Here is a 144,179-nt window from a genome sequence, read left to right as displayed (position 1 = left end):
GCTGTCACATTCTAACAGATTGCCTTCATTTTCAATTTTTTTTCCAAAATAATTTAAGACAACCATTCTCCAATATTCTTAATAACTTTCCAACACCTGCCAATCTTTCTGTGAAGGGGTCCAATTCCTAGATTTGCACCAACCCAGTCAGTACTGTGTTACACTGCACCCTTCAGAAACCGGCGCTGCGTACTGTGTTACACTGCACCCTCCAGAAACCGGCGCTGCGTACTGTGTTACACTGCACCCTCCAGAAACCGGCGCTGCGTACTGTGTTACACTGCACCCTCCAGAAACCGGCGCTGCGTACTGTGTTACACTGCACCCTCCAGAAACCGGCGCTGCGTACTGTGTTACACTGCACCCTCCAGAAACCGGCGCCGCGTACTGTGTTACACTGCACCCTCCAGAAACCGGCGCTGCGTACTGTGTTACACTGCACCCTTCAGAAACCGGCGCCGCGTACTGTGTTACACTGCACCCTCCAGAAACCGGCGCCGCGTACTGTGTTACACTGCACCCTTCAGAAACCGGCGCCGCGCACTGTGTTACACTGCACCCTCCAGAAACCGGCGCTGCGCACTGTGTTACACTGCACCCTCCAGAAACCGGCGCTGCGCACTGTGTTACACTGCACCCTCCAGAAACCGGCGCTGCGTACTGTGTTACACTGCACCCTCCAGAAACCGGCGCTGCGCGCTGTGTTACACTGCACCCTTCAGAAACCGGCGCCGCGTACTGTGTTACACTGCACCCTCCAGAAACCGGCGCTGCGCACTGTGTTACACTGCACCCTCCAGAAACCGGCGCTGCGTACTGTGTTACACTGCACCCTCCAGAAACCGGACTGCGTACTGTGTTACACTGCACCCTCCAGAAACCGGCGCTGCGTACTGTGTTACACTGCACCCTCCAGAAACCGGACTGCGTACTGTGTTACACTGCACACTCCAGAAACCGGCGCTGCGCACTGTGTTACACTGCACCCTCCAGAAACCGGCGCTGCGTACTGTGTTACACTGCACCCTCCAGAAACCGGCGCTGCGTACTGTGTTACACTGCACCCTCCAGAAACCGGCGCTGCGTACTGTGTTACACTGCACCCTCCAGAAACCGGCGCTGCGTACTGTGTTACACTGCACCCTCCAGAAACCGGCGCTGCGCACTGTGTTACACTGCACCCTCCAGAAACCGGCGCTGCGCGCTGTGTTACACTGCACCCTCCAGAAACCGGCGCTGCGCGCTGTGTTACACTGCACCCTCCAGAAACCGGCGCTGCGTACTGTGTTACACTGCACCCTCCAGAAACCGGCGCTGCGCGCTGTGTTACACTGCACCCTCCAGAAACCGGCGCTGCGTACTGTGTTACACTGCACCCTCCAGAAACCGGCGCTGCGCACTGTGTTACACTGCACCCTCCAGAAACCGGCGCTGCGCGCTGTGTTACACTGCACCCTCCAGAAACCGGCGCTGCGTGCTGTGTTACACTGCACCCTCCAGAAACCGGCGCTGCGTACTGTGTTACACTGCACCCTCCAGAAACCGGCGCTGCGTACTGTGTTACACTGCACCCTCCAGAAACCGGCGCTGCGTACTGTGTTACACTGCACCCTCCAGAAACCGGCGCTGCGTACTGTGTTACACTGCACCCTCCAGAAACCGGCGCAGTGTACTGTGTTACACTGCACCCTCCAGAAACCGGCGCTGCGTACTGTGTTACACTGCACCCTCCAGAAACCGGCGCAGTGTACTGTGTTACACTGCACCCTCCAGAAACCGGCGCTGCGTACTGTGTTACACTGCACCCTCCAGAAACCGGCGCCGCGCACTGTGATACACTGCACCCTCCAGAAACCGGCGCCGCGTACTGTGTTACACTGCACCCTCCAGAAACCGGCGCTGCGTACTGTGTTACACTGCACCCTCCAGAAACCGGCGCTGCGTACTGTGTTACACTGCACCCTCCAGAAACTGGCGCCGCGTACTGTGTTACACTGCACCCTCCAGAAACTGGCGCCGCGTACTGTGTTACACTGCACCCTCCAGAAACCGGCGCCGCGTACTGTGTTACACTGCACCCTCCAGAAACCGGCGCTGTGTACTGTGTTACACTGCACCCTACAGATATCGGCTCTGTGTTTTGTGTAACACTTCATCTGACAGATTTTGGATCTGTGAATGATGTTGTACTGCATTCTACAGATATTCTTTCTGTGCACACTGCACCATGCAGATATTGGTCTGTGTACTGTGTTATACTGTACACTGCAAATATCAGTTCTATGTATTCTATTACACTGAACTGTACAGATATCGGTTTGGTGAATTATGATACACTGAACTGTACTGATATCAGCCCCATAGTGTTTCAGTTTACGCGGCCTACTTGCTGGTTCTGTTGACACAATACTTTGCAGCAGCTGATATCATGAACAAAAATGAAATATCATTTGATTATATAAAAACTTAAAAATTGCTAGTTTTGTCACTTACACCACTGCCAATGTTAGTCAATGCTCCCAAGAGGCTGGTAATATAAATACAGGAGGGAACTGGAAATAATGCCATTAAATGGCCTGTGCATTATGCTGACATTTCCATTTGGGTGAGATGGGGGGAGGGGTTGAATATCCAAGGGAACCCGTGCTTTTGGTGGCAATGGCGGAAGGTGGCTTTAAGCAGAAAAATTCCTGTCCATGGCAAAACAAAATGGCAGCCCAATTGGCTGAAATAGTGAGGCAGAGAGCTGGGTATCTTATACAGAGCACTTCAGTGCTTCTCTAAGAGCCAGTAACGTGGGCAATGATCCTGTTGTATCAGTTTTCTTAAGTTCCATGGGGGAGCAAGACCTTTGCTGTTTAAGGAGTTTGTTACAACCTGAATAACCAGCTAAGACTTATCAAAAATTATGCAATATGTTAGAAGCTCATTTTACTCTCAAGCCATTGATGGTTGCAAAGCACTTCAGATTTTACAAACATGATCAACTCAAGGGGAGTCTATTGCACAATTCATGGCAACTCTGAAGAGACTGGCAGAGCACTGTGACTTCGGAAATGTACTCCAGGATGCCTTATGGGACTGGCTTGCTTGTGGCTTCCAGGACGGAGCCGTTCAGTGCAAGTTGTTTACAGAATTTACAGTTTTAGACTGCAGCCTCCATGAGATTAGCCGCCAGGGAAGCAGCGCAGTTGGGTGTCAGTGCCCGGGTACACAAGGTAGTGGAAGCCCCACAGTATTTGGCACTGCAAATGGAATGCCACTGGTGTGGCAGGACAGGCCACAGCGAATTGGATTGCTGCACACCAGAGGCCCAACATCACAGGCATAAACAAGTTGGTCACATTGCCTGGAATTACCGGGTGTAACTAAACCCAGAGAGAGTGGAAAAAAAGGAAGTATTTAGAAGGACAATTCAAAAGGTCCGTGTTGCCAGCCTTGGAGAGGATAGGGTGTTAGCCAGGTCTGCAGGGGAAGTAGATATGTCCATCTTTGTAATTGGCTAGCAGCCAACAGAAGTCTGTCTTTAAACAGCCCAAAAATAGTATTTAAGGGTAGATGGTGTTATGATGCAGGCCAGAAACTCCAAGGTGTTTTATGAAGTTAGCCTGGACCCTAAGTTTTTACATTTGAATTTGGAACAGGTGAGCATAAAGTGTTTCACTCCAGTATGATTCTAGTGACCCACTAGGAAGCTTTTATCAAACAATGTTTACTTTAGAAGACAGTTAAAATGTAATAGAATTAGCATAACTCTTACCAATTATATGATTTTTAACATGATACAGTATAATTCCAAACAGCTAGCTATCTCTGTTGTTCCAAGTTAAACACTATCCCATAGATACACACACTTCTTCCGACTTAGTACAAAAAGCAAGTATGCTCCCGTGTTGCTGGGTTTGCAACTTTTTAAACACCAGTTGTAAATTAATCCTTTGAATGTTGGATTAAATCTCTAAGGCTTCCAAGTTCTGGAACTTTCAGAAAGCCTCTACAGAGAGAGGCCCAGAGAGACACTGCTTTCTTCCATCAGCTTCTGTAAACAAAACCAAAACTAGAATGGTCTCGAAAAAAGCTGTCCTCAGTCACATGACAGAAACTGTCAATCAAGCGCCACTCATCAATCCCACGGGACACATTAAAACCACAGAACACTGCATTGGTCCAGATTAAAATCAATACATCAATTATACAGCCTGATCAACAATAACGGACATCGGTCACAGACATCACAGCACCAATAAAATGCCAGGACCTACTGGAAACAGCCTGCAGAGAAACATGATTAAAATAAATTTCTCAAAGGCACAGTATCGTCACAATGATCAGTCAATAATGTGAAATGACAGCCATATAACGATGAAACCTTTCTACACCAAAAATTATACTCGATGCTTCTTCTTTTTGGCTAAGCACAGTTAGCTAGTCAAAGCAAAGGCTATTGGTCATTCTTCTCTTGAAAGCATAATATGGGAAACTACTGCCCCTACTTCATAAGGTGAAGTGTCACAAACAAGCAGCAATGATAGCTTCAAATTAAAATGAACCAATATTTCAGACTTCTGCAAAACATCTTTGAATCCATATATGCTTTCTCACATTCTGTTGTCCAGTCCCATGACTGTTTCAGACACAGTAAATCATGCATTGCCATTGATAATGTAGCTAAGTTAAGAACAGGTGTGCCATAATAATTTACTAATCCTCGAAAGGATCTCAATTGCATCACTTCCATTGGTTGTGATGCTTCTAAAATAGTGCCCATCTTTTTAGGTGCTTTATGCGCAATTCCGGATTTTGTTCTGGGAAATGAAGATGGGCAAGTGGGTGAAGTGACAGTGGGCACCACATGGAGGATAGTGACCATAATTTGGTTAGAACATAGAACATTCCAGCGCAGTACAGGCCCTTCAGCCCTCGATGTTGCGCTGACCAGTGGAACCAATCTAATGACCCTCTAACCTAAACTATTCCAATGTTATCCATATGCCTATCCACTGACCATTTGAACACCCTTAAAGTGGGCGAGTCCATAACTGCTGCAGGCAGGGCATTCCACACCCTTACTACCCTCTGAGTAAAGAACCTACCTCTGACATCCATCCTATAATTACCACCCCTTAATTTAAAGCTATGTCCCCTCATGTTAGCCATCAACATCCGAGGAAAAAGGCTCTCACTGTCCACCCTATCTAAACCTCTAATCATCTCGTATTCCTCAATTAGGTCACCACTTAACCTTCTTCTTTCTAACGAAAATAACCTCAAGTCCCTCAGCCTTTCCTCATAAGACCTTCCCACCATACCAGGCAACATCCTGGTAAACCTCCTCTGCACCCTTTCCAATGCCTCCACATCTTTCTTATAATGCGGCGACTAGAACTGTACGCAATACTCCAAGTGCGGCCGCACCAGAGTTTTGTACAGTTGTAACATGACCTCATGGCTCCAAAATTCAATCCCTCTACCAATAAAAGCTAACACACTGTACGCCTTCTTAACAACCTTATCAACCTGGGTGCCAACTTTCAGGGATCTATGCACATGTACCCCGAGATCTCTCTGCTCATCAACACTACTAAAAGTCCTTCCATTAGCCCTATATTCTGTAATCCTGTAACTCTTACCAAAGTGAATCACCTCTCACTTTTCCGCATTAAACTCCATTTGCCACCTCTCGGCCCAGCTCTGCAGCTTATCTATGTCCCTCTGCAAACTGTAACATCCATCCTCACTGTCAACAACTCCTCCGACTTTGGTGTCGTCAGCAAATTTACTAACCCATCCTTCTACACCCTCATCTAGGTCATTTATAAAAATGACAAACAGCAGTGGCCCCAAAACAGATCCTTGAGGTACACCACTAGTAACTGAAAATTAGATTTATTATTATTGTGGAAATGGACAGAGATAAATCAGGAGTAAATGTTGTGAACTGGGGGAAGGCAAATCTTACAAAATTGAAGTGATTTGACTGAGGTGGACCGGATAAGACTGCTAAAGAATAAATTTGTTGTAAACCAGTGGGAAGCATGAATAAGTGAGATCCATAGGGTACAAAGCAGACATGTCCCCTTCCAAAATGGTACTGCCAAATCTAGACCCCATGGTTGTCTAAAAAAAACTGCAGATGATTAAACAGAAAAAGATTATGATAGCCAGGGATATAAAGATAAGATAGAAGCAGGGAAATTGTTTCCACTGGTGGGTGAGACTAGAACTAGGGGGCATGGCCTTAAAATAAGGGGGAGCAGATTTAGGACTGAGTTGAGGAGGAACTTCTTCACCCAAAGGGTTGGGAATCTGTGGAATTCCCTGCCCAGTGAGACAGTTGAGGCTACCTCATTGAATGTTTTTAATACAAAATTAGATAAATTTTTGAATAGTAAAGGAATTAAGGGTTATGGTGAGTGGGTGGGTAAGTGGGGCTGAGTCCACAAAAAGATCAGCCGTGATCTTATTGAACGGCAGAGCAGGCTCGAGGGGCCAGATGGTCGACTCTTACTCTTAATTCATATAAAAAAACTCAACACTGCAGGTAGCCTAGAGGAGTAAAAGTAAAAAAAAACACAAGGAAATTAAAGAGAGGGCATGAAAACATACTGGCCAGCAGGATTAAGGAAAACTCAAAGATGTTTTACTAGTACATACAGTGGAAATGATAGTTAAGGAAAGAGTGGGACCTATCAGAGATAAAGCAGGGAACTTGCATGAAGACGCAGAGGCTGTGGGAAGAGATTTAAATGAATATTTTGTCTCCAAATTCACAAAGGAAAGGAATGTTATGGATGTAGTAATCCAAGAGAAGCATTGTGAAATACTGGATAAAATAATCATGAGAGAGGAAGTGTTAGAGGAGTTGGAATCCTTGAAAGTGGATAAGTACCAGGGCCAGATGGATTGTTCCCTATTGAAGGAAGTCAGGGAGAAAATAGCAGATTCTCTAAGGGTTATTTTCCAAACCTGACTAGACAGAGATGCCCGAAAGAATGCAAATGTCGTTCCGTTATTGAAAAAGTGTATGAAGGAATTGCCAAACAATTATAGACCAGTTAGTCTCCCAGGTGTTGGGTGGGGGGGAATGTGCAGAATGAAATTATCACTGACAAAGACCTGAACTGGTCAGAGATAGTCAGCATGGCTTTGTTTAGGGAAGGTCATGTATTACAAATTTGACTGACTTCTTTGAGAAAGTCACAATGAGGATTGATGAGGGTAGTGCAGTGGATGTTGTCTACATGGATTTGACAAGGCACCACATGGCAGACTGGTCAAAAAAGAAAAAGGATAGGGGGAAATGTAGCAAATTGGATTCAAAGTTGGTTTAGCAATGGGAAACAAAGGGTAATGGTTGATGGGTGTCCTTGCAAATGGAAAGTTGTTTCAAGTGGTATTCTGCAGGGCTCAGTGTGTGGGCTATCGACCATATCTGACCCATCCTCCAGGCCATTGCTCTCACCCCCTCCCCTACCTCCCAGAATCAGGATAGAGTCCACCTTGTCCTCACTTTTCATCCCACCAACCTCCACTTTCAAAACATCATCCTCCACCATTTCTGTCAACTCTATAACTCAACACATCTTCCCCTCACCCCCTGCTGTCAGCATTCTGCAGGGACCGTTCTCTCCGGGACACCCTGGTCCACTCCCCCATCACACCCAATACCTCACCCTGTGCCGCAGCACCTTTCCGTGCAATCACAGAAGGTTCAACTGCAACACCTGCCCCTTTCCCTCCTCCCTGCTCACCATCCCAGCTCCTAAACACCCCTTTCAGGTTCACAGGCGCCTCCTTCAATCTGGTCTGTTACATTCACTGCTCCCAAAGTGGTCCACTCCACATCGGAGAGACCAAACACCTTCTGTCCAAATGCAAGCACAACCCAGGCCTTCATGTCACTTGCCACTTCACCACACCACCCTGCTCTCCTATCCGTGTGTCTGTCCTTGGCCTTTTGCAATGTTCCAGTGAACCCCAAAGCAAACTGGAGGAACAGCACCTCATCTTCCGACTGGGCACTTTACAGTGTTCCAGACTGAACATTGAGTTCAAAGCTTCAGAGCGTGAACTCTCCCCCTTCACCTTCACCCCATTTCCATTTATTTTATTTCATTCTGTTTCATCTCAATTCCTCCATTTTTATCATCCTTCATTCTCACTCCCATTTTTCCACTTCTCCATTCTGGTTCTCCTCCTTGCCACTCCCCCTCCCCCCCAACATCAGGTCAACTGCCTTAACCATCTGTACATCTGTTCTGCCATTCACACAAATAGACATTTTTAGCACCTTTCTGGGCCATCTTTATCCTCATTTACATTCCCTTTGTTCTTTTACCCCCCAATAGTATAAATTTTTTCTGATTTTCTTTGCCCTGAGCTCTGATGAAGGGTCATCCTGACTCAAAACATTGGCTCTATTCTCTCTCCATAGATGTCGTCAGACCTGCTGAGATTTTCCAGCATTTTCTGTTTTTGTTTTCAGATTCCAGGGTCTGCAGTATTTTGCTTTTATGGACTATACCATTGTTAACTTTGTATGCCTAATATATCATATAAAACATTAATAGTGTTAGAAAAAGCTAAAGGCTTTGGAAAAATTAAGCCTTTTCACATTGTTGTTTCATTTTTTTTAAAGGGGGGGCTGATGAAAGTGCGCATATAATACATATCTCTACATAAAATATGTTTATGTTTCAGGAGAATGAAAGAAATAAGCATTTGCAGGAAGGAATTGGCTGATCTGATCAAAGTGATGAGTTTTTCAGGCTTCTGAAGGGGGGAGGGAGGGAGGGGGAAGTTGCAGGGGGGAGGAGGCAGGCAGGGGAAGGTGGATCACCATAACACAATGCAGCAGAAGGCGGTGAGTTGCTCATTGTCACAAAGCTGATGATTCAATCTCTCTTTGTAACAGCTCTTGTTCCCTCACACTCACACATTGATTTTCCAAATATTCAGATAATAGCTGAAGATATGATTCAGTAGTTTTTGTAAAATTATACTGCTCACCAGGATGGCAAAGCTGACTTGTTTAAGGGGAAACAAAAGAAGAATTTTCCATCCATTCATACCCAGCAGATTGCTTTGCTGCCAATTTCTATTAGGAAGGTTAGAGACTAATCCTATGACAGCCTTCCCTTGTGGTCTTGTGAAACGGTCAGGAGCTGTTCCCCCTGTAAATGGTCACTGATGCTGTGCTCTGCCTGCCCGAGCTTCCCTGCTCACTTCTGCTTTTAATCTGCTGGGCTATTGATGGCAAAATGCTGACAGCTTGACTGGTGTTACAGTGCATGATGCTACTACAATGATAGAGAAAAATTATTGGAAGCAATAGTTGGAAAATTGGACTTAAAAGGACTCGAGTTATATGTTTTTTAAAAGTGAATTAGAGACACTGAAGATGACTGCTCCATTAGTTGCTGACAGGAATGGCAGTGGCCTGGGGGATGGGTCAGATATGGTCGATAGCCCACACACTGAGCCCTGCAGAATACCACTTGAAACAACTTTCCATTTGCAAGGACACCCATCAACCATTACCCTTTGTTTCCCATTGCTAAACCAACTTGGAATCCAATTTGCCACATTTCCCCCGATCCTTTTTCTTTTTTGACCAGTCTGCCATGTGGTGCCTTGTCAAATCCATGTAGACAACATCCACTGCACTACCCTCATCAATCCTCATTGTCACTTTCTCAAAGAAGTCAGTCAAATTTGTAATACATGATCTTCCCTAAACAAAGCCATGCTGACTATCTCTGACTGGTTCAGGTCTTTGTCAGTGATAATGGAATCATGGGACATCCTTCCTGTGGATCCTGAAACTTGGAGATATTGTAAATATATTCTAGGACTGATTACCATCTCTGTCAGACAAAGGGACAAAATGACTGTCATCTCAAACTCCCAGGCTGGTTCAGAGAGACCAGGGTGTGTTGAGGAACAGCAGCTAGAAGCAGCTACATGAATGGGAAAAGGAACTGAAATCTCTCAACTGGACTAAAGACATCAGAACCACAGAATCTCATCAGCACAAGCCACTTTACTGAAATAGATCACATCAGCCACAATGTGTAATCAGCTACTCCTCGCAACTTAAGGAATTCCACATTACCTTTTATTTCTAAATCAGGCAGCACAGTGGCTCAGTGGTTAGCGCTGCTGCCTCAGAGCGCCAGGGAGCTGGGTTCAATTCTGGCCTTGGGTGACTGCACCTTCTCCCCATGTCTGCGTGGGTTTCCTCCGGGTGCTCCAGTTTCTTTCCACAGTCCAAAGAGGTATAGGTTAGGGGGATTGGCCATGGATAGGTCAGGGGTTGGGCATAGGTAAGATGCTCTTTAGGAGAGGTGGCGCGGGGCCAAACGACATTTGTGTTCCATGAAAAGATGCAGGTGGTTAATCATTTCTCCCTATCATAAAGTAGTTAAATTGGCTCCTTTTTAAACATATATATTGGAATTGTAAAAGGTATCTAAGGGAAAGGGAACCTTAAGATAAAGGCAAAATACTGTGCATGCTGGAATCTGAAACAAAAACAGGAAATGCTGGAAAATCTCAGTAGGTCTGACAGCATCTGTGGAGAGAGGGAATAGAGCCAATGTTTCGAGTCTAGATGACCCTTTGTCAGAGCTGTAGGCAAAGAAAATCAAATAAGATTAATATAAATCACTTCCCCCTCCCTTACTTCCCCTATTTGTTCCTCCCATCTTCCTCCATCCCCCTTCCTGATTTCCCCGCTTTCCCCAATTCATCCCTGCTTCCCTCTTTCCACTTTGCCTCCTCACCCTCCAGCATTTCCCCCCCTCCAGCATTCCCCTCCCCACCCCTTTCCCCCATTCTCTCCTCCCCCCACCCCCTTACAATACTCCAAATTTGTTCTGACTACAGTCTTATAAAGCCTGTTTAATGTCCCTGCTTCTGTATTCTGGTTCTCTTGAATACGTTAAACATGTTTTTAAAGATTTACAACAAAATCCAGAGAATGTCCGCTGCCTCTACTCGCTGCAGCTAGACCAAAAAAAAAGTGCATAGTCAATCAGGACAAAAAGCTCACTATCACCGGCGGAATTCTGACATTTGCAATCAGAAATTCAAAACAGGCGTGTTTTCAATGTGTGCATGTGTCAGGACACGCGTGTGTGTGAGACAAGCCAGCATCTGGGCCGGAAGTTACAGTGTAACTTCAAGTGTAAAAGTTGATCTTAAATAAAAGTCTAACCCATTTTTTGGGGGTCTACAAAGGTGTTTTTTTAATATACCTCATAAGTTCAAACTAGCTTTTAAGGGATCGAACCAATTATGATGAACTGCCCACTGATAATTGGTATCGTTTTTTAATGTCACACAAAAGAACCTTTAGATTTTCCCTCTGTCGATTCCAGCAGCAATCTCCCAGTCAATTGACAAAACTGTCCACATGACAGCAACAGATGTGTCGAGTATAGGGCTAACGGGAGGACTTTGAATAGTGTGGATGAACAGAGGGATCTAGGTGTGTGTGTACATAGATCCCTGAAAGTTGGGAATCAAGTAGATAAGGTTGTCAAGAAGGCGTACGGTGTCTTGGCGTTTATTGGTAGGGGGATTGAATTTAGGAGTCGCAGTGTAATGTTGCAACTGTACACTACTCTAGTGCGGCCGCACTTGGAGTACTGTGTGCAGTTCTGGTCCCCGCATTACAAGAAGGATGTGGAGGCGTTGGAGAGGGTGCAGAGGAGGTTTACTAGGATGTTGCCTGGTATGGTGGGGAGGTCCTATGAGGAGAGACTGAGGGATCTAGGGTTGTTTTCGTTGGGAAGAAGGCGGCTAAGAGGGGATCTTATTGAAACATATAAGATGATTAGGGGTTTAGATAGGGTGGATAGTGATAGCCTTTTTCCTCGGATGGAGAAAGCTAGCACGAGGGGGCATGACTTTAAATTAAGGGGGGGTAGCTACAGGACGGATGTCAGGGGTAGGTTCTTTACCCAGCGGGTGGTGAGGGATTGGAATGCCCTGCCTGCTGCAGTTGTAGATGCGTCTAGTTTGGGGGCGTTTAAGAGATCTCTGGATAGGTTTATGGACGAAAAGGGATTGGTATAGGCTAGTGGGTCATTGTTTTTGTAACTGGTCGGCGCAACATCGTGGGCCGAAGGGCCTGTTCTGCGCTGTAATGTTCTATGTTCTATGTTCTATGTTCTATGATTTATCAGCGTCTTCAAGAAAAAAAAAACTGATATACAGCTCAATTTAAAATGAAGATAAAAGTGGTAAAATGAGTTCAGAAGCATTGGCAAAATGGTTGTATTATCACCTATGGAGCCAGCAGACTCAGAGAAAGAAAATGATTTTTCAGAATTCAAGATTAGTTAGTGCTCAATTGTGTTCAGGGTCCAGGGAAAAACATGTTTTCTAGTCTTCTGCCAGGAAACTAAACACGAGGTCACACGACACCAGGTCACAGTCCCAACAGGTATATTCAAAATCACAAGCTTTTGGAGCGCCATTCCTGGTGTCCGTTGGACTATAACTTGGTGTCATGTGATTGCTCAAGTTGTCCATCCCAGTCCAACACCAGCATCTTCACATCAGAATTCAAAAGTGACCACCACCTGAGTTCAACAATAAAGTTGTTTTGTAAACTGCCATGAAATGAAGAATGTAAATTGATTGGCTTGTGTTGAAAATATGGATGAAATTCGACATGCCAACAAATATATTTGAAGGTGAAAAGAATCATTTTTGATGCAGTTTACAGTGGTTCTATCTTGTATGGCAAATGGGACAAATTTAAAACTGATGGTGATATTCAACTACAAAGATACCCTCAAAGAGAAATTTCAGAAAGATATTACTACCTCCATGCATAAGAAAGGCTGGATGAATGAAAACAGTTGAAAGAAATCAGAAGGTGTGGAATTTGCAACCAGGAGAAGTGTTTGTTCACCTGGGGCACGTTCAAATCCCACCTCATCAATGATGTGAAATCAACCAAGACCAACGTGGCAGCTATTCTCAGCAGTCTCACAAGTGTAGCCTTGGATTCGTGTATAAATAATCTCTTGAGGACGGTATCTGAAAGATGTGGAATAATTGGATGTTGCAAGGTGATGGATAATCACTAAAAGTAGAAACATACACACTCTCAATAGCAACATTTGCCAATAGGTCGCAGATACATGGAATTAACTTATACTCAATATTACCAAAAATAATTTCTAAAATGTGGAATATTGAATACATCCAATGGTTCTGAGGAAGATGACTTGTGTAATCATTAAGCCAAAGTTACCAGTAGTACCAATGATGATTATGTTGAAGATCCACATAATGGTGTTACACAACTGGACTACTGAAATGAATTATTCCAATTTCATATTGTGACCAGAGTGATTTTGAGGATTTCAACATGAAGTGCTGGAGTTCATTTGTTACAACATGTTTTTTAATGCTATAAAATAAAATGTTTAAGAAGTAATATGAATTCATCAGTGCAGTTGGTTTTTAGTTTATTCCATTGTGACTGTCATTCTCGATTCCAGATTGAGCACACATTAATTCCTCAAAAACATTATCTTTCTAAAAGTTAACTCCCCAACCTAAAAACTTGGCCTGAGAATATTCCATATGAGGGACTTTGAGATGACATTCACTAGGAGGGCATTCAAGGCGTCTGAAAACACTGTTTCCATTTGTCAGAAGCTGTTCAATTGTCAATAATTTGATTGTGGTGCAGAACCTTGCAAATCTTTTCTGATATGTGGACTCCTGGAACAAACTGTCATCTCTTGAAGTGGTCACCAATTCACTGAATTTCTTAAAGTGAGAGCTTGTCATTTTCTGGTTGGGGTATCTTACAAAGAATATGGGTCAAGGGAAATATCCAAGGCTATTTCTAAATAAGGATCACAATTGTATGGGATAGATTGGAGGGGCTAGTGGATCTTTATCGATGATCATTATTTGTATATTCCCTTTGTTATTTTCTTAAACTAGCTCTCCCTTTTAGCAACTCTTTCTTCTACTCTGCTCTGCTACTGTCTTGTCCCTCCATTTTCTGCTTTCAGTTTTGCTTCTTTCATCTCCCAGTCAGAAGAGGAAATTGAGAGCGTTAGCTGGATGGCTAGAATGTGGTGCAGAATGACACCAAAAGCCGGGTTCAATCCTCTGCTGGTTGTCCTAGTTCATGGAGGGTTCCTTATCTTACCCACGTCTGATGAGGAATGGTGCCTATATAACCACCTGTATCTAACAGAGACATCCCTCTGATGCCTTTCTGTACAATGGCTAATTACCATCCTGCCCACAATGGGGGTATCCAGGGTTAAATACCGAGGCATAACCAATGTTTTTAAGTTCTCTGCACTTGGCAGAAAAAACAGAAAAGCAGAGTGTTTTGTAAATGGTGAGAAATTGGGAAGTGTTGATGTCCATAGGGATTCCAGAAGAATGACCAGGACATCTTTGTCAAATCTCTCCTGACCATCTATTTTGCTTCACCTCTTCTCCCTCAGTACAAAACTCACCACATTTCTGATTCACTTGAGTTCTGAAGAAATCACACGGACTGGAAATGTTAACTCGATTTCTCTCCACAGATCCTGCCAGATCTGCTGAGTTTTTCCAACACTTTGTTCTTTTTTCACCAGAATGATAATGAGGTGAGATGTGGAAACTAGGCCAGTATTCTCCAGAGTTTTGAGAAATGAGACATGACTTACAAAATTCTTCCCAGGTGTGGCAGGGATGATGTGGATAGGCTATTTCCCCGGGCTGGCAAGGATCAGAATAAAGGGTACACTGAGATAGGGAGGAATTTCTTCGCTGAGAGGCTGATGAATCTCTACTCCAGAGGGCTGTGGAAGTTCAATTAGAAAGAAGTCTCACAACACCAGCTTAAAGTCCAACAGGTTTATTTGTAACAAATGCCACAAGCTTTTTGCCACGCTGTTCCTTTATCAGGTGGGTAGGAGTTCTGATCACAAACAGGGCACAAAGACACAAACTCAGTTTACATGAATAATGATTGGAATGTGAGTCTTTACAGCTAATCAAGTCTTAAAGGTACAGACAATGTGAGTGGAAAGAGCATTAAGCACAGGTTAAAAGGATGTGTATTGTTTCCAGACAGGAAAGTTAGTGAGATTTTGCAAGTACAGGCAAGTTGTGGGGGTTATAGAAAGTGTGACATGAACCCAAGATCCCGGTTGGGGCCATCCTCATGTGTGCGGAACTTGGCTATCAGTCTCTGCTCAGCGGCTCTGCGCTGTCGTGTGTTGTGAAGGCCGCCTTGGAGAATGCTTACCCGAAGATCAGAGGCAGAATGCCCGTGACCACTGAAGTGTTCGCCAACAGGAAGAGAACAGTCTTCATCTGTTGATTCACCTGTTGTAGCATCAGCATGGTCTCCCCAATGTACCATGCCTCGGGACAACGTTGGCTGAGTTGCGACTGTATGTACCATGTGTCTGGTGGATGGTGTTCTCACATGAGATGATGGCATCTGTGTCGATGATCCCCAACAGGAAGAGAACAGTCTTGTCTGGTGATTATCGAGCGGTGTTCATTCACCCGTTGTTGTAGCGTCAGCATCGTCTCCCCAATGTACCAAGCCTCGGGATATCCTTTCCTGATAACCGCACGATGCTCCACTTTTACAGCTTCTACCCTAAACACGTTAAAGAAGCCATCCCCTACGGACAAGCCCTCCGTATACACAGGATCTGCTCAGATGAGGAGGATCACAACAGACACCTACAGACGCTGAAAGATGCCCTCATAAGAACAGGATATGGCGTTTGACTCATTGATTGGCTGTTCCGATGCACCATAGCCAAAAACCACACCAACCTCCTCAGAAGACAAATACGGGACACAGACGACAGAGTACCCTTCGTCGTCCTGTTCTTCCCTGGAGCAGAGGGGCTACGACATCTTCTCTGGAGCCTTCAACATGTCATTGAGGAAGATGAATATCTCGCCAAGACCATCCCCACACTCCATGGCTTGCCTTCAAACAACCGCACAACCTCAACAGACCATTATCCGCAGCAAACTACCCAGCCTTCAGGAGAATAGTGACCACAACACCACACAACCCTGCCACAGCAACCTCTGTAAGACATGCCGGATCAACAGGGTCATTGTTTTTTAACTGGTCGGCGCAACATCGTGGGCCGAAGGGCCTGTTCTGCGCTGTAATGTTCTACGTTCTAACATGGATACCATCGTCTTATGTGAGAATATCACCCACCAGGTACACAGTAAATACTCTTGCAACTCGACCAACGTTGTCTACCTGATACGCTGCAGGAAAGGATGTCCTGAGGCATGGTACATTGGGGAGACCATGCAGACGCTACTACAACGGATGAATGAACATCGCTCAACAATCACCAGGCAAAACTGTTCCCTTCCTGTTGGCAAACACTTCAGCGGTCATGGGTATTCGGCCTCTGATCTTCGGGTAAGCATTCTCCAAGGCGGCCTTCACAACATGATAGCTCAGAGTCGCTGAGCAGAGACTGATAGCCAAGTTCCGCACACATATGGACAGCCTCAACTGGGATCTTGGCTTCATGTCATACTATCTGTAACCCCCAAAACTTGCCTGGACTTGCAAAATCTCACTAACTTCCCTGTCTGGAAAAAATACACATCCTTTTAACCTGTGCTTAATGCTCTTTCCATTCACATTGTCTGTACCTTAAAGACTTGATTAGCTGTAAAATAATAATCATTATTCATGTAAACTGAGTTTGTGTCTTTGTGCCTTGTTTGTGATCAGAACTCCCATCCACCTGATGAAGGAACAGCGTGTTCCAAAAGCTTGTGGCATTTGCTACAAATAAACCTGTTGGACTTTAAGCTGGTGTTGTGAGACTTATTGCTGTTTTTACCCCAGTCCAACACCGGCATCTCCACATCATGACTACCATCGAAGTTCAATTATTGAGCAGGTTGAGACAGAAATTGATATGAAATCAAGGGGTATAGGGAAAATGTCACAGAGATAGATGATCAGCTGTGATCTGTTGGAATTGTGGAACAGGCTTGACAGGCCAATGCGTGCTCTGATGCCAAACGCCAATGCATGCTCCTATGAATACTTCATCAAACTTTCAGTGGGGGAACACGTGACGAACAGTGACCACAATTCTGTAAACTTTAGAACAGTAATGGGTAAGTGCTGAATTGGGGGAAGGCTAATTACAGCCGGATTAGGCAGGATTTGGTGACTGTTGATTGGGAGAGGCTGTTTGAGGGTAAATCCACATCTGGAATGGGGGAGCCTTTTAAGGAGCAGTTGATGAGGCTGCAGGACAGGCATGTGCCTGTAAAAAGGAAGGATAGGAAAGATAGGATTTGAGAGCCGTGGATAACCAGGGAAATTGTGGGTCTAATCAAAAAGAAAAAAACAGGCATACATAAGGTCCAGGCAGCAAAAAACAGATGAAGCTCTGGAGGAATACAGAGAAAATAGAAAAGAACTCAAACAGGGAGTTAGAAGGGCAAAAAGGGATAATGAAATGTCCTTGGCAGACACAATTAAAGAGAATCCCAAGGCATTTTATATATACGTTAGGAACAAGAGGGCGTCAGAGAAAGAGTGGGACCTCTCAAGAACAAAGGAGGGGAATTATGCTTAGAACCCAAGGAAATTGGTGAGATCCTAAATGAATACTTTGTATCAATATTCACAAAGGAGAGGGACATGTTGATTGGTAGTGTCTCAGAGAGATGTATAGGCCCGTTAGAACAAATTGCATTTACAAGGGAGGAAGTGTTAGGTTTTTTAGGAAGCATTAATCCCCAGTAGACAAATCCCCAGGGCCAGATGGCATCTGTCCAAGATTACTGAGGGAGACAAGAGATGAAATTGCTGGGCCTCTAACAGAAATCTTTGTTTCTTCATTGAACATAGGTGAGGTCCCTGAGGATTGGAGGATAGCAAATATGCTCCTGTTATTTAAGAAGGGTAGCAAGGATAACCTGGTTAATTATAGGCCAGTGAGATTGATATCCATGGTAGAAAAATTGTTGGAGAAGATTCTTAAAAATAGGATCTATACACATTTAGAACCGAATAGTCTCATTAGCAATAGACAACGTGCTTTTGTAAGAGGGAGGTCATGCCTCACAAATTTGGTTGAGTTTTTTGAGGAGTTGACAAAAATGATTGACAAGGGAAGGGCCGTAGATGTCGTCTATCTGGATTTTAGTAAAGCATTTGACAAGGTCCCTCATGGCAGGCTGGTGCAAAAGGTTAAATCTCACAGGATAAACGGTAAGCTAGCTAGATGGGTGGAGAACTGGCTTGGCCATAGAAGACAGAGGGTAGCAGTGGAGGGGTCTTTTTCTGATTGGAGGTGTGTTCCGCAGGGCTGTGTACTGGGACCTCTGCTGTTTGTGATATATAGAAATGATTTGTAAGAAGATGTAGTTGGTCTGATCAGTAAGTTTGCGGATGACACAAAGATTGCTGGAGTTGCGGATAGTGATGAACATTGTCAGAGAATACAGCAGGATATAGATAGGCTAGAAAATTGGGTGGAGAAATGGCAGATGGAATTTAATCCAGATAAATGTGAAGTGATGCATTTTGGTCGATCTAATGTAAAGAAGAGCTATACAATAAATGGCAGAACCATCAGGAGTATAGACACACAGAGGGATCTGGGTGTGCAAGTCCACAGATCCTTAAAGGTGGCAGCACAGGTGGAAAAAGTGGTGAAAAAGGCATATGGCATGCTTGCCTTTATTGGACAGGACATAGAGTATAAAAGTTGCCATATGATGTTGCAGTTATATAGAACGTTGCTTAGGCTACATCTGGAATACTGCGTCCAGTTCACACTACCTGAAGGATTTGGAGGCTTTAGAGAAAGTGCTGAAAGGTTTTACCAGGATGTTGCCTGGTACAGAGGATATTAGCTATGAGGTGAGATTGAGTAAACTAGGGTTGTTCTCCCTGGAAAGATGGAGATTGAGGGGCGGCCTAATAGAAGTTTATCAAATTATGAAGGCATAGATAGGGTGAACAGTTGGAAGCTTTCTCGTCGGTTGGAAATGACAAACACAAGGGGTCACAAGTTCAAGGTAAGGGGGGGGCAAGGCTCAATACAGATATGCGGGGGACGTACTTTACACAGAGGGTGGTGGGGGCCTGGAATGTAGTAGCAAGCAAAATGGTTGAGGCAGACACGCTGGAATCATTTAAGACTTACTTAGATAGCCACATGAACAAACTGGGAATAGAGGGATACAAACGGATGGTCTAGTTAGGAACAACAATCGGTGCAGGCTTGGAGGGCTGAAGGGCCTGTTCCTGTGCTGTATTGTTCTTTTGTTCTTTATACGATACAGTTCTGTAGACTTGGGAAACAGCATCCAACAGTGACAGGCCATCACAGAAGAGCCCAACTCTGCTACTGACACCCACAAACTCCAACGGAGGCTGCAGTTGGCTCTCAAGGCTACGAATACTGCCTGATTGATTTTCTGAGATTAACTGTAGCACCTCATCTACACAACCAGTAAGTATAGCATGGAAATGAAATATAGACCATGGATTATATGGACTGTGTCAAAGTTCACCACTTGCCGATTGAAACCGAATGCAAGAGTTCAGATTGAGTTGCATATGATGTTGAGGCAATACTGTCACATCAGTAGGATGGTGCCTGATTTGGGGAGCGACAAAAATGAAGACTTAAAGAATTGTGACTTTATTTGAATAACGAAAACAAGGGTTTAAAATTAAGAAATGATGGGAAAGAGCAGGTACAAATTGCTTCCAGCGATAAAACAAGGTGGCATAGATTATAGGTTTTGAACCTTGAGCAGTAGAAACCTTATTACAGAGGATCGAGACACAGTGAAATGTTCCATTGGAGTGAGTGATCATAACAACATTTAAGGTTAGTTTGGATATGTGGTTGAGGAAAGGTGGATGAAAGGATACGGGAGCAGAGCAGACATGAGATTTGGATTATGTTTGAATGGAGGACCAACAGCAATACTGCACTCAGTTCTGGGCACTGTGACAGAGAGAACATGCACTGATCATGGAGGCAGTGCAGATGTACAATAGCAAGTCTAAAAATAGTGAATTATCGGTGAACTACATCGATTAGGGTTGAAATTCCTTCAATACATAAGATTAAGGGGTCATGACATTCAACTGTGGAAATTGTGGCTTCTCACGCAATGTAAAATTTCAGTGCAGCTATATGCAATATCCTCCTTTTAACGTTTGACTTACTTTGTCTTCCTGAACAAGACCTGTGTCACCACTTATGCAAGATGATGTGGTTGTACAGTTCCTCATTCAATTGAGGCAGCTTCTCCATCAGCATTGCCCAACTCACGGAGACACCGGGGCAACATGTTTGACTGCAAATGCATTTGACAAAGTCTTTGTTTCTCTATGAAAGGGAGAAAGTTGGAGATCAGAGGGAAGACTGTGAAGGGTCAGTTAGAGAGGGCCAAACATCGAGAGTCAGAGAGAGGGCATGGGTTGTGGAGGGTCAGAAGGAAGAAAATGATTGTGGGGTCAGTTAGGGAAAGATTCAAGGAATTGATAGGGTAGTGTGAGAAACAAGGGAACAAAATCTTGACAACTGAAGCTACTGATGTCAGAAAGTGTTTCTTCACACTAATCTGGAACTCCAAAAAGCTGCTTCAGCTGGGTGATCAATTGAAAATCTGAAACTGAGATAGATTGATGTCTGTTCAGGGCACTAGTAACTAATTACTGGCTGTTAGATGAAATTGATAAAGATCAGTCATACTCATTTAATAGCTGACCAATTGAGAGCAGATGAATGTCTTACACAGGCTGGTTGGGATGGCTTAGCAAATGCAATGAGGTAAATCCATGCAGGAGTCTTTTAAGGAGCAGTTGATAAGGCTGCAGGACAGGCATGTGCCTATAGAAAGGAAGGACAGGAAAGATAGGATTTGAGAGCTGTGGATAACCAAAGAAATTGTGGGTCTAATCAGAAAGAAAAAAGAGGCATACATAAGGTCCAGGCAGCTAAGAACAGATGAAGCACTGGAGGAATACAGAGAGTAGAAAAGAACTCGAACGGGGATTTAGAAGGGCAAAAAGGGATAATGAAATGTCCTTGGCAGACACGATTAAAGAGAATCCCAAGGCATTTTATATATACGTTAGGAACAAGAGGGTGTCAGAGAAAGAGTGGGACCTCTCAAGAACAAAGGAGGGGAATTATGCTTAGAACCCAAGGAAATTGGTGAGGTCCTAAATGAATACTTTGTATCAATATTCACAAAGGAGAGGGACATGTTGACTGGTAGTGTCTCAGAGGGATGTCTCAAACCCCGTTAGAACAAATCACAATTACAAGGGAGGAAGTGTTAGGTGTTTTAGGAAGCAAAGATAGACAACTCCCCAGGGCCAGATGGCATCTGTCCCAGATTACTGAGGGAGACAAGAGATGAAATTGCTGGGCCTCTAACAGAAATTTTTGTCTCTTCATTGGACACAGGTGAGGTTCCAGAGGATTGGAGGATAGCAAATGTGGTTCCGTTATTTAAGAAGGGTAGCAAGGATAACCCGGGTAATTATAGGCTGGTGAGATTGATGTCCGTGGTAGGAAAATTGTTGGAGAAGATTCTTAGAAATAGGATCTATACATATTTATAACTGAAGTCTCATTAGCAATAAACAACATGGTTTTGTATGAGGGAGGCCATGCCTCACAAACTTGGTTGAGTTTTTTGAGGTGACAAAAATGATTGACGAGGGAAGGGCCGTGGATGTCGTCTATATGGATTTTAGTAAAGCATTTGACAAGGTCCCTCATGGCAGGCTGGTGCAAAAGGTTAACTCTCACAGGATCTCACATTGGCAGCACTGTAGTTAGCACTGCTGCTTCACAGCTCCAGGGTCCTGAGTTCGATTCCCGGCTCGGGTCACTGTCTGTGTGGACGTTCTCCTTGTGTCTGAGTGAGTTTCCTCCAGGTACTCCGGTTTCCTCCAACAGTCCAAAGATGGGTGGGTTAGGTTGATTGGCTATGCTAAAAAATTGCCTCTTAGTATCCAGGGATGTGTAGGTTAGAGGGATTAGTGGGTATAATATGTAGGGATATGGGGGGTAGGGCCTGGGTGGGATTGTGTTTGGTGCAGACTCGATGGGCCGAAGGGCCTCTTTCTGGACTATAGGGTTCTATGATTCTATGATCAAAGGTGAACTAGCTAGATGGGTGGAGAACTGGCTTGGCCATAGAAGACAGAGGGTAGCAGTGGAAGGGTCTTTTTCTGATTGGAGGTCCGTGACTAGTGGTGTTCCGCAGGGTACTGGGTCCTCTGCTGTTTGTGATATATAGAAATGATTTGTAAGATGTAGCTGGTCTGATTAGTAAGTTTGCGGACCACACAAAAGATTGCTGGAGTTGCAGATAGCGATGAACATTGTCAGAGATTACAGGATATAGATAGGCTGGAAAATTGGGCAGAGAAGTGGCAGAAGGAATTTAATCCAGATAAATGTGAAGTGATCCATTTTGGTAGAACTAATGCAGGGGGGAGTTATACAATAAATGGCAGAACCATCAGGAGTATAGACACACAGAGGGACCTGGGTGTGCAAGTCCACAGATCCCTAAAGGTGGCAGCACAGGTAAAAAAAGGTGGTGAAGAAAGCACATGGCATGCTTGCCTTTATTGGACAGGACAGAGAGTATAAAAGTTGCCATATGATGTTGCAGTTATATAGAATGTTGGTTAGGCCACATTTGGAATACTGCGTCCAGTTCTGGACACCACACTAGGCTTTGGAGAGAGTGCAGAAAAGGTTAGAACATAGAACATAGAACACTACAGCACAAACAGGCCCTTCGGCCCACGAGTTGCGCCGATCACATCAACACCTACCAACCTACAGACCTATCTATAACCCTCAATCTCATTAAACCCCATATACTTATCCAGAAGTCTTTTAAAAGACCCCAGCGAGTTCGCCTCCACCACCACTGACGGCAGCCGATTCCATTCACTCACCACCCTCTGAGTGAAAAACTTACCCCTAACATCACTTCTGAACTTCCCTCCTTGCACCTTAAATCTGTGTCCTCTCGTAGCGACCATTTCAACCCGGGGAAATAGCCTCTGAGAGTCCACCCTATCTATTCCTCTCAACATTTTGTAAACTTCTATCAGGTCGCCTCTCAACCTTCGTCTCTCCAGGGAAAAGAGTCCCAGCTCCCTCAACCTAACTTCATAAGGCATGCCTCCCAGTCCAGGCAACATCCTTGTAAATCTCCTCTGTACCCTCTCAATAGCTTCTACATCTTTCCTATAGTGAGGCGACCAGAACTGCGCACAATACTCTAAATGAGGCCTGACAAGGGTCTTAAAAAGTTGCAGCATTACCTCCCGACTCCTAAACTCAATCCCTCGATTAATGAAGGCCAGTACACCATACGCCTTCTTGACCACCTCCTCCACCTGCGAGGCCGATTTAAGAGTCCTGTGGACCCGGACCCCTAGATCTTTCTGCTCTTCAACACTACTCAGACTTCTGCCCTTAATAGTGTACTCGTTCATCCCGTTGGTTCTGCCAAAATGGACGACTACACATTTATCCGCGTTGAAGTCCATCTGCCACTTCTCCGCCCAGTCCTGCATCCTATCTATGTCCTGCTGCAACTTTTGCCATCCTTCCAGACCATCCACAACACCACCGACCTTAGTGTCATCAGCGAACTTACTTACCCATCCCTCCACTTCCTCATCCAGGTCATTTATGAAAATGACAAACAACAAGGGTCCCAGAACAGATCCTTGAGGCACTCCGCTGGTGACTGACCTCCATTCAGAAAAAGCCCCATCCACAACCACTCTCTGCCTTCTGCAGGCAAGCCAGTTCTGGATCCACAAGGCCAAAGGCCCTTGGATCCCATGCCCTCTCACCTTCTCAAGAAGTCTTGCATGGGGGACCTTATCAAACGCCTTGCTGAAGTCCATGTACACTACGTCCACGGCACTTCCTTCGTCAATATGTTCAGTCACATTATCGAAGAACTCAACTAGGCTTGTAAGGCACGACCTGCCCTTGACAAATCCATGCTGACTATTCCTGATCATGTCAAACCTCTCCAAATGTTCGTAAATCTTGTCCCTCAGAAGCCTCTCCATCAGCTTGCAAACTACTGAGGTCAGACTCACCGGTCGGTAATTTCCCGGGCTATCTCTGTTCCCTTTCTTGAAAATAGGAACTACATCCGCAATCCTCCAATCCTCCGGAACCTCTCCCGTCTCCATTGACGACGCAATGATCATCGCCAGGGGCTCTGCAATCTCTTCCCTCGCCGCCCACAGTATCCTGGGGTACATCCCATCTGGTCCAGGCGACTTATCTACCTTGATAGAATTCAAAACTTCCAACACATCCTCCTCCTTAATATTCACGTACTCAATCTTTTCCATCTGCCGCAAATCCATAACAAAATCTCCCAGATCAGCTTCCACTGTGAATACTGAGGCGAAGTACTCGTTAAGCACCTCTGCCATTTCTTCTGGTTCCACACAAACCTTTCCCCCCTCACCTTTTATAGGTCCTATCCCTTCTCTTCTTATCCTTTTACCTTTCACATATTTATAGAAGGCCTTGGGATTCTCCTTAATCTTACCCGCCAAGGTCTTCTCATGACCCCTTCTGGCTCTCCTAATTTCCCTTTTAAGTTCCTTCCTACAGTCCTTATACTCCTCAAGATCTTTAACCTCTCCTAGTTCCCTGAACCTCTTATACACCTTCCCTTTCCTCCTGACTAGGTTCAACACAGCCTTTGTGCACCACGGTTCCCGCGACCTACCAAAACCCCCTTGTCTCATCGGCACGTTGTCATTCAGAGCTCCAGACACACATTCCTTGAATATCTGCCACCTTCCTTCGGTACTTTTCCCTAAGAACGCCTCCTTCCAGTTTATTTGTCCAAGTAACTTCCTGACTTCTTCGTATCTCCCCTTACCCCAGACAAACACCTTCCTAGCCTGCCTGATCCTATCTCGTTCCAATGCAATTGTGAAGGAGATAGAATTATGGTCACCATTTCCAAGATGCTCTCCTACCGAAAGATCCATCACCTGCCCTGGTTCATTCGCCAGTACCAGGTCAAGTACAGCCTCTCCCCTCGTAGGCTTATCCACATACTGTGTCAGGAAACCTTCCTGAACACACCTAACAAACTCCTCCCCATCCAAACCCCTTACCCTAGGGATATTCCAGTCGATGTTTGGGAAATTAAAGTCTCCCATCACGACAACTCTGTTATTAAAACATCTCCCCAGAATCTGTTTCCCTATTTGCACTTCAACTTCCCTGTCACTATTGGGCGGCCTATAGAATACACCCAGCAAAGTTTTCGACCCTTTGCTGTTTGTAACTTCCACCCACAGAGATTCTGTAGACAGTCCCTCCACAACATCCTCTTTCTCTGCAGCCATGACACTGTCCCTGATCAACAGTGCCACTCCACCACCCCTTCTGCCACCCTCCCTGTCCTTCCTGAAGCACCTGAAGCCTGGCACCTGAAGTACCCAGTCCTGTCCCCGAGACATCCAAGTCTCCGTAATGGCCACTACATCACAATCCCAAACAGCAATCCACGCCCTAAGCTCATCTACCTTATTCACTACACTCCTTGCATTAAAATATATACACTTCAGCCCCTCAATCTGGGCATTTCCCATCTCCACCGCCTGTCTAACCTCCCTCCCATACTGCCTGCGGTCCTCCCCTACCTGGGAGCGAACCTCCTCCGTCCCAGTCTCCCCATCACAGTTCCCTCCTCCCATCCTTTCTAGTTTAAAGTCGTAGCCTTAGCCAGTCTTCCCGCCAAGATATTAGTCCCCCTGGTACTTAAGTGCCACCCGTCCCTACTATAGAGGTCCCACCTACCCCTAAAGAGGTCCCAGTGATCTAGGAACTGAAATCCCTGCCCTCTACACCAGTCCCTCAGCCACGCATTCACCCTCCACCTCATTTCATTTCTTCCCTCATTCTCCCGTGGCACAGGCAGCAATCCTGAGATTACTACCTTCGCTTTTCTCTTCCTCAGCTGCCTACCCAGGTTTACCAGGATGTTCTCTGGTATGGTGGGTCTTAGTTGTGAGGAGAGATTGAGTAAACTAGGGTTGTTCTCCCTGGAAAGACGGAGGTTGAAGGGCAACCTAATAGAAGTTTATAAAATTATGAAGGGCATAGACAAGGTGAACAGTTGGAAGCTTTTTCCCAGGTCAGAAATGACAAACACAAGGGGTCACAAGTTCAAGGTAAGGGGAGCAAGTTCAATACGGATATGCGGGAGGTGTATTTTACACAGAGGGTGGTGGGGGCCTGGAATGCACTACCAAGCAAGGCGGTTGATGCAGACACACTAGGATCATTTAAGACTTATTTAGATAGCCACATGAGCAGACAGATGGTTACAAACAGATGGTCTAATTTGGAACACATGATCGGTGCAGGCTTGGAGGGCTGAAAGGCCTGTTTCTGTGCTGTTTTGTTGTTACGTAGAACATAGAACAGTACAGCACAGTACAGGCCCTTCAGCCCTCAATGTTGTGCCGAGCCTTGTCCAAAACCAAGATGAAGCTATCCCACTCCCTATCATTCTGCTGTGCTCCATGTGCCTATCCAATAACCGCTTCAAAGTTCCTGAAGTGTCCACCTCCACTATCACAGCAGGCAGTGTATTCCACACTCCAACCACTGAGTAAAGAGCCTACCTCGGACATCCCTCCCATATCTCCTACCACGAACCTTATAGTTATGCCCCCTAGTAACAGCTACATCCATCTGAGGAAATAGACTCTGAACATCCTCTCTTTCTATCCCCATCATCTTATAAACCTCTATTGATAGAACATAGAACATTACAGCGCAGTACAGGCCCTTCGACCCTCGACGTTGCGCCGACCAGTGGAACCAATCTAATGACCCTCTAACCTAAACTATTCCAATGTTATCCATATGCCTATCCACTGACCATCTGAACGCCCTTAAAGTTGGCGAGTCCACAACTGCTGCAGACAGGGCATTCCACGCCCTTACTACTCTCTGAGTAAGAGTTAAGTCACCTCTCATCCTCCTCCGCTCTAAAGAGAAAAGCCCCAGCTGCCTCAACCTTTCCTCATAAGACCTACCCTCCAAACCAGGCAGCATCCTGGTAAATCTCCTCTGCACTCTCTCCAATCCTTCCTCATCCTTCTTATAGTGAGGTGGCCAGAACTGCACACAATATTCCAAATGCGGTCTCACCAAGGTCCTGTATAGTTTTGGCGTAAACCCACAGCTCTTAAACTCTAATCCCCTGTTAATATACGCTAAAACAGCTCTATCCACTTGAATGGTAACCATCAGAGATCTGTGGATGAACCCCAAGATCTCTCTGTTCCTCCACATTTCTCAGAACCTTACCATTGACCCTGTAATCCACATTCAAATTTGTCCTATCAAAATGAATCACCTCACACTTAATTCAATCAAATTTGCAAGGCAAGACTTACCCTTCATGAATCCATGCTGATTATCCTGGATTAAGCTGCATCTTTCCAAATGGTCATAATTCCTATCCCTCAGAACCCTTTCCATTAACTTACTGATCACCAAAGTAAGACTAACCAGCCTATAATTACCAGGGTCATTCCTATTTCCTTTCTTGAACAGAGGAACAACATTTGCCCCTCTTCAGTCCTCTGGCACTATCCCCGTGGACAATGAGGACCAAAGCCAAAGGCTCTGCAATCTCCTCCCTTGCCTCCCAAAGTATCCTAGGATATATCCCATCTGGCCCAGGGGACTTATCGACCCACAGGTTTTTCAAAACATCTTCCCTCAGAACATCTCCCTCCTCCAGCCTATCAGCCTGTATCACACACTCATCCTCAAAAACATGGCCCCCCTCCTTGGTGAACAGTAAAGTATTCATTCATCGCCTCTCCTATCTCTTCTGACTCCATGCACAAGTTCCCATTACTGTCCTTGACTGGCCCTAACCTCACCCTGGTCATTCTTTTGTTCCTCACATAACAGTAAAAAAGCCTTGGGGTTTTCTTGATCCGACCCACCAAGGACTTCTCATGCCCCCTCCTAGCTCTCCTAAACCCTTTTTTTTTAGCTCATTCCTTGCTACCTTGTAACCCTCAAGCAACCCAACTGAACCTTGTTTTTTCATCCTTACATAGGCTTCCATTTTCCTCTTGACAAGACATTCAACCTCTTTTGTGAGCCATGGTTCCCTCACTCGGCCATTTCCTCCCTGCCTGCCAGGGACATACCTATCAAGGGCGGCACGGTAGCACAGTGGTTAGCACTGCTGCTTCACAGCTCCAGGGTCCTGGGTTCGATTCTCGTGCTCGGGTCACTGTCTGTGTCGAGTTTGCACATTCTCCTCGTGTCTGCGCGGGTTTCCTCCGGGTGCTCCGGTTTCCTCCCACAGTCCAAAGATGTGCAGGTTAGGTTGATTGGCCATTCTAAGAAATTGCCCCTTAGTGTCCAGCGTAGTGGAGGTTAGAGGGATTAGTGGATATAACACATGGGGATAGGGCCTGGGTGGGATTGTGTTTGGTGCAGACTCGATGGGCCGAAGGGCCTCTTTCTGCACTGTAGGGTTCTATGATTCAATGACAAGCAGTATTTGTTCCTTCAACAAGCTCCACTTTTTGTTTGTGCCCATACCTGACAGTTTCTGCTCCCATTTTATGCTCCCTAATTCTTGTCTAATCACATCATAATTATCCCTGCCCCAATTATAAACCTTGATCTGCCGTGTGACCCTATCCCTCTACATCGCAATAATGAAAGAACAAAGAACACCACAGCACAGGAAACAGGCCCTTCGACCCAACGAGCCCGCGCCTCCATTCCAACATTATGAGTCCCCTCACCACCCATGACCCTTGTCTATGCTTATGGCATTCCACATTGAGAGAAGACTAATTTAGGGACACTGAATTGTGGTCACTATTTCCAAAGTGCTCTCCCACAAACAAATCTAACACTTGGCCTGGTTCATTACCCAGTACCAAATCCAATGTGGCCCCACCTCTTGTCGGCTTATCCACATATTGTGTCAGGAAACTCTCCTGCACACACTGTACAAAAACTATCTATCCTAACTATTCGATCTATAAAGGTTCCAATCAATATTTGGAAAGTTAAAGTCGCCCATGATAACTACCCTGTGACCTCCACACCTATCCATAATCTGCTTTGCCATTTCCTCCTCCACATCTCTATTATTATTTGGGGTCCTTTAGAAAACTCCACAACGTGACGGCTCCTTTCCTATTTCTAATTTCAGTCCATATTACCTCAGTAGGCAGATCGCCCTCAAACTGCCTTTCAGCAGCTGTTAAACTACCCTTGATTAACAATGCTACTCTTTTACCACCTTTCCTACTCTTACTGAAACATTTATATCCTGGAACTTCCAACAACCATGTGCTTTTGATCAGCTCTCCAGATTCTCATTCAACCTCTCAGTCCATTCCTTGTTGCTATCTTCTCTTTTGCACTATCAATACAACTGGGCCACTGGTGACAGAGTACACTCTGAGACAAACAGAAATGGACAAAAGGCAGTGAACCCAACTCCAGATTTTCTAAGGTTAACATCTCTTATTCTCTCCCTTTCCAGTGTTTCTATTAAAGGTGACAAGTTTCTCCATTTGTAGCCCTTTGGCCAAGGAGTTTGATGAGGTGCATTGACCCAAACATGCATCATAGTGTGGAGACGAAAAGATTTTCTCAGTAATATCATTGCAGTGTTAATGTAAGCCTTACTTGTGGCTAATAAGTGAACTTTAACTTTACTTTGTAAACCATTATAAGTTTAGAAGTGCAATGGAAACCTGATTCTCACTGATGTATTGTTCACTCAGTTATGATTCCTGTGTATAAATGGGGTCAGCAGCACATGCGTGGTGAAATTACTGTGAAGGAGAGCAGCAGCTCCAGTCAACCCCAGTGCAATGATTCCACAAGTTTCTCCTATCACCGAGGAAAAAATTAACCTACAACAAACTCCAAGAACCCAGTTAAATGACAAAGACAATTTCAACCTTCTTGGGAAATACAGATTATCAGCACTAACGTGAGCAAGACTGGTTGGCAGTGGGACAATTATTATCAGGAATTTTAAGCGTATCTTTGCATCCCCATTTCAAGCCTCTGTTTTCTTTCCCAGAGCTTCATTTATTGTCCTGGTTTGTCAGACATGTCGGAGTGGGTATGATGTAGCATCTTATGAGGTTTGCAGAACCATATAGCCATATGCTGTGGCGACCAGAGCAAGTGAGAAACTGCAAATTCTAGGGTGAGTAACTCACTTCCTGATTCCTCAAAGCTTGTCCAACATCTACAAGGAATAACGTAGGAATGCTCTCCACTTGCCTAGGTGAGCGCAGTTCCAACAACACTAAAGACACCATCCAAGACAAAAGAGCCTGCTTTGTCAACATCCGCATCACTTTAAAACCATCAGCATACAATGGCAGCTGTGCATACATTTAAAAGATGCACTGTAGCAACTCACCAAGGCCCCTTTGTCAGCATGGTCTCTACCACTTGGAAGGACAAGGGCAGCAGATACATGGGAACATCACCACCTGCAAGTTCCTCTCCAAGTCATTGACCACTCTGACTTGGAAATGTGCCACCACTCCTTCACTGTCACTGGGTCAAAATCCTAGAACTCCCTTTCTAACAGCGCTGTGGGTGTACCTACACCACAGGGGCTACATATGTTCAATCAGTGGCTCACCACCACCTTCTCAAAGGTAATTAGGGATGAGCAATGAATACTGCCTTGCCAGTGATGCTCACAACCCTTGAAAGAATAATATAAATGGAAGGCTTTCTCCTATTGAAATTTGAAGAGACAAAGCACAATGGCAACTTGGCTGAGTATGTCAGGTTCGTTTATTACACATGGAAGTACAGCCACTGGGATAAGCTAAAGAAGCAGGTTGGTTACTGGAGAAGCTCACTCATTGACATTAGGAAAAAGCCACTAATTTAGCCTGTAGTTTCTCCATCCTTGCTGGCAATAGGGTGGCCATTTCAGCACAGAGCTCCAGCTCAGGTTCCATCACCTTGGCAGCCTCAGGCTGTTTCTTGCAGTAATCGACCACAAAATGGTAACAGTCTACTGCCTGCTGCAGGTTACTCAGCTGTAGCTTTGGATCAGAAGTGATCATCTTACTGTACAGCCAACCAATGCGAAACTTGCAAACCAGTGCCGGCCGCAGAATATCAGCTTCCAGGAGATCTGGAAATTTCTTTTCCGAGTTCTTCAGCGAGTCAAGGAAGAGGTTGTAGTAGGTAATGGCTGACTGAGCCAGGTGGTTTATTTTCTTGATGTTATGACTATCTAGCTCATCCAGCCGGTTGGCAATAGAGACCTTCAGCTCCATCATTTCATAGAATGTATCTCCTATCTCAAACTGAAGTTGCCGACAGACCAAGAGATAATACTGCGGATTTAACTCTTTGTAGACTGCCTCCAGCATGTCTATGCGCCGTTTGTGCATTTTACAACATCTTTCTTGGTCCTCTTCGAAAAATGCCAGGGCTTTGAATAACGCGCTGTGATCTTGAACGATCTCAATGTGGTCCGTCACATGGTCTTCAAGCTGAAAGAATTCCTTAGCCTCTTGCACGTAATTCTGTCCAACCAAGAATACCTCGCGAGCTTTGGCAAAGTCCACAGGGTAAGTACAGCTCACCTTCTCCTCAACCGACTGGATCAAATCAAATGTTTCACTGGATCCAAACAGCACAGCACTTTTCCTCCCCTGCTCCTTTTCCTCCTCTTCTTTCTTCAATTGGATTTTCAGCTCTTCCTGCCGATCCCAATCCAGTTCACCAACATCGTCCTGTAGGAACATATCATGACTGCAATAAACAAACAACATCTCCCCTTGGAGTTACTGTGTGAGTCTGATACACTCTTGCCCATTAACATCGAACACAGTCAGACCTAAACAACACAGCAGTGGCAAGATACCCTATTCAGATGATCTACGACATACTAAACACCAGGAACATCCCCCACCTGGTGGCTAAGGGGTGAACTGGATCCAAAGCTATATTTTCTGAAGCTCAGTTCTACAGCAGTTAGACAGCTAGCAGAGACAGCAAGCTTGCATCTTAATGAACATACAGGTATCAAGCAGGGCGCAGAGTTGATTCAATGCAGTGTGAAGATGCTGTAAGTCTTAAAGTGCATCATGGTACCTGGGACCTGAAGACATTGTGGGAGGTTAGGGAAGAAATTGCAGGTCCCCTAGCAGAGATATTTGAATCAACTGCCACACGTGAATTGCCTGAAGATGGCAAACGTTATGCCTCTGTTTAAGAAGGGCTGCAGGGAAAAACTATAGACTGGTGAGCCTAACATCCGTAGTGGTTAAGTTGTTAAGTTGTTAAAAGGTATTCTAAAAGTCAGGACCTACAGGCATTTAGAGAGGCAGTGATTGATTAGGGGCAGTCAGCATGGCTTTGTGAGTGGAAAATCCTGTCTTATGACTTGATTGTGATTTTTGAAGGGGTAACCAAGAAGGTAAATGAAGACAGCGCAGTTGATGTTGTCAACATGAACTTTAGTAAGGCCTTCAACAAGGTACTATGTCGTAGATTGTTGCAGAAGGTTAGATTTCACTGATCCAGGCTGAGGTAGTCAATTGGATACAAAATTGGCTCGATGACAGAAGACAGAGGGTGGAGTCTTGTGACCAGCGGTGTGCCTCAGGGATCAGTGCTAGGTCCACTGTTATTTGTCATTTATATTAATGATTTGGATGAGAATTTAGGAATCATAGTAAGTTTGCAGATGACACCAAGATTGGTGCATATTGTACAGTGAAGAAGCTTATCTAGGATGGCGATGGGATCTTGATCAAATGGGCCAGTGGGCTGATGAATGACAGATGGAGTTTAATTTAGATAAACGTGAGGTGATAAATTTTGGTAGATCGAACCAGGACAGGACTTATTGAACTATAGGGCACTGGGGAGAGTTATAGAACAAAGAGATCTAGGGTTTCATAGCTCCTTTAAAGGGGAGTCACAGGTGGACAGGATGATGGAGGCAGCATTCAACATACTTGGTTCCATTTGTTGGAGTTGAGATGTCTTGTTGAAGTTGGACAAGACATTATTAAGGCCTCACTTGGAATACTGTGAACCATTCTGGTCACCCTATTATAGAAAGGAAATTATTAAACTAGAAAAAGTGCCGAAAAGAATTAGCAGGATGCTACCAGAACTTGATGGTTTGAGTTACAAGAAAAGGCTGGAGCATAGGAAATTTAGGGGTGATCTTAAGGGGTCTATAAAATAATGAGGGGCATACATCAGCTAGATAGTCAACATCTTTTCCCAAAGGTAGGGGAGTCTAAAACTAGAGGGCAGGTTTAAGCTGAGAGGGGAGAAATACAAAAGGACTCAAAGGGGCAATTTTCTCACACAGAGGGTGATGAATGTCTGGAACGACCTGCCACAGGTAGAGGCAGGTACAATTTTGGCTTGTAAAAAGCATTTAGATAGTTAGATGGGTAAGATAGGTATAGAGGGATATGGGCCAAATGCAGACAATTGGGACTGGCTTAATGGTAGAAGCTGGATGGTGTGTACAAGTTGGGCTGAAGGGCCTGTTTCCATGCTGTAAACCTCTATGACTTTGACAGTCCAGGGTTTTATGTGCAGGGTTAGCTGGTCGCTGTCAAGGATAGATCTGGTCCTCGGCTTGAAGTTCTGAGCTGGAAAAAGACCAAATTTGATGAAATGAGAAGGGATCTGGGAAGTGTGGATTGGCACAGGCTGTTCTTTGGTAAGGATGTAAATGGAAAGTGGGAGGCCTTCAAAGGAGAAATTTTGAGAGTACAGAGTTTGTATGTTCCTGTCAGGATTAAAGGCAAAGTAAATAGGAATAAGGAATCTTGGTTCTCAAGGGAGATTGTAAGGAAAGAGGAAGAGAGAGTTGTATGAGATGTACAAGCAACAAGGAACAGATCAGATGCTCAAAGTATAAAAAGTGCAAGAAGCTACTCAGGAGGGCTAAAAGAAGACATGAGGTTGCTTTGGCAGACAGAATGAAGGGAAATCCAAAGAGCTTTTATGTTAGGAGCAAAAGGATAGTGAGGGATAAAATTGGTCCTCTTGAAGACCAGAGTGGTAGACTGTGTATGGAACCAAAAGAGATGGGGGAGATACTAAATGGGTTTTTTGCATCTGTATTTACTGAGGAAATGGGCATGGAGTCTACGGAAATGGGCAAACAGGTAGGGAGGTCATGGAACCTTTACGGATTAAAGAGGAGGAGACGCTGACTGTCCTGAGGCAAATCAGAGTGGATAAATCCCCAGGAACGGACAGGGTATTCCCACAGACCTTGAGGGAGGCTAGTGTTGAACTTGCAGGGGCCCTGACAGACATAGCTAAAATGTCAGTATGCATGGTGCAGGTGCCAGATGATTGGAGGGTGGCTCATGCTGTTCCGTTGTTTAAAAAAGGTTCCAAAAGAAATCCGGGAAATTATAGGCCAGTAAGTTTGACGTCGGTGGTGGGCAAGTTATTAGAAGGTGTGATAAGGGATAGGATCTACAAATATTTGGATAGACAGGGACTTACCAGGGAGAGTCAACATGGCTTTGTGCGTGGTAGGTCATGTTTAGAACCATAGAAAATTATAGCTTAGAAACTGGCCTTTTGGCCCTTCTTGTCTGTGCCAAACCATTTTTTGCCTCGTCCCACTGACCCGCACTTGGACCATATCCCTCCATACCCCTCTCATCCATGAGCCCATCCAAGTTTTCCTTAAATGTTAAAAGTGACCCCGCATTTACCACTTTATCCGGCAGCTCATTCCACATTCCCACCGCTCTCTGTGTGAAGAAGCCCCCTCCTAATATTTCCTTTAAACTTTTTCCCATTCATCCTTAACCCATGCCCTCTGGTTTTTTTCTCCCCTAGCCTCAGTGGAAAAAGCCTGCTTGCATTCACTCTATCTATACCCATCAAAATCTTATACACCTCTATCAAATCTCCCCTCATTCTTCTACGCTCCAGGGAATAAAGTCCTAACCTATTCAATCTCTCTCTGTAACTCAGCTTCTCAAGGCCCAGCAACATCCTTGTGAACCTTCTCTGCACTCTTTCAACCTTACTTACATCCTTCCTGTAACAAGGTGACCAAAACTGTACACAATACTCTAAATTCGGCCTCACCAATGCCTTATATAACCTTACCATAACACTCCAACTTTTATACTCGATACTCCGATTTATAAAGGCCAATGTACCAAAAGCACTCTTTACGACCCTATCCACCTGTGACGTCACTTTTAGGGAATTCTGTATCTGTATTCCCAGATCCCTCTGTTCAACTGCACTCTTCAGAGTCCTACCATTTACCCTGTACATTCTATTTTGGTTTGTCCTTCCAAAGTGCAATACCTCACACTTGTCTGTTTGACCAATCTATTAGAGATTTTCGAGGAGGTTACCAGGAAAGTGGATGAAGGAAAGGCGGTGGATGTTACCTGCCTGGATTTCAGCAAGGCCTTTGACAAGGTCCCCCATGGGAGGTTAGTTAGGAAGGTTCAGTCGCTAGGTATAGATGAGGAGGTAGTAAATTGGATTAGACTCTGGCTCAATGGAAGAAGCCACAGAGTGGTTGGGGAGGATTGCTTCTCTGAGTGGAGGCCTGTGACTAGTGGAGTGCTGCAGGGATCGGTCTTGGGTCCGTTGTTGTTTGTCATCTATATCAAAGATCTGGATGATAATGTGGTAAATTGGGTCAGCAAATTTGCTGATGATACAAAGATTGGAGGTGTAGTGGACAGTGAGGAAGGTTTTCAAAGCTTGCAGAGGGATTTGGACCAACTAGAAAAATGGCGAGTGGAATTTAACGCAGACAGATGTGAGGTATTGCACTTTGGAAGGACAAACCAAAGTAGAACGTACAGGGTAAATGGTAGGACTCTGAAGAGTGCAGTTGAACAGAGGGATCTGGGAATACAGATACAGAATTCCCTAAAAGTGACGTCACAGGTGGATAGGGTCGTAAAGAGTGCTTTTGGTACATTGGCCTTTATAAATCAGAGTATCGAGTATAAAAGTTGGAGTGTTATGGTAAGGTTATATAAGGCATTGGTGAGGCTGAATTTAGTGTATTGTGTACAGTTTTGGTCACCTAGTGACAGGAAGGATGTAAAAAAGATTGAAAGAGTGCAGAGAAGATTCACGAGGATGTTGCCGGGACTTGAGAAGCTGAGTTACAGAGAGATTGAATAGATTAGGACTTTATTCCCTGGAGCGTAGAAGAATGAGGGGAGATTTGATCGAGGTGTATAAGATTTTGATGGGTAAAGATAGAGTGAATGCAAGCAGGCTTTTTCCACTGACGCTAGAGGAGAAAAAAAGCCAGAGGGCATGGGTTAAGGGTGAAAGGAGAAAAGTTTAAAGGGAATATTAGGGGGGATTCTTCACACAGAGAGTGGTGGAAGTGTGGAATGAGCTGCCGGATAAAGTGTAAATGCGGGGTCACTTTTAACATTTAAGAAAAACTTGGACAGGTTCATGGATGAGAGGGGTGTGGAGGGATGTGGTCCAAGTGCAGGTCAGTGGGACGAGGCAAAAAATGGTTTGGCACAGGGGCCAAAGGCCCATTTCTGTGCTGTAAATTTTCTATGGTTTCTACTGACGATGTAAGAATGGCCACTTGGGCTCCTGAACTGCGTGCTGCAGGGTTAGGGTTAGTGCTGGGGCCTCAACTGTTTACCATATACACAGACGATCTGGAGGAGGGGACCGGGCGTAGGGTAACAAAATTTGCTGATGACACGAAGATGAGTGGAAAAGCGAATTGCGTGGAGAACGCGGAAAGTCTGCAGAGAGATTTGGATAGGCTGAGTGAGTGGGCGAGGACCTGGAGTATAATGTTAACAAATGTGAGGTTATCCACTTTCGAAGAAATAATAGTAGGAGGGAATATTATTTAAATGGTGAAAAGGTGCAGCATGCCAGGGTGCAGAGGGACCTGGGGGACCTTGTGCATGAGTCGCAAAAACCCAGCCTGCAGGTGATCAAGAAGGTGAATGGAATGTTGGCCTTTAGAGCGAGGGGGATAGAATATAAAAGCAGGGAGGTCTTGCTGCAACTGTACAGGGCACTGGTGAGGCCGCAACTAGAGTACTGTTTGCCATTGGGATTGTGGTCGGTACAGACTCATGGGCTCTGCTCTGTAGGGTTCTATGTTCTATGAGGGGGTTGGCTTATGAGGACAGATTGAGTAGACTGAGCTCATTGGAGTTTAGAAGGTTGAGGGGGGGATCTTATAGAGACATATAAGATAATGAAGGAGCTAGATAGGGTAGAGGTAGAGAGATTCTTTCCACTTCGAAAGGAAACCAGAACGAGAGGGCACAGCCTCAAAATAAGTGGGGGAGGGGGGGCAGTTTAGAACGGAGTTGAAGAGGAACTTCTCTCAGAGGGTGGTGAATCTCTGGAATTCTCTACCCGTTGAAGTGGTGGAGGCTACCTCGTTGAATATGTTTAAGTCATGGGTAGATAGATTTCTGATCAATAAGGGAATTAAGGGTTATGGGGAGCAGGCGGGAAAGTGGAGCTGATCCACTTCAGATCAGCCATGATCTTATTGAATAGCGGGGCAGGCTCGAAGGGCTCGATGGCCGACTCCTGCTCCTATTTCTTATGTTCTTATACAAGTCCTGTGGCGCCATCTGCCAGTAAAAACCATGCATCTTGGAACACAGCCCCATCTACTGGACGCCGGAGATCAGAAATTGGGACAGGAAAGCAAGCACAAGCAGGCCTCACTGCCCAGATAGTCTGCCAGATTCCTGCACGCAAACAAGGGGATTTTAACCCTATTGAACCCTGCTGTTCATCTTGTCATCCAGGGAATTTTCACAGTAACTTCATGTAAGCCTACTTCTGACACTAATAAATAAATTTTAAAAACTTTCTTAAAGTTCAAGACACAGTCACTTGTGAGATATCATATGATTTGGTGTAAGATTGAAAAACAAAAATTCAGCTGCCAAACCAACCTCAAGCAACTTGCGGGAGTCTTGCAGCAAATTGAGACAATACTTTATCCAACACCGGGCAATTTCTGCCTTCTTCTGCTGGAGCTGGTCACGACGCTCCCTCTCCTCTTCACCTGTGTGCACAATAAATGATTTCCTGAGTCTTTCTCATTCACCCCATCCTGCAACTCAAAAGTCTGAAGTAATCATGTGGCATTGAATGTTTTACAACAATTTGGATTAAAAAAAACATCAGTTTCTACCAGTAGCTCCCGAATTCCACATCCGAGGACAATGTTTCGGGAAAAACGCTTGTGTGTGTGCAGGTGAACTGTTATCTTGCTCTGAGATCGGATACAGCTCTTCACTCTCGGTTTGAAGAACTGTGGCCTCATTCCAGGACTATGGACAGCTCCCCACAGAGATCAAGGTGCTGGTGCTTCTGGTGCAATATTCATTGTGATCAAAGTGCATGGTTTGATGGAGCTTCTTTCAAACACAGCTCCCAATCATCATGGCTGAGTTAAAGGAGAAGCAGTCAACCCTCAGAGGCTGAATTCTACACCTTCTCCCTTTTTAGAAACTCTAACAGTGCCAGGCAGCTGGGCTCAGCCCAGGACATGGGTTTTGGTTCAGGGCCTCAATAGCTGGGCATTATCACTGACTAAAAGACGCAGAATCATACAGCGTTCACACTTATCATAGAATCCCTACAATGTAGGAGGCGGCAATTCGGCACATCAAGTCTGCACTGACTCTCCAGCAGACCATCTTACCCAGGCCCACCCTATCGCCCTTTGCCTGGTAACCCCACATATTTACCCTGCTCATCCACCTACTACACATTTTGGGACAGTAATGGACAAATTAGTATAGCCAAACAAGGTAATCCGCACATCTTTGGAGAGTGGGAGGAATCTGGAGCACCCAGAGGAAACCCACGCAGACACAGGGAGAATGTGCAAATTCCACACAAAAAGTCACCCAAGACTGGAATTGAACCTGCGTTCCTGATGCTTTGAAGCAGCAATGCTAACCACTGTGTCAACATGCTCACTCCTGTCATAATGTAATGATTTCCCATCATCAGCATCCCACAGTGGAGCCTTGAAATTCAGTGTTGGCTACTGCTACAATGCCTTTCGTGATTGAACAGCCTGTCAACACACAGTTGAGAGCCTGTAAAGGCTGTTTGAACACAAGGAAGTAAGTGTCTTGAGGAGAGAGGTACTTGATAAATGTGTCTCAGAGTGAAGCTATGCATAGCCCAGCCATGTTGGAAAACAATTGTTTCATGAGCAAATTCAGACAGGACGCAGGACACTGTTGCAAAAATTGCAAACCATCAATGTCAGGCACATTCTGCCCAGATACTGAAGTCACTAACAGGTAATGTAACTTACTTTCCTCTACAGGGGATTCAGAGCAGGGGATTTCCACCTGGTTGAAGATCACACTGGAAGCAGCAAGACACAAGCGTCCTTCCATGTAACTCTGCTGCTCAGGAGAAAACACAAATCACCCTGTAAGTACAAACTGAGCTTTAAACTGCTCCCTGCAGCCCACAGTGGCCCACCCTCTGCGGTCCACAGCCTGCATTTAACCGATAGTCCATGTGCTGCACTGTGACCAGTACCCAGGCTGTGGCCTACAGTCCACATTGTCCTGATGCTGATCATTACTGTTCCCGGGATCCAGTCCCACACAGCAGTCACAGCATCACCATCTTCCAAATCCACAACCACTATCATCTAGAAGGACAAGGGCAGCAAACAAACAGGAATACCACCAACTGCAAGTTCCCCTCCCAGCCACACACCATCCTGACTTGGAAATATGTCACCATTCCTTCACTGTCGCTGGATCAAAATCCTGGAACACCATGCCTAACAGCACTGTGGGTGTACTTATACCACAGGGACTGCAACAGTTCAACTAGGCAGCTCACCACCACCTTGGGGACGGACAACAAATACTTGCTGAGCCAGCAAAGGCCATGTCCCTTGAACGAATTAAAAAAACCGGATCCTTCACTCATCCCCCGGGCCCTGTCTTGTGCCCATACTCGCCCTCTCCCTCTAATCTTCCCTCTGCCACTGTGTTAACTCAGCATCTGCAGCTCCCTGGGCTCTGACCAAAATGTCCTCTCTTCTATTACGAGCTTTGTCTCTCCAGTAACATCGATGACTTGGCGATTCCTTTGCTGCCACTATATCCATCGATAGCGGGGACACAGTTCAGGGACATTCTGACAGCCTAGCTCTGGACACAGAGGGCTATACACCTCTAATACCACACTGCCTGAGATTGACACTTTTCATCTAGATATGCAAACTTTAACAGAACTATCAGCTGTCATTGGAAGAACTGCCCGTGGACCATCGCAAGCTCACTCTTAAATTCCCAAAATAGCCATCTGGCCACATCCTCAGTTTTGGTCATTGCAGACTCACATGATTGCAATCCCGCCCCATCCTGCCCACCCTCATTTCCTGTCTCCCCACCCCCTAACTTGCTCCCCATCTCACCTGCTCCCCACTTGTTCCCCTTTTCCCCAGCCCCACCACTCGTCCCCATCTCCCCCACACTCCCCGATCCCCCCACTCCCTCCGTCTCCCCTGATCCCCCACTATCTCCCTGTCTCCCTAGACCCCGCCCCCCACAACTCACACAAACCTTTCCACTCCTCATCCTCGCAAATCCACCCACTCACTACTTGTCTCTCTCTCTCTCAAAACTCCCCACTCCTTCCCCGGCTCCCCCGATCTCCCCCCCCCCCCCCATCTCCCCTGACCCCCCCCCCCCCCCCCCCCCCCAATTTCTCCACACTCTCTCCGTCTCACCCGAGGCCCGCAACCTCTCTGTCTCCCTGAAACACAGAACAGTACAGCACAGTACAGGCCCTTCAGCCCTCTATGTTGTGCCGAGCGATGTCCAATCCCAAGATCAAGCTACCCCACTCCCTATCACTCTGGTGTGCTCCATGTGCCTATCCCATAACTGCTTGAAAGTTCCGACTCCACTATCACAGCAGGCAGTGCATTCCACACCCCAACCACTCTCTGACTGAAGAATCTACCTCGGACATCCCTCCTATATCTCCCACCATGAACCTTATAGTTATGCCCCCTAGTAACAGCTACATCCACCCGAGGAAATAGTCTCTGCACGTCCACTCTATCTATCCCCTTCATCATCTTATAAAGCTCTAATAAGTCACCTCTCATCCTCCTCCACTCTAAAGAGGAAACCCCAGCTCCCTCAACCTTTCCTCATAAGACCTACCCTCCAAACCAGGCAGCATCCTGGTAAATCTCCTCTGCACTCTCTCCAATGCGTCCACATCCTTCTTATAGTAAACTCATTTCTTCTCAAACCCCGCCCACTCACTCTTCGTCTCTCTCTCTCTCTCAAAGCCCCCACTCCCTCATCTCTCCCAAACCCCTCACTCTCTTGACCCCCATTCCCTCCCCATTTCCCCCAATCTCTCCCTGTTCGTCTCCCCCCACACCCCCATTCTCTCTGTGTCTCTGACTCTGTCTCCCCCAACACCCCCCCCAATCTCTGCCTGTCTCCCCCGACCCCCCTTCTCACTCCCTGCCTGCCCCGACTCCCCCAATCTCTTCCTGTCTCCCCCAACCCCCCCCATCTCTGCCTGTCTCCCCCGACACCCTTCCCACTCTCTGCCTGTCTCCCCCGACACCCCCCCACACTCTGCCTGTCTCCCCCGACCCCCCCACTCTGCCTGTTTTCCCCGATTCCCCCCACTCTCTCCCTGTCTCCCCCGATCCCCCCAAACTCTCTCCCTGTCTCCCCCGATCCCCCCCAAACTCTCTCCCTGTCTCCCCCGATCCCCCCCAAACTCTCTCCCTGTCTCCCCCGATCCCCCCCCAACTCTCTCCCTGTCTCCCCCGATCCCCCCCCAACTCTCTTCCTGTCTCCCCTGATCCCCCCCAACTCTCTCCTTGTCTCCCCCGATCCCCCCCCAACTCTCTCCGTCTCCCCCGATCCCCCCCCAACTCTCTTCCTGTCTCCCCTGATCCCCCCCAACTCTCTCCTTGTCTCCCCCGATCCCCCCCCACGCTCTCCCTGTCTCCCCCGATCCCCCCCACGCTCTCCCTGTCTCCCCCGATCCCCCCCCACGCTCTCCCTGTCTCCCCCGATCCCCCCCCCACTCTCTCCCTGTCTCCCCCGATCCCCCCCCCACTCTCTCCCTGTCTCCCCCGATCCCCCCCCACTCTCTCCCTGTCTCCCCCGATCCCCCCCCACTCTCTCCCTGTCTCCCCCGATCCCCCCCACTCTCTCCCTGTCTCCCCCGATCCCCCCCCAACTCTCTCCCTGTCTCCCCCGATTCCCCCCCCAACTCTCTCCCTGTCTCCCCCGATTCCCCCCTCAACTCTCTCCCTGTCTCCCCTGATTCCCCCCTCAACTCTCTCCCTGTCTCCCCCGACCCCACTCCCCATGGTCCTTCCTCCAAAGCATCTTTGGGAATTCACATTTCAAATCAGCTGCTAAAACCTCTGTCAAATCCGCACACCACCTTACACCGAACCTGAGGCATACATTTACAATAATGCAGAGGGTTGTTCTCAGGAGACTGAGCATAGGGCAGACTTACCTTAGTGATATAATACTGTGACAAGGTGGCAGCATTGATAGCCCACTCCACAGGATTGTAACAGGCAAACTGCAGCTGGCGTTGTAGAGTAGTGTGGCAGTACCAAGCAGCCTTCTCAATCATATCTAGGTGTTTGTAGACTTGTGCCAGGTAATACAAGGTGTGAGTGTAAACCTTCTCAAACCTACACCATCCAAACAAAACATAATGACATTCATAGAAATGACCAGGAAACACTTGACTGTAAAACTGGATCAATGAGAATCAGGGGAAAAACTCTCACCAAAGGAAGACAGTTGTGGCAATTGGAGGTCAATGATCTCAGCTCCAGGAGATCTCTGCAGAAGTCCCTCAGGATAGTGTCCTAGGCCCAAACATCTTCAGCTGCTTCATTAATAACCTTCCTCAGTCATAAGGTCAGGATACGAATGTTTGATGATTTCAGTGTTCAGTACCATTGTCTGCATGCAGTAAAGCCTGAACAATATTGAGGTTTGGGTTGATGAGTGGCAAGAAACATTCAGGCCACACAAGTATTGAGGTAATGACCATCTCTGCAAGAATCCAACCATCACCTCTCGACATTACCATCACTGAATCCTCCGCTACTAACATCCTGGGGGCCACCATTGACCAGAAACTGAACTGGACCAGCCATATAAATATTGTAGCTTCCACAGCAGGTCAGAGACTGGGAATTCGGCAGTGAGTAACTCACTTCCTGACTCCCCACAGTCTGTTCACCATCTACAAGGCACAACTCAGGAGTGTGATGGAATACTTCCCACTTGCCTGGATAGGTGCAACTGCAGGACAAAGCAACCTATCCACCATGTTCAACATTCACTCCCTTCATCACAAGTTAGTTACTCTGGGATAACACCACTGTTCAAAGGAGGGATAGAGAAAATAGGGAACTGCAGGCCAATTAGCCTCACACCAGTGATTGGAAAATGCTGGAACTTATTATAAGGAAGTTTTAACAATGCACAATTTGGAAAAATCACAGTACAAAGAGACAAAGTTACCATGGTTTCTGAAATAGAAATTGTGTTTGAAAAATTTAATCAGAGTTCTTTGATGATGTATTTGTCAGTGGCTTTTCCAGCAATGGTGACGACATCCCTCACACACTGGAACCTGCTGGCATATATGTTACTTTAATGCCAACTTTGGATTGTTGTCCTTTAGGATAATGAGCCTTACCCTGCGCTTCAGTGTCACTTTGTTCATTATCAATCAGCCTTTTGTCTGCTCCTCTTAACAAGCATTTGTGAACTGCATGTTGCCTCACAACCTGCGATACATTTACAGAATCTAAACATAGCATAATCAGTGCCCATCAGGTTCGAGATTGGACCCTAACACTTTGTCATTTTGCAAAAATGCTATTTTTCCATTACTGTTTATGTCAGTGGTTCCCAAACACTGTGCCACAGCACACAATGCTTGCAAGTGTGCTGCAGCCTGCTGCAGATTTTAAACAGAAGCCCAAGAAAAAAAGCCTGACACGGGGAGTGAGGTGCGGTGGGGGAACCAGGTGTGGCCTAACCTCATATCTCTCCCCCCACCCCAATGTTATGCACCCATGGATGCAGTTTGAATCAGGAGAACATAAGAAATAGGAGCAGGAGTAGGCCATCTAGCCCTTCGAGCCTGCCCCGCCATTCAATAAGATCATGGCTGATCTGTCGCTGCTCAGTTCCACTTTCCCGCCCTCTCCCCATAACCCTTAATCCCCTCTCTTATCAAAAACCCATCAACCCGCGTCTTAAAAATATTTAGCGAGGCAGCCTCCACCACTTCAACGGGCAGAGAATTCCAGAGATTCACCACCCTTTGAGTGAAGAAGTTCCTCCTCAACTCCGTTCTAAACCTTTTATCTTGAGGCTTTTATCTTGAGTGCCCCCTAGTCCTACTGTCTTTTTTGAGCGGGAAGAGTCTCTCCACCTTTATCCTATCCATCCCATTCATTATCTTATACATCTCAATGAGATCTCCCCTCATTCTTCTAAACTCTAACGAATACAAGCCCAGTTTATTCAGCCTCTCCTCATAGCTCAACCCCCTCAACTCCGGTATCAGCCTAGTAAACCTCCTCTGCACTCCCTCCAAGGGAGCTTGCGATGTTGGTCCTGAAACTGTTGAACGAACACCCGGATCTGAACAGTGGCAATGTGTTGTTAGTGAGAGCTGCTGGTCTTCATCTGGACAAACTTGGAGCAACAATCCCAAAAGACAACAAGTCCCATGAAGTGAATGTTCACTTAGTGAAATGCCTGCCATTATGTTGAGAATAAGCACACCAGATTGCAAATAGATCGCGCTGTCTTCTTTGTCGATTTCTACAGTCAGCACAGTGCAGAATCTGAGAAGGCATCTCCGGCCAATATCGAAGCAAATTTCTTTCCTGGGAAAGTTTGCTTTTTTCAGATGGAGGCAAGACTGTTGAGCACCAATCAGCAGATTCCTACTTGAATCGCCTTATTTCCATCATGACCTGCTATAGTTTGGCCAACTTGGAATCATCAGTATGAGTATTGTCAGCTTTTAGATGTCAATATAATGAATTTTATCTGTCAAGAGCCATTCCACTGGCATTGGAACAACAACAGGCAAAATCATTGAACAGTTAAAGGAAGTGGCTTTTAACCAATGTGCGTGTGTGTTGCGGAGCAGATTCCCAAGTCTCAAAACTTGGCTTTGAACTTTGCTGGTGGCCCTCTCATCAAATCCTCCCTGGGTCAAAAGGTTTTGTGTATACCAGCAGCTCGAGGTTTCTCACTAACCTGCTAAGCTGCTATTTGCTCAACTGTGCATTCTGCTCTAATCCACTGAATTTCAATTATCTAGGAAAATTATACTTTAAAAAATATATTTTTTTATATCACAAACATGAAATTCATAAAGTGAAAAGGCAAAATTCAAACATCCTAAACCAAGTGCTGAGCATGGAATAGATTTAGGGCTGTGACCAATTAGAAATAGTTGCAAAAATAGTAATAAAAGTAAGTCAATGTGACATTTATGAGCAATTGATTCAGCTGAAAAAAGTGGGTGTGCTGTGCAATTGTTTGTCTTGTTGAAGTATACCATGTTACTGAAAAGGTTGGGATCCATTAGACCTACTGGGTCTTTCCCGTTCTTTCAGCCCTTTTATTCTGTAATATACCATGTCACTTGGATTAAACTGAACAGCTGTTGGCCTGATAAAGTGCCCTAAAGTTGGTCAAATTTTCTCTGAAACCTCAGCATTGATAAATGTCTTTCATCCTACATGCAGGGCATTCAAATGTTCAGGAAAAACTAATTGTTGACCCTTCAAAGGCTGGGAGATGATCCCACATCACCTAGGGAGAACCATCAAAGATGCCAAGTGACAGTACAAAACCAAACTAGAGTCCCAGGCTAGCCACAAGGACATTCACTGATCATGGCAAGGCCTACTCAGCATTGCAGGCTACAAGGTGAAGATGAGTGGACATGTCCCTGTCTGAATCAAAGGCGATGAAGTGGAAATGATTGAGAGTTTCAAGTTTCTAGGTGCTTACATCATCAACAATCTGTCCTAGTCCCTCCACATTGATGCTATACTTTCTCAGGAGGCTAAGGAAATTCGGCATGTCTGCTATGACTCTCATTAATTTTTACAAATGCACCATGAACAAAGAACAAAGAAAATTACAGCACAGGAACAGGCCCTTCGGCCCTCCAAGGCTGCACTGACCATACTGCCCAACTGAACTAAAACCTCCTACTCTTCCGGGGACCATATCCCCCCATTCCTATCCTATTCACATGTTTGTCAAGACATCCCTTGAAAGACACTCCCTTTAAATCTTGCTCCTTGCATCTTAAACCTATATCTGTTAGTAACTGACTCTTCAACCCTGGGAAAAAGCTTCTGACTATTCACTCTGTCCATGATCCTCATAATCTTATAGACTTCTAACAGGTCACCCCTCAACCTCCATCGCTCCAGTGAGAACAAACCAAGTTTCTCCAACCTCTCCTCATAGCTAATGCCCTCCATACCAGGGCAACACCCTTTTCTGTACCCTCTTTTCTGTACCCTCTCCAAAGCTTTCACATCCTTCTAGTAATGCGGTGACCAGAATTGAACACTATATTCTAAGTGCGGCCAACTAAAGTTCTATAAAGCTGCAACATGACTTGCCAATTTTTAAACTCAATGCCCTGGCCAATAAAGACAAGCATGTTGTATGCCTTTTTGACTATCTTCTTCACCATTGCCACTTTCAGTAACCTATGTACCTGTACACTCAGATCCCTCTGCTATCAATACTCCTTAGGATTCTGCCATTTACTGTATTTTTCCTATCTGTATCAAACCTTCCAAAATGCATTACCTCACATTTGTCCGGATGAAACTCCATTTGCCATCTCTGCGCCCAACTTTCCAACCGATCTATATCCTGATGTATCTTCAGATGGTCCTCATCGCAATCCACAAATCCACCAACCATTGTGTCGTCCGCAAACTTAGAAATCAAACCAGTTAGATTTTCCTGCAAATCATTTATATATATTACAAACAGCAAAGGTCCCAGCACTGATCCCTGAGGAACGCCACTTGTCACAGCCCTCCATTCAGAAACACACCCTTCCGCTGCTACCCTCTGTCTTCTATGACTGAGCCAGTTTTGTATCCACCTTGCCAGCTCACCTCTGATCCCATGCAACTTCACCTTCTGCACCGGTCTGCCACGAGGCACAACCTCAAACAGACCACTGTCCGCAGCTAACTACCCAGCCTTCAGGAGAACAATGACCATGACGCCACACAAACCTGCCACAGCAACCTCTGCAAGACATGCCAGATCATCGACACATATGCCATCATCTCATGTGAGAGCACCATCCACCAGGTACACGGTATGTACACTTGCAACTCGGCCAACGTTGTCTACCTGATTCGCTGCAGGAAAGGATGTCCTGAGGCTTGGTACATTGGGGAGACCGTGCAGACGCTACAACAACGGATGAATGAACATCGCTCGATAATCACCAGGCAAGACTGTTCTCTTCCTGTTGGGGAACACTTCAGCGGTCACGGGCATGCAGCCTCTGATCTTTGGATAAGCATTCACAAGGCGGCTTTCACAACACACAACGCAGAGTCGCTGAACGGACACTGATAGCCATGTTCTGCACACATGAGAACAGCCTCAACCAGGATCTTGGGTTCATGTCCATAGGACTCTTAAATCGGCCTCGTAGGTGGAGGATGTGGTCAAGAAGGCGTATGGTGTTCTGGCCTTCATTAATCGAGGGATTGAGTTTAGGAGTCGGGAGGTAATGCTGCAACTTTATAAGTCCCTTGTCAGGCCCCACTTGGAGTACTGTGCGCAGTTCTGGTCGCCTCACTACAGGAAGGACGTAGAAGCTATTGAAAGGGTGCAGAGGAGATTTACAAGGATGTTGCCTGGATTGGGAGGCATGCCTTATGAAGATAGGTTGAGCTGGGACTCTTCTCCCTGGAGAGACGAAGGTTGAGAGGCGACCTGACAGAAGTTTATAAGATGTTGAGAGGAATAGATAGGGTGGATTCTCGGAGGCTATTTCCCCGGGCTGAAATGGTCGCTACTAGAGGACACAGATTTAAGGTGCAGGGAAGCAAGTACAGAGGAGATGTTAGGGGTAAGTTTTTCACTCAGAGGGTGGTGAGTGAATGGAATCGGCTGCCGTCGGTGGTGGAGGAGGCGAACTCGCTGGGGTCTTTTAAAAGACTTCTGGATGAGTATATGGGATCTAATGGGATTGGGGGTTATAGATAGGTCTATGGCTTAGTAGGTATAGAAGTGATCGGCGCAACTTGTGGGCCAAAGGGCCTGTTTGTGCTGTAGTGTTATATGTTCTATTTATAACCCCCAGAACGACTAGCCTGGGCTTGCAAAATCTCACTAACTTTCCTGTCTGGAGACAACACACATCTCTTTACCCTGTGCTTAACACTTTCTCCACTCACACTGTCTGTACCTTTAAGGCTTGATTACCTGTAAAGACTTGCATTCCAATCATTATTTTGTAAATTGAGTTTGTGTCTTTATATGCCCTGTTTGTGAATAGAACTCCCACTCACCTGACATAAGAACATAAGAAATAGGAGCAGGAGTAGGCCATCTAGCCCTTCGAGCCTGCTCCGCCATTCAATAAGATCATGGCTGATCTCAAGTGGATCAGTTCCACTTTCCCACTCTCTCCCCATAACCCTTAATTCCCCTGTCTGTCAAAAACCTATCCACCCGTGATTTAAATATATTTAGTGAGGTAGCCTCCACCACTTCAACAGGCAGAGAATTCCAGAGATTCACCACCCTTTGAGTGAAGAAGTTCCTCCTCAACTCTGTTCTAAACTGCAGCCCCCCCCCCCCCACCTTATCTTGAGGCTGTGCCCTCTAGTCCTGCTATCCTTTCTAAGCGGGAAGAATCTCTCTACCTCTACCCTATCCATTCCTTTCATTATCTTATACGTCTCTATGAGATCCCCCCTCATCCTTCTAAACTCCAACGAGTACAGACCCAGTCTATTTAGTCTCTCTTCGTAGTCCAACCCCCTCATCTCCGGTATCAGCCTAGCGAACCTCCTCTGCACTCCCTCCAAGGCCAATATATCCTTGCGCAAGTGCGGCGACCAAAACTGCACACAGTACTCCAGCTGCGGCCTCACCAGTACCCTGTACAGTTGCAGCAAGACCTCCCTGCTTTTATATTCAATCCCCCTCGCTATAAAGGCCAACATTCCATTCGCCTTCTTGATCACCTGCTGCACCTGCAGATTTTTGTGACTCCTGCACAAGGACCCCCAGGTCCCTCTGCACCGTAGCATGCTGCAGCTTTTCGCCCTTTAAATAGTAATCCCTCCTACTATTACTTCTGTCAAAGTGGATAACCTCACATTTGCTAACATTATACTCCATCTGCCAGGTCCTCGCCCACTCGCTCAGCCTATCCAGATCTCTGCAGACTTTCCACACCCTCCGCACAATTTGCTTTTCCACTCATCTTCGTGTCATCAGCAAATTTCGTCACCCTACACTCAGCCCCCTAAGAACATAAGAAATAGGAGCAGGAGTAGGCCATCTAGCCCTTCGAGCCTGCCCCGCCATTCAATAAGATCATGGCTGATCTGAAGTGGATCAGTTCCACTTTCCCACTCTCTCCCCATAACCCTTAATTCCCTTGTCTGTCAAAAACCTATCTACCCGTGACTTAAATATATTTAGCGAGGAAGCCTCCACCACTTCAAGGGGCAGAGAATTCCAGAGATTCACCACCCTTTGAGTGAAGAAGTTCCTCCTCAACTCCATTCTAAACTGCTCCCCCCTTATCTTGAGGCTGTGTCCTCTAGTCCTGCAGTCCTCTCTGAGCGGGAACGATCTCTCCACCTCTACCCTATCCATCCTTTTCATTATCTTATACGTCTCTATAAGATCCCCCCTCATCCTTCTAAACCCTCCTCCAGATCATCTATATAAATGGTAAATAGCTGAGGCCCCAGCACCGATCCCTGCGGCACTCCACGAGTCACCAACTGCCAATCAGAATAGCACCCACTGATACCAACTCTCTGCCTCCTATTAGACAGCCAATCCTCTATCCACACTAACACCTTACCCCCAACTCCGTACACCCTAACCTTCTGAAGCAACCTTTTTTGAGGCACCTTATCAAACACCTTTTGAAAATCTAGAAACATCACATCCACTGGTTCCCCTCTGTCTACCGCACTAGTCACATCCTCATAGAAATCCAATAAATTCGTCAAACATGACTTCCCCTTAACGAATCTGTGCTGCATCTGCTCGATCATACCATTCCTTTCTAGGTGCCTCGCTATTTCTTCTTTGATGACAGATTCAAGCATTTTTCCAACAACAGACATTAAACTAACCGGCCTATAATTCCCTGCCTTTTATCTGCTACCTTTTTTAAACAGCGGCGTGACATTACCCATTTTCCAATCTTCCGGCATTTCCCCGGAATCCAGTGAATTTTAGTAAATAATCACTAAGGCATCTACTATCACTTCTGCCATTTCTTTCAGAACCCTGGGATGCATTCCATCCGGTCCTGGGGACTTGTCCACCATCAGTCCCATTAGTCTATCAAGCACTACCTCTCTAGTGACAGGAATCGCATTCAGGCCCTCAACTCCTCCCATCCTTCTATCTTTAATATCCAGCAAACTATTCGCGTCCTCCTCCGTGAAGACTGAGGCAAAAACTTATTTAAGGCCTCTGCCACTTCCTCATCTCCCACCACTAAATCCTCCCTCTCATCCTCCAAGGGTCCAACATTCACTCTAGCCAGCCTCTTCTTCTTTATATATTTGTAAAAACTCTTACTGTCCTTTTTTTATACTTAGTGCTACTTTAGCTTCATACTCTATCTTTCCTTTCTTTATCAACTTCTTAGTCATTCTTTGTTGATTTTTAAACCTTTCCCAATCTTCTAATCGCCCACTACTTTTAACCACTCTGAACGCATCAGCTTTTAATTTAATACTCTCCTTTATTTCCTTACATAACCACGGCTGGTTATCCCTTCTACTATACTCCTTCTTTACCATCGGAATATATTCCTGCTGGGCACCGAAAAAGATCTCCTTAAAGATCCTCCACTGTTCCTCAGCCGTTCTACCAACCAATCTGCACCCCCAATCTATATTCGCCAATTCCTGACGAAGGGGTAGCACTCCAAAAGCTAGTGGATTTTGCTACCGAATAAACCTGTTGGACTTTAACCTGGTGTTCTGAGACTTTTTATTGCGTGTGTACCTCCCTGTAGTCAGTGAGGATACAAAGATTTCTCTCAAGGCCCCAGCAATTTCCTCCCTGCCTCTCAGCATTCTGGGGTATATCCCATCAGGCCTTGGGGCCTTGTCTACCTTCATGTTTCTCAAGAGCTCCAAAACCACCACCTTTTAGATCTCAACATAAGAACATAAGAAATAGGAGCAGGAGTAGGCCATCCAGCCCTTCGAGCCTTCCCCGCCATTCAATAAGATCATGGCTGATCTGTCGTGGCTCAGTTCCACTTTCCCGCCCTCTCCCCATAACCCTTAATCCGTTCTCCTATCAAAAACCCATCAACCCGCGTCTTAAAAATATTTAGCGAGGCAGCCTTCACCACTTCAACGGGCAGAGAATTCCAGAGATTCACCACCCTTTGAGTGAAGAAGTTCCTCCTCAAACATGACTCAAACAATCTACACATCCTTCCCCAGGCTCATCCTCTGCAAGTCCTTCTCTTTGGTGAACAATGACGCAAAGTACTCATTTAATACTTTGCCCATTTCCTCAGGCCATCATGGAAAAAATCTGTTTCAGATATATTATAACTTGGTATGGCTCCTGCTCTAACCAAGACTGCAAGAAACCACAAAGAGTTGTGAATGTAGCCCAGTCCATCAATAAATCAGCTTCCCATCCATTGATTCCGTCTACACTTCCCACTGCCTCAGAAAAGCAGCCAGCACAATCAAGGACCCATACACCCTGTACATACTCTTTTCCACCTTCTTCCATTGGGAGAAGGATACAAAAATCTGAGGTCACGTACTACTGACTCAAGGACCGCTTCTTCCCTGCTGCCATCACGCATTTCTCCTCACCTGATTGGCAACACTCTTTTTAGCACCCTCTCCTTTCCCTCTCCCCTATATAGTCTATGAATGAAATGTCTTGTCAGTATAGCTTGCCAGAAACAATACTTCTCACTGGATCCTAATCCACGTGACAATAATAAAACAAATCAGTTCATTGAAAACATTTTTGGGTTTCTTCCATAAACAATGTGGACATTTGAAATGAATTGTTTTCGTGAAGCATTTTGTCAATTACTGTGCAATTTCTTTCACAAATCCCATTACTAAAGGGACTTTCTACTGTTGCATTCTCATTACGGTATTCGTATTTGCACACATACTTATAAACTCATTACTGGCAAATCCACCTGGTGCCCCTGCCACATTATAAATTTGGAATTTAGCCAATGCCCCCAGTTCAGCTTCTATCCGTTTTCTTGTCTACACGTACCATTTCTCGTTACAATATATATTTACTGTTGACACAATGAATCTAGTTGCCATGTCCACAATGTTTTGCTCTTATCCCATACCATTATATCCATTTCTATGTTTTATTAAAGCCAATGATGGTAGCTGCCTAAACTTTCTACATTCACCACATTTCTCAGTGATCTTGCATACCCATTTATCTTGCCTCTGAATTTTTAAGCGATGACAAGATAGATGGGAAAAGTGCTGAGGTAGTTTTAAAACAACTTGACTTTTTCCTTTAAACTCCTAATGTCATCAAGACTCCTTTAACATCATGAATATTAGTGTCCAAATGGTGTAAACTCTAAATCTACACATTTCCCAAAAACTGCCGTATCATGTTATATATCTAAATTTATCTGAATTTTTTTCTTAGACGGCATACTCAATATTAAGGACTATTTCATTGGAAACTGCATCTGTGCTGATAAAATGGTTTACTTCAGCTTTGTTACACAGAATCATCAGTCTCAAAAGTGATTTGAACGTGTTATTGTTTGATTTTAATTGTTACATCCAGGTAATATCTTAACAAATCCATCCCACATACTGTAGACGTGTATCCATCGTGTAATACAGCACAAATATTGAATGACTCTGTCACTGGAAAACCCAGCATCAGAAAGTTTCTGGTGACAGTTTCCTGACTGGTCTGTGTCATCACCTCTCCTCACTGATCCTTCCTGCTCATGTGACATTTCACAAACCCTCTTATTCCCTTTAGGACAATTCATCACATCATATTTCCAATCACATCTGGAACATCAGTTTACCATTCTTCGATTATTCCTTGGGTTCACCTCCCTGCCTGAGTTAACCAATCTTGTCATCTATTAGAACATAATAAGAATATAAGAACTAGGAGGAGGCCATTTGTCCCTTCGAGCCTGCTCCGCCATTCAATTAGATCATAGCTGATTTTTTTGTGGATTCAGCTCCACTTACCCCACCCGCTCACCCTAACTCTTATTTCATTTACTGCTTAAAAATTTATCTATCCTTATTTTGAAAGCATTCAATGAGGTAGCCTCAACTGCTTCACTGGACAGGGAATTCCAGATTCACAACCCTCTGGGTGAAGAAGTTCCTCCTCAACTCAGTCCTAAATCTGCTCCCTCTTATTTTGAGGCTATGCCCCCAGTTCTAGCTTCACCTGCCAGTGGGAACAACTTCCCTGCTTATCTTATTTATCCCCTTCAGAATCTTATATGTTTCAATAAGATCTCCCCTCATTCTTCTGAATTCCAATGTTATAGCCCCAGTCTATTCAGTCTCTCCTAAGCCAACCCCCTCAACTCTGGAATCAACCTAATGAATCTTCTCTGTACCCCTCCAGTGCCAGTACATCCTTTCTCAAGGAGACCAGAACTGCACACAGGACTCTAGGTGTGACCTCACCAGCACCTTATACAGCTGCAGCTCTATCCCTCTAGCAATTTAAACTCTATCCCTCTAGCAATGAAGAGCTTTCTTAATTACCTGCTGCACCTGCAAACCAACTTTTTGTGATTCATGTGCAAGGTCACCCAGGTCCCTCTGCACAGCAGCATGCTGCAATTTTCTACCATTTAAATAAGTGCATTTTGCTGTTTTTCATACCAAAATGGATGACCTCACATTTACCAACATTGTATTCAAAGAACAAAAAAAATACAGCACAGGAACAGGCCCTTCGGCCCTCCAACCTGCATTGATCACGTGTTCCTAACTAGACCATCCATTTGTATCCCTCTATTCCCAGTTTGTTCATGTGGCTATCTAATTAAGTCTTAAATGATCTTAGTGTGTTCGCCTCAACCACCTTACTTAGTAGTGCATTCCAGGCCCCCACCACCCTCTGTGTAAAATACACCCCCCGCATATCCATATTGAATCTTGCACCCCTTACCTTGAACTTGTGACCCCTTCTGTTTGTCATTTCTGACCTGGGAAAAAGCTTCCAACTGTTCACCCTGTCTATGCCCTTCATAATTTTATAAACTTCTATTAGGTCGCCCCTCAACCTCCTCCTTTCCAGGGAGAACAACCCTAGTTTACTCAATCTCACCTCATAGCTAAGACCCTCCATACCAGGCAACATCCTGGTAAACCTTCTCTGTACTCTCTCCAAAGCCTCCATGTCCTTCTGGTAGCGTGGCGATCAGAACTGGATGCAGTATTCCAAATGTGGCCTAACCAACGTTCTATATAACTACAACATCATATGACAAATGTTATACTCTATGCCCATCCAATAAAGGCAAGCATGCCATATGCGTTTTTCACCACCTTTTCCACCTCTGTTGCCACCTTTACGGATTTGTGGACCTGCACACCCAGGTCCCTCTGTGTGTCTATACTCCTGATGGTTCTGCCATTTATTGTATAGCTCCCTGCTGCATTAGATCAACCAAAATGCATCACTTCACATTTATCTGGATTAAATTCCATCTGCCATTTCTCCGCCCAATTTTCCAGCCTATCTATATCCTGCTGTATTCTCTGACAGTATTCATCACTATTCGCAAGTCCAGCCATCTTTGTGTCATCTGCAAACTTACTAATCAGACCAGCTACATCTTCTTACAAATCATTTCTATATATCACAAACAGCAGAGGTCCCAGTACAGAGCCCTGTGGAACACCACTAGTCACAGACCTCCAATCAGAAAACGACCCCTCCACTGCTACCCTCTGTCTTCTATGGCCAAGCCAGTTCTCCACCCATCTAGCTAGCTTACCTTTTATCCCGTGAGATTTAACCTTTTGCACCAGCCTGCCATGAGGGACCTTGTCAAATGCTTCACTAAAATCCATATAGACGACATCCACAGCCCTTCCCTTGTCAATCATTTTTGTCACCTCCTCAAAAAACTCAACCAAGTTTGTGAGGCATGACCTCCCTCTTACAAAACCATGCTGTCTATCGCTAATGAGACTATTCGGATCTAAACACGCATATATCCTATCTCTAAGAATCTTCTCCAACAATTTTCCTACACGGGCGTCAAGCTCACCGGCCTATACATAAGAACATAAGAAATAGGAGCAGGAGTAGGCCATCTAGCCCTTCGAGCCTGCCCCGCCATTCAATAAGATCATGGCTGATCTGTCGTGGCTCAGTTCCACTTTCCCGCCCTCTCCCCATAACCCTTAATCCCCTCTCTTATCAAGAACCCATCAACCTGCTTCTTAAAAATATTTAGCGAGGCAGCCTCCACCACTTCAACGGGCAGAGAATTCCAGAGATTCACCACCCTTTGAGTGAAGAAGTTCCTCCTCAACTCCGTTCTAAACCGCCTCCCCTTTATCTTGAGGCTGTGCCCCCTAGTCCTACTGTCTTTTTTGAGCGGGAAGAGTCTCTCCACCTCTATCCTATCCATCCCATTCATCATCTTATACGTCTCAATGAGATCTCCCCTCATTCTTCTAAACTCTAACGAGTACAAGCCTAGTTTATTACCCGGGTTATCCTTGCTACCCTTCTTAAATAACGGGACCACATTTGCTATCCTCCAATCCTCTGGGATCTCACCTGTGTCCAATGAAGAAACAAAGATTTCTGTTAGAGGCCCAGCAATTTCATCTCTTGTCTCCCTCAGTAATCTTGGACAGATGCCATCTGGCCCTGGGGAGTTGTCTACTGGGGATTAATGCTTCCTAAAACACCTAACTTCCTCCCTTGTAATTGCGATTTGTTCTAACGGGTCTATACATCTCTCTGAGACACTACCAATCAACATGTCCCTCTCCTTTGTGAATATTGATACAAAGTATTCATTTAGGATCTCACCAATTTCCTTGGGTTCTAAGCATAATTCCCCTCCTTTGTTCTTGAGAGGTCCCACTCTTTCTCTGACACCCTCTTGTTCCTAACGTATATATAAAATGCCTTGGGATTCTCTTTAATTGTGTCTGCCAAGGACATTTCATTATCCCTTTTTGCCCTTCTAACTCCCTGTTTGAGTTCTTTTCTACTCTCTGTATTCCTCCAGTGCTTCATCTGTTCTTTGCTGCCTGGACCTTATGTATGCCTCTTTTTTCTTTCTGATTAGACCCACAATTTCTCTAGTTATCCACGGCTCTCAAATCCTACTTTTCCTGTCCTTCCTTTTTACAGGCACATGCCTGCCCTGCACTTCAACTGCTCCTTAAAAGATTCCCAGTTACAGATTTACCCTCTTACAGCTTCTCCCAATCAACAGTCACCAAATCCTGCCTAATCCGGCTGTAGTTAGCCTTCACCCAGTTCAGCACCTTACCCATAGGACGACACTCATCCTTTTCCATGACTATCTGAAAGTTTACAGAATCATGGTCACTGTTCACATGTTCGCCCACTTAAAGTTTGATGACCTGACCTGTTACTTCATTTCCCAATACCAGGTCCAGTATAGCCCCCTCTCTAGTTGGGTTATCAACATATTGTTCCAAAGAACCTTGCTGGACACATTTTATAAATTCCTCCCCGTCCGGACCCCCAGCCCTAAGCGATTCCCAGTCTATATGAGGGAAATTAAAGTCTCTCACTACAACAACCCTATTTTTTTTTACACCTGTCCAGAATCTCCTTACATATCCGTTCTTCAACTTCCCATGGGCTGTTGGGAGGCTTGTAGTACACCCCCAGCAAAGTGACCACGCCCCTCCTGTTTCTGAATTCTATCCACAGTGTCTTGTTACATGATCCCTCCACATTGCCCACCCTCTGTACCGATGTAATATGCTCCCTAACCAGTATTGCTTCTCCCCCACCTCTTCTAGCCCCTCCTCTGTCTCGCCTAAAACACTTACACCCTGGAATATTCAGCTGCCAGTCCTGTCCTTCTTTTAACCAAGTCTCTGTCACTGTAACCACATCCAAGTTCCTCGCATGCATTAAGGCTCTAAGTTCATCTGTCTTACCTGTTACATTCTTTGCATTTAAGCAGATGCACACTAGACCTCCAGGCCTATTCATCCTGCCGAGATTGCTCTTCCTCTTAGGTAGCCTTGTCTTGGCCCCATGCTCGTCCCCTGTCTCTACACTTGCTGACCTGTTCTGATTCCCACCCCTCCCGCCACATTAGTTTAAACCCACCCGAACCACACTAGCAAACCTCCCAGCCAGGATATTGGTACCCCTCCAGTTCAGGTGTAACCCATCCTTCTTGTACAGGTCCCATCCTCTCTGGAAGACTTCCCAGTGATCCACAAATCTGAAACCATCACTTCTGCACCAGTTCTTTAGCCACGTGTTCAGCTGCACTATCTCCCTGTTCCTAGCCTCACCAGCACGTGGCACGGGGAGCAATCCAGAGATTGCTACCCTAGAGGTCCTGTTTTGTCGTCTTCTATCCAACTCCCCAAATTGTTCTTGCAGAACCTCCCTGCTCTTTCTGCCTATCAATTGTACCAATATGTTACATTTGGTACCAATTTGGACAATGACATCTGTCTGATTACCCTTCCCTTTTAGGATGCTCTCTAACCACTCAGACATCCAGGACCCCAGCACCAGGGAGGCAGGCTACCATCCTGGAGTCTCGTTTACACCCACAGAACCACCTCACTTAGGCTATCTATACCCCTTTGCAGACTTTCAGCGTCCTCTGCACACTTTGCCCTGCCTTAGTGTCATCTGCAAATTTTGACACACTACAAACCATCAATGTAAATTGTAAACAATTGTGGTCCCAACACTGATCCCTGAGGCACATCACTAGACACCGTTCGTCAACCAGAAAAACACCCAGCTACCCCCACTCTTTGCTTTCTGTTAGTTAATTAATCTTCTATCTACGCTAACACATTACCTGTAACACTGTGCACCTTACCTTATGCAGCAGCCTTTGATGCGGCGCCTTGTCAAATGCCTTCTGAAAATCCAGATACATCACATCCACAGGTTCCCCATTGTCCACTGCGCATGTAATGTTCTCAAAGAATTTCACCAAATTAGTCAAACATGACCTTTCCTTCATGAACCCATGCTGCATCTTCCCAATGGGACAATTTATATCCAGATGTCTCGCTAATCCTTCCTTAATGATAGATTCAAGCATTTTCCCTGCCTTTTGTCTACCGCCTTTTTTAAACAGAGTTCAAAGTTCAGAGTTACCAAAAGAACCTCTCTCCTCATTACTGTTGTTTATGGTTCTTCTTTTGAATTGATTCTTGTGCTCCGTATCTAAAAATTGTCGAAATGCTAACAACATCGAATCTTCCATCTTGTGTACTCCTGCTGAATATTCCATTGGAGCTAGGAATGTTTCCCCCAAAATTCTTTAAAACTTCAGACACGTGTTCTAAAAGCATATCTTTGAGAATCTAACTCCATCCAAGATCAACAGCCTATCCATATTTGATTCTCGAGCACAAATCAAACAATTTGAAAGCAAGCACTAAACTGCGGATAGAATCCGTACAGTGCAGGAAGAGGCCATTTGGCCCATCAAGTCTGCACCGACCACAATTTCACCCAGGCCCTATTCCCATAACCCCACGTTTACCCTGCTAATTCCCCAATACTAGAGTTAATTCAGCATGCCAATCAACATAACCTGCACATCTTCAGACTGTGGAAGGAAACTGGAGCATGTTATGTTATGTTTTTTTTATGGAGCATCCAGAGGAAACCCATGCAGACACAGGGAGAACGTGCAAACTCCACACAGACAGTGACCCAAGGCTGGGTCCTTAGTGCTGTGAGGGAGCAGTGCAAACTACTGTGCCACCATGCCGCCCCAATCTTCAAAGAGAATTTCTGCAATGTTATTTAACCTGTTAAATTCCATGATATATTTTCGATGTAATAACCATCTAATATCACTCAAGATATTTGACACCAGGGCAAAGCATTCCGCTTGACTGGCACCCCAATCACAAACCAGGCCATCAAGCATCTATCCATTCTAATCCCATTTTCTAGCACTTGGTCCCTCACAGCATGAAGGACCCGGGTTCAATTCCAGCCTTGGGTCACTGTCTGTGTGGAGTTTGCACGTTCTCCCTGTGTCTGCATGGGTTTCCTCTGGATGCTCCAGTTTCCTTCCACAGTCCAAAGATGTGCAGGTTATGTTGATTGGCATGCTGAATTAACTCTAGTATTGGGGAATTAGCAGGATAAACGTGGGGTTATGGGAATAGGGCCTGGGTGAAATTGTGGTCGGTGCAGACTAGATGGGCCAAATGGCCTCTTCCTGCACTGTACGGATTCTATTCGCAGTTTAGTGCTTGCTTTTAAATTGTTTGATTTGTGCTCGAGAATCAAACATGGGTAGGCTCCTGATCTTGGATGGAGTTAGATTCTCAAAGATATGCTTTTAGAACATGTGTCTGAAGTTTTAAAGAATTTTGGGGGAAACATTCCTAGCTCCAATGGAATATTCAGTATTTGTATGCTGTGGTATTTCAACTGCTCATCTAAATACTTGTTAAATGTTCTGAGCACTCCCCCCTCTACCACCCTTTCAGGCAATGAGTTGTAGACTCTCACAACCCTCTGGGTGAAAAAGACTTTCCTCAAATCCTCTCTAAACTACCTGCCCCAAAGGTTAAATCTATTCCCCCTGGTTACTGACTCCTCACTAAGGGGAAAATTCTACCCTATGTCCCTCATAATTTTGTGCACCTTAATCAAGCACCTCTCAGCATTCTCTGCTGTCAGCAGAACAACCCCAGCCTAACAAGCCTCTCTTTATAGCTGAAATGCACCAGCCCAGGCAACATCCTGGTGAATCTCCTCTACATCCTTTCTGGTGCAATCACACCCTTGCTCTCATGTGGTGACCAGAACAGCAGCCTAACAGACGTTTTTACAGCTCCATCATCCTCTCCTGCTCTTATATTTATTGCCTTTGACAAGGTACTGCATGGTAAGTTGTTGCATAACATTAAATCTCACGGGACCCAGGGTGAGGTATCTAAATGGATACGAAATTGGCTTCTGAAGGTGGTTGTAGAGAGTTGTCTTTCAAACTGGAGACCTGTAACCAGCGGTGTGCCTCAGGGATCAGTGCTGGGTCCACTGTTATAGAACATAACAGCGCAGAACAGGCCCTTCGGCCCACGAGGTTGCGCCGACCAGTTAAAAAACAATGACCCTCTAACCTAAACCAAACCTTTACCATCCATAAACCTATCCACGGATCTCTTAAACGCCCCCAAACTAGGCGCATTTACAACTGCAGCAGGCAGGGCATTCCAATCCCTCACCACCCTCTGGGTAAAGAACCTACCCCTGACATCCGTCCTATAACTACCACCCTTTAATTTAAAGCTATGCCCCCTCGTGCTAGCTTTCTCCATCTGAGGAAATTTGTTATTTATATTAATAATTTGGATGAGAATATAGGAGGCATAGTTAGTAAGTTTGCAGATGATATCAAGATTGGTGGCTAAGTAGACAATGAAGAAAGTTATCTCCAATTGCAACAGGATCTTGATCAATTGGGCCAGTGGGCTGACAAATAGCAGATGGAGTTTAATTTAGACAAATGTGAGGTGATGCATTTTGGTAGATTGAACCAGGGCAGAACTTACTCAGTTAATGGTAGGGCACTGGGGAGAGTTACAGAACAAAGAGATCTAGGGGTACATATTCATAGCTCCTTGAAAGTGGAGTCGCAGCTGGACAGAGTAGTGAAGAAGACATTTGGCATGCTTGATTTCATTGGTCTAGAACACTGAATACAGGAATTGGAATGTCTTGTTGAAGTAGTACAAGACGTTGGTTGTCAAATAGGAGACAGAGAGTGGGGCTTAATGGGTGCTATTCGGATTGGCGGTTGGTGACTAGTGGAGTGCCCCAGGGGTCGGTGCTGGGGCCTCAGCTATTTACCATTTATATAGATGATCTGGAGGAGGGAACCGAGTGTATGGTGTCGAAATTTGCTGATGACACCAAGATTGGTGGAACGGCAAATTGCGCGGAAGGTGTGGAGAGTCTGCAGAAGGATCTAGATAGGCTGGGCGAATGGGCCAGGAAATGGCAAACGGAATTTAATGTTGGCAAGTGCGAGGTGGTCCACTTTGGCAGGAATAATGGTAGGAAGGACTATTACTTATGGGGCGAAAAACTGCAGCAGGCGACGGTGCAGAGGGACGTCGGGGTCCTTGTGCATGAGTCGCAAAAACCCAGCCTGCAGGTGAAGCAGGTGGTCAGGAAGGCTAATGGGATGCTGGCCTTCATAGCGAGGGGGATTGAATATAAAAGTAGGGAGGTCTTGCTGAAGCTGTATAGGGCATTGGTGAGGCTGCAGCTGGAGTACTGTGTGCAGTTTTGGTCGCCGTACTTACGCAAGGATATTTTGGCCTTGGAGGGAGTGCAGAGGAGGTTTACTAGGCTGATACCGGAGTTGAGCTATGAGGAGAGGCTGAATAAACTAGGCTTGTACTCGTTAGAGTTTAGAAGAATGAGGGGAGATCTCATTGAGACGTATAAGATGATGAATGGGATGGATAGGATAGAGGTGGAGAGACTCTTCTCGCTCAGAAAGGACAGTAGGACTAGGGGGCACAGCCTCAAGATAAAGGGGGGGCGGTTTAGAACGGAGTTGAGGAGGAACTTCTTCACTCAAAGGGTGGTGAATCTCTGGAATTCTCTGCCCGTTGAGGTGGTGGAGGCTGCCTCGCTAAATATTTTTAAGACACGGGTTGATGGGTTTTTGATAAGCGAGGGGATTAAGGGTTATGGGGAGAGGGCGGGAATGTGGAACTGAGACACGACAGATCAGCCATGATCTTATTGAATGGCAGGGCAGGCTCGAAGGGCTAGATGGCCTACTCCTGCTCCTATTTCTTATGTTCTTATGTTCTTATTGGTAAGGCCACACTTGGAATACTGCGTGCAATTCCGGTCATCCTATTATAGAAAAGATATTATTAAACTAGAAAGAATGCAGAAAAGGTTTACTAGAATGCTACTGGGACTTGATGAATTCAGTTATCAAGAGAGGCTGGAAAGACTGGGACTTTTTCCTCTGGAATGTAGGAGGCTGAGGGGTGATCTTATAGAGGTCTATAAAATAATGAGGGGCACAGATCGGCGAGATAGTCAATATCTTTTTCCAAAGGTAGGGGAGTCTAAAACTAGATGGCATAGGTTTAAGGTGAGAAGGGACAGATAAAAAAGTGTCCAGAGGGGCAATTGTTTCACACAGAAGATGCTGAGTGTCTGGAACAAGCTGCCAGAGGTAGCAGTAGAGGCGAGTACTATTTTGTCTTCTAAAAAGCAGTTAGATAGTTACATGGCTATCTAATAAATAAGGGATATGGGCCAAATGCGGGCTTAAGGGTTTTAAAAAAAGGGCAGTATGGACAAGTTTTTTATAAAATTCTAAATTACAAATTATCTAATTTAGATTATAATTTATCTAAATTATAAAATTAAAATTATAAAATTCAAGTGATTTATAAAATTCTAACATGATCTCTTGGCTTTTACATTATAATCTCTATTTATAAACACAGATAACCCATCTTTACTTGAATAAGGAAACCAGTGCTCCAAATGTGGTCTCACCAGTGCCCTGTGCAACTGAAGCATAACCTCCCGACATTTTAGTAATCAATTCACCTCACAATAAACAATATTGTTCTCCTGTACCTGCGTACTTACCTTTGTAATTCATTCACTAAGATATGCAGATACCTCCAAATCTAAGTTCTGCAATCTCTCACCATCTAGATAAATTTATTTTTTACTCTTCCTGCCAAAATGGGTCATTTCACATTTGCTCACTCACTGTGTAGCTTCCTTACAACCTCTTCACAACTGTCCTCCCTACCTGCGTGTCATCAGCAAATTTTGCAACTTTGCCTTCAGTCTCTTCATCTGTGACATTGACCTAAATTGTAAAAAGTTGCGGTCCCAGCACTGATCTCTATGATTCAGCACTTGTTACATACCAGGAACCTTGGAAATTTGCTACCAAATTTGCTTATCGATCTCCTCACAATGTTATATAAAAAAAACTCCTAACATTATAACAGCTCCCCACTACTTTTCAATTCAAGCCAAATAGATTCAACAAAGACCACGAAACCATTGTCGATTGCCAACAAAACCCACCTGGCTCATTAATAGAACATAGAACATTCCAGCGCAGTACAGGCCCTTCGGCCCTCGATGTTGCGCTGACCAGTGGAACCAATCTAATGACCCTCTAATCTAAACTATTCCAATGTTACCCATATGCCTATCCACTGACCATTTAAACGTCCTTAAAGTTGGCGAGTCCACAACTGCTGCAGGCAGCGCATTCCACGCCCTTACTACCCTCTGAGTAAAGAACCTACCTCTGACATCTGTCCTATATTTATCACCCCTTAGTTTAAAGCTATGTCCCCTTGTGTTAGCCATCACCATCCGAGGAAAAAGGCTCTCACTATCCACCCTATCTAACCTTCTGATCATCTTGTATGCCTCAATTAGGTCACCACTTAACCTTCTTCTTTCTAACGAAAATAACCTCAAGTCCCTCAGCCTTTCCTCATAAGACCTTCCCACCATACCAGGCAACATCCTCTTCTGCACCCTTTCCAATGCCTCCACATCTTTCTTATAATGCGGCGACCAGAACTGTACGCAATACTCCAAGTGCGGCCGCACCAGAGTTTTGTACAGTTGTAACATGACCTCATGGCTCCAAAATTCAATCCCTCTACCAATAAAAGCTAACACACTGTACGCCTTCTTAACAACCTTATCAACCTGGGTGCCAACTTTCAGGGATCTATGCACATGTACACCAAGATCTCTCTGTTCGTCGACACTACTAAGAGTCCTTCCATTAGCCCTATATTCTGTAATCCTGTAACTCTTACCAAAGTGAATCACCTCTCACTTTTCCACATTAAACTCCATTTGCCACCTCTCGGCCCAGCTCTGCAGCTTATCTACGTCCCTCTGCAAACTGTAACATCCATCCTCACTGTCTACAACTCCTCCGACTTTGGTGTCGTCAGCAAATTTACTAACTCATCCTTCTACACCCTCATCTAGGTCATTTATAAAAATGACAAACAGCAGTGGCCCCAAAACAGATCCCTGAGGTACACCACTTGTAACTGAATGTCCTTTAGGGAAGGAACTCTGTCGTCGTTACCCAGTCTGGCCTATATGTTGACCATAGTAAGAAGTCTCACATTACCAGGTTAAAGTCCAACTGGTTAATTTGGTTGCACAAGTCACAAGCTTTCAGAGCGCTGCCCCTTCATCAGGAAAGTGGGAGTTACATTCACCATCAGGGCATTTAAAGACACAAACTCAATTTACAAAATAATGGTTGGAATGCCAGTCTTTTCAGGTAATCAAGTCTTAAAGGTACAGACAATGTGAGTGGAGAGAGAATTAAGCACAGGTTAAAGAGATGTGTATTGTCTCCAGACAGGACAGTTAGTGAGATTTTGCAAGTCCAAGCAAGTCGTGGGGGTCACAGATAGTGTGACATGAACCCAAGATCCCAGTTGAGGTCATCCTTATGTGTGCGGAACTTGGCTATCAGTCTCTGCTCAGCGACTCTGTGCTGTTGTGTGTTGTGAAGGCCGCCTTGGAGAATGCTTACCTGAAGATCAGAAGCTGAATGCCCACGACCGCTGAAATGTTCCCCATCAGAAAGGGAACACATTTTACTCCAGAGCCACAGCAGTGTGGTTGATTTTTAACTGCTACTCGGTTCAAGGGCAAATAGGGATGGGCAACAAATGCTGGTCTTGCCAATGACTTCCACATCCCGTGAAAGAATAAAGGAAAAAGGTAAGTGGAAATGTTGTGAACCCATTCTGGTCTAGTTTGAGTCAAGTCTCTTATATTACAATCCTTTGCAGCAATTTGTGATTTTTGAGACATTTTTAGTTTCATTGTTTCACATCACTACATCCCTCATCATCTTTACACCTCAGTGATGTTCCTTTTTAACTATTTTAATGCTTCCCACCCATTTGCTGAAGGAATTTAACCCCTAATTAACGGTTAATCTCTCAGCAAGCACATTATCAGCTTTTGTTAATAGCTTATTTGAAATGGAATCTTATCATGTCTTCTAGAAGGCCATGTCAATAACATTCATCAATATTCCCTTTTTCCCACAACAGTTAGACCCTCAAAAGGTTTTACCAGACTCATTCAAATTTACAAGATAGCTGAGCTGGGACACCAAGTTATGATTGGTTCAGCAACCAGATTCTGATCATTAAGAATTCTCCAGACCATCTTGACTAAAAAAATGTCCAGCTTTGATTTCTGACGCGTGAAAGTTTAAAAACATCCCACCTTTTATGTCTCTCTTGCTCAGTCAGCCTCTCTTCTTCTGCCAGGAAATGCTCATGGGTATCTAACGGCGGACTCCCAATCTGAACAATAAAATAACATTCAGCAACAGTAGTTTATTCACACACCTCCTTCCTTCTGTAATTACTGGTCAATGCTCCTGTCCCTACCTAGTCCAGCTTCTTCTCCTAAAGTCATCAGCTTCACAACAGCTGTCGAGCAGCCCACCCAAAGGCTCATCACTTCAAGTTGACCCAGGCTAATACCAGATACCAACGGTGGCAACACAAGCACACTCAATCCTGTGCCCACGAGCACATGGTCAAAAATGATTACATGGGACTCAGTAGTGTGCACCCTGGCTGATATCATTCAGAGATGGCCTGCTGGTAACGCTGTAATCACAGGGTTACATTTAATTCCATTAGGAAACATGGAGACACAGTGACGTCTAGTGAGAATCTAGCTTGAGGAGTGCCAGGAAATAACACTCAGAAGGGAAGCTCGTTCAGGTTTGCGCTGACAAGTGGCAAACAACATTCAGGTCACATAAGAGTCAGGCAATGAAAATCGCCAACAGGAGAGAACCAAACCATCTTCCCTCAGTGGTATTAACATCACTGAACTTCCCACTATCAACATCCTGAGGATTGCCATTGACAAAAACTGAACTGGACTAGCCATATAAATCAAAGGCTAGGAATACTGCAGAGTGTATTACTGTCCAAAGCCAGTCCACCATCTACAAGACACAAGTCAGGAGTGTGATGGAATACTCCCCACTTGCCTGGTTGAGTGTGGCTCCAACAACACTCAAGAAGCATAGAAAAGTTACAGAAGGAGGCAGTTTGGTCCATCTTGTCCGTGTCAGCCAGAACACCCAGGTGCCCTTTCTAATCCCACCTTCCAGCACCCAGCCCGTAGCCCTGCAGCTTCAGATACAGATCCAGATACTTTTTAAAGGAGGTGAGGGACTCTGTCTCCACCACCCCAACTCAGGCAGCAAATCCCACCCTCTGCGTAAGAAAGTTCTTCATGTTCCTCTGTCAGTGAATCTATACCCGCTGGTAATAGAATTCTCCATCAAGGGAAACAATTTTATTCTACCCACTCTATCTCTCTCCCCTCATATCTTCTTTGTTCCAAGTAGAATAATCCCAACCTATCCAATCTCTCCTCAGAGCTACACTATCCACTACTCGGCCAATCTTTGTGTCATCTGCAAATTTCCCCCCACGTTCATGTCCAAATCATTAATATACAACATAAACAGAAGTTCAAAACTATCCAGGACAAAACAGCCCACTTGACTGCTACCCTTTTTACAAATATTCAATCACCACCACTGACAAAGAGGGGCAGCATTGTGTACCAGCTACAAGATGCACTGCAACAACTCACCAAGGTTCATCAGACAGCACTTTCCAAACCCATGACCACAATCAACAAGGACAAGGGCAGCACATACCAGGGAACACCAACACCTGGAAATTCCCCTTCAGATCATTCAGCATCCTGACTTTGAAATATATCACCCCTCCTTCACTGTCACTGGGTCAAAATCCTGGAACTCCATCCTTAACAGCACTGTGGGTTCTACCGACACTACATGGACCACAGTGGCTCACCACCACCTTCTCAAGGGCAACTGGGGCTGGGCAATAAATGCTGGCCTAATAACATCCCATAAAATAAAAAAACTTTAAACTAAAGCATGAAAAAAATCACTCAGCGGATAATGTCCTCTCATCTGAGCAGGTTCCATATTCACACCCAGCGGTCTGATATGCCTTCCACACTGTCTTGATTTGATGTGGTAATGGCCAAACTTGGCCATTAATCTGCACATTGACACAATCACATCCACATTAAATTCCTCACCATACTGTCCATCCCGTACCAGCTCGATCCACACTCACTGACCATCCCGTACCAGCTCGATCCACACTCACTGTCCATCCCATACAGCACAATCCGTACTCACTTACACTCCATACTCACCCAATCCACCCTCACTGTCCACCTCTTGGGGGCGGCATAGTAGCACAGTGGTTAGCACTGCTGCTTCACAGCTCCAGGGACCTGGGTTCAATGCCCGGCTCGGGTCTCTGTGTGGAGTTTGCACATTCTCCTCGTGTCTGCGTGGGTTTCCTCCAGGTGCTCCGGTTTCCTCCCACAGTCCAAAATTGTGCGGGTTAGGTTGATTGGCCATGCTAAATTGCCCCTTAGTGTCCTCAGAAGCATAGGTTAGAGGGAATAGTGGATAAAATATATGGGGATAGGGCTTGGGCAGGATTGTGGTCAGTGCAGACTTGATGGGCCGAATGGCCTCTTTCTGTACTGTAGGGATTCTATGATTCCACTATATTCCAGCCCAATCCACACTCACTGTCCACTCCATTCCAGCCCAATCCACACTCACTGTCCACTCCATTCCAGCCCAATCCACACTCACTGTCCACTCCATTCCAGCCCAATCCACACTCACTGTCCACTCCATTCCAGCCCAATCCACACTCACTGTCCACTCCATTCCAGCCCAATCCACACTCACTGTCCACTCCATTCCAGCCCAATCCACACTCACTGTCCACTCCAATCCAGCCCAATCCACACTCACTGTCCACTCCATTCCAGCCCAATCCACACTCACTGTCCACTCCATTCCAGCCCAATCCACACTCACTGTCCACTCCATTCCAGCCCAATCCACACTCACTGTCCACTCCATTCCAGCCCAATCCACACTCACTGTCCACTCCATTCCAGCCCAATCCACACTCACTGTCCACTCCATTCCAGCCCAATCCACACTCACTGTCCACTCCATTCCAGCCCAATCCACACTCACTGTCCACTCCATTCCAGCCCAATCCATACTCACTGTCCACTCCATTCCAGCCCAATCCACACTCACTGTCCACTCCATTCCAGCCCAATCCATACTCACTGTCCACTCCATTCCAGCCCAATCCACACTCACTGTCCACTCCATTCCAGCCCAATCCACACTCACTGTCCACTCCATTCCAGCCCAATCCACACTCACTGTCCACTCCATTCCAGCCCAATCCACACTCACTGTCCACTCCATTCCAGCCCAATCCACACTCACCAGTCGCTGGTTACCATATCCACTTGCTGTTAAATGGAGAATACTTTACCTCCTTGGTGTATTGGTTATAAAGTGATTCTGCATCTTCCAGATACTTTTGTGCTTTTTCCATCTCTTCTAATCCTGCCCAAAGGATGCCCAGCTGATTCTGAAATAAAAAGACTAAATCATAGAATCATAGAGTGCAGAGGAGCTCTTTGGCCCATTAAGTCTGTATTGGCATGCGACAAACACCTGATCTCCCATCTAATATCATCTGTCAGCTCTTGGCCCATAGCCTGGAATGTTTTGATGTGCCAAGGTACTTTTTAAAAGTTCCAGGTACTTTTTTAAAAGGATGTGAGGCAACCCACCTCTACCACCTTCTCAGGCAGCACATTCCAGGCCATCAGCATCCTCTGGGGGGAAAAAAAGATTTCCTCACATTCCCTCCCTGAACCTTCTGCCTGTCACCTTGAACACTCGTCACTGACCCTTCAACTAAGGGAACAGCTGCTCCTTATCCACTCTGTCCATGTCTCTCATAATCTTGTACACCTTAATCAGGTCACCCCTCAGTCTTCTCTGCTCCAACAAAAACACCCAAGTCTATCCAACCTCTCTTCATAACTTAAACACTCCATCCCAGGCAACATCCTGGTGAATCTCCTCGGCACCCCCTCCAGCGCAATCACATCCTTCCTATAATGTGACAACCGGAAGGCACACAGTACTCTAGCTGTGGCCTCACCAAAGTTCTTTACAACTCCAACATGACTCCCCTGCTTTCATAATCTTTACCTCGACTGATGAAGGCAAGTGTCCCATGTGCCTTTTTCACCATCCTAGTAACATGCCCTTCCATCTTCACAGATCTGTTGATAAACATGTCAAGGTCCCTGTGTTCCATAGAACATCCTAGTGTCCCACCATTCACTGAATACTTCCTTGTCAAATTACTTCTTCAAAGTACATCAGCTCACACCTTTCAGGGTTAAATTCCATCTGCCACTTATCCGCCTATCTGACCACTCCATCGATATCTTCCTGTAACCCAAGATACTCTGCCTCATTGTTATCCATTTGGCTAATCTTTGTGTCACCCACAAACTTACTGATCTTACCTCCTCCCACATAGTCATCTATGTCATTTATATAAATGACAAATAAAAAGGAACCTTGTGCACGCCACTGGACACTGGATTCATCACTAAAGCAGCCTTCTGTCTTCACCCTCTGTCTCCTACAACTGAGACAATTTTGAATCTACTTTATCAAATTAGCCTGTATCCCATGTGAATTTACCTTCTTTACAAGTCTCCCACATGGATCCTTCTCAAAGACTTTGCTGAAACCCATATAAATTACATCAACCGCGCTACTCTCGTCTACACACCTGGTAATCTCCTCAAAAAATTAAATCAAATTTTTTAGGCATGAACTCCCTCTGACAAAGCCATGCTGACTATCCTTGATTACACCTGGTCTGTAGTTCCCCGGCTTATCTCTACAACTCTTCTTGAATAGCAGAACCACATTAGCCGTTCTACAGTCTCAATAGTTTCCCTACCACTGACATGAGACAATGGTGTGTAGTTCCCTTGTTTGTCTCTACAAGAATCTATCTTTACTTTCTCTATGGTGAGACTGAAAATGTAATGTCATAGTTTGGGTTACGTTAACACTTAACTTCTCAGGCACTGCTCTCCGTTCAAACTTACCAGTATCTACCCTCTCCTCAAAAGCCTTAGCCAAACTCTCTTGGAAAGCATGACCTCCCTTTTCCCTCCAAAGCCTATTGCTATGAAGCTTGACATTATCCAGGCAATCCTGCTTGATTGCTACTGCTTCCACAAACATTCACTCCCTCTACCACCGACAAACAATGGCAGCCGTGCACACCATTTACAAGATGCACGGCAACAACTCACTAAGGTTCCTTCGGCAGCACCTTCAAACTCATGACCACAACCATCTAGCAGGAAAAGGTTGGCAGTTACATGGGAACACCTGCAAGCTCCTCTCCAAGCCACTCATCATCCGGACTTGGAAATATATCGCTATTTCTTCCCTCCCTAACAGCCCTGTGGGTGTACCTACATGGCAGAGACTGCAACAGTTCAAGAAGACAGCTCACCACTACCTTCTCAAGGGCAGTTAGAGATGGGCAATAAATGCTGGCCTAACCGGCAATGTCTACATCCCATAAATGAATTAAAAAGAAACGTTTCAAATTCATTCTCTCATTTTTCCCAAAACTCCATGTTTGAATCCCTGCCATCAGAATTCTGTTTTTGAATCTCTACAGTCACAATACTGCCTTTGCCATAATGCTGAATGGCTCTTCATTAAAGTCACAAATGACATCCTCTGTGATTGCGACAAAGGGAAAGACCACCTGTCAGCAGTCTTAGGGCACACACTATCCTCCTCCAGAACACCTTCAATATGGTGAAACTGCTCTCAATCTAACTAGTGTCAGAAGATTAGTTACTTCTCTTCCTACACTCTTATCTTTGGTGACCAGGCACCTGAGCATGTCTGCCACACTTGCTGTTCTTTTGCTCTCAGCTCTCTCTGGGAGAGACACTCCCAGAACCATGAGAGGGGTCCTCTCTTCAGACCTTTCACCCCATCAGCTGCTGAACTGAATTGATCATTTTCTGCCACAATCACATCCCTCGCTCTTTTTTCAGCATCACAAAAGGTCAGTTCCCACCACTCCACCATCAGGCTCCTTTCCGCAGAACCTTTCCAAGGAAGCACTGTCCTCTCCTGTCTCCTCTGTCACAGACACTGCTTCCAGATGGAGCAGAATTTAATGTATTTGTTGTTCACAATGTCATGTTTGCACTGGGGAGATAAAACACAGATTGGAGCTGGTTTGAGGCATAGTTCCATCAGTCTGCAAGCTTGACCGTGCTCTTTCTGTGGGGTGTCACTTGGTTCTTACACTGACGTCTCTGTTCTCTGCCTGTTGCAATAGGAAATTTAGCATGTCAGCTACAACTCTCACCAACTTTTACAGATGCCTCATAGAAAGCATTCTTTCTGTTTGTATCACAGCTTGGTATAGCTCCTGCTCTGCCCAAGACTGCAAGCGACTGCAAACATTACAGCGCAGTACAGGCCCTTCGGCCCTCGATGACCGACAAAAGGACATGACAAAAGGTCATGAATGTAGCCCAATCCATTAAGCAAACCAGGCTCCCATCCACTGACTTTGTCTACACTTCCCACTGCCTCTGCAAAGCAGCCAATATAATTAAGAACACGACCCATGCACCCAGACATTCTTCTTCCATCTTCTTCCGTCGACAAAAGATACAAAAGTCTGAGGTCACATACCAACCGACTCAAGAACAACTTCTTCCCCGCTGCTGTCAGGCTTTTCAATGGACTTACCTCACATTAAGTTTTGATTCATTTTGACAGGACAAACTCAAATGCAGATTACAAGGTCAATGGCAGGGTTCTGAGGAATGTGGATCTTAGGGTTCACATCCACAGATCTCTGAAGGTTGCCACTCAAGTGGATAGAGCCACGAAGAAGGCTTATAGTGTGTTAGCGTTTATTAACAGGGGGTTTGAGTTTAAGAGCCGTGGGATTATGCTGCAACTACACCGGACCTTGATGAGACTACATTTGGAGTATTGTGTGCAGTTCTGGTCACCTCACTATAAGAAGGATGTGGAAGCATTGAAGAGTGTAGAGGAGATTTACCAGGATGCTGCCTGGTTTGGAGGATAGGTCTTATGAGGAAAGGTTGAGGGAGCTGGGGCTTTTCTCTTTAGAGTGGAGAAGGATGAGAGGCGACTTAATAGAGGTTTATAAAATGATGAGGAGGATAGATAGAGTGGATGTGCAGAGACTATTTCCTCAGTTGGATGTAGCTGTTACTAGGGGCCATAAGGTTCATGGTGGGAGATATAAGAGGGATGTCCGAGGTAGATTCTTCACTGAGAGAGTGGTTGGAGTGTGGAATACACTGCCTGCTGTGACAGTGGAGTCGGACACTTTCGGAACTTTCAAGCGGTTACTGGATAGGCACATGGAGCACACCAGAATGATAGGGAGTGGGATAGCTTGATTTTGGGTTTCGACATGGCTCGGTACAATATCGAGGGCCGAAGGGCCTGTACTGTGCTGTACTGTTCTATGTCGATCTTTCTCTACATCCTAACTATGACTGTAACACTACATTCAGCACTCTCTCACTTCCTTCTCTATGAACGGTATGCTCTGTCTGTATAGCATGTAAGAAACAACTTTTCACTGTATGTTGATACATGTGAGAATAATAAATCATATCAAATCTACGTTCCTGTCAATCACACCCAAACTGGACAAACAGCAACTCATCCCCCCATGAGGAATCTGACAGCATTTTGGAAACATCATGGAGTTCAACAACTTCCAACTGAAATCTCTGCCATTTCTTTGTTTCACATTCTCTTGGCAATTTCATTAATTTCTGGGATTTTACTGATTTTCCTGATTTCAATGATTTCTGAAATTTCAGACATTTCAATGGTTTCTAAGATCTCATTGATTTTACTGACCTCTGATTTCTGAGGTTTGGATGATTGAGTTCACTGACTGTATTTACTGATCCCACCAGTGGAATATTCTGGGTTCTCTGCCCCCTTGTCTCCTCTGCCAGCAGCCACATTGCCCTGGAGTCTGGGCTGCTGATCCAGCCGGTTGCCGGGAGACCAACTCCTTACCTGGGCCTGGATGAAAACAGACACAGCCTCGGGCCGGAGTTTCATCGCCTCCAGGATCTGGACACACTTGGTGAGGTGCTCCTCCCCAGCAGACAGCTCCTCGGTCTCGGTATGGTTCAGGCCGAGCTGCAGCTCCAGCACGGCGGCTTTCTGCAACCACTCGGTATCCAGGGCCGGCTCTTCATCCGCCTCCCCGGCCTGGGCCCGCTGACCCACCGCCGCCCTCAGCTCCTTCAGCAGCTCCCGGGCCGCGTACTTGGAGCGGTACGGCTCCGACTCCGGGTCCCGCTTCGATTCCACTTCCGACAGGTTCAGGGCCCGGGAATATTTCATCCCCAACTCGCTGCCCAGCCCCTGGGCCGCCATCTTCAACCACACTGAGAGCGGAGGGGGCAGGAGACAGGACAGCGCCCCCGGCGGCGGGGAGGGGGCAGGGCAGCGCCCCCGGCGGCGGGGAGGGGGCAGGGCAGCGCCCCCGGCGGCAGGGAGGGGGCAGGAGTCAGGACAGCGCCACCTGGTGGCAGGGAGGGGGCAGGAATCAGCACAGCGCCACCTGGTGGCAGGGAGGGGGCAGGAATCAGCACAGCGCCACCCAGCGGCAGGGAGGGGGCAGGAGTCAGCACAGCGCCACCCGGCGGCAGGGAGGATGCCACTTGAGACAACCGTCCAAAGCAGGGCAGAATGGCCAAAGATCAATTCCAGCCCCGGATCACTGTCTGTCTGCACGTTCTCCCTGTGTCTGTGTGGGTTTCCTCCAGGTGTTCTTGTTTCCTCACACAGTCCAAATATATGCAGATTAGGTGGATTGGCGGTGCTAAATTACCCCTTAGCAGGGTAACTATATGGGGATAAGACCTGGATTATCCGTGCAGGCCTCCTTCTGCACTGTAGGGATTCTATGAACGAAAATAAAAAGTATAAAGGAAATTTTATCATAGAAAATTTAAAATATCAAATCAAAATGTGCGGAGGGTGTGGAGAGTCTGCAGAAGGATCTAGATAGGCTGGGCAAATGGGCCAGGAAATGGCAAATGGAATTTAATGTTGGCAAGTGTGAGGTGGTCCACTTTGGTAGGAAGAATGGTAGGAAGGATTATTACTTACGAGGCGAAAAACTGCAGCAGGCGACGGTGCAGAGGGACCTCGGGGTCCTTGTGCATGAGTCGCAAAAACCCAGCTTGCAGGTGCAGCAGGTGGTCAGGAAGGCGAATGGGATGCTGGCCTTCATAGCGAGGGGGATTGAATATAAAAGTAGGGAGGTCTTGCTGCAGCTGTATAGGGTATTGGTGAGGCCGCAGCTGGAGTACTGTGTGCAGTTTTGGGCGCCGCACCTGCGCAAAGATATTTTGGCCTTGGAGGGAGTGCAGAGGAGGTTTACTAGGCTGATACCGGAGTTGAGGGGGTTGAGCTATGAGGAGAGGCTGAATAAACTAGGCTTGTACTCGTTGGAGTTTAGAAGAATGAGGGGAGATCTCATTGAGACGTATAAGATGATGAATGGGATGGACAGGATAGAGGTGGAGAGACTCTTCCCGCTCAAAAAAGACAGTAGGACTAGGGGGCACAGCCTCAAGATAAAGGGGGGGCGTTTTAGAACAGAGTTGAGGAGGAACTTCTTCACTCAAAGGGTGGTGAATCTCTGGAATTCTTTGCCCGTTGAAGTGGTGGAGGCTGCCTCGCTAAATATTTTCAAGAAGAGGGTTGATGGGTTTTTGATAAGAGAGATTAAGGGTTATGGGGAGAGGGCCGGAAAGTGGAACTGAGCCACGACAGATCAGCCATGATCTTATTGAATGGCGGGGCAGGCTCGAAGGGCCAGATGGCCGACTCCTGCTCCTATTTCTTATGTTCTTATGTTCTTAAAATGTGGTTAAAGGAAATGCAGGAATCAGGGACAGATTCCAAATTCTGACATTCTCTCTTTATCACTCCATAAAACCGACCTCTTCAACTAAATTTTTAATTATAGAACAGAATCCCTACAGGCCATTTGGCCCATCGAGTCTGCATGAATTACAATCCCACCTATGTCCTATTTCTGTAACTCCACAGTTACCATCCCCTAACCTGGGACACTAAGGGGCAGTTTAGCACGGCCAATCCACCTAACCTGCACATCTTTGGACTTTGGACATTTTTGGGAGAAAACTGGAGTACCCGGAGGAAACCCAAGACCAGAACTGAACCCAGGCTCCTGGCAGTGTGAGGCAAAATGCTAACCATTGTGTCACCTGGAATAATCTGACTGAATCACTCCTTTAGGAAATGAGTGCTAATTTATGTTTAAAAACACCTTTGCACTTTAACCACGTTCTATTAAAGTTGTTTTTAAAATGCCAATAGTTGGTGTTGTGTGAACTTTGAACCCTTGTGACCAATTTCATGGCTTTGTCACTTTGCAGTTGAATGAAGATACAGAATCGCAGACGCAGGAGTTTGGCTCCTTGTCCATGGTCCCACTTATTCACATTCACCACCTGTAACTACCGTTCTGTTAAAGTTCTTTAGTACCAAGGAGTATCTTCAAGAAGTCATGATGTGGAGATGGCAGTGTTGGACCGGATGGGCACAGTAAGAAGTCTCACAACATCAGGTTAAAGTCCAACAGGTTTATTTGGAATTACGAGCTTTCAGAGTGTCCCACTCACCTGATGAAGGAGCAGCGCTCTGAAAGTTTGTGATTCCAAATAAACCTGTTGGACTGTTAACTTAGTGTGAGACTTCTGACTATCTTCAGGAACTCACTCCACAGACACGCATTAGGGAACACGGATATTTATTGCAGTCTTAATCGTTCCACATTCCAAACGACAACTGCCTTCTCAGGGCGGTCCCAGGGATCATCCCACACCGTGGGTCAACTCACCCATTCTCTTAGAGGGGCTACACCCCACATACACCAGTCTCAGAATTGTCTCATTTCGGTTTACAATGCATACCTACCTTCAGGATGGTTAGATCTGACATAAGGCAATGTGTCAGTTACCTTGGTGTTTCAGATATCAAGTTCATTGCTATGTAACTAGGATCTCTCATTGCAGTGCTCCTCGAGGCAGTTGGCAGTATTTTTCAAATAAAAGTTAAAGCGAGGTACTGGAATGGATGGGATGGAAACTGAGACAGGGTGGACTGGAAAGGTCAAGAGTGGCACAGTGATTAGCACTGCTGCCTCACAGCACCAGGGACCCAGGGTCAATTCAATATTTGCACATTCTTCTTGTGTCTGCATGGGTTCCCTCCAGGTGCTCCAGTTTCCTCCTACAGTCCAAAGATGTGCGGGTTAGGTGGATTGGTATTGCTAAGTTGCCCCTTAGTGCCAGGGGATTAGCTAGGGTAAGTGCATGGGATTATGGAGATAGGGCCTGGGTGGGAGTGTGGTCGGTACTGTATCCAAACAGGCCATTTAAAATGGCGTTTTGTAAAGCACTCTGGGACAACTGGGCAAGAAACTAAACCGACAGGCTGCAGTTTAAAGACAGACAAACAGGCTGCAACCCTGATGAGTGAATATGCAGGATATGGGCCATCCCCAGGATGAGAGAGACTTTCTGGTCACACTGGGTTGTGTGCCAGACATACGGGCACCAGGAATCCTTATTTAGGAGGAAGGTATGTGACCTATGTGCCTACAACACCTACAGACATGGCCGCCAGGGACACACCCAGAGATCGGTGTGGTAGCACCTGATTGGATCTTATCGATCAGGGTGATCAAGTCCTGATCGATTGATTGGCAATGGCCAAAAAAGGGGCGTGAAACCAAATGGGGTATGAAGGATGCTGCACAACCAGGAATCTCTCTCTCTGACCCCAAAAACGAGCTACAACAATGATGAACATCGCCAGCAAGAGGAGAGCCACCACACCCAAGAAGGAAGAGACTACAGCCAGAATGCCAGACCAGAGCAAAGGACCAAACTACACAGACAACTACCAAGACCAGCATACAGATAAAGGCCAGTATCTGTTTGGGTACTTGTCAGTCATGCAAAGTCAAGTCAAGGTCTTGTGTTGTACTTGAATTCTAGTGTTTTCTGTAAAATAACTTATTGTTGGTCGGGTGGGTGATTATTGATTGTGTGGCTTTAAATAAATATTTTGTACTAATAAGACGTCTACTCAGTTATTTGTCCACTGTATAAGGGTTAAAACAGACTGATTTTACAACAGTACAGACTCAATGGGCCGAATGGCAGCCTTCTGCACTGTAGGTTTCCATGATTCTAAGATAAGTCACCTGGTGTTGATGGCTTGCATCCCAGATTTCTGAAGGAACTGGCAACGAAAACAGTGAAAGGGCTTGCCATAATCTTCCAATCTCCAGATGTAACATCCTTGTTCAAGAAAAGATGCAAAGACATTGCTTTTAACTACAAGCAGTTAGTTTCTCTGTGGTGGGTAAGGTTTTAAGAAACAATAAGAAAAGAATGACAGGCACTTGTTAACATTCGAGTTAATTAAGAATAATATGGATTTGTAAAAGGTCAATTGTGGCTGGCTAATCAGAGGGTGGAGGGCCTCAAAGTATATAGAACACAGAAAAACTAAAGCACAAACAGGCCCTTTGGCCCACAAGTTGCACCGATCTTATCGCTACCTGCTAGGCTTACCTATAACCCTCAATCCTATTAAATCCCATGTACTCATCCAGAAGTCTCTTAAAGAGACCCTATCGAATTTGACTCCACCACCACTGACGGCAGCCGATTCCACTCACTCACCACCCTGAGTGAAAAACTTACCCCGACATCTCCTCTGTACCTACTCTCCAGCACATTAAACCTGCGTCCTCTTGCAGCAACCATTTCAGCCCGGGGAAACAGCCTCCGAGAATCCACCCTATCTATACCTCTCAACACCTTATAAACCTCTATCAGGTCGTCTCTCATCCAAGGGGAAAGACCGAGGTCCCTCAGCCTATCCTCATAAGGCATGCCTCCCAATCCAGGCAACATCCTTGTAAATCTCCTCTGCACCCTCTCAATAGCTTCCATATCCTTCCTGTAATGAGGTGACCAGAACTGAGCACAGTACTCCAAGTGGGGTCTGACTAGGGTCTTATACAGCTGCAGCATTATCTCCCGACTCGTAAACTCAATTCCTCGATTGATGAAGGCCAGTACACCATACGCCTTCTTAACGACATCCTCCACCTGCGAGGCCAATTTAAGAGTCCTATGGATTCGGACCCCAAGATCCTTCTGATCCTCTACACTGTTAAGAGTCCTATCCTTGATATTGTACTCCTTCATCCCATTTGACCTGCCAAAATAGACCACTACACACTTATCTGGGTTGAAGTCCATCTGCACTTCTCCGCCCAGTCTTGCATCCTATCTATGTCACACTGCAACTTCTGACATCCCCCTCCAGACTATCCACAACACCACCAACCTTCATGTCGTCAGCAAACTTACTAACCTTTCCCTCCACTTCCTCATCCAGGTCATTTATCAAAATGACAAACATCAAGGGTCCCAGACAAATCCCTGGGGCAGTCCACTGGTGACTGACCTCCGTGCAAAGAAAGACCCATCTACAACCACTCTCTGCCTTCTGCGGGCAAGCCAGTTCTGGATCCACAAGGCAACAGCCCTTGGATCCCACGCCCTCTCACTTTCTCAAGAAGTCTTGCATGGGGGACCTTATCGAATACCTTGCTGAAGTCCATATAAACCACATCTACCGCTCTTCCTTCATCAATGTGTTTAGTCACATTTTCAAAGAACTCAACCAGGCTCATAAGGCAAGATCTGCCTTTGACAAAGCCATGCTGACTACTGTTGATCATACTAAACTTCTCTAAATGTTCATAAATCCTGTCCTCAGAATCTTCTCCATCAACTTACCAACCACGGAGGTTAGACTCACCGATAATTTCCTGGGCTATCCCTGTTCCCTTTCTTGAATATAGGAACCACATCCGCAATCCTCCGGAACCTCTCCCGTCTCCATTGATGACGCAAAGATCATCGCCAAAGGCTCTGCAATCTCTTCCCTCGCCTCCCACAGTAATACTGGGGATAAAAGATGATTGGCTAAATGCCCTTTTGTGTTCCAGTCAACTTGACAATATTTAGTTAGTAAACTTTAATCATATAACAACATAAAGGTGATGGACTTCAATGGCTCAGCAAACAATACGTGCTCCTATTTATCTAAACACCAAAAGTTTATGCAAGAGGAAAGTGACTGAATTGGGCACTTAGTCAAGGTTTGACTGCCAAACCTCTGAGCCAGGCAATTAAATTTGTTCGAGTGAGACTAGGCAAAAAATGGTTCGGCACAGACAAGAAGGGCCAAAAGGCCTGTTTCTGAGGTGTAATTTTCTATGGTTCTATGGAGTGAGGAGAGAACCATCTTGTTCCGAATCACTCACACAACCATTGCTTCTACTGGACACACTGGTTATATTTCAAAATTCCTTGGATTGTGGTAAGGTCCCAGTCGATTGGAAGCATGCAAATCCCTTATTCAAGCATCTCTCCCTTATTCAAAAAGGGAGAGAGGCAAAAAGTAGGAAATTATAGATCAGTTTGCTTGACCTCTGTGGTGGGGAAGTTGCTGGAAACAATTATTAAGGTGGAGATGACTGAGCATTTGGAAAGACAAAGCTCAATCCATCACCGTCAGCACAGTTTTATGAAGGGTAAATAAATGTAGACCAAATGTTTCCTCTTATGAGGCAATCTTGAACAAGAAGTCATAAGTATACATTGAGAGGCAGTAGGTTTAAAACTGAGATGAGGAGGAGCTACTTCTCGCAGAGGGTGGTGAATTTGTGGAATTTGCTGCCCCATAGCGCAGTGGAGTCTCATCATTAAATGGTTTCAAGAAGTAGATACATTTCTAATAAAAAGGAAAGAGGGATGTGGGAGAACAGGTGGGGGGTACATTCGAGACCAGGGAGAGATCAGCCACGACCTGATTAAATGCCAGAGCAGGCTCAAAGGTTGAACTTGCCTACTTTGGCTCCTAATACTTACGATCCTCTGTTCTAAGGAAGTAAGTATACAGGCACCTGGCAATGTGAGGAACTGAGTTCAGTTGTGATGTCCCTTGACAGAACACTGGACTCTCACTTGAGACCCATGCATCAAGACTTAGCAACTCTGTCTGCACTGCTGAAAGTAAACGGCCAGTGCTTCCACTGATTAACAAAGATCCACAGGCTCCAAAGTAAAGGAATACTTTTTATTTTTTCTGTAACCATCCATCCAAGTAAATGATCCCTTAACTGTCACACTCAGTTTTTACCCAACCAATTCCATACAGTGTTGTGTGCATTTAAAGTAACATGATAAAAACACAAGTCTGTCACACTAGCACAGCCTTTAAATCAGTAACTGGGACATCACAAGTGGCGAGGTTTGGCATGCGCCTGTTCACACCCCATTACCGGAAGGTTCTACTGAAACCTCCTCTCCTCATGCCTCTGCCATTCTGACTCCGCTTGAATCCTCCTCTTCCTCTGTTGAAGGAATGCTTCTTGAATTTGGACCCTCCACCCCACATTTCTTCCTCCAGTTCTGGTAACTTGGTTGCTACAGTGAGCTGCCAGCGACGACTGTCATGCCAGCTTCCCTGTGGATAATATAACATGGTTAATGTCGGTATATACACTAAAACATGGAGAATAACCTGCTTGGACTAGAGGTCAGAAAAACCAGAAATCTCAACGTGCACCAGATACCAGGAAAATTGAACACACACCAGATACTTAGATTTGAGTTAGATTATTGGAGGGATGAAATTCTATGGGAGTTACAGAACTGGAGAGATTTACTTCAAAAGAAGTTACAGTACTAGAGGGATTAATTTCACTAAGATTTATAGTACTGGAGATATTCATTTCACTGGGAGTTACAGTACTGGAGAGATTCACTTTAATAAAAATTACAATACTGGAGAGATTCACTTCAATAAGAGTTACAGTACTGGAGAGATTCACTTCAAGAGAAATGTGGTTTGCCCCCTTGAATGGCCTTCTCTTGGTACATTCTGAGAAATAATCTGCCAATGGAGGGAAATGTTTTTTTAACGGTAATCGTGTCAACAGAAAGCTAAAATTCAATGATTAATAGGACTCCATAAAGAAAGTACCTTCAAGAGCTCCAGAGAATCTTCGGGAATATCGAAACACACACCCTGCACAAGGAGATTTAGACAGAGTTAGGCCATTTCATCAGGTGATGGATCACACTTTAGATTTGATTTCTTCTACATCGAACAGAATCCTAGAGCCCAGTAAATTTGTCAATTAAACTTGCCCCTGAAATTAATATCACATCATTGTTTTTTAGCGGTGGAGGTTTATTTAAAAGTTTGAACATATGACACAAATGTTCATGAAAAAGGAAATCCATTCAAATGGCAGAACTGATAATACAAGGGCAAATGCCAACCAGGCTGTGAATGATAAACCTTTGAGACACATTGACAGGGAACAGAACAGTGCAGCTGCCACCCAGTACATAAGAACATAAGAAATAGGAGCAGGAGTAGGCCATCTAGCCCTTCGAGCCTGCCCCGCCATTCAATAAGATCATGGCTGATCTGAAGTGGATCAGTTCCACTTTCCCGCTTTCTCCCCATAACCCTTAATTCCCCTGTCTATCAGAAACCTATCTAGCCGTGTCTTAAATATATTTAACAAGGCAGCCTCCAGCACTTCAACGGGCAGAGAATTCCAAAGATTCACCACCCTTTGAGTGAAGAAGTTCCTCCTCAACTCCGATCTAAACTGCCCCCCCACCCCCCCCCTTATCTTGAGGCTGTGCCCTCTGGTCCTGCTATCCTTTCTAAGCGGGAAGAATCTCTCTACCTCGACCCTATCCATCCCTTTCATTATCTTATACGTCTCTATAAGATCCTCCCTCATCCTTCTAAACTCCAACGAGTACAGACCTAGTCTATTTAGTCTCTCTTCATAGTCCAACCCCCTCATCTCCGGTATCAGCCTAGTGAACCTCCTCTGCACTCCCTCCAAGGCCAATATATCCTTGCGCAAGTGCGGCGACCAAAACTGCACACAGTACTCCAGTTGCGGCTTCACCAGTACCCTGTACAGTTGCAGCAAGACCTCCCTACTTTTATATTCTATCCCCCTCGCTATACATGTACCCAGTAAAGTCCCATTTGAGCCCTGGTTCTGGAAGCAGTGAAAATTATCAGCCGCAGTCACTTGGCAGCGTACTGGCCTGGTGTCCGAATCTTAAGAGAGCACTCCACCACAACAAAACCAAAACACGACATTGGATTTCATTTGTCACCTACATTATCAACTCCAAGCGTTCTGTTTTCCTCAAGAAACATGCGGAATGTCAAATTCTGCTTGGTACTTGATAGCTGCACAATGCTGTTTCTATCTTATGTACTTTTGATATAGCCAGAGTGCGAAAGTGAACACAAACGGCAAATGTAAACCCCTGTCTTTGTTAACGCTCCCCATCATCAGACCTGAGAGTTCAATTTTCGGGGTTATCCACCTGTGCAACACTAGAAACTGTCCTTTCAAAACGTCCAAGTCTTGGGACAGATTGCTTCCGTAATAAAAGCAAAAACTGGACTGAGCTGTTTGGCCGTTTTTCCAGGGCACATTGATTGGATACAGGTCCAGCTTGTTGTCATAGAATTCCCTGATTTGAAGGTTTTAAAGGCTGCAGTGAAAGAATGACACATTACACTGCCAACATACCATTTTATCCTTTAGGAATCTCATCCTCTTCACTTGGTTTTCAAAGCTCTCTCCCAGCTGTTCCTTCAGTTCCCGAAATGCGTAACCCATGCTGTGCATCTCTATTGAACAAGCCAACACCATTGTTGTATAACCCTGAGATAGAATGTGTGTGTTAATCTCCAACTGAGGCAAATAAACATAGGCACACATATCTAGTAAGAGTAAACAATCATTTTTGATTAGAACATGACAGATCTGAAAGAAATAGATTTGGCATGCTCAAGAATTGAATGTGAAATTTTATTCAAGATAGATCCTTGCTTTGGAATAATACAATATGATTGTCTCATGTCTTAGATCAAAGCACATAGAGTCACACAGCAGGTAGCAGAATGGATGTAATCTGGTTAAAACGAACGCAGAAACTGGGCTTGTGAAAGGTCAAACTGGTGAAGGGTGGGAAGTGATGATTTACAAGGTTTTGGTACTGGGACTAGTGTTGTTTACCATTCACATAAAAGATTTGGATTTGGGAATCAGACATGCAAACAAAACCAAGATGGGATTAAGGATATAATTAATATTGAAGAAAACCATGACAAAATGCATGACATTAACAAACTTAAGAGAATGGATGATGGATTTTAATATAGGCCGAGTATGAAGAGGAATAAGGGGGTAGTAATACACAATTACTATAAGTAGAGATGTAAATTACTAAGGCCCGAAAAAAAAATCAAAAACCCATAGTACTGGGGTTGAAATCTAGAGGGACAGAAGTCAAAAGAAGAGAAATGCAAAACAGTGCACTGGCGATCTGAGGTACAAATAAAGTTTGGGAAAAACTCTGCAGATCTGGCAGCATCTTTCAAGGTTCGAGTCCAAAATGACACCTTCAGAATTGGACTGGAAATATGAACCCGGTTTTTCTCTCCACAGATGCTGCCAGGCCTGCTGAGTTTTTCCAGTGTTTTGTCATGTATAGAACCTTGTTTACACCATACATTGGTCTGCTGAGTGCACAGTTGAGGTAACTCTGATATAATGGAATGCTATAAAAAGGATATGGAAGCTCTGTAGCAAAGCAGCTGCAAAAATGATTTCCATGAAAGATATTGGAACAAAACATTAAAACTATCAGGAAAGATTCAACAGGGGCTCTTCCCTCCAGGAGAGGAAACTAAACAAAGTCTGTAAAACAATGAGGCAATTCAACATGGCACTTAGGAAGAGCAGAAATCAGGAGTCAAAAATTTAAGATTGTCAAGAAATTCAGGAGAAACTTTACCTCGAGTGTGGTTAGAAACTGGAACTCATTGCCACAAGGCATAGTTGAGGGGAATAGCACTCCTTTATTTAACAAGAAGTTAAGTAAGTTCATGAGGAGGAAAATAAATGGAAAGTTGATAAGTGGAAATGAAATAATATGGTAGGAGGGTTCACATCGAGAACGAACCGCAGCGTGGGTCAGCTGTAAAATCTTATTTTACTGATGTAATTTCATGTTAATTTTTGTTCCAAAATCAGAGCTTACTTTCCAATACAGCAAGTAGCCTTAATGGCCAAGGGTAACCTAGAGTCATGATGTGGAGATGCCAGTGTTGGATTGGGGAAAGCACAGTAAAAAGTTTCACAACACCAGGTTAAAGTCCAACAGGTTTATTTGGTAGCACAAGTCATCAGCTTTCAAAGTGCTGCTCCTTCACCCGAGCATATAAAGACACAAACTCAATTTACAAAAATTCTGTAAATTGAGTGTGTGTCTTTATATGCTCTGTTTGTGAACAGAACTCCCACTCACCTGGTGAAGGAGCAGCACTCTGAAAGCTGGTGACTTGTGCTACCAAATAAACCTGTTGGACTTTAACCTGGTGTGATGAGACTTCTCACTGAACCTAGAATCAGCCAGAGTGGTCTTCCACTTCAGGGTCATGGTATAGTTACAATTTGTACTTTGCAACTGATACAAGGCCGTGGCAAGAGAATGAGAAAAGTTTGGGATTGACACAGGAAGCAGTGGGATTGGTTTGGGATTGATACAGGAGTATGGGGAGACAGCAGGCAGAGCAGTGAAGTTGTGGCTAAAGACAGGCAGATACAACATGGGATGAATGGTTTAACGGTGATAAACTCCATGGAAGCTCTCCCTGCAGCAGCATGCCTTACACAAAGTGATGGCAGGCTTGAGTGCATTCCTATCCAGCAGATTCCCTGTCAGTTGAAGCGCAGGCTGGTGATACTGCGTCACCAATGAACCTGCTCACCATGCACTGAAGGGGCTGTGTGCCATTCAGAATCAGCTCTGTGTAGGTGCAGTCATGCTTACCGCATCAGAGTTAAGAAGTGAGCGTTGTTCAATGCTCTTTGCTCCCGAGATGAGTGCCAATGCAGCAGCCAACGCCTCCAAAGCTCCTCGTTGCTCAATCAGGCTCTCTGCAGCTGGACGGAAACGATCAATTGCCGCTGCCGGTATAGAATCCAAAGACCTTTCAAACACAAATGCAAAACATATATCTAGTTAATTCACTAATTCTCTCATCAGCTTGATCACTCTTTTACTCGTCAATACTTCTCTTACAGAGCCGATCTTTACTCCAGCTGATTCTCACAACCCCACCACCCACTTAAAACCCATTTTCCCAAAAATGGTGATTTCCTTTCTCTGTATTCAATTATTGCTGAAAAAATACATATTGTCAAAACTTTTTGTTTTGCTCTCAACAATTACAAGATAATGTGTAGGTGTACACACAGTGCACTCGTTTCAGCTACACAAAGTCTCAGCCATTCACTGTTTTGTTCCTCAGGCCAACATCTTCACTACTCAAGCTGCCTGATGTAAATTTTCAAACAATGATTGGCAGTTAACTGTCATTCAACATTAACTGGTGCATTCTCCTTGGCAACACCTCGATCAGATTTCACTTAGCAACCAGCACACTCATGCCATATAAAGTGTTCTTTCCCCTGACATTGGTATTTTTACAAATTGTCCTTACGAGTGCAAGACCGCTTAGGGAAGAGCAACCACAACATGATAGAACTTTTTAACTAGATGGAGAATGAAGTAATTGATGCGGAGACTAGGGTCCTGGAGTACAATGTTAGCAAGTGTGAGGTTATCCACTTTGACAAAAATAATAGTAGGAGGGATTACTATTTAAAAGGCGAAAAGCTGCAGCATGCTACGGTGCAGAGGGACCTGGGGGTCCTTGTGCATGAGTCGCAAAAACCCAGCCTGCAGGTGCAGCAGGTGATCAAGAAGGCGAATGGGATGTTGGCCTTTATAGCGAGGGGGATAGAATATAAAAACAGGGAGGTCTTGCTGCAACTGTACAGGGTACTGGTGAGGCCGCAGCTGGAGTACTGTGTGCAGTTTTGGTCGCCGCACTTGCACAAGGATATTTTGGCCTTGGAGGGAGTGCAGAGGAGGTTCACTAGGCTGATACCGGAGACGAGGGGCTTGGACTATGAAGAGAGACTAAATAGACTGGGTCTGTACTCGTTGGAGTTTAGAAGGATGAGGAGGGATCTTATTGAGACGTATAAGATAATGAAAGGGATGGATAGGGTGGAGGTGGAGAGACTCTTCCCGCTCAGAAAGGACAGTAGGACTAGAGGGCACAGCCTCAAGATAAAGTGTGGGGGGGGGGGGGTGCAGTTTAGATCAGAGTTGAGGAGGAACTTCTTCACTCAAAGGGTGGTGAATATCTGGAATTCTCTGCCCGTTGAAGTGGTGGAGGCTACCTCGCTAAATATATTTAAGACACAGGTAGATAGGTTTTTGGTAGGCAAGGGAATTAAGGGTTATGGGGTGAAGGCGGGAAAGTGGAACTGATCCACTTCAGATCAGCCATGATCTTATTGAATGGCGGGGCAGGCTTGAAGGGCTAGATGGCCTACTCCTGCTCCTATTTCTTATGTTCTAATGTTATGTTCTTATTATGTTCTAAAACTTAATGAAGAAGACCTTGAAGATATGAAGCGTGAGTTAGCCTTGATAGATTGGGGAGAATTACTTAAAGGGATGGCAGTGGATAGGCAATGGCAAACATTCAGGGAACACATGGGGGAACTACAGCAACTGTTTATTCCTGTCTGGCACAAAAGCAAAATATGTAAGCGGGCCAATCCATGGCTTACAAGGAAATTAGAGACAGTAATTGATCTAAGAAGCACACAAATTGGCCCAGAAAAATAATATGTTTGAGGATTTGAAGCAGTTTAGAATTCAGCAAAGACCAAGGAATTGATTAAGAAGGGAAAAATATGGTACGAATGTCAGTTTGCAGGGAATGTAAAGACTGGCACTAAGAGTTTCTATAAGTACATGAAGAGAAAGAGGTTGAAGAAGACATTCCCCTGTACAGACAGAAACAGGGGAATAATAGAGGACAAAAATGAATATACTTCGGTTCTGTCTTCACAAAACAGGACACAGATCAGACACCAGAAATGTTGGAGAATGCAAGATTTAGTGAGAGGGAAGAACTGAGGGAGATCAATATTAGCAGAGAAATGGCGCTGGGAAAATTGATGAGATTGAAGGCAGATAAATGCCCAGGGCCTGATAAAGCGTAAAACCAGAAGTAGGCCCCAGTGAGATCTGGGAATGTTTTTTTCCGGAAACCGGAGACTCTATTCTTCTAGAGTCTCCCACCCTCCCCCCTCGTCTAACCTGAAAAAAAGAGGCTTGGAGGGAGAGCAGGTAAGCTTTATTCCTTTTTCTTTTTTTTGCTTATTCCTGCATGCAGAAACGGAACGGCGATAATTATGGGGGATGTCAATCTGCATATTGATTGGATGGCCCATGTCAGACGCGGCGGACTTGAGGAAGAGTTCTTGGAATGCTGTCAGGATAGTTTCCTTGAACAGTGTGTGACGGAAACAACGAGGGGGCGAGCTATCTTAGATCTGGTGTTATGTGACGATGCAGGTAGAATTAGGGATCTTCTTGTGAGGGATCCTCTTGGGACGAGCGATCATCGGACGTTTGAGTTTTTGACGCAGATGGAGGATGACAAAGTGGGATCCCGAACTTATGTTCTCTGTTTGAACAGAGGGAAGTACGATAGGATGAGAGGGGAATGGGCAAATGTAGACTGGGGGTGCAGATTGGTTGGTAGGACTGCTGAGGAACAGTGGAGGATCTTTAAGGAGATCTTTTTTGGTGCTCAGCAGAAGTATATTCCGATGGTAAAGAAGGAATGTAGGAGAAGGGATAATCAGCCGTGGTTATCGAAGGAAGTAAAGGAGAGTATTAAATTAAAAGCTGATGCCTTTAGAGTGGCTAAAAGTAGTGGGCGATTAGAAGATTGGGAGAGGTTTAAAAATCAACAAAGATTGACTAAGAAGTTGATAAAGAAAGGAAGGTTAGACTATGAAGCTGAACTAGCACTAAATATAAAAAAGGGCAGTAAGTGTTTTTACAAATATATAAAGAGGAGGCTGGCTAGAGTGAATGTTGGACCCTTGGAGGATGAGAGGGGGGATTTAGTGGTGGGAGATGAGGAAATGGCCGAGGCCTTAAGTAAGTTTTTTGCCTCGGTCTTCACGGAGGAGGACATGAATAGTTTGCAGGATATTAAAGATAGAAGGATGGTACGAGTTGAGGGTCTGAATGCGATTACTGTCACTAGAGAGGTAGTGCTTGATAGACTAACGGGACTGATGGTGGACAAGTCCCCAGGACCAGATGGAATGCATCCCAGGGTTCTGAAGGAAATGGCAGAGGTGATAGTAGACGCCTTAGTGATTATTTACCAAACTTTGCTGGATTCCGGGGAAGTGCCAGAAGATTGGAAAACGGCTAATGTTACGCCGCTGTTTAAAAAAGGTAGCAGGCAAAAGGCAGGGAATTATAGGCCAGTTAGTTTAACGTCTGTTGTTGGAAAAATGCTTGAATCCATCAAAGAAGAAATAGCGAGGCACCTAGAGAAGAATTGTTTGATAGAGCAGACGCAGCACGGATTCGTTAAGAAGTCGTATTTGACAAATTTATTGGAATTCTATGAGGATGTGACTAGTGTGGTAGACAGAGGGGAGCCGGTGGATCTGGTGTTTCTCGATTTTCAAAAGGCATTTTGCCGCACAAAAGGTTGCTTCAGAAGGTTAGGGGGCATGGAGTTGGGGGTAAGGTATTGGCGTGGATAGAGGATTGGTTGTCTAATAGGAGGCAGAGAGTTAGTATCAATGGGTGCTATTCTGATTGGCAGTTGGTAACTAGTGGAGTGCCGCAGGGATTGGTGCTGGGGCTTCAGCTATTTACCATTTATATAGATGATCTGGAGGAGGGGGCTGAGTGTAGGGTGTTGAAATTTGCTGATGACACGAAGATGAGTGGAAAAGCAAATTGTGCGGAGGGTGTGGAAAGTCTGCAGAGGATCTAGATAGGCTGAGCGAGTGGGCGAGGACCTGGCAGATGGAGTACAATGTTAGCAAGTGAGAGGTTATCCACTTTGGCAGGAATAATAGTAGGAGGGATTACTATTTAAAAGGCGAAAAGCTGCAGCATGCTACGGTGCAGAGGGACCTGGAGGTCCTTGTGCATGAGTCGCAAAAACCCAGCCTGCAGGTGCAGCAGGTGATCAAGAAGGCGAATGGGATGCTGGCCTTTATAGTGAGGGGGATAGAATATAAAAGCAGGGAGGTCTTGCTGCAACTGTACAGGGCACTGGTGAGGCCGCAGCTGGACTACTGTGTGCAGTTTTGGTTACCACACTTGCGCAAGGATATTTTGGCCTTGGAGGAAGTGCAGAAGAGGCTCACCAGGCTGATACCGGAGTTGAGGGGGTTGGACTATGAAGAGAGACTAAATAGACTGAGTCTGTACTCGTTGGAGTTTAGAAGGATGAGGGAGGATCTTATAGAGACGTATAAGATAATGAAGGGGATGGATTGGGTAGAGGTAGAGAGATTCTTCCCGCTCAGAAAGGACAACAGGACTAGAGGGCACAGCCTCAAGATAAGGGGGGGGGCAATTTAGAACGGAGTTGAAGAGGAAATTCTTCACTCAAAGGGTGAATCTCTGGAATTCTCTGCCCGTTGATGTGGTGGAGGCTACCTCGCTAAATATATTTAAGACGCGGGTAGATAGGTTTTTGGCAGGCAAGGGAATTAAGGGTTATGGGGAGAAAGCGGGAAAGTGGAACTGAGCCACTTCAGATCAGCCATGATCTTATTGAATGGCAGGGCAGGCTCGAAGGGCTAGATGGCCGACTCCTGCTCCTATTTCTTATGTTCTTATGTTCCTCTAACCTAAGGAGTGGGGGGAGAGGCGGGGGGAATAACAGGCAAGATCTTTCTCTCTTTTTACGTAGAGGGAATGGCAGGAAGGGCAGTGCAATGCTCCCCCTGCAGAATGTTTGAGGTGAGGGATGCCATGAGTGTCCCTGCTGATTTCACTTGTGGGAAGTTCATCTGTCTCCAGCTCCTCAAAAACCGCATTAGGGAACTGGAGCAGGATGAACTTCAGATCATTTGGGAGACAGAGGTGATCATAGATAAAAGTTTCCGGAATTTTGATACTTCAAAAAATGAAAATAGATGGGTGACGGTGAGGGGAGCTGGGAGGAAGCAACCGGTGCAGGGATCCCCTGTGATCCTTCCCCACAGCAACAAGTAACCACGTTGGATACTGTTGAGGGGGACGACCTACCAGTGGTAAACCAGAGTGACCGAACATCCAGCACTGAGTCCATTCCTGTGCCTCAGAGGGGAAGGGAGGAGAGCAGGAGAGCAATAGTAATTGCGGACGCAATGGTTAGAGGGACAGACAGGAGGTTCTGCGGTAGCAAAGGAGACTCAGGGATGGTACGTTGCCTCTTGGGTGCAAGAGTCCATGATGTCTCAGACCATGTTTTCAGGATCCTTAAGGGGGAGGGGGATCAGTCGCAGGTCGTGGTGCACATCGGTACCAACAACATAGATAGGAGAAGGGATGGGGATTTAAAACAGGAATTTAGGGAGCTAGGTTGGAAGCTGAGAGCCAGGACAAAGCATCTGTCATCTCTGATTTGTTGCTGGTGCCACGTGCTAGTGAGTTGAGGAACAGCGAGAGAGTGCAGATTAACATGTGGCTGCAGGAATAGTGTAGGAAAGAGGGTTTGATTTACTCGGATAATTGGTACACATTCTGGGGAAGGTGGGACCTGTACAAACAGGATGGTTTGCACCTGAACCAGAAAGGCACTAATATCCTGGGAGCAAAATTTGCTTCGACTTGGGAAAATGAGATGTAGTCCAAAAGCCAGTGTTGAGGGTTGTGAGGTACTGAGGAAGGTATCAAGGTCGCAGGAGCGTACAGGCAGACAGGATGATGAGTTGAGGTGTATATACTTCAATGTAAGGAGCATCAGGAATAAGATAGGTGAACTTGGAGCATGGATTGGTACTTGGGATTATGATGTTGTGGCCATTACGGAGACATGGTTAGAACAGGGACAAGAATGGTTGTTGGCAGTTCCGGGGTATAGATGTTTCAGTAAGAATAGGAAAGGTGGTAACATAGGTGGGGAGTAGCATTGTTAATCAAGGATAGTTTAACAGCTGCTGAAAGGCAGTTTGAGGGCGATCTGCCTACTGAGGTAATATAGACTGAAATTAGAAATAGGAAAGGATCGGTCATGTTGTGGAGTTTTCTATAGGACCCCAAATAATAATAGAGATGTGGAGGAGGAAATGGCAAAGCAGATTATGGATAGGTGTGGAGGTCACAGGGTAGTTATCATGGGCGGCTTTAACTTTCCAAATATTGATTGGAACCTTTATAGGTCGAATAGTTTGATGGGACATTTTTTGTACAGTGTGTGCAGGAGAGTTTCCTGACACAATATGTGGATAAGCCGACAAGAGATGGGACCACATTGGATCTGGTACTGGGTAATGAACCGGGCCAAGTGTTAGATTTGTTTGTGGGAGAGCACTTTGGAGATAGTGACCACAATTTAGTGTCCTTCATTATTGCAATGTAGAGGGATAGGGTCACACGGCAGGTCAAGGTTTATAATTGGGGCAGGGATAATTATGATGCGATTAGGCAAGAATTAGGGAGCATAAGATGGAACAGAAACTGTCAGGTACGGGCACAAACGAAAAGTGGAGCTTTCTCAAGGAACAAATACTGCGTGTCCTTAATAGGTATGTCCCTGGCAGTCAGGGAGGAAATGGCTGAGTGAGGGAACCATGGTTCACAAAGGAGGTTGAATGTCTTGTCAAGAGGAAAAAGGAAGTGCATGTAAGGATGAGAAAACAAGGTTTAGTTGGGTCGTTTGAGGGTTACAACATAGCTGGGAATGAGTTAAAGAAAGGGCTTCGGAGAACTAGGAGGGAGCATGAGAAGTCCTTGACGGGTGGGATAAAGGAAAACTCTGAGGCTTTTTACTCTTATGTGAGAAATAAAAGAATGACCAGGGTGAGGTCAGGGTCAGTCAATGATAGTAGTGGGAACTTGTGCATGGAGTCAGAAGAGATAAGAACATAAGAACATAAGAAATAGGAGCAGGAGTAGGCCATCTGGCCCTTCGAGCCTGCCCCGCCATTCAATAAGATCATGGCTGATCTGTCGTGGCTCAGTTCCACTTTCCCGCCCTCTCCCCATAACCCTTAATCCCCTCTCTTATCAAAAACCCATCAACCCGCTTCTTAAAAATATTTAGCGAGGCAGCCTCCACCACTTCAACGGGCAGAGAATTCCAGAGATTCACCACCCTTTGAGTGAAGAAGTTCCTCCTCAACTCCGTTCTGAACCGCCCCCCCTTTATCTTGAGGCTGTGCCCCCTAGTCCTACTGTCTTTTTTGAGCAGGAAGAGTCTTTCCACCTCTATCCTATCCATCCCATTCATCATCTTATATGTCTCAATGAGATCTCCCCTCATTCTTCTAAACTCTAACGAGTACAAGCCTAGTTTATTCAGCCTCTCCTCATAGCTCAACCCCCTCAACTCCGGTATCAGCCTAGTAAACCTCCTCTGCACTCCCTCCAAGGCCAAAATATCCTTGCGCAGGTGCGGCGCCCAAAACTGCACACAGTACTCCAGCTGCGGCCTCACCAGTGCCCTATACAGCTGCAGCAAGACCTCCCTACTTTTATATTCAATCCCCCTCGCTATGAAGGCCAGCATCCCATTCGCCTTCCTGACCACCTGCTGCACCTGCAGGCTGGGTTTTTGCGACTCATGCACAAGGACCCCGAGGTCCCTCTGCACCGTCGCCTGCTGCAGTTTTTCGCCACGTAAGTAATAGTCCTTCCTACCATTCTTCCTACCAAAGTGGACCACCTCACACTTGCCAACATTAAATTCCATTTGCCATTTCCTGGCCCATTCGCCCAGCCTATCTAGATCCTTCTGCAGACTCTCCACACCCTCCGCACAATTTGCCTTTCCCCCAATCTTGGTGTCATCAGCAAATTTCGACACCCTACACTCGGTTCCCTCCTCCAGATCATCTATATAAATGGTAAATAGCTGAGGCCCCAGCACCGACCCCTGGGGCACCCCACTAGTCACCAACCGCCAATCTGAATAGCACCCATTGACCCCCACTCTCTGCCTCCTATTTGACAACCAATCCTCTATCCACGCTAACACCCTACCCCCAACTCCATGTCCTCTGACCTTCTGCAGTAACCTCTTGTGAGGTACCTTATCAAACGCCTTCTGAAAATCCAGAAAGACCACATCCACCGGCTCTCCTCTATCCACCGCCCTAGACACATCCTCATAGAACTCCAGTAAATTTGTCAGACACGACTTCCCTTTAATGAAACCGTGTTGCATCTGCCCTATCAAGCAATTCCCTTCAAGATGCCTCGCAATTTCCTCCTTAATGACGGATTCTAACATTTTACCTACCACAGACGTTAAACTAACCGGCCTGTAATTCCCCGCCTTTTGCCTGGCACCCTTCTTAAACAACGGCGTAACATTAGCCGTTTTCCAATCCTCCGGCACTTCCCCGGAATCCAGCGACGTCTGGAAAATAACCACCAAGGCATCCACTATCACCTCCGCCATTTCTTTCAGAACCCTCGGATGCATTCCATCCGGTCCTGGGGACTTGTCCACAATCAGCCCCTCCAGTCTGTTGCGCACCACCTCTCTAGTAACAGTAATGTCATTAAGACCCTCCAGTCCTACCACCTTTCCATCGCTAACACCCGGCAAATTATTCACGTCCTCCTCCGTGAAGACAGAAACAAAAAAGTTATTCAAGACCTTAGCCATATCCCCATCCCCTACCACTAGGTCCCCTTTCTCATCCTCTAAGGGACCAACGTTCACCCTAGCCAGCCTCTTCCTTTTTATATATTTATAAAAACTCTTGCTATCCTTTTTTATATTAAGCGCTAGCCCAGCTTCATAGCTTCTTCTACCCTCCTTTATCAACTTTTTTGTCAATCTTTGTTGACATTTAAACCTCTCCCAATCCTCTTCTCGCCCACTGCTCTTAGCTACTCTAAATTCCTCCGCTTTTAATTTAACACTTTCCTTCACCTCCTTCGTTATCCACGGCTTATTACCTCTCTTCCTACTGTCCTTTTTAACCATCGGAATAAATTTCTGCTGAGCACCAAGAAAGATCTCCTTAAAGATCCTCCACTGCTCCTCAGCAGACCTACCTTCCAACGCGCTCCCCCAGTCCACATTCGCCAATTCTTCTCTCATCCTACCATACTCCCCTCTATTCAAACAAAGGACACGTGTCCGGGAACCCACTTTCTCCTCCTCCATCTGCAACAGAAACTCCACCATACAATGATCACTCTCTCCAAGAGGATCCTTCACCTCAAGGTCCCTAATTCTACCCGCCTCATTACATAGCACCAGATCCAAGATAGCTCGCTCCCTCGTCGGCTCCAACACACACTGTTCCAGGAAACTATCCCGGCAGCATTCCAAGAACTCCTCCTCGAGCCCACCTCGTCCAACATGGGTCGACCAATCAATATGCAGATTGAAATCCCCCATAACTACTGCCGTCCCATTCCTGCACGCCGCACTTATTTGCGCGTTAACAGCCCGCCCCACCTCCAGATCATTATTCGGGGGCCTATAGACGACACCCACCAGCGTCTTCCTCCCTTTGCTGTTCCTAATCTCCACCCACAACGATTCCACTTTCTGCTCTTTGGCTCCGATATCATCCCTTGCTACCACCTTGATGCTGTCCTTAATCAGCAGAGCTACGCCACCCCCTCTTTCCTCCTGCCTATCCTTCCTAAACACTTGATAGCCCTGTACATTCATCTCCCAGTCCCTGTCACCTTGCAGCCACGTCTCTGTAATGGCCACCAGATCGTATCCATTTGTGTCGATCTGCGCCACCAGCTCATCCACTTTATTCCGAATGCTTCGTGCATTCAGATAAAGCGCTTTCATCCCAGCCTTCTTCTGGACCCTATTTGCCGTAACGCCACCACTTGGGACATCCTCAGCCTCTTCCCTTACCTGTACCCTATCCTTAACTGTAGACCTCCTAACATCACCTACCCTCGCACCCTCCCCCCCCCTAATTAGTTTAAAGCCCTGTCTACAGTCCTCTTTACTCGATTCGCCAGCACTCTGGTCCCAGCACGATTCAGACCAACCCCATCCCGCCCGAACAAGTCCCACCTACCCCAATACTGGTGCCAATGCCCCATAAATTCGAACCCATTCCTCCCACACCAATCCCTGAGCCACCCATTCACTTCCTTTATCCTGTCAACCCTACGCCCGTCTGCACTCGGTTCAGGCAGTAGCCCAGAGAAGACCACCTTGTCGGTTCTACTTTTTAATTCCATTCCCAGCTTCTCATACTCCCTCCCCAGATCCTCAGTCCGCACTTTGCCTACGTCGCTGGCACCCACATGTACCACCACAACTGGGTTCTCACCCTCCCACTCCAGATTCCTCTGCAGCCCAGCTGCGACATCCTGTACCCGAGCACCAGGCAGACAACACACCCTTCTGTGCACTTTGTCATTGTGACAAAGGACAGTGTCAATACCCTTCACCCCACTATCCCCAATCACTACTACGTTCCTTTTCTCCTTCTCTTTGCCTATGTCCTGCTGCATCACTGTACCGTGTGCAGTTTGCTCACCAACCTCACCTGCCTCGTCCTCTTCCAGAGTGGAAGCAAGAACCTCAAACCTGTTATGCAGATTAAGAGGCTGAGGCCTCCGCTCCTCACCCCCCTTCCTCCTCCCAGCAGCCCCCTTTTGTTCCTGACCCTTAGATTTAGACAGTCTAGAGGGGGTGGATGTCACTTGCACCCCATTGACAATGACACCCTCTCTCCCCCTGATGAGCCTCAGTGTCTGTAGCTCAGAGGCCAGCTCATCCACCTTGAGCTGGAGCTCCTCCAGCAACCTGCACTTACTGCAGACATGGTCTCTGGGAAGGACCCTGGGGTCCACCAGTTCCCACATCATACAGGAACCGCACATCACATGTCCCTCCATTAGGCAAGCATTGAATGAATACCTTTTCTTCAGTGTTCTCTAAGGAGAGAGGTCATGTTTTTGAGGATGAGTGCCTGATGCAGGCTGATAGGATGGAGGAGGTAGATGTTCTGAGGGAAGGTGTATTAGCAATTTTGAAAAACCTGAGGGTCGATAAGTCCTCTGGGCCAGGTGGGATACATCCTCCAGTACTTTGGGAGGCAAGGGATGAGATTGCGGAGCATTTAGCTTTGATCTTTGAGTGCTCAATGTCCATGGGGATTGTGCCAGAGGACTGGAGAGTGGCGAATGTAGTTCCTCTCTTCAAGAAAGGAAATAGGAATGACACTGGTAATTATAGGCTGGTTAGTCTCACTTCGGTGGTAAGTTAATGGAAAGGGTTCTGAGAGATAGGATTTATGACCATTTGGAAAGATGCAGTTTAATCGGCGATAGTCAGCACAGTTTCATGAGGGGTAATTCCTGCCTCACAAATTTGATTGAATTCTTTGAGGAGGTAACTAAGCATGTAGACAAAGGTGGAGCAGTTGATGTCGTATATATGGATTTTAGTAAGGCGTTTGATAAGGTTTCCCACGGTAGCCTCATGAAGAAAGTAAGGAGGTGTGGGATAGAAGGAAATTTGGTTGACTGGATAAGTAACTGGCTGTCTCACAGAAGACAGAGTGGTGGTGAAAGGAAAATTTTCAGGCTGGAGACCAGTTACCAGCAGTGTACCACAGGGATCAGTGCTGGGTCCTCTGCTATTTGTGATTTTTATCAATGACTTGGAAGAGGGGGCTGAAGGGTGGTTAGTAAATTTGCTGATGACACCAAGATTGGTGGAGTAGCGGATGAGGTGGAGGGCTGCAAAGAAACTTTGATAGGATGCAGAGCTGGGCCAAAAAGTGGCAAATGGAGTTTAACCCTGATAAGTGCGAGGTGATTCATTTTGGTAGGACAAACTTGAATGCGGATTACAAGGTCAACGGCAGAGTTCTGAGGAGTGTGGAGGAACAGAGAGATCTTGGGGTTTACAGGTTGCCACTCAAGTGGATAGAGCCGTGAAGAAGGCTTATAGTGTGTTAGCATTTATTAACAGAGGGTTTGAGTTTAAGAGCCATGGGGTTATGCTGCAACTGTATCGAACGTTGGTGAGACCACATTTGGAATATTGTGTTCAGTTCTGGTCACCTCACTAATAAGTATGTGGAAGCATAGAAGAGAATGCAGAGGAGATTTACCAGGGTGCTGCCTGGTTTGGAGGGTGGGGCTTATGAGGAAAGGTTGAGAGAGCTGGGGTTTTTCTCTTTAGAGTGAAGGAGGATGAGAGGCAACTTAATAAAGGTTTATAAGACGATGAGGGGGATAGAGTGGACGTGCAGAGACTATTTCCTCAGGTGGATGTAGCTGTTACTAAGGGGCATAACTATAAGGTTCATAGTGGGAGATATAGGAGGGATGTCCAAGGTAGATTCTTCACTGTGGTTGGGGTGTGGTATACACTGCCTGCTGTGATAGTGGAGTCGGACACTTTAGGAACTTTCAAGCGGTTATTGGATTGGCGCATGGAGCACTCCAGAATGATAGGGAATGGGATAGCTTGATCTTGGGTTTGGGCATAGCTCGGCACAACACTGAGGGCCTGTACTGTTCTATGTTTATATGTTCCTAATCTATATCTGTAAATAGTGAATCCACTGGTGATCATCTTCCAGGTTTTTATATACTCTGGAACAGTCCCTGAAGATTAGAGAGTAGCTAATGTCACTCCAATGTTCAAAAAGGGAGGTAGAAAGAAAACTAGGAATTAAAGACCAGTAAACCTAACATCGGAGTGCAGAAAATTCTCCAATCCATTATCAAAGCTTCGTTGTGGAGCATTCAGAAAGCAGTGGCAGGATCAGACAGCGTCAGCACGGATTTATGAAGAGGAAATCATGCTTGACGAATCTGTTGGAATTCTTTGAAGACTTAACTAGTAGAGTTGACAAGAGGAAAACCAGTCGATGTGGTACGTTTGGACTTTCAGAAAGCTGAAGATAAAGTCCCACACAAGAGATTAAAGCGCATGGAATTGGGGGAAGTGTATTGAGATGGATAGAAAACTGGTTGGCAGGGAGGAAACAAAGAGTAGGAATTAATGGGTCCTTTTCAAATTGGCAGGCAGTAACTAGTGGGGGTGCCACAGGGATCGGTGCTGGGATCCCAGCTATTCACAACCTACATTAATGATTTGGATGAGGGAACCAAGTGTAACATCTCAAAGTTTGCAGAAGATATGGAGTTGGGTGGGAGGGTGAATTTGACAAGGACGCAGAGATCCTTCAGCATGAACTGGACAGATCAATGCTGTATAATTTAGATAAATGTGAGGTTATTCACTTGGGAAACAAAACAAGGTGGCAGATTACTACCTGAATGGCTGTAAATTGGGACAGGTAAGCGTGCAGCGGGACCTGGGTGCCCCTGTGCATGTGCAGGTGAGCATGTAGGTGCAGTAGGCAGTAAAGAAGGCAAATGGTATGTGAGAGATTCTGAGTACAGGAATAGAGATGTGTTGTTGCAATTATACAGGGCCTTGGTGAGGCCACACCAAGAATATTGTGCACAGTTTTGGTCTCCTTTTCTGAGGAAGGATGTTCTTGCTCTTGAGAGAGTGCAGCAAAGATTTACTTGGCTGATTCTGGGGATGGCAGGACTGATGCACAAGGAGAGATTGATTCTGTCAGCATTGTTTTCACTGGAGTTCAGACAAATGAGAGGAGGATCTCATAGAAACTTATAAAATTCTAACAAGAGTAGATGGTGGGGGAGTCCAGAACCAGGGGTCACAGTCTGAGGATACAGGGTAGACCATTTAGGATGGAGATGAGGAGAATTTCTTTACCCAAAGAGTAGTAAGCCTGTGGAATTCATTACCACAGGAAGTAGTTGATGCCAAAACATTGAATATATTCTAGAGGCAGCTACGTTTAAAACTTGGGGCGAATAGGGTCAAAGGTTATGGGGAGAAAGCAGGATTAGGCTACTGAGTCAGCTATGATAATGATAAATGGCAGAGCAGGCTCAAAGGGCCATATGGCCTTCTCCTGTTCCTATCTTCTATGATTCTAAGGCTAAAAGCTTCAACAAAATCTCTTTTCTCAGCAATACTGAGATTCTGTACTACCAAACAACTATTTTTCTTAATTTGTTCATGGGACGTGGACATTGATGACTCAGCCAGCATTTACTGTCCACCCTTAATTGTCTTTAAGGAGGTTGTGGTGAGCTGCCGTCTTGAAATGCTGCAGTCCATGTGGCATGGGTATACTCACATTGCTGTTACAGGGTTTTGACCCAGCGACAGTTAAGGAACTGCAAATTATTTCCAAGTCAGTGTGCTGTGTAGCTTGGAAGGGAACTTACAATGTTGCCCTTGCCCTTCTAAATCATAGTGGTCAATGTTTCGAAAATGGTACCAAAGGAATCTTGTGAGAGAATTCCACCACACTTGTAAATGGTGAAATGGCTTTTGGGAGTCAGAGGGGAGTTCCTTCCCACAGAATTTCCAGTCTCTGACCTGCTCTTGCAGTCACACGATTTCTTTGACTGGTCCAGTTCAGCTTCTGGTCAATGGCAACCCTCAGGATGTTGATATTGTCCAGAACTTGCGGCACATTGACATAGACTCCTTCCGGTCGCAAATGATGCTGAGCATTTGCAATCTTCAGTTAACAACTCATCTATGGATCTTACATGATGGAGGGAAGGTATTTTGGCATGGTTTGATGGGAAACAATGATAATTTTGGAAACTAAACATGAAGAATGAGCTGGGAGACTGAGAACAGTTTGAATGGAGGGAGAGTCAGGAAGCAATGGCATAAACCAACTATGGAGAGGCAGCGACGTAGTGTTATTGTCACTGGAACAGTAACCCACAAACCCAGAGTAATGTTCTGGGGTGTCCCATCATCATATTTGAATTCAATAAAAATCTGGAATTAAAAAGTCTAAACCATTGCGATGCAGTGGCACAATGGTTAGCACTGCTGCCTCAGCGCCAGGATTCAATTCTGGTCTTGGGAAACTGTATGAAGTTTGCACATTCTCCCCGTGTCTGCATGGGTTTCCTCTGGGTACTCCTGTTTCCTCCCACACTCCAAAGATTAGAGGTTGATTGGCCATGCTAAATTGCCCCTCAGTGTCAGAGTATATAGATGAAGTTATGGAACAGGGCCCAGGTGGGACTGTAGTTGGTGCAGACTCAATGGGCCAAATGGTCTCTTTCTGCACTATAGGGATTCAATGATTGTCAATTATTGTAAAATCCCATCTGGTTCTTTAGTGTCCTTTACGAAATCTATTATTCTATCTACTCTGACGTATATGTGACTCCAGATCCACAGCGATGTGGTTGACTCTTAAATATCCTCAGGAATGGACAATGAATGCTAGCCCAGCCACTGACATTCACATCACATTAACAAATAAAAAAAGACTCCAGGGTGGTATGTTGTCTTGCTGGTGCGAGGGTCAGGGGTGCTCAGAGCAGCTGCACGACATTCTGGAGGCGAGTCAACAGCCTATGGCTGTGGTGCACGACGATACAAATTAAATAGACAAAAAAAGGGACAAGGTCCTAAAATCATAATTTATGGAGTTGAAAAGTAGGGCCTCAAAGGAGTGATCTCAGGATGACTCCCAGTGCCACGTGGTAATCAGTGTAGAAATAGCAGGATATGTAAGATGAATACGTAGCTGAAAAGATGGTGTGAGGGGGAGGGTTTCAGATTCCTGGGGCATTAGGACTGGTTCTGGGGGAGGTAGGACCTGTACAAACTGGATGTGTTACACCTGGTCAAGACTGGGACTGATGTGTTGGGGGAGTATTTGCTAGAATGTTTGGCTGAGTTTAAACTAAAATGTCAGGTGGGTGGAACCTATGCAAGGAGTCAGAAAAGTGGAAATCAAAGATAAGAACAAAACACAGAAAGTGGAATAAGAAAAGTGATAGGCAGAGAAACCAAGGACGGAATCAAATGGGCCACAACGAAAAACAACGGGAATGGGATAAGGAATTAAAAAGACAAACCTTAAAGTTTTATGCCTTAATGCACAGGGGATTTGCAATAAAGTGGATGAAATAATCATGCAGAATAGAGATGTAAATGGGTATAACATAGTTAGGATTAGAGAGACATGGCTGCAGCGTGACCAGGGAGAGGAACTGAGCATCCTATCAATATATATTCAGTATTTAAGAAGGACAGACAGGAAGGTAAAGATGATGGGGTTACATCTCTGGTTAAAGAGGAAATTAACACCATACTGAGAAAGGATATTAGCTCTGACAATGTGAAATCTGTATGAATAGAGCTAAGAAACACCAAGGGACAAAAACATTAGTGGGGGATGCGTATCGAACTCCAAAACTGTACTGGTGATGTTGGCAATGTCATTAAACAGAAAATTAGAGATGCATGCGATAAAAGAACATCTGTAATTATGGGTGACTTTAATTTACTTATAGATTGGGCAAATCAAATTAGTCACAACGTCATACAGGATGTATTTCCAGAGTGTAAAAGGGATGGTTTTCTGGATCAATACATTGAGGAATCAAGCAGAAAGCAAACATCCTATTCTGGATATTGTGTAATGAAAAAGGAATAATGGGCAATTTAGTTGCGCCAGACCTCTTGGGGTGAGTGACCATAACATGATAGAATTCTTGATCAGTACGGAAAATGAGGTAGCTAATTCTGAGACTTGGGTTCTGAATCTTAATAAAGGAAACTACGATGGTTTGAGGCACAAGTTAGCAATGATGGATTGGGAAACACTACTTAAAAGGGATGATGGTGGATAGACAATGCGAACACTCAAGGGTGGATGAATGACCTGCAACAATTGTTCATTCTTGTCTGGCACAAAAGTAAAACTGGAAAGGTGGCCAAACCATGGCTTACAAGGGAAATTAGAGATTGTATTAGATTCAAGGGAGAGGCATTGGCCAGAAAAAATAGCAGGCCTTAGGACTGGGAGCAGTTTAGAATTCAACAAAGGAGGAACAAGGGACTGACTAACAAGAGGAAAATATAGAATCTGAGAGTAAGCTTGTGGAGCACATCAAAGCTGACCGTAAATATTTCTATAGGAATGTGGGGAAAGATGGTGAAGACAAATGTTCTGACTTCTTATAGTCAGAAGCAGCAGAACTAATGATGGGGAACAAAGAAATAGCTGACCAACCGAATACGTACTTTGGTGCTGTCTTCACAAAGGAGAACACAAATAATGTGTCAGAAATGTTGGGAACACAAGATTTAGTGAGAGGAACTGAAGGAAATCAGTATTGGTAGAGAAATGGACCTGGGGAAATACACTGCAGATTTAAGGAAGTGGCCTGAGTAATAGTGGATGTAGTAGTGGTTATCTTTTAAGATTCTGTAGACTCTGGAATAGTTCTTACAGATTGCAGGGTAGTTAATGTAACCCCACCATTTAAAAAGGGAGATAGAGAGAAAACAAGGAATTACAGACCAGTCAATCTTTTGTCAGTAGTGAAGTCCATTAAGAGATTTTATAGCAGAGTGCTTGGGAAACTGTCAGGATCAGAGTCAGCATGGATTTACGAATAGAAAATCCTGCTTGCAAATCTACTGGAAATCTTCGAAGATGTAACTCGTAGAGTTGATTTGGTGGGAGTGTCCTGTGGGTGTGGTGCGTTTTGGATTTTCAGAGGCTTTCAACAAAGTCCCGCACAAGAGATTAGAATGTAAAATTAAAGCATGTGGGATTGGGATAACGTATTGAGATGAATAACAAACTGGTGGCAAGACAGGAAACAAGGAGTAGGAATAAATGGGCACTTCTCCAAGTGGCGGACAGTGGCTAGTGGGGAACCATAGGGATCAGTGCTGAAACCCAACTGTGTCTATTAACGATATAAAGGTATAAAGTACCGCATGGTAGGTTGTTGCATAAGGTTAAATCTTATGGGATCCAGCGGAAGGTAGCTAAATGAATACAAAATTAGCTTGATGACAGAAGACAGACAGTGGCTGCAGAGGGATGTTTTTCAAACTGGAGGCCTGTGACCAGCAGTGTGACTCTGGAATTGGTGCTGGGTCCACTGTTATTTAGTCATTTCTAGTAATGATTTGGATGAGAACATAGCAGGCATGGTTAGTAAGTTTGCAGATAACTCCAAGATTGGACAATGAAGGAAGTTATCTTGGATTGCAACAGATATTGATCAATTGGGCCAGTGAATTGACGAATGGCACATGGAATTTAATTTAAGTAAATGTGAGGTGATGTATTTTGGAAGATTGAACCAGGGCAAGTCTTACTCAGTTAATGGTAGGGCTCTGGGGAGAGTTACAGAACAAAGATATCTAGGGGTACATGCTCATAGCTCCTTGAAAATGGAGTCACAGGTGGACAGAGTGGTGAAGAAGGCATTCAGGATGCTTGGTTTCACTGGTCAGAAAACTGAATACAGGGCGTCTTGTTGAAGTTGTACAAGATATTGGTAAGGCCACACTTGGAATACTGTGTACTGTTCCGGTCACCCTATTATAGAAAGGATATTAAACTAGAAAGAGCGCAGAAAAGATTTTACTAGGATGCTACTGGGACTTGATTGATTAAGTTATAAGGAGATGCTGAATAGATTGGTACTTTTTTTGTCTGGAGCGTGATCTGAGGGGTGATCTTATAGAGGTCTATAGGATAATGATGGGCATAGACAAAGTAGATAGTCAAAATCTTTTCTGAAAGGTAGGGGAGTCTAAAACTAGAGGGCATAGATTAAGGTGACAAGGGAGAGACACAAAAGTGTCCAGAGAGGCAATTTTTTCATACAGAGGGTGGTGAGTGTCTGGAACAAGCTGCCAGAGACAGTAGTAGATGGGTACAATTTTATTTTTAAAAAGCTTTTAGATAGTTACATGAGTACGATAGGTATAGAGGGATATGGGCCAAATGCAGACAATTGGGATTAGTTTAGGGTTTTTCAAAAAAAAAGGGCGGCATGGACAATTTGGGCTGAAGGGCTGTAAACCTCTATGACTCTTATGTTAAGCAACACTTTACCAGTTTTCTGTCCTTACTGCTACTATGATCAGCTTCCCAAATTAATACACATTTAGCCAATTCAAACCCCACTGAATCCCTCAATTCAAATACTGAAAATAAATAAAACAAAATACTGCAGATGCTGGAAGTTTGATACAAAAACAGCAGGTCTGGCACATCTGTGGAGCAAGAAACAAGAGTTTCAAGTCCATGCGACTCTGAAGAAAACTTGAACACTTTTGAATTTTTCTAGCATTTTCTGTTTTTATACTAAACTCAAATCTTTGCCCAACTCTAGCTCTGGCCTTCTGTGCAGCCCTCAATGTCTATGCTATGTTTCAGTTCATTAGAGGCAGGTGTTGGCAGTCAGGATTCAGGAGTCTACAGATATTAATCTGAAATCACACATTACCGGATGGCGTCCTTGAAGGAAGCTTCAACGATGTCAGTGGCCGTTGGAACTCCAACACGTTTGAACGTCAAACCCTTTAAAGACCAAGCACAATATGGAATTTTGTATAAAAACAAGCCACAAATCTTAAATGCTAAATTCCCCTTCTGAACGAATTAAGTTATTGCAAGTTACTTAATGCAGAAAAGAGAAATGAAGTCAACCTCGTTTGCTATGAATACTGAAAAATTTTACAACAAAAATCGGATGCTAGTAAAGGGGAGGAGCAATGGGTTAGACACTTGTCTCTCAGCTCTGACATCCAGGCTCAGCTAGCGGACAGCTCCACTAGGGAAGAATTCAATTTTCTGCCCTGAACAAGTGGCTCATTTCAATCCAGCTTTTTTGGTTGCTTGTAGGGCACAACTGGTTTGATTCCCAAACCAAAGCTGCAAACAGAATGGCTGGGGCTGGAAAGCAAGAGCAGTACAGGAAGATACTCTGCATCCAGGTTCTACTGCATCTGACCCCACAATACAATGTCAATCTGTAGCTTGACAATCAGTCACTAAGACTGATAGACATACATAGAATTAGAGGGGCCAATGTTGTGGGGGAAACATCATACATCAGGTAACAAACACAACAGCTAACTAAAACATCATACCGATGTATTTCTTCACTGCAGCAAAAAGATCTCTAGCAAATTCAGTGTGCGAACCAGTCAGTAGCTGAAGTGTTGTGTCTCAGGCTCAGTCTGTGCAGATCAACTGGTCACACTCAGTGCAGGGGTCTCACATGGAGCCAATGCCCTGGGTTAGAGGGACCAAATCATGCATGCAGAATTACCACTCACTCTTTCTGTAAAGTGAAACCTGGGCATTAGACGAGAATGCAGGTGGATACGTAGGTATTGGCTCTTTGCAGTTCAATAGGTTGTGAATGAATAATGCGCATTTGGTTGAAGTAATGAAGGCATAATAACACATAAGGCACTGACGCTTGGTGAATGCCAGAGAAGAGGGAGCTCTGTTCAGTTGTCAAACTTGAGCAGGGGAGCATTCAACCAGCACCTAGCTTTAATTAAGAACAAAAAAAACATAGAATCCCTCGAGTGCAGAAAGCCACTTGGTCCACTGAATGTGCACCAACCTTATGAAACAGCATCTTACCCCAGCCCTACCCTCCAGCTTATCCTCATAATCCTTTTAAGATGGCTAATTTAAGATGGCTAATCCACCTAACCTGCACATCTTTGGAGTGAGGGAGGAAACAGAGGCACCCAGAGGAAATCCACGCAGGAGAACATGCGAACTCCAGAGTCACCCAAGACTGGAATTGAAGTTGGGTCCCTGGTGCTATGAAACAGCAGTGCTAACCACTGAGTAATCCTAAAGGGCTGGATATCATAAGTTTGAATTGAGCTGCTGATTGTTGACATCAATATCATTACTTCTGTTTGCTGCTGGCTGAGGACAGATTTACAAATATCACCACTTTTCTGAAGCAATCTGTACAAAGCCACAAGTCTTGAATGCTACAATTCCCCTTCTGAATGAACTAGTTTTTGCAGAAAAGGGAAATGAAGTCAATCAACATGAATTAAATCAACATGTACTTACGGCTTTCTGTTCCACATATCTCAGTTGGTCCGCCTCCTTACGCTGATAAAAACAAATGCAGACCCCGGTACGCCCAGCTCTACCTGTACGGCCAGAACGATGAATATAGGAATCCACATCCTTAATCAGATAGGATCAAATTAGAACAAAAGAAAACGTCTTCCAAGAATTTCATTTTAAAGAACAGCAAGTCACCTCAAACCCCAAGTTGCAAAACACATGAACTAACAAAACATTTAATGTTGCAGGTGGGGAAATATAGAACAGCTAAAATGCCCGAGTCACCTTTCACTATTCAACTCACTACAGCATTGAAACTTATCATAAAATATCTCAACTATTACACTCCAGGTTTACAGCACGTATACTTGAGTAATGGCCTATCTTGTGTAAAAGTCCAGCCCCAATCATTGGCCATTAAATTCAAACTCTTCCTAATCATCATCTACATACTGTTGAAGTCAAACTCACTTGGTGTAAGTCTATTCATTGATAGACTCCAAGAAGAAATAATAGTCGGAGGGATTATTATTTAAAAGGCGGAAAGCTGCAGCATGCTACAGCGCAGAGTTGATGTGGGGGTCCTTGTGCATGAGTCACAAAAACCCAGTTTGCAGGTGATCAAAAAGGCAAATGGAATGTTGACCTTTATAGCGAGGGGGATTGAATATAAAAGTAGGAAGGTCTTGCTGCAACTGTACAGGGTACTGGTGAGGCCGCAGCTGGAGCACTGTGTGCAGTTTTGGTCGCTGCACTTGTGCAAGGATATTTTGGCCTTGGAGGGAGTGCAGAGGAGGTTCACTAGGCTGATACCGGAGATGAGGGGGTTGGACAATGAAGAGAGACTAAATAGACTAGGTCTGTACTCGTTGGAGTTTAGAAGGATGAGGGGGGATCTTATAGGGACGTATAAGATAATGAAAGGGATGGATAGGGTAGAGGTAGAGAGATTCTTCCCGCTTAGAAAGGACAACAGGACTAGAGGGCACAGCCTCAAGATAAGGTGGGGGGGGGGAGGAGCAGTTTAGAACGGAGTTGAGGGGGAACTTCACTCAAAGGGTGGTGAATCTCTGGAATTCTCTGCCCGTTGAAGTGGTGGAGGCTACCTCACTAAATATATTTAAGTCACGGTAGATAGGTTTTTGACAGACAAGGGAATTAAGGGTTATGGGGAGAAAGCGGGAAAGTGGAACTGATCCACTTCAGATCAGCCATGATCTTATTGAATGGTGGGGCAGGCTCGAAGGGCTAGATGGCCTACTCCTGCTCCTGTTTCTTATGTAAGAGCACAAAGGCAGCTGCTCAGTTCCTCCTGTCCACACAGACATCAAGGCTACCGTAACACCTCTTTTGTCTTCAGCCAACACTATAGTTGACAGAACCTTTACCATGCCCACATTTCCCACCCTTCTGCTCTCAACCCCGACCTCTTGCTTCCTGAATAACAGTCCTCAATTTCCACCCACCAGCTTCCACATTCAAAGCTTAATTTTCTGTCATTTCTGCCAACTCCAACATGATGTACCAACAATCACATATTCAACTCACCTCCCCTCCCTAGCACCCTGGGGTCACTCCTCCATCACCCACAACACCTCATCCCTCCACATGCAATTGGGGAAAGTCTAACATCGTTTACCTCCTCCCCCTTCACTCCAGGAACCAAACAATCCTTCCAGATAAAGCAGAATTTACTTTCAATTTAGTCTGGGAAGACCAAATGTAGAGTGGATGACCACTTTGTGAAGCACCTTCGCTCAGTCCATAAGCATGACCCCAACCTTCCTGTTACTTGCATTTCAATTGTCACTGAATGCAAACATGCAGGTACAGCAAGCAGTAGGAAGGCAAATGGTACATTGGCCTTCATTGCAAACGGACTGGAGTGCTGCATCAGGATAGGCCTTGGTGAGGCCAGATCTGGAGTAATGTGTGCGGTTTTGGCCTCCTTATCAAAGAAAGAAAACACTTACTATAGAGGGAGTGCAACTAAGGTTCACTGGATTGATTTCAGGGATGGCAGGATTGTCGTGCAAGGAAAGATCGGATTAACTGAGTCTTAGAGGTTTACAACATGGAAACAGGCCCTTTGGCCCAATTTGTCCATGCTGCCCTTTTTCTCTGTACCCACTGAGCTAGTCCTCATTGCCCGTGTTTGGCCCATATCTCTATACCCATCTTATCCATGTAACTGTCTAAATGCTTTTTAAAAGACAAAATTGTACCCGCCTCTACTACTACCACTGGCAGCTTCTCCCAGACACTCATTGTCCCCTGTATGAAAAAATTGCCTCCTGGACCCTTTTGTACCTCTTTCCTCTAGCCTTAAATCTATGCCCTCTAGTTTTAGACTCCACTGCCTTAGGGAAAAGATGTTGATTATCTCACTGATCTATGCCCTCATTATTTTATAGATCTCTAAGATCATCCCTATGTCTCCTATGTTCCAGAGAAAAAAGTCCCAGTCTATCCAGCCTCTTATTACTCAACCATCAAATCCCAGTAGCATCCTAGTAAATCTCTTCTGAACTCTTTCTAGGGCCTCTATTCATTCGAATTTAGAAGAATGAGAAGGAATCTCACTGAGGTATATAAATTTCTGAAAGGGCTGGACAAACTGGATGCAAGGATGTTGTTTCCTGGCTTGTGTGTGCATTTAGACAGTTACATGGGTAAGATGTGTATAGAGAGATACGGGCCAAACGTGGGCAATTAGGGCTAGCTTAGTGGGGGGCGGATTTCAGAACAATGGGATCATATTCTCAGGATACTGGGGGGAGCATTTAGGACTGAGATGAGGAAAAATATCTTCACTGGGAAGGTGGTGAACCTGTGAAATTCTTGACCACAGAAGGCAGTGAAGACTAAGTTACTGAAAATATTTATGAAAGAAATAGACTTCTAGACTCTGGTGCTGTGAGGCAGCAGCACTAACCCGTGTATACAAATTAACATCTGTCTCCATGGAGGTCAAAAAATGCTTTTTGGTTCCTACTGGAGACAGAATTGCCAGGATTAATCTCTGACCTACTAAGACCACGGGAGAGGGTGGACTTTAATCCCTCGAAAATATTTCTTCAGCCAACCCCCTACTTTTTTGACTAAAAATGCAGTCTCAGAAGCTCGACCAGTACACGAGTACATACAATATTTGGATTAATACTGTTTAAACAATGCTTGTAGAAATCGGTAAGAACATTCACAATCAAATTTAGACGCGAGTGGTCTGCAGACATCAGTCTGACTAATTTACCTTTGGTGGGCAGTTCTGTATTACCAGGTCTACTTCTGGGATATCCAAGCCACGGGCAGCCACATTGGTGGCAACCAGCACCTCGAAGGAACCATCCCGGAATCCCTTCAATGTGATCTCTCTCTGTTTCTGTGGAATATCCCCGTGGAGACACTGAGCATCCTGCAGAAATCATGACAAACTTCCTTCAGTAAAACAAACGTGTAGAATTTGGCAGTTAGAATACAAAGTGGAGAAATGGGAGGTTGAAGAAGTTAATAATCATACAAGTTTACAAAAATATCATAAGCTGCTAGCTGGTAAAATTCTCAGCCATGATGTGGATATGCCGGCGTTGGACTGGTACTTTGGGGAGACCATGCAGGCGCTACAACAACGGATGAATGAACATCGCTCGACAATCACCAGGCAGGACTGTTCCCTCCCTGTTGGCAAACACTTCAGTGGTCATGGGCATTCAGCCTCTGACCTTTGGGTAAGCATTCTCCAAGGCAGCCTTCACGACACACGACAGCGCAGAGTCGCTGAGCAGAGACTGATAGTCAAGTTCCGCACACGAGGACGGCCTCAACAGGGATCTTGGGTTCATGTCGCACTATCTGTAACCCCCGTGACTTGCCTGGGTTTGCAAAACCTCACTTACTGTACTGTCTGGAGACAATACACATCTCTTTAACCTGTGATCAGTGCTCCTTCCACTCACACTGTCGGCCACTTTAGGACTTGAACAGCAGGTTAGGTATAAAGATTCACATTCTAATCAGTAATCTGTAAACTGTCTGTGCTTTATATGCTCTGTCTGAGGCCAGAACTCTCCATTCACCTGAAGAAGAGGGAAACCTTGAAAGCTAGTGAGTTTACTATCAAATAAATCGGTTGGACTTAAACCTGGTGTTGTCAGACTTTTTACAAAATTCTCAGCGACAGAGAAGTTCCAAAAAACCAGATGTCTTAACTCCAGGCAGCCCCAAATAACAGTAAAGGACCATAAAACTTTTAATTACAAGGTAGGCTTCAATCACACAGCATACATATCAATAAAACCATGCGCAGCTGAGGGACAATGGACAAAGAAGGTTGATATACCAATGGTCAGACATATGCCTATCATACTCGTGTCTGGAAGTTTTAAATAGGGAAACATATATACTTGATATTATAATTATGCAGATGTGCACAAGTTGTAATTGGATAACTATATTCACATGTTACACCTTATGTCATCCCAACTAATAGTTGAGTGGATAAAGATAATTTTTGATGGTATATGTTAATTACTTGTAACTGAATTGGTTAGTCTAACTGTGTAATGCTTTATTCAGGGCTCTCTAGATCACCGTCAGCTGGAGCAAATGATCCCATACTATAGCACTAAAATGAAAGCTGTTTATAAACTCCAAAAATCTCAGTCCCCTTTGGGTGACCAAACAAAATCCAAAAGTAGCTGTACAGCTATTTTTATCCCACACCACAGATTATCTACTTTGGTAGGGAAAAACTTAAATCGACGATCGATGATTCAATAGGGGAGCATTTTAGATTTACTGACCATAATTCCATTGGAATTCAGATAGTTATGGATAAGAACAAGAGTGGCTCTCATATCCAAATTAGACATGAACTGGTGGAAGTGGTTCGGGAGCAGCTATTTGAGGGCAAAGCCACGTCTGGCATTTGGGAGGCCTTTGAAGTGCAGGACAGACATTCCCCCATAAAAATGAAGGAAAGAAATGGCAGGAATCAGGAACCATGAATAACAAGATAAAATTAAGCTTAGTCAAAAAGGAAGCATACGATGGGTCTAGGCATCTAAAAACTGACAAAGCCCTTGAGGAGTACAGCGAAAGTAGGAAGGAACTTAAATGTGGAGTCAGGAGCGCTAAAAGTGGCCATGAAATGTCTTTAGCAAACAGGATCAAGAGAATCCCAAGGCTTTTTATGCATATATTAGAAGCAAGAAAGCAGTCAAGTGAAAGGGTAGGCCCACTCAAAGGAATAGAGGGAAGTTATGCGTGGAGCCACAGGAAATGGGTGAGATCTTTAATCATAGAACCCTATAGTGCAGAAAGAAGCCCATCAAGTCTGCATCGAACACCAACCTACCCAGGCCCTACCCCCATATCCCTCTAACCTATGCATCCCTAGGCACTAAGGGGCAATTTCTTAGCATGGCCAATCAACCTAACCTGGACATCTTTGGACTGTGGGAGGAAACCGGAGCACTCGGAGGAAACCCACGCAGACAGTGACCCGAGCTGGGAATCGAACCCAGGGACCCTGGAGCTGTGAAGCAGCAGTGCTATCCACTGTGCCACCCCAGTAAAATGAGTACTTTGTATCGGTATTCACCAAAGAGAAGGACATGACAGATGTTGAGGTCAGAGATTCGTGTGTAGATGCTCTAGAAAATATCAATACATCAAAGGAGGAAGTGTTGAGTATCCTAAATTTCATTGAGATAGACAAATCTCCGGGGCTGGATGGGATCTATGCAGGTTACTGTGGGAGGCAAGGGGAGAAATAACTGGGGCCTTAACAGATATCTTCACATCCTCTGGCCAGTGGCAAGGTTCCAGCGAACTGGAGAATAGCCTATGTTATTCCCTTGCTTAAAAAAGGAAGCAGGGATAATTCAGTAAATTATAGGGCCGTGAAACTGACATCAGTGGTGGGGAAGTTTTTGGAGAAAATACTGAGGGACAGGATGTATTCATGTTTGCAATAAAATGGACTGATTAATGACAGGCAGCGTGGTTTTGTACGAGGTCACTCACTCTGAGCAGTGCTCAGAAAGTTCATGACACTAAATAAACCTGTTGGACTTTAACCTGGTGTTGTGAGACTTCTTACTTCTAACTGACGAGGGAAGGGCTGTGGATGTAGTTTATATGGACTTTAGCAAGGCATTTTACAAGGTTCCATATGGTAGACTGGTACAAAAACTCAAAGCACATGGGATTTGGGGTGGACTGGCTAGATGGAAACAGAACTAGCTTGGTTATAGAAGACAGAAAGTAGTGGTGGAAGGGTGTTTTTCAAAATAGAGATCTGCAGCTAGTGGTGTTCTGCAGGAATCAGTGCTGGGACCTTTGTTGGTTATAGTATACATAATAATCTAGAGGAAAACGTGGGTGGCCCGATTAATACGTTTGCAGGTGACACGAAGATTGGTGGAGTCGCTGATAGGGCTGGGGATTGTCAGCGGATACAACAGGATATAGATAGATTGGAGTCTTGGGCACAGAAATGGCAGATGGAGTTTAATCCCGAAAATGCAAGGTGATGCATTTTGGAGGATCAAATTTAGGTGTGAATTATACTGTAAATGGCAGAACCCTTTGGAAAATTAACATGCAGAGGGTCTAGGCGTGCAGGACCACAGTTCCCTAAAAGGGGCATATGGCATGCTTGCCTTCATCAGCCAGGGCATTGAGTACAAGAGTTGGGCAATCATGTTGTAGCTATATAAAATCTTGGTTAGGTCGCATTTGGAGTATTGCTTGCAGTTCTCGTCATCAGAAGGAAGCTTTGGAGAGAGTGCAAAGGTTCACCAGAATGTTGCTTGGTCTTGATGGTATTGGCTATGGGGAAACAATAAATAAACTAGGATTGCTTTCACTGGAAAGACAGAGGCTGAGGGGGGGCCTGATAGAGATCTACAAAATTATGAGAGACATCTACAGGCTAGATAGTCAGAGACTTTTTCCAAGAGTGGAAGTGTCAGTTACAAGTGGGCACAGGTTCAAGGTAGAGGAGGAATGTTTAAGGGAGATGCGCAGAGGAAGTTTTTCACACAGAGAGTGGTGGGTGCCTGGAACACGCTGCCAGAGGTGGTGGGCGAAGCTGGCACATTAGCGACATTTAAGAGGCATCTGGATGGGTACATGAATAGGGAGGGAATAGAGGGATACGGATCAAATAAGGGCAGAAGTTGTTTTAGTTTGGTTAGAACATCGTGATCGGCACAGGCTTGGAGGGCCAAAGGGCCTGTTCATTGCTGCACTTTTTTTTGTTCTCTACGTACTTCTTAAAGGGTGAGAGGCTAGGTTGTGTTGAACTTCAAAGGGGCTTGGGTGTCCTTGCTCTTGGGTCACTGAAAGTTAACATGCAGGCACAGCTGGCAATGAAGGCAAATGGTATGTCGGCCTTGAGACTGCACCTGGAGTATTGTGTGAACTTTTGGTCTCCTTACCTACAGAAAAATATACATGCCATAGAGGGAGTACAAGAAAGGCTCACCATACTACTTCCTGGATTGAGGGATTGTCCTATGAGGAAGGATTAAACAGACTGACTTTTATTCACTTAAGTTTAGAAGAATGAGAGGTGATCTCATTCAAACATATAAAATTCTTAGAGATTGACACAGTAGAAACAGGAAGGATGTTTCCCCAGGCAGACGGAGGGGGCGGGAGGATTGAAGCATCGAATATAGTTTCAGAATTAGGGACAGGCCATTTAAGACTGAGATGAGAAGGAATTTCGTTACTCAGAGGCTGGTGAATCTTTAGAATTCTCTATCCAAGAGGGCTGTGAAAACTCTGTTATTGAATATATTCAAGACTGAGACCGACAGATTTCCACATATTAAAAACATGGAGATAGTGTAGGAGAATGCTGTTGAAATACAAGATCAGCCATGAATGGCTGATCAGTCTCATTGAATGGCAGAGCAGGCTAGAAGGGCTGAATGGCCTATTCCTTTTTTCATTCGTGAGACATCGGTGTCACCGGCTGGGCAACATTTATTGCCCACCCCTAGTTGTCCGAGGGCAATTGAGAGTCAACCGCATTGCTGTGGCTCCGGAGTCACATGTAGGCCAGACCAGGTAAGGGCAGCAGATTTCCTTCCCTAAAGGACATTAGTGAACCAGATGGGTTTTCCCGACAACGGACAATGCTTTCATGAGCATCAGTACATTCTCAATTCCACATTATTTTTACTGAACTCAAATTCCACCATCCTCCGTAGCAGGATTCGAACCCAGGTACCCAGACATTAGCTGAGTTTCAGATTAATAGTCTAGTGATAATATCAATAAGCCATTGCTTCATTTCTTATATTATTAAAAACACTGCTAGGATAATTATCAGAATGGGGAGGAAGGTTCATTACACGGTAAACTGCATGAACCCCGAGCAAAGGTGGGTACACGTCTGTTAGTGTATTATACTGGGGTACAATGCTGGTTACGTACGGGTTTATTGCTATAGAACGTGATATATAAACCTAGAATGAAGTACAGTAAAGCTAGAAGAGAACGTAGTACCTGTTTTATTGAGGTATTCACCACCAGCTCATTTACTTCCTTCTTTGTTTCACAGAAAACGATAGTTCGTCCACGACTGCCGCTGTACACCTGGATGACATCACCGATTACTGCTGCTCGCTGTGACCAATGGCATTCTATGGCCAAATGCTGGTGGAGGAGACAAAATAAAACGAATGGAAGGATTTTGGTTGTGGATTCTACTCCTCAGTTGAGACCGGAACCCAAGAATGTGAGCAGATGTTGAATCCAGTGATAAAGGAATGAATATCATAAACATAAGAGATAGGAGCAGGAGTAGGCCATCTAGCCCTTTGAGCCTGCCCCGCCATTCAATAAGATCACGGCTGATCTGAAGTGGATCAGTTCCACTTTCCGACTTTCTCCCCATAACCCTTAATTCCCTTGTCTATCAGAAACCTATCAACCCGTGACTTAAATATATTTAGCGAGGTAGCCTCCACCACTTCAACGGGCAGAGAATTCCAGAGATTCACCACTCCTCAACTCCGATCTAAACTGCTCCCCCTTATTTTGAGGCTGTGCCCTCTAGTTCTGCTATCCTTTCTAAGCGGGAAGAATCTCTCTACCTCTACCCTATCCATTCCCTTCATTATCTTATATGTCTCTATAAGATCCCACCTCAGCCTTCTAAACTTGATAACAAGTACAGGCCCAGTCTATTCAGTCTCCCTTCATAGGCTAACCCCCTCATCTCCAGTATCAGCCTCGTGAACCTCCTCTGCACTCCCTCCAAGGTCAATATATCCTTTTGCAAATGCAGCGACCATAACTGCAGACAGTACTCCAGCTGCGGTCTCACCAGTACCGTGTACAGTTGCAGCAAGACCTCCCTGCTTTTATATTCTATCCCCCTCACTATAAAGGCCAGCATCCCATTCGCCTTCTTGATCACCTGCTGCACCTGCAGACTGGGTTTTTGCGACTCGTGCACAAGGACCCCCAGGTCCCTCTGCACCGTAGCATGCTGCAGCTTTCCGCCCTTTAAATAATAATCCCTCCTACTATTATTTCTACCAAAGTGGATAACCTCACATTTGCTAACATTATACTCCATGTGCCAGATCCTCGCCTACTCACTCAGCCTATCCAGATCTCTCTGCAAACTTCCCACACCCTCCGCTCAATTTGCTTTTCCACTCATCTTTGTGTCATCAGCAAATTTCGTTACCCTACACTCAGCCCCCTCCTCCAGATCGTCTATGTAAGTGGTAAACAGTTGAGGCCCCAGCACCGATCCCTGCAGCACTCCACTAGTCACCAACCGCCAACCAGAATAGCACCCATTGATTCCAACTCTCTGCTTCCTATTAGACAACCAACCAATCCTCTATCCACGCTAACAACTTACCCCCAACTCCGTGCACTCTAACCTTTTGTGAGGCACCTTATCAAACGCCTTCTGGAAATCTAAAAACACCACATCCACCAGTTCCCCTCTGTCTAGCGCATTAGTCACATCCTCATAAAATCCAATAAATTCGTTAAACACAACTTCCCCTTCTCAAATCCGTGCTGCATCTGCTTGATCAAACCCGTTCCTTTCTAGGCGTCTCGCTCTTTCTTCTTTGATGATGGATTCTAGCATTTTTCCAACTACTGACGTTAAACTAACCGGCGTATAATTCCCTGCCTTTTGTCTGCTACCTTTTCTAAACAGCGGCGTAACATTCGCCGTTTACCAGTCTTCCGGCACTTCCCCAGAGTCCAGCGAATTTTGATAAATAATACTCTCCTTTATTTCCTTCGAAAACCACGGCTGGTTATCTCTTCTCTGACAGTCCTTCTTAAACTGAGTGATACTTAAGATTCATCCACATTACTGAGTCACATATAGGCCAGACCAGACAAAGGAGACAGATTTCCTTCCCTAAAGGACATTAGTGAACCAGGTGAGCCAATGAATTCACTTATGAAGACACCTTGGGGTACACATGCACAAATAGGTTAAGAAAGTAATTAAAAAGGCCTAAAGGATATTGGGCTTTAAAATGAAGCACTGATTACAAAATCAAATTAAACTTGTAAAAAAAACACTGCTTTGGTCTGAATTGAATTACTGTGTTCAGTTCTGGTCAACGCATTTGAATATAGATATGAAAGATTTATAAACGATGAAGAATAGTTCTAGGGATGAGGGACTTCAGTTACATGGATAGGCTAGAGAACCTGGAATTGTTTGCCTTAAGAGAAGATTGAGGAGATTTAAGAGAGATGTTAATGAGGGAGCTGGACAAAGTGGGTAGGGAGAAACCGTTACCATTGCAAGGGTAAAGGACCAGAGGACATTCATTTAAGCTGGCTGACAAGGGAATCAACTGCAATGAGGAAAAGTTTTTTACGCTGCCAGTCGAATGCGTTGTGTATAGCAGAGACAGACTTCATTGTGGATTTCAAAAGGGAATTAGATAAGCATTATGAGAAAAAAAAAGTTGCATGTGTAACACATTACAGCTAGGGATGGGATGGGGAAGAACAGGATGGACTACGTGTGTTACAGCACAGACACAGCAGGCTAGGTGTCCCTTCAACACTGAGTTTTTGAATCTATGTAGCTACATTTACTGAATTAAATTTAGCAGGAACTCTATCCTGCACCTTCAATTGTGCAATCAGATGTTAATGTTTATAGAACAGAATCATAGAAACCTACCTCAACAGTTGTAGCTGCTCTCTGAGTCCATTTTCCAATGAGATCAACCTGTTTGTACTGCTCTCGCATATACTTCTTTGCAACTTGGTAAACCCAAGCAGGGCAGGTTGCAGAGAAGAGGAGTGTTTGAGGGTTTTCGTTGGAATCTTATTGAGCAAGTGGTGTGGGGGGAAACAAAGATACATTTCAGAAGTAAGAAGCATTTTGCATTAAAAAGAATGAAAATCACAAGTCAGAAGTGTCACCAAGTCATAGAAGCCGGACATGCAACGGTTTCCACCTGATCACCTATCATTAATGATTCTCCAGTGTCACACACCAGGGTCAATGCAGCCTCATCAGGCAGGAAGCAACAAAAATGGTGCCACATGATTTCCAAAACTTTTACGAACATACTGATGGTCAAATTAACACAGAGCCACACAGGAGAGGTGTGTGCACCAAACAACAAATGACCCTAACAAGCAGCATGTCGCCCCACCTTTCATAAAAACAGGAGGAGGAGGACCCCTTCAAACCCACTCTGCCAGTCAATGAGATCATGGCTGATTGTTGACTTCAACATAATTTTCCCTCACTATCCATGTGACCCTTGATGTTTTTAATATGCAGGACTTCATTGATTCAATCTTGAACGTAAACAGCCGAGCCTATTATTTTCACCTATCAGTCTCAGGTAACTTATTCAGTCTCCCTCATCCACTGCAAGAGTAAGTGTGTATGATGGAGTGGGGCAGTGAGGGTGAGGATTGAGCGCAGACGCTCAGCAAGGCAGGCAGGCAGATGGGCATATGCACCCTCCTGCTGTCAAACACACGTGCAGACACACACACACACACACACACACAGGACATAGACACGCCATCTCCCATCCTCCATCAGTCTCTGTCTCAAAGATAGACTTCTAGACTCTAAGGACGTCAGGCAGTATGGGGAGAGCACAGGAGTATGGTGTTGAGCCAGGGGATGAGTTCTGATCATTTTGACTGGTGGAGCAGGCTCGAAGGGCCAAATGTTCCACTCCTGCTCCGATTTTCTACGTTACTTGAAGGATCCTAATGCAACTCATCAAGACTGGTAGGGCAACGATGTTCACATTCAATCGCTCCAGGTTTTTAGGGACAATAAATATTAATTTACTTAGGTCTTCTGGGATTTCTCCCGTGTCATTAATTTCATTGAACATTAGTCATTTTGCCTATTCCAAAGTATTCTAAAGTTTTAATTTGCCCAGTAATTATTTAATCTGGGCCTTTGAGTTTATTGCTGTTCTTACTTAATCTTTCACAATCTTTGGACAATCCATGTATTTCTTAATTGTTAGGGGTCAGTTGTCCTTAAACAAGTCTTGCATGTATTTGCTTCATCTTGTAAGCACTTGGTCCCTTCCCCGTGTTTCCCTTTGATGCATCCACCAGATGTACACCCAGCATTTCTTGTGATTTCTTTCAGGTCTTTATGCACTGTTCTTGAGCCTGTGTTTTGACTTTTTTTATTAGAACCAAAAGAAAAGCTGCAGCACAAACAGAAGTCATTTGGTCCATCTTGTCCATGCCAGCCCAAGCACACCCAGGTGCCCTTTCTAATTCCACCTTCCTGCACCCAGCCCATTAACCTGTCGCTTGCAGCACTTAAGGTACAAATCCAGGTACTTTTTAAAAAAGTTTAGAGTCTCTGCCTCCACCAGCAACTCAGGCAGCAAAATTCCAGACACCCACCACAATCTGCATAAAAAGCTTTTTCCTCATGTCACCTCTATACCTACTGCTAGTTATCTTGAATCTATGTCGGCTGGTTCTAGTATTCTCCACCAAGGGAAAGTCTATCTCTCCTCCTCATATTTTTGTATGCCTCTATCATGTCACCCCTCAGCCTTCTTTGTTCCAAGGAAAACCCCAACCTATTCAATTTCTCCTCAAAGCTACACTTCTTTAGCCCTGGCACTATTCTTGTAAACCTCCTCTGCCCTTTTCCAGCGTAATTTCACCCTTCCTGTAATGTGTAACAACTGAAGAACAGAAGCTAAAGATTTAAAGTTCATCTATTTGTGTCACAAGTAGGCTTACATTAACACTGCAATGAAGTTACTATGAAAATCCCCTAGTCATCACATGCCAGCGCCTGTTTGGGTACACTGAGGGAGAATTTAGCATGGCCAATGCAGCTAACCTGCACATCTTTCAAACTATGAAAGGAAGCAAAAGCACCCGAAGGAAACCCATGCAGACACGGGGATAATGTGCAGACTCCACACAGAGAGTGACCCAATCCAGGAACTGAACCCGGATCCATGGTGCTGTGAGGCAGCAGTGCTAACCACTGTGCTACCCATACAGAAAAAAAATAAACCTTATGGAGGAGTGCAATGACCCACCTTTTTTGTACGCCACTTTCAGAATATCCTCCACCTGGTCAGCAAAGCCCATGTCCAGCATCTGATCCACTTCATCGAGGACCACATGTTTCAGTCTAGACAAGTCAATTTTCATGTTCTGAAGATGGTCCCTGATTCTCCCAGGTGTTCCCACCAGAATATCGATACCATTTCGGATGCTTTCCACTAAAAAAAAATTCAATTATAATTCCCTCTGTATATTCCATTCAGAACTGGACTAGGAACATTTCTCACACAATCAATTCAGTAATGAAACAACACTCATTACTTCACCAGATATCAAACTGTTCAGAGGTCTACAATTAATTAACCAACAGTACTATGTATCTATCTTCAGCATTTTAAGAAGTTAGCCCTCCATTACCTTCTCAAGGGCAATTAAAGATGAACAACAAATACTAGCATTTCCAGCGATGGTCACATCACACAAAAGAATTGTTTATAAAATGAAACAAGTCAGTATACTACAAAAGGGCTGTTTGACTGCCAGCATTGAGTTGAGTGGCTGATGAGGCTGTATTCCCTGCCTGCTTATTGGAAGGAATCAATGTCAATACTAGAATAGATGGCCCTTGCACAAGGTAGAAAGTGTAATACTTTAGATAATGCAGGGGGCACTTTATATCTAACCTGTACTGTACCTGCCCCTAGAGCTTTTAATGGGACAGTATACAAGGTGCTTTACTCCTATCAAACCTGTGTTATATTTGTGGAAGAGTGGAATGATCTACCTTTTCTGTACGTCACTTGCAGAATAAACTTGTTATTCACAATTAGCTTTTTCTACCACTTTTCCATAATGTTATGAATGAGTTATCTTCACTGGTTTCCTCCCTTAGCCTCTGGAGGATAACACATTTCAATGATTCCAACTTACAGCTTAATCCATCTTTTTCTCTCTCCCGAGTCCGCTGCCCTTCCATTTCTTCCTCCTTGAAATTTTTTAATTATAGAAACCCAACAGTTGGCCCATCAAATCTGCATCGATAATAATCCCACCCAGGCCCAATGGCCCATCCCTGCATATTTAGCTGCTAATCCTGCTAACCTGTGCATTTTGGGACACTAAGAGGCGATTCAGCTTGGCCTAACCTACACATCTTTGGGGTGTAGGAGGAAACAGGAACACCTGGAGGAAACCCACACAGACACGGGGAGAACGCACAAACTCCACACAGACAGTGACCCAAGCCGGGAATTGAACACAGGTGCCTGGAGCTGTGAAACAGCAGTGCTAACCACTGTGCTACGTGCTGTCTCAAATGCTGCAATCAATCGTACTGTTTATTAACTCAAGGGCATGGGCATCTCTGGTGAGGCAATTGCTGATCAATTTTTTGCATTGCTTTGTACTTTGTCTCTGTCTTCACTAAGGGGGGAGATGATGCAAATATTCTAGTTAAAAAGAGGCAACATAGTGCACAGTTGTTAGCACTGCTGCCACACAGCGACAGGGACCCAGGTTCAATTCTGGTCTCAGATGACTATTTTGCACATTCTCCCCATGTCTGCGTGTGTTTCCTCCAGGTGCTCCAGTTTCTTTACACAGTCCCAAGATGTGCAGGTTAGATGGATCAGCTGTGACAAATTGCTCCTTAGTGTCAGGGGAACTAGCTAGGGTACATACGTGGGGTTACGGGGATAGGGCCTGGGTGGGATTGTGGTGGGTACAGACATGATGGGCCAAATGGCCTCCTTCTGCACTGTAGGGAGTCTATGAGGTGTGAAATATTCGTTAAAATAAGCATTATGAGAGAGACTGGCATTCTTGAAGGTCGATAAATCACCAGGGCTGGATGGATTATATCCCAGACTGTTGAAGGAAGCCAGAAAGGAAATAGCAGAGGCTGCCAGGTCTACAGGAGAGTGAAGAGAAGCGAATTCGAGAATTCTATCAGTCTCGAGGGTTGGACAGGATTATCCAGCCAGTTAATGAAGGTATGGAAACTAGAGAGATGGACAGTGAATGTTTTTACTGCACAGGGCTGAAGCCAGAATACAGTGCGATGCAGTCAAATGTCATGCTATAACTGAGAATTCATTCACGCCTGTCTTCAGGTAATTTGTTCAGGCCTCAAGATACTAGCCCAGGAACATGATCACTGTGTGACCATTCTCTTACTTGTCCCAGAGCTGTTGATGCAGCTGTATCTGACATTTCTTCAATACAGACACTGACTTCGAAAGGTGCATGTGTCTTGCCGTCAGGCCAGTATAGGAGTTGTCAGCCATCCAGGACTATTCTGGAATCCCATGAATTAAGGAATAATGTCCTGGCCAATTGCTGAAGGCAACTCCTCCCATTTCATTTTTGTAAATACTTTCATTTGATGTTTGTACCAGTATTTGAGGTGGCTTGACAGGCAATTTGGTCGGTTAGAGGTGGAAAATGTAATGAAACCTGCACTTTGGTAGGAATAATGGTAGGAAGGATTATTACTTACATGGCGAAAAACTGCAGCAGGCGACGGTGCAGAGGGACCTCGGGGTCCTTGTGCATGAGTCGCAAAAACCCAGCCTGCAGGTGGTCAGGAAGGCTAATGGGATGCTGGCCTTCATAGCGAGGGGGATTGAATATAAAAGTAGGGAGGTCTTGCTGCGGCTGTATAGGGCATTGGTGAGGCCGCAGCTGGAGTACTGTGTGCAGTTTTGGTCGCCACACTTACGCAAGGATATTTTGGCCTTGGAGGGAGTGCAGAGGAGGTTTACTAGGCTGATACCGGAGTTGAGGGGGTTGAACTATGAGGAGAGGCTGAATAAACTAGGCTTGTACTCGTTAGAGTTTAGAAGAATGAGGGGAGTTCTCATTGGGACGTATAAGATGATGAATGGGATGGATAGGATAGAGGTGGAGAGACTCTTCCCGCTCAGAAAGGATAATAGGACTAGGGGGCACAGCCTCAAGATAAAGGGGGGGCAGTTTAGAACGGAGTTGAGGAGGAACTTCTTCACTCAAAGGGTGGTGAATCTCTGGAATTCTCTGCCCGTTGAAGTGGTGGAGGCTACCTCGCTAAATATTTTTAAGACGCGGGTTGATGGGTTTTTGATAAGAGAGGGGATTAAGGGTTATGGGGAGAGGGCGGGAGTGTGGAACTGAGCCACGACAGATCAGCCATGATCTTGGGCTAGATGGCCTACTCCTGCTCCTATTTCTTATGTTCTTATGAATACAGAAGTATTCTGTATTCAATTATACTTGTTATACACGGCATGGATAAATGCACATCTGGGGTACTGTGTACCATATCGATCACCCTTTTTTACAGAATGTAAACACATTGGAAGCAGTTTCGAGAAGTTTTACCATGCCACTACTGAGAATGGGTGGGTTGTCTTACGAGGAAAAGTTGGACAGGCTAGATTGGAACTTAGAAGAGTAAGATGTGATTTGATTTAAACATAAGGATTCTGAGGGGTCTTGACGAGGTGGATTTGGAGAGTGTGTTTCCTCTTGTGGGAAAATCCAGAATAGGGGTCACTATTTAAAAATAAGGGGTTACCCATTTAAAAGAGAGGTGAGGCAAAATTTTCTCTCTCATGAGGGTCATGAGTCTTTGGAACTCTTCCAGAAAAGGTGTTGGAAGCACAGTCTTTTGCATATTTTTAAGGCTGAGATGGACAGATTGTTGGTAAGCAAGAGGTGATAGGTTACTGAGGGTATGCAGGAAGCAGATTTGAGGTTACTATCAAATGAGCCTTGATGTTATTAATGATTGAGCAAGCTCAAGGGGCTGGATGGCCTACTCTTGCTCCTAAATCCATGTTTATTACAGATGTAATCATAACATTTAGTGAAGTGTAGATTGCTTAAATAAATGGGCACAACAGCAAATTTACTTGTCATTTATATTAATGATTTGGGTGAGAATATCGGAGGCATGGTTAGCAAGTTTGCAGATGACACCAAGATTGGTGGCGCAGTGGACAGTGAAGAAAGTTATCTCGGATCGCAATAGGATCTTGATCAATTGGGCCATTGGGCTGATGAATGGCAGATGGAGTTTAACTTAGATACATGTGAGGTGATGCATTTTGGTAGATTGAACCAGGGACAGGGCTTACTCAGTTAATGGTAGGGCACTGGGGAGAGTTACGGAAGAAAGAGATCTAGGGGTACATATTCATAGCTCCTTGAAAGTGGAGTCACAGGTGGACAGAGTGGTGAAGAAGGCATTCAGTTTCATCGGTCAGAACATTGAATACAGGAGTTGAGACGTCTTGTTGAAGTTGTACAAGACATTGGTAAGGCCGCACTTGGAATACTGTGTACAGTTCTGGTCATCCTATTGTAGAAAGAATATTATTAAACTAGAAAGAATGCAGGAAAGATTTACTAGGATGCTACCGGGACTTGATGATTTGAGTTATAAGGAAACTGGGACATTTTCCTCTGGAGCATAGAAGGCTGAGGGGTGATCTTATAGAGGTCTATAAAATAATGAGGGGCATCGATCAGCTAGATAGTCAATATCTTTTCCCAAAAGTAGAGGAGTTGAAAACTAGAGGAAATATGTTTAAGGGGAGAGATACAAAAGTGTCCAGCAGGGCAATTTTTTCAGAGGGTGGTGTCTGAAACAAGCTGCCAGAGGCAGTAGTAGAGGCAGGTACAATTTTGTCTTTTAAAAAGCATTTAGACAGTTACATGGGTACGATGGGTATAGAGGGATATGGGCCAAACGCAGGCAATTGGGAGTAGCTTAGGGTTTAAGAAAAAAGGATAGCATGGACAAGAAGGGCCAAAGGGCCTGTTTCCATGCTGTAAACCTCTATGACTGTAAATGGATTTCAATGTAGGAAAATGAGGTCATCCACTTTGGAGCTGAAAAGGATTAAACAGGATACTTTTTAAATGATTTTGGGAATGCAATTTTATACCTAGAAACCAAGAGGGGAGAGTCATGCTTCAGCTATACCAAAGATGTGTGGGTTAGGTTGACTGGCCGTGCTAAGTTGACCCTAGTGTCAGGGGAATAGAAGGGTAAATGTGAGGGGTTACAGGAATAGGGCCTGGATGGGACTGTTGTTGGCGGAGACTCGATGCGCTGAATGGTCTCATTCTGCACTGTTGGGATCCTACACAAAGGATCAGTTCTAGGTACTTGACCTTTAGGAAAGATGTTTTGGACCTTTGAGGGATACAACAAGCATTAAATTACAAGAAAAGATTACATGAGCATAAGGTCACATTGCCTAGAATTTTAAAGACAAAGGGGTGCTTTCAATGGAAACAGCTAGAGAGACCACTTGGACTGGTTGGAATGTCAGGAATTTGGGGAGGGGTTGGGGCGGGGGGAGAGAGAGAGCATGGAATAAAATGCAGTGCTAGACCTTTCAGAAATAAAATTAGGATACACGTTTATACACGAGTGCCAAAAGTTTGGAACTTTCTTCTATAAACAAGTGACGCAAGATCAATTCTTAATATAAAATCTGAGATTGATAAAATTTTGGGAGCTAAATGGCCTGTTCCACTTTAGGTTGCCTGTCCCAAATTGTAACCCCCAACTTGTGATGGTCTAGAAGGCAACGGCCACATCCCATGAATGAATAGAAAAAAACACACCCTGTGAAACAGTTCAGGCCATTGACTATATTAAAGACACATCACAAATGTAGATTGTTATTATAACTCCATTTCTTCACTGGTTGGCTTTGCAGAAGAGATGACGATGGTCAATTTGTATCCCCATCCCAGCTCAGAGAAGAAAAGCACGCTATATCTATCATTGCATTGTAGGAGCAAATTACAGCCAATATTTCTGAATACTGGACACTTACTCTGTCCAGCATATGCTGTTCCACCATAAAAACAAGAAACAGAGAGCTTCCTGGTTATATCCTTGATATCTTTCGCCACTTGAATGGCCAGTTCCCTTGTCGGAGTAAGCACAAGGACCTGATCAGGGAAAATGGAGAAAGTATGAGACTGTTATGCATGACTCCAGAGTACTAATATACAACCAGTAACTGAGAAGTTTTGATTAATAATCAAGAGACCTGAATCCCACATTATATTCTGTCATGTTCTTGCCCACTCACTAAGTCTATATTCAGGCTGAAGTTACCCTTGATTCCAGCAATGTTCATGTTATCTAATCTCCTGATTAATACCATACCTCATACTTCAAAAATACAGAGATAGCAGGAAGGAGCTCAAACAAGGAGTTAGGAGGGCTAAAATGGTCCATGAAATGCCCTTGACTAGCTGAGTTAAGGAGAATCCCAAGGCATTTCATACATATATTATGAACAAGAGGAACTAGGGAAAGAATAGGCCCACTCGAGGGTAAAGGAGGGAGGTGATGCGTAGAGCAGAGGAAGTGGATGAGATCCTTATTGAGTTCTTTGCATTGGTATACACCAAAGGGAGGGACATGAGGGATGTTGAGGTTAGGGAAGGGCGTGTGAATACTCTCAGGCAGGTCAATATAACAGAGGAGGAAGTTTTGGGTGTCTTAAAACACATTACGGTAGACAAGGCGGCACGGTAGCACAGTGGTTAGCACTACTGCTTCACAGCTCCAGGGTCCTGGGTTCAATTCCCGGCTCGGGTCACTGTCTGTGTGGAGTTTGTACATTCTCCTCCTGTCTGCGTGGGTTTCCTCCGGGTGCTCCAGTTTCCTCCCACAGTCCAAAGAAGGTTAGGTTGATTGGCCATGCTAAAAAATTGCCCCTTAGTGTTCTGAGATGCGTAAGCTAGAGGGATTATGGGTAATATATACGTAGGGATATGGGGGTAGGCCCTGGGTGGGATTGTGGTCGGTGCAGACTCGGTGGGCCAAAGGGCCTTTTTCTTCACTGTTCTATGAAGTTTCCAAGGCCAGATCTATCCAAAGATACTGTGAGAAACAAGGGAGGAAACAACTGAGGCTTTAATAGATACTTTGCACGCCCTTTAGCCACAGGAGAGGTTCCAAAGGACTGGAGAATGGCAAATTCTTTGGTTAGAAATGGAAACCGAGATAACCCTGGTAATTACAGGTCGTTGAACCGGCCATCAGTGGTGGGAAAGCTGTTGGAGAAGTTACGGAGAGACAGGATTTATTCATATTTGGAAGCAAATGGACTTGTTAGTGTTAGGCAGCATGGTTTTGTACGGGGATGGTCATGTCTCATCAACTTGATTGAGGTTTTTCAGGAGGTGACAGGAATACTGACGAGGGGAAGGCGGTGGATGTTGTCTACATGGACTTCAGTAAGGCATCTGACAAATAAGGCATTTCCCTCATGGCAGACTGTTCAAAAGGTAAAGTCTCATGGGATTTAGGGTGAGCTGGTTAGATGAATACAGATTTGGCTTGGCCATAGAAGACAGAAAATAGTGGTGGAAGGGCGCTTTACAAAATGAAGATCTGTAACTAGTAGTGTTCCACAGGGATCAGTGCTAGGGCTGCTTTTGTTTGCAGTATAAACACACACGCAAAAAAAATTATAGGATATCTGATTAGTAAATTGGCAGATGACACAAAAATTGGCGGAGTTGCAGATCATGACGAGGATTATCCAAGGATGCAGTAGGATTTAATAGATTGCACACTTGGGCAGAAAAATGGCAGATGGAGTTTAATCCGGACAAATGCGAGGTGACGTATTTTGGAAGATAAAATTCAGGTGTGAATTATACAGTAAATATCATAACATTTAGGAGCATTGACATGCAGAGGAATCTAGATGTACAGGTCCTCAGATCTCTGAAAGTGGCAACACAAGTGGATCAGGTAGTCAAGGCATAAAGCATGCTTGCCTTCAACATCTGAGGCATTGAGTATAAGAGTTGGCAAGTTTTGTTACAGCTGTAACAAACTTTAGTTAGGCCACATTTGGAATGTTGCATGTAGTTCTGGTTGTCACACTACCAGAAGGTCATGGAGAGGTTACAAGGGTTTACCTGGATGTTGCCTGGTCTGGAAGGTTTTCAATACGAGGCAAGCATGGATAAACTCGGATTGTTTTCACTGGAAAGATGGAGGCTGAGGGACAACCTGATAGAGATCTACAATATTATGACACACAGACCAGGAGAATCATCAAAGGTCAAAGGATAGAAAGGTCAACTACAAGAGGTCACAGGTTTCAGATGAGATGGGGAATATTTGGGGAGATGTGCAAGTCAAGTTTTTCAGAGGGTGGTGGCTGCCTGGAACACACTGCCAGAGCAGGTGGTGGAAGCAGGCACATTAGCAAAGTTCAACATGTATCTTGATTGACACGTGAAGAGGCAGCAAACAAAGGGATAACAACCACATATGGGCAATAAGTAGTGGGTCCAAATAAGGATTAGATATCAGTGCAGGCTTGTTGAGCCTAAGGACCTGTTCCTGTGTTTACTACCACCGCTGCTTGCTGGCCTATAAAGAACTACAACCAATGCACGCTGCCCTTGGCCACTTTAAACAGATCCACACATAGCTCTTCCAATCTGAGATCCTCCCTTATTACTCCACTGTTCCTGATCCTCCCTTAACACTGTACTGTTCCCAGATTTTCTCTCTCCACAGATGCTATCAGACCTGCTGAGATTTTCCAGCATTTCTGTTTTTGGTTCTGTATTACGCAGTCTGGTTCTCTTAAGTTGTCTGGCATCACCCCTCTCCTTTCGATCTTGCGGGTCAAACCAAGTAAACAAACTTAAATTACGTTCGGACAAAGAAAAAGGGGGCAGCTCCCCAAATGCCTGCACACTCCTAATCTGCAGCGTGACCACTTCCCTAAGTGAGCTGATAACATAGCTCTCACCTTCGTGCATGCACAACAGTAGCTCCAGCCATCACTTGTGTTCCGAAACTCAGAACTTGAGCTTCTGCAGCCAGCTTCCAACAATACTGCAGGGTGCACATTCCACTCATCTTAACTTTAAAAACCATTTACAATAATTAGAATAACTTAGTAATTACTCACTGATCAGTTTCCTCCCCATACCAAAAGTAAAAGTCAACCACTGGAGGCTAACAAAAGGTACATACAGCAGCACAGCCCTCACCAAACTTCACACTGTGCACTCAAAAGCAGCTCTGAGTGCTGGAACATCGCTCCTTACACTGGAACCTATTGAGTTTCTAACCTGGTGCTCACTATGTGCTAAGTAGGAGAGTTTGCACAAAAGAAAGAAGCTATGGTTGTTTTTCAATCTGAAGGTCCTCCAGCAGTCTACCTAGTAGTTTATTTACCTTGGGAGGTCGATTCCTCCTCCTGTCAGCAGCTGCTGTTTGCAGCTTTTCCACCAGTGGGATGGCAAAGGAGAAGGTTTTGCCAGTGCCAGTCCTGGCCTGTGCCACACAATCATTCCCATCATAGATGCAGTTGAATGTCTGTGCTTGTATTGGAAACAAGTAGGTCACGCCACGGGCTATAGAACAATAATCAGAGGAATGCAAAAGATTAGAAAGAACAATTTGGCAACATTCTTATTTCAAAACTGACAAAGTACATCAAAAATAACCCAAACTGAGCAAAAGGTTTTCATTGTTGTCCAGAGCTTGACTCATTATAGGAAACAGTAAGCTATGAAACTGCCCACACTGGAGGCAACAATGTCTCTTCCTCAATGATCACTCCCTCTGGGACTGTGTTAAATCTCCTGGGGTTCACCATTTTGCCTTTTAGAGGCTTTTAAGGCCCTACTTAGTTATCCATACCAAACAGAAATTTGCTATTCTTAGGATTTGAAATGTTTAATTTATCCCCAGGCTTAGAAGTCAGGGCCGCAGTTTTCAGATTTCTACAACTCTTGTGAAAAATTGCACCTCCACACCAACCCTGAACATCTGAGCTCTAATTCCAACATTGTACCCTATTGCTCTGGACTCCTCCTCCCAGGGAATTAATTTCTTGCAACACTCCAGGTTAATATCTTGGACAAATTAAACTAACAGACAAAAGTTACAGGGCGGGAAAGTCAGAGTATTTCAAAACAAAATGAACGAACTGAAAAATGAATAGAAGCTGTATCTGGAATAAAACAGGGGAATTGAAAACACTGTGGATAGAGTCACAATTATTGAAACACAGTTTCAGATAAATCAGAATTGGAAATTAAACACTGGAGTGTAACGTTTTTAGAATAAGTATGGAGTAAAACAGTTATAGTTATGAGAGTAAACAATGTCAGTGGGAAAAGGAACACAGCTTTCACCAAGGACAAAGTAGAGTTTGTAGAAATAAAAGATCACTCACACTACTGGCATGCAAACCACCTAAACAGTGGAAGGGAAGTGAACAAAATTGTACAAACCTATATGGATGCCACGTTGTCGCTCTGGTGCCAGGGTCAAGGCAGTCGTGGAGGAGCTGCAGGATATTTTACGGGGGACGGTGGTCAGCAAGAGGTCACCATGTAGGTACCAATGGGTCAGTTAGGAAAGGGGATGAGATTCTGAAAGCAGATTCTGGGAAGCTAGGAAGGAGATTTAAAAGCAGGACCCCTGAAGTAGCAATTTCAGGATTACTCCCAATCCCACAACCTTGGGTACAGTACATGTGAGTGATTAAACATGTGGTTGGAGCGAGGGTGTCAGATTTCTGAGGCATCAGGACCAAGGTGGGATCTGTACAAGCCAGACAGCCCACACCTGAACAGGACTGGGTCAAATGCATGGAGATTTGTTAATGCTGTTTAGCCCGGAGGGCACATGGCAGCATACTAGATTAAACTTGGATTAAAGAGGGCAGCTCAACATCCCCTGATGTAAAGTTTGCAGGAATTGAGAATGGGCATCCATGAGCCTGCCTGGTGCAGCATTCATCCAACCTGAGCAAAAAGGCCCAGCCCCAATCTGCGCTGTTATCTGATCACAGCCACGCTGACACAGAGAAGTTGCCAGGGTTGCTAACTGCGAGTGAAACTTGATTAAAAAGTAGACATCTGGCAACAGGAATGCTGGATTCAGATACGATATGCCTATCGCTGATTCACACTATCAGATACTTGACCCTGGCTGCAGGGAGCTCACAACCTCTGGGATGAGATGAAGGCCAAGGTTCAAAGGCCCATCAAGAATTCAGCAGGCTACAACACCTCTCGGCACTGAGCAGAGATTTCAGGTGCAGAAACTGTTGTAAATTGAGATGATAACAGTGAAAAATGAAGACTAAAGAACTTGAAATAAATAGCTGTCATGGGTGATTGTAGAATTGAAAATCTATTAAAGAAGAAAGCAGATGCTGCCAGCAATTGGGAGATCAGCAGCAAGGGTGACATGGTGGCACAGTGCTTAGCACTGCTGCCTCACTGTGCCAGGGACCTGGGTTCAATTCTAGACTTAGGTGACTGTGGAGTTTGTAAGTTGTCTGTGAAGGTTTTCTCCAGGTGTTTCCTCTCAGTCTAAAGAAGTCAGGTTAGGTAGACTGGCGATATTGAATTGTTACTCAGTGTTTAGGTTAGAGAGAATTGGCTGTGGTAAATGCACAGAGTTAGAGGATTAGGGCAAGAGGTGGGCCTGGATGGGATGCTCTGTTGGAGAGTCAGTGCAGACCCGATGAGCCAAATGGCCTCCTTCTGCACTGTAGGGATCCTATGAGATCACAAACAGCAATCTCCAAATGAGAAAATACAAACAGATAACACATACCCTTCAGCAGTTCAATAGTCTCTCGAGAAATCTTGAAATTTGAAAAGTCCCCTTCTTTCTGTTCTGGCGTGAGCTCCTATGGATTAGCATTAAAAGAATTTTACCATGACGTTTAAAATTCTTCTATTCAGCACGTGATGTCAAAGAAAGCACTTCTGTTCACCGAGAACACAGAAAACATTTCCAACCTGTCAATAACATACTAACAGGAAACATGTGACAGGAAAGTAAATGAAGAGAGCACCACAAACTGTTCAAAACGGCGATATGGGGAGATTGCTGACAGTTTGGGGATGATGAGCGAAGATTGCCGATAGTTTGGGGTTTTGGGGTGACAAAGGGAGACTGCCAATAGTTTGGGGTTCTGGGGTGATGAAGAGAGATTGCCAATAGTTTGGGGGCGATATGGGGAAATTGCCGACAGTTTGGGGGCAATGAGGGAAGATTACTGACAGTTTGGGGTTCTGGGGTGATATGGGGAGATTGCTGACAAGTTGGGTGTGATGAGGGGAAATTGCTGACAGTTTGGGGGCAATGAGGGGAGATTGCTGTCAATTTGGGGTTTGGGATGACTTGGGAGATTGCTGACAGTTTTGAGATTTTGGAATGGTACGCGGGGATTGCTGACAGTTTGGGGGTGATTGCTGACAGGTTGGGGGTGATGGGGGGAGATTGCTGACAGGTTGGGGGTGATGGGGGGTGATTGCTGACAGGTTGGGGGTGATGGGGGGAGATTGCTGACAGGTTGGGGGTGATGGGGGAGATTGCTGACAGGTTGGGGGTGATGGGGGGAGATTGCTGACAGGTTGGGGGTGATGGGGGAGATTGCTGACAGGTTGGGGGTGATGGGGGGAGATTGCTGACAGGTTGGGGGTGATGGGGGGAGATTGCTGACAGGTTGGGGGTGATGGGGGGAGATTGCTGACAGGTTGGGGGTGATGGGGGGAGATTGCTGACAGGTTGGGGGTGATGGGGGGAGATTGCTGACAGGTTGGGGGTGATGGGGGGAGATTGCTGACAGGTTGGGGGTGATGGGGGGAGATTGCTGACAGGTTGGGGGTGATGGGGGGGCTGGTGTGTGGTCTGAATTCTCACCTCCTCTATTTCACCCTCTGAATACTGACAGGAATCGTCACTCGAGCGTGGGATGATTTCTGATTTTGACTCATCTATCAATCCGTTTCTTTCTTTCCGTTTACTTTTTTTGTCATCTTTGTGCTCACAATCCTCGCTCTTATGTCTTTTTGATTTGGGAGGTTTCAGTTCACTTTCAGCAGCTTCTTCCACTTGGCCATTTTCCTCCAGTCTGGACCTTTTCTCTGGAATCTCGTTCCTTTCCGAATGTTTCCTCTTCTCTTTATCTCTCTAGGATTAAACAGTAAGAATGGGAACGTTAGCAGCGACCGGACACTCTCCCGGGCCCACACTCCCACCTCGATATAAGAGCCGCTTCCCCAGCCGGGCCACTGTAAGGCTGTCCCGGTTTCAGCGCCAGCCTGAGGCCGCGGCTTCGGCCCAGACAGCCGGCCGCTTTCAGGCGGGTCCACGGATCTCACCTTGCTCTTTTTATGCACCACTGTGTTCAGGGACTCGGCTTCCATGGCGGGCTCCGGGTCCTCGGGCTGGCAACTGAGACGAGCCGGCATTTCTCGATGGTGAAGCGGGACACGCGGCACCAACGAACCGATCACTGCGGCAGCGGCCGGAAAAAGGAAGCAGCGGCTGCGCACACGGTCTGAGGACCGAAACTCCGGGCACAGCGCTTCCCCGGCTCCTCCCGGTACTGCAGGCCGATACCCCGGGTGATTCCTCCGTGCACAGCGCTATTCCCGGCTCCTCCCGGTACTGCAGGCCGATACCCCGGGTGATTCCTCCGTGCACAGCGCTATTCCCGGCTCCTCCCGGTACTGCAGGCCGATACCCCGGGTGATTCCTCCGTGCACAGCGCTTCTCCCGGCTCCTCCCGGTACTGCAGGCCGATACCCCGGGTGATTCCTCCGTGCACAGCGCTATTCCCGGCTCCTCCCGGTACTGCAGGCCGATACCCCGGGTGATTCCTCCGTGCACAGCGCTATTCCCGGCTCCTCCCGGTACTGCAGGCCGATACCCCGGGTGATTCCTCCGTGCACAGCGCTATTCCCGGCTCCTCCCGGTACTGCAGGCCGATACCCCGAGTGATTCCTCCGTGCACAGCGCTATTCCCGGCTCCTCCCGGTACTGCAGGCCGATACCCCGAGTGATTCCTCCGTGCACAGCGCTATTCCCGGCTCCTCCCGGTACTGCAGGCCGATACCCCGGGTGATTCCTCCGTGCACAGCGCTATTCCCGGCTCCTCCCGGTACTGCAGGGTGAATATTGGCTCTATTTTCACTTCACTGTCAAACCTGCTGAGATTTTCCAGTAATTTCTGCTCTCTTGAGACCATCTTTATCTCAGGTCGCAAACTCAGACCACGGAAATTTTTTTTGCACTTTTTGTTTCTTGTTCCGCTCTTCCTTCAACAGGAGTCACCGCCACAGCTTCCACCTGCACCCAGGAACTGGGTGAGCCTCCCACTGGGTGAGCCTCCCACTGGGTGAGCCTGTCACTGGGTGAGCCTCCCACTGGGTGAGCCTGTCGCTGGGTGAGCCTCCCACTGGGTGAGCCTCCCACTGGGTGAGCCTCCCACTGAGTGAGCCTCCCGCTGGGTGAGCCTCCCACTGAGTGAGCCTCCCGCTGGGTGAGCCTCCCACTGGGTGAGCCTCCCACTGGGTGAGCCTCCCACTGGGTGAGCCTCCCACTGAGTGAGCCTCCCGCTGGGTGAGCCTCCCGCTGGGTGAGCCTCCCGCTGGGTGAGCCTCCCGCTGGGTGAGCCTGTCGCTGGGTGAGCCTCCCGCTGGGTGAGCCTGTCGCTGGGTGAGCCTGTCACTGGGTGAGCCTCCCACTGGGTGAGCCTGTCACTGGGTGAGCCTCCCACTGGGTGAGCCTGTCGCTGGGTGAGCCTCCCACTGGGTGAGCCTGTCGCTGGGTGAGCCTGTCGCTGGGTGAGCCTCCCACTGGGTGAGCCTGTTGCTGGGTGAGCCTCCCACTGGGTGAGCCTCCCACTGGGTGAGCCTGTCACTGGGTGAGCCTCCCACTGGGTGAGCCTCCCACTGGGTGAGCCTCCCACTGAGTGAGCCTCCCACTGGGTGAGCCTCCCGCTGGGTGAGCCTCCCACTGGGTGAGCCTCCCGCTGGGTGAGCCTCCCGCTGGGTGAGCCTGTCACTGGGTGAGCCTGTCGCTGGGTGAGCCTCCCACTGGGTGAGCCTGTCGCTGGGTGAGCCTCCCACTGGGTGAGCCTCCCACTGAGTGAGCCTCCCACTGGGTGAGCCTCCCACTGGGTGAGCCTCCCACTGGGTGAGCCTGTCGCTGGGTGAGCCTCCCACTGGGTGAGCCTCCCGCTGGGTGAGCCTCCCACTGGGTGAGCCTGTCACTGGGTGAGCCTCCCGCTGGGTGAGCCTGTCGCTGGGTGAGCCTCCCGCTGGGTGAGCCTCCCACTGGGTGAGCCTGTCGCTGGGTGAGCCTCCCACTGGGTGAGCCTCCCGCTGGGTGAGCCTGTCGCTGGGTGAGCCTCCCGCTGGGTGAGCCTCCCACTGGGTGAGCCTGTCGCTGGGTGAGCCTCCCGCTGGGTGAGCCTGTCGCTGGGTGAGCCTGTCACTGGGTGAGCCTCCCGCTGGGTGAGCCTGTCGCTGGGTGAGCCTCCCGCTGGGTGAGCCTCCCACTGGGTGAGCCTCCCACTGGGTGAGCCTGTCGCTGGGTGAGCCTGTCGCTGGGTGAGCCTGTCGCTGGGTGCACCTCCCACTGGGTGCACCTCCCACTGGGTGAACCTCCCGCTGGGTGAGCCTCCCACTGGGTGAGCCTGTCACTGGGTGAGCCTCCCGCTGGGTGAGCCTCCCGCTGGGTGAGCCTGTCGCTGGGTGAGCCTGTCACTGGGTGAGCCTGTCGCTGGGTGAGCCTGTCGCTGGGTGAGCCTCCCACTGGGTGAGCCTGTCGCTGGGTGAGCCTGTCACTGGGTGAGCCTGTCGCTGGGTGAGCCTCCCACTGGGTGAGTCTGTCACTGGGTGAGCCTCCCGCTGGGTGAGCCTCCCGCTGGGTGAGCCTCCCACTGGGTGAGCCTGTCACTGGGTGAGCCTGTCGCTGGGTGAGCCTGTCACTGGGTGAGCCTGTCGCTGGGTGCACCTCCCACTGGGTGCACCTCCCACTGGGTGAACCTCCCACTGGGTGAGCCTCCCGCTGGGTGAGCCTCCCACTGGGTGAGCCTCCCGCTGGGTGAGCCTCCCGCTGGGTGAGCCTGTCACTGGGTGAGCCTCCCGCTGGGTGAGCCTCCCGCTGGGTGAGCCTGTCGCTGGGTGAGCCTCCCGCTGGGTGAGCCTGTCACTTGCTCAGTAAGGGAGCTCATACTCCATGATGCCCACTGGGAGATCTGTCAACCCCATGTCCTTTGTGGCCATCATAAACTAAATAGTTGGGGGGGAGGGTTCAGGGGAATTACAAAATCAAAGTTAAAGGAGAGGGTGCAAGTGCAGGTCAATGATGGACGTTCAACTAGTTAAAGGATTCGAGGGCTCAGGAGAGGTTAGTAACGTTTCCAGGCCATGTAATAGGACAGAGAAGGTGGCAGGAATCTAACCTCAGGCAGAGTAAAAAAGGTGACAAGCACGAGAAGGGAGGTGGTCAACGCAGTGCAGGGAGATGGTCTGGGGAAGGATGACCAGTTTGCAACACGAAGGGACAGAGCGCGCAAACAAAAGAATGGCACTAACAAATCAGGTCCAGATAAAGGCAAGCATAAAGACACTTTACCTGAATGCATGTAGCATTCGAAACAAAGTGAATGAGCTGATGGCACGAATCAGTACAAATGGGTAGGATCTGGTGGCCATTACGGAAACGTGGTTGCAGGGTGACCGGGACTGGGACCTGAATATCCAGGGATATCAGACATTTCGGAAGGATAGAGAGGAAGGAAAAGGAGGTGGGAAGCTCTGTTAATAAAGGATAACATCAGGGCGGTAGTGAGAGACGATATAGGCTCTAAGGAGCAAAATGTGGAATCGTTGTAGGTGGAGATGAGGAACAGCAAGGGGAGGAAGTCACTGGTGGGCGTGGTCTATAGGGCCCCAAATAATAACTTTGAAGTGGGGCGGGTTATAAACAAACAAATAATTGATGTGTGCAGAAACGGAACGGTGATAATCATGGGGGATTTTAACCTGCATATTGATTGGTTGACTCAAATCAGATGTGGTGGACTCGAGGAAGAATTCTTAGAATTCTGTCGGGATAGTTTCCTTGAACAGTATGTTACAGAACCTACAAGGGAGCAAGTTATCTTGGATCTGGTCCTGTGTAATGAGACAAGTAAAATTAAAGATCTTCTTGTGAGGGATCCTCTTGGAATGAGTGATCACAATATGGTGGAATTTCTAATGCAGATGGAGGGTGAGAAAGAAGGGTCCCAAACCAGTGTCCTCTGCTTGAACAGAGGGGAGTACGATAGGATGAGAGCAGAACTGGCTAATGTAGATTGGGAGCGCAGACTGGTTGGTAGGACAACTGAGGAACAGTGGAGGATTTCTAAGAGGATTTTTCTCAGTATTCAGCAAAAATATATTCCGGTGATAAAGAAGGACTGTAAGAAAAGGGATAACCAGCCGTGGATAACAAAGGAAATAAAGGAGAGAATTAAACTAAAAACCGATGCAAACAGAGTGGCCAAAACTAGTGGGGAATTAGAAGATTGGGAAAGCTTTAAAAAACAGCAAAGAAAGTGATAAAGAAAGGAAAGATAGATTATGAAATTAAATTTGCGCAAAATATAAAAACTGATAGTAAAAGTTTTTACAAATATATAAAAAGGAAAAGAGTGGCTAAAGTAAATGTTGGACCTTTAGAAGACGAGAAGGCGGATTTAATAATGGGAAACAATGAAATGGTCGAGGCCTTAAACAAGTTTTTTGTGTCGGTCTTCACAGTAGAGGACACTAAAATAGCTTATCAAACATTAACGGTCATGGGGCTGTAGGGGGTGAGGACCTTAAAACGATTACTGTCACTAGAGTGGCAGTGCTTGATAGACTAATGGGACTAAAGGTAGACAAGTCCCCAGGCCCGGATGGAATGCATCCCAGGGTACTAAAAGAAATGGCGGAAGTAAAAGCAAATGCGTTAGTTGAAATTTATCAAAATTCGCTGGACTCTGAGGAGGTGCCAGCTGATTGGAAAATGGCTAATGTGATGCCACTGTTTAAAAAAGCTTGCAGATGACTCGAAGATTGCTGGAGTTGCGGATAGTGATGAACATTGTCAGAGAATACAGCAGGATATAGATAGGCTGGAAAATTGGGCAGAGAAATGGCAGATGGAATTTAATCCAGATAAATGTGAAGTGATGCATTTCGGTAGATCTAATGTAGGGAGGAGCTATACAATAAATGGCAGAACCATCAGGTGTATAGACACACAGAGGGACCTCGGTGTGCAGGTCCACAGATCCTTAAAGGTGGCAGCACAGGTGGAGAGGGTGGTGAAGAAGGCATATGGCATGCTTGCCTTTATTGGATGGGGCATAGAGTATAAAAGTTGGCATGTGATGTTGCAGCTATATAGAACGTTGGTTAGGCCACATTTGGAATACTGTGTCCAGTTCTGGTTGCCACACTACCAGGAGGATATGGAGGCTTTGGAGATTGTACAGAAAAGGTTTACCAGGATGTTGCCTGGTATGGAGGGTCTTAGCTATGAGGAGAGATTGGGCAAACTGGGATTGTTCTCCCTGGAAAGACGAAGGATAAGGGGTGACCTAATAGAGATGTATAAAATTATGAAGGGCATAGATAGGGTGAACAGTGTGAAGCTTTTTCCCAGGTCAGAGGTGACGAACACAAGGGGTCACAAGTTCAAGGTGAGGGGGGCAAAGTTCAACTCAGATATCAGAGGGATGTGTTTTACACAGAGGGTGGTGGGGACCTGGAATGCACTGCCAGGCAAGGTAGTGGAGGTGGACACGCTGGGATTGTTTAAGACTTATCTAGATAGCCACGTGAACAGTCCAAAGATGTGCGGGTCAGGTTGATTGGCCATGCTAAGAAATTGCCCCTTAGTATCCAGGGATGTGCAGGTTAGCGGGATTAGTGGGTATAATATGTAGGGATATGGGGGTAGGGCCTGGGTGGGATTGTGTTCGGTGCAGACTCGATGGGCTGAAGGGCCTCTTTCTGCACTGTAGGGTTTCTATGATTCTATGAGCAGACTGGGAATGGAGGGATACAAACAAATGGTCTAGTTGGACCAATGAGCGGCACAGGCTTGGAGGGCCGAAGGGCCTGTTTCCTGTGCTGTACTGTTCTTTGTTAATATTAGCTGGAGCAGCCGGGGGAGTGTGTCAGTATTGGGAGGTGGGGGGAGGGGGTGTTCTCCCAGGAAAAGTATCGGTATTAGCTGAGGATCCCAGGGATTATGTCAGTTTAGCTGAGGGTCCCAGAAAGAGTATCAGTATTTGGTGGGGGTCCCAGAAGGTGCATCATTATTAGCTGCAGAGTCACACGGAGGGCATCAATGTTAGCTGGGGATTCCAGGGAGCGTGTCAGAACAAACAAAGAACAATACAGCACAGGAAACAGGCCCTTCGGCCCTCCGAGCCTGCACCACTCATGAGCCCAACTAGACCATACATCCCTCTGATATCTGAGTTAAACCTTGCCCCCCTCACCTTGAACCTGTGACCCCATGTGTTCGTCACCACCGACCTGGGAAAAAGCTTCCCATTGTTCACCCTATCTATGCCCTTAATTTTATACACCTCTATTAGGTCGCCCCTCATCCTCTGTCTTTCCAGGGAGAACAACTCCAGTTTACCCAATCTCTCCTCCAATCAGAAAAAGACCCCTCCACTGCTACCCTCTGTCTTCTACGGCCAAGCCAGTTCTCCACCCATCTAGCTAGCTTACCGTTTATCCTGTGAGATTTAACCTTTTGCACCAGCCTGCCATGAGGGACCTTGTCAAATGCTTCACTAAAATCCATATAGACGACATCCACGGCCTTTTCCTTGTCAATCATTTTTGTCACCTCCTCAAAAAACGCAACCAAATTTGTGAGGCATGACCTCCCTCTTACAAAACCATGCTGTCTATCGCTAATGAGATTATTCCGTTCTAAATGTGCATATATCCTATCTCTAAGAATCCTCTCCAACAATTTCCCTACCACAGACATCAAGCTCACTGGCCTATAGTTACCCGAGTTATCCTTGCTACCCTTCTTAAGTAACGGTACCACATTCGCTATCCTCCAATCCTCAGGGACCTCACCTGTGTCCAGTGAAGAGACAAAGATTTCTGTCAGAGGCCCAGCAATTTCATCTCTCATCTCCCTGAGCAGTCTAGGATAGATGCCGTCAGGTCCTGGGGATTTGTCAGTTTTAATGTTCCCTAAAAAACCTAACACTTCCTCCCTTGTAATGGAGATTTTCTCTAATGGGCCAACACTTCCCTCTGAGACACTCCCATGTCAACATGTCCCTCTCCTTTGCGAATACTGATGCAAAGCATTCATTTAGGATCTCTCCTACTTCCTTGGGCTCTAAGCATAATTCACCTCCTTTCTCCCTGAGAGGTCTGTTTTTTTCCCGACAACTCTGTTCCTAACGTATGAATGAAATGCTTAATCCTGTCTGCCAAGAACATTTCGTGACCCCTTTTTGCCCTTCTAACTCCCCGGTTGAGTTCTTTCCTACTTTCTCTGTATTCCTCTAGTGCTCTGTCTGTTTTTAGTTGCCTGGATCTAACGTACGCCTCTTTTTTCTTTTTGATCAGATCCTCAATTTCCCTGGTTATCCACGGCTCTCGAATCTTACCTTTCCTATCCTTCCGTTTTACAGGCACATGCCTGCTCTGCAGCCCCATCAACTGCTCCTTAAAAGACTCCCACATGTCAGATGTGGATTTACCCTCAAACAGCCTCTCCCAATCAACAGCCACCAAATCCTGCCTAATCTGGCAATAGTTAGCCTTCCCCCAATTCAGCACCCTACCCGTTGGACAACACTCATCCTTCTCTATTACTGTCCTAAAGTTTACAGAATTGTGGTCACAACTTGCCACATGTTCCCCTACTGAAACTTTGACGACCTGACCGGGCTCATTATCCAGAACTAGGTCCAGTATAGCCCCCTCTCTAGTCGGGCTATCTGCATATTGTTCCAAAGAACCTTCCTGTCCGCATTTTACAAATTCCTCACTGTCCAGACCCCCAGCCCTGAGCACTTTCCAGTCTATACCAGGGATACAGTCTCCCACTACAACAACCCTATTTTTTCTGCACCTGTCCACAATCTCCTTACATATCCGTTCCTCCACTTCCCGTGGGCTGTTGGGTGGCCTGTAGTATACCCCCAGCGTAGTGACTGCACCCTTCCTATTTCTGAGCTTCACCCACAGTGACTCGTTACATGACCCCTCTAAACTGTCCACCCTCTGCACTGCTGTAATTTGCTCCCTAACTAATATTGCTACTCCCCCATCTCTTTAGTCAGTATTAGCTAAGGACTCCCAGGGCCTGTGTTAGTATTAGCTCTGGGCCTCAGGAGTAGTCAATGTTAGTTGGGGTCTTTGGGAGTGTGCCAACCTTAGTTGAGGGTGTCAGGGAGTGTGTCAGTATTAGCAGGGAGTCACAGAGGGTGTGTCAATATTAGGGAACCCGACAGTCTCAATGTTAGCTTTAGGTATCTGGGAATGTCTCAATATTAGCTGGATGTCTCAGGGAGTGTGTTAATGTTAGTTGGGGGGGTCACTGGTGGTCTCAGGGAGTGTGTCACTATTAGCTAGGGTCTCAGGGATTGTGTCAATATTAGAGCATCCAAGGAGTATGTCAGTATTAAGGGGTGTGTGGTGGGAGGGGGGTAGGGAGAGTATCAGTATTAGCTGAGGGTCCCAGGGACTGTGTCAGTGTTAGCTGAGGGTCCCAGGGAGTGTTCCAATGTTAGCTGGGAGACCCAGGGAGTGTATCAATGTTAGTTGGGGGTCAAACGGAGTTTATTAATGTTAGCTGGGGGTCTCTGAGGAGTATGTCAGTATTAGCTGGAGGTCCCCAGATGTTTATTTATATTTGAAGGGGTTTCCTCTAAATATCATAATTGTGTCAGAATTGCATTGTGGCTCCAGAGTGAAGGTGTACGTGTCATTCTTATTTTTGAAGGCAATGAGATCAGGGATCATTTGTAACCTAACACCACATCTATGAAGCCTTTGTTTTTTATCCCTTAGTCCCTCAGTACCTTTGTTTAACAAAACTCATATACAACATCTATAATTAAGAGCTGGTCTGGCATCAATTGCTGATTCTGCAAGAGAGTTTCAAATTTCCTCCAGCCTTTGAGTGAGCCAGTGTTCACATCTCAGACCTGAAAGCCTTGCTGTAATTTTTAGACTACATCCCTGTCACAGCCTCTCCACACAATCAGAATCGTTTTTATTTACCCTCTCTGGTTCCCTTAATGTTCTGAAATCATTCATCAAATCACTGTTTTAACTTTCTAAATTCCCTCGTTTGTGCAACCTCTCCTTGATTTAACTTTGGAGTTCAACAATCACAGAAACATAGAAGCATATAAAAATATAAACATAGAAGATAGGGGCAGGAGGAGACCAGTTAGCCTTTTGAGTCTGCTCTGCCATTCATCACCATCATGGCTGATCATCCAATTCAAGAGCCTAATCCAGCTTTCCACAAATAACCTTTAAATCCATTCACCCCCAAGTGCTATATCTAGCTGCCTCTTGAATATATTCAATATTTTGGCATCAACAACTTCCTAGAACCATAGAAAATTACAGCTCAGAAACAGGCCTTTTGGCCCTTCTTGTCTGTGCCGAACCATTTTTTGCCTAGTCCCACTGACCTGCACTTGGACCATATCCCTCCACACCCCCTCTCATCCATGAACCCGTCCAAGTTTTTCTTAAATGTTAAAAGTGACCCCACATTTACCATTTTATCCGGCAGCTCATTCCACACTCCCACCACTCTCTGCGTGAAGAAGCCCCCCCCCTAATATTCCCTTTAAACTTTTCTCCTTTCACCCTTAACCCATGCCCTCTGTTTTTTTTCTCCCCCTAGCCTCAGTGGGAAAAGCCTGCTTGCATTCACTCTATCTATACCCATCAAAATCTTATACACCTCTATCAAATCTCCCCTCATTCTTCTACGCTCCAGGGAATAAAGTCCTAATCTATTCAATCTCTCTGTAACTCAGCTTTTCAAGTCCCAGCAACATCCTCGTGAACCTTCTCTGCACTCTTTCGACCTTATTTACATCCTTCCTGTAACTAGGTGTCCAAAACTGTACACAATACTCTAAATTTGGCCTCACCAATGCCTTATATAACCTTACCATAACACTCCAACTTTTAAACTCGATACTCCGATTTATAAAGGCCAATGTACCAAAAGCACTCTTTATGACCCTATCCACCTGTGACGTCACTTTTAGGGAATTCTGTATCTGTATTCCCAGATCCCTCTGTTCAACTGCACTCTTCAGAGTCCTACCATTTACCCTGTACGTTCTACTTTGGTTTGTCCTTCCAAAGTGCAATACCTCACACTTGTCTGCGTTAAATTCCATTTGCCATTTTTCAGCCCATTTTTCTAGTTGGTCCAAGTCCCTCTCCAAGCTTTGAAAACCTTCCTCACTGTCCACTACACCTCCAATCTTTGTATCATCAGCAAATTTGTTGATCCAGTTTACCACATTATCATCCAGATCATTGATATAGATGTCAAACAACAATGGACCCAACACCGATCCCTGCGGCACACCAATAGTCACAGGCCTCCACTCAGAGAAGCAATCCTCCACAACCACTCTCTGGCTTCTTGCATTGAGCCACTGTCTAATCCAATTTACAACCTCCCCATCTATACCTAGCAACTGAACCTTCCTAACTAACCTCCCACGAAGGACCTTGTCAAAGGCCTTGCTGAAATCCAGGTAGAC

General features: G+C 45.5%; 2 protein-coding genes across 2 annotated transcripts; both read right to left on the bottom strand.

Annotated features, from left to right (window-relative positions):
- Positions 1 to 30,911: 30,911 nt before the first annotated feature.
- kifbp (kinesin family binding protein) lies at positions 30,912 to 74,230 on the bottom strand. Its single transcript, XM_080205371.1, has 7 exons — positions 73,818 to 74,230; positions 69,160 to 69,258; positions 65,999 to 66,078; positions 42,681 to 42,864; positions 39,466 to 39,559; positions 38,084 to 38,196; positions 30,912 to 31,885 (listed from the first exon to the last, which is right to left on the bottom strand). Exons 1-7 carry the CDS (start codon positions 74,181 to 74,183, stop codon positions 31,007 to 31,009), a joined length of 1,815 nt encoding a protein of 604 aa, XP_080061497.1. The 5' UTR covers positions 74,184 to 74,230; the 3' UTR covers positions 30,912 to 31,006.
- Positions 74,231 to 80,997: 6,767 nt separating this feature from the next.
- ddx21 (DEAD (Asp-Glu-Ala-Asp) box helicase 21) lies at positions 80,998 to 133,882 on the bottom strand. The gene is made up of 15 exons (XM_080205370.1): positions 133,720 to 133,882; positions 133,259 to 133,528; positions 132,164 to 132,239; positions 129,764 to 129,942; positions 126,375 to 126,492; positions 120,576 to 120,761; positions 118,202 to 118,347; positions 115,528 to 115,677; positions 110,258 to 110,419; positions 107,005 to 107,124; positions 105,404 to 105,477; positions 85,823 to 85,982; positions 83,515 to 83,649; positions 81,921 to 81,965; positions 80,998 to 81,401 (listed from the first exon to the last, which is right to left on the bottom strand). Exons 1-15 carry the CDS (start codon positions 133,807 to 133,809, stop codon positions 81,213 to 81,215), a joined length of 2,100 nt encoding a protein of 699 aa, XP_080061496.1. The 5' UTR covers positions 133,810 to 133,882; the 3' UTR covers positions 80,998 to 81,212.
- Between the last annotated feature and the right edge of the window lie 10,297 nt (positions 133,883 to 144,179).

Source organism: Carcharhinus amblyrhynchos, chromosome 17 (genome assembly GCF_965287045.1).
Source record: "Carcharhinus amblyrhynchos chromosome 17, sCarAmb.v2.hapA, whole genome shotgun sequence".
In the NCBI taxonomy this organism is placed as follows: domain Eukaryota; kingdom Metazoa; phylum Chordata; class Chondrichthyes; order Carcharhiniformes; family Carcharhinidae; genus Carcharhinus; species Carcharhinus amblyrhynchos.
The sequence above is the reverse complement of the archived record's forward strand: the minus strand, read 5'-3'. Positions and strand labels throughout refer to the sequence as shown.

Coding starts and splice junctions, on each gene's coding strand:
- ddx21 (XM_080205370.1), bottom strand. CDS start 133,809: ATGCCGGCTCGTCTCAGTTGCCAGCCCGAGGACCCGGAGCCCGCCATG. Junction 118,348..120,575: donor GAAAGTGGCGTACAAAAAAG/GTGGGTCATTGC, acceptor TTGCTCAATAAG/ATTCCAACGAAAACCCTCAA. Junction 107,125..110,257: donor TACAGAACTGCCCACCAAAG/GTAAATTAGTCA, acceptor TATCTGATTAAG/GATGTGGATTCCTATATTCA.
- kifbp (XM_080205371.1), bottom strand. CDS start 74,183: ATGGCGGCCCAGGGGCTGGGCAGCGAGTTGGGGATGAAATATTCCCGG. Junction 39,560..42,680: donor CACAGTATTATATCACTAAG/GTAAGTCTGCCC, acceptor TCTCCTGAGCAG/CAGAGTTACATGGAAGGACG. Junction 38,197..39,465: donor TGAATCCCCTGTAGAGGAAA/GTAAGTTACATT, acceptor TTGTGCACACAG/GTGAAGAGGAGAGGGAGCGT.